The sequence below is a fragment of the Mobula hypostoma genome, chromosome 8, assembly GCF_963921235.1.
Source record: "Mobula hypostoma chromosome 8, sMobHyp1.1, whole genome shotgun sequence".
NCBI classification, from domain to species: Eukaryota; Metazoa; Chordata; class Chondrichthyes; order Myliobatiformes; family Myliobatidae; genus Mobula; species Mobula hypostoma.
In genome coordinates, this window is record NC_086104.1 from 121,151,912 (window position 1) to 121,296,090 (window position 144,179).

At 46.2% G+C, this 144,179-nt stretch overlaps 1 protein-coding gene across 2 annotated transcripts; it reads right to left on the reverse strand.

Annotated features, from left to right (window-relative positions):
- Positions 1 to 3,114: 3,114 nt before the first annotated feature.
- On the reverse strand, positions 3,115 to 78,836 carry LOC134350892 (uncharacterized). 2 transcript variants are annotated; one of them, XM_063056699.1, is made up of 7 exons: positions 78,751 to 78,836; positions 16,328 to 16,475; positions 8,554 to 8,600; positions 7,944 to 8,195; positions 7,053 to 7,124; positions 4,722 to 4,767; positions 3,115 to 4,564 (listed from the first exon to the last, which is right to left on the reverse strand). In XM_063056699.1, the coding sequence occupies exons 1-7, from the start codon at positions 78,809 to 78,811 to the stop codon at positions 4,525 to 4,527; spliced, it is 666 nt and encodes a 221-aa protein (XP_062912769.1). In that variant the 5' UTR covers positions 78,812 to 78,836; the 3' UTR covers positions 3,115 to 4,524. The 2 variants fall into 2 exon arrangements, with proteins under 2 accessions (XP_062912769.1, XP_062912770.1); XM_063056700.1 differs by lacking the exon at positions 7,053 to 7,124.
- Between the last annotated feature and the right edge of the window lie 65,343 nt (positions 78,837 to 144,179).

A 144,179-nucleotide genomic window follows, 5' to 3' on the forward strand; every position in this document is an offset into this window, starting at 1 on the left:
TTCACCATGGATGTCCAGTCCCTATATACTTCCATCCCCCATCAGGAAGGTCTCAAAGCTCTACGCTTCTTTTTGGATTCCAGACCTAATCAGTTCCCCTCTACCACCACTCTGCTCCGTCTAGCGGAATTAGTCCTTACTCTTAATAATTTCTCTTTGGCTCCTCCCACTTCCTCCAAACTAAAGGTGTAGCTATGGGCACCCGTATGGGTCCTAGCTATGCCTGCCTTTTTGTTGGCTTTGGGGACAATCTGTTCCGTGCCTATTCTGGTATCTGTCCCCCACTTTTCCTTCGCTACATCGACGACTGCATTGGCGCTGCTTCCTGCACGCATGCAGAGCTCGTTGACTTTATTAACTTTGCCTCCAACTTTCACCCTGCCCTCAAGTTTACCTGGTCCATTTCCGACACCTCCCTCCCCTTTCTAGATCTTTCTGTCTCTGTCTCTGGAGACAGCTTATCCACTGATGTCTACTATAAGCCTACTGACTCTCACAGCTAGCTGGACTATTCCTCTTCTCACCCTGTCTCTTGCAAAAATACCATCCCCTTCTCGCAATTCCTCCGTCTCCGCCGCATCTGCTCTCAGGATGTGGCCTTCTATATATTGGCGAGACCCGACGCAGACTGGGAGACCGCTTTGCTGAACGCCTACGCAGTATATCACCCAGCCGACTCACAGGTGAAGGGTCGCCTCACCTGGAAGGTATGTCTGGGGCCCTGAATGGTGGTAAGGGAGGAAGTGTAAGGGCATGTGTAGCACTTCTTCCGCTTACAAGGATAAGTGCCAGGAGAGAGATCAGTTGGGAGGGATGGCGGGGGGGGGGGGTGACGAATGGACGAGGGAGTCGCGTAGGGAGCGATCCCTGCGGAAAGCAGAGAGAGGGCGGGAGGGAAAGATGTGCTTAGTGGTGGGATCCCGTTGGAGGTGGCGGAAGTTACGGATAATAATATGTTGGACCCGGAGGCTGGTGGGGTGGTAGGTGAGGACCAGGGGAACCTGACGAAGGGTCTCGACCTGAAACGTCGACTGTACCTCTTCCTAGAGATGCTGCCTGGCCTGTTGCGTTCACCAGCAACTTTGATGTGTGTTGCTTGAATTTTGCAGCATCTGCAGAATTCCTGTTGTGTACACATAGTTTGAACAACTTTGTCGCTGCTCTCCAACTTTCTCCACCTGCCTTCACCTCTGGAGACACATTTATCTTTTACAAGTCCACTGCCTCTCACCGTGATCTTGACTATGCCCCTTCCCACGCGTCACGTAATCACCCCATCCTCCCGCCATTGGAACAGGGATCGCGTTCTCTTGACCACCCCAGAGGCACATCCTCCATCTGCGAGGGATCCTTTCACTGAACACACCCTTCTGTTCCAAACCACTCTCCCACTGCCCTTCTCCCCGCCCGGCCCAACCACTACTCTCCGCTTTCAGTCGGGATCGATCCCCTGGTCCATTCGGCTCTCCGCACTGATCTTCCTCCTGCCTCTTACCTAGTTACAAATGCCGCACCTCCTCACTCACCACCATTCATCATCGGCTAATAGTGTTGAGGTCTTCAATGACGGCGATGGACGAACGATACGGGTATGTTATCACGAATAAATATATAAATATCTTACAAAGTCGGGTAGATAATTGGGGTACTAAACCAAGTCAGGATTTACGTTGTGAACTACAGTATACTGGTGAGTTGCAGAACAGAGACACCTAGCGGCACATGAACGTAATTCACTGAATGTGGAGTCACGGGTAGACCGGGTGACGAAGTAGGCACTGGGCACCTGGCCTTTATCTGTCACTGAGTACAAGAGTTAGGACGTCATGTTACAGCTGTACAAGACGTTGGTAAGACCGCACTTGGAGTATTGTGTGCAGTTCTGGTCACATAGGTATAGGAAGGGTGTTATTAAGCTGGAGGGTGCAGGGAAGATTCACGAGAATGTAACCTGGACTGGAGGGCTTGAGTTATCAGGACAGGGTGGACAGACTGGGACTGTTTCCCTGGAGTGAAGGAGGCTGAGGGAGACCTTATGGAGGTTTATAAAACCATGAGGGGTGTTGATAAGGTGGATGGTCAGTCTTTTCCCCAGGGTAGGGAAATCTGAAATTGGAGGACATTGGTTTAAGGTCAGAGAAGAGAGATTTAAGAGAGACCCAAGCAGCAAGTTTTCACCCAGAGGGTGATGGGTATATGGAACAAGCTGCCAGAGGAAGTGGTTGAGGCAGGTATAATTTCAAGGTTTTATGGTGGACAGGTAAACTGATAGGAAAGGGTCGGAATATGTGCCAAAAGCAGCTCAGATCAGCATGGACAGTCCTGATGAAGGGTCTCAGCCAAACCGCCAACTGATTATTCCTTTCCTAATCTGCTGACTTCCTCCAGCATTTTATATGTGTTACTACGGTCAGGTTAGGTCTGTTTTCTGCACTGTATAAGCTCATGTTCTGGCCTCTCAAGCTTACTGTGACCTTTTACAGTGTTTTATCACAACGAGGGGAAGATAGTCAGTCTTTTCCTCAGGGTAGGGGACTCTAAAACCAGAGGGCATAGGTCTAAGGTGAAAAGGGGAAGATTTAAAGGGGACTTCAGGGTAAAATAATTCGCACAGAGGGTGGTGAGTAAATGGAATGAGAGGAAGTGGTTGAGGAAGATACATAACAACATTCAAAAGACACTTGGACACATACATTGATTGGAAAGCTTTAGATGGATGTGGGCCCAAGGCAGAGAAATGGGACCAGCCCAGAAACACATCGGTCAGCATGGATAAGTTAGACGACGGGCCTGGTTTCTGCTCTGTATAGCTCTATGACCCTCACTGTGCTTTGTCTCTCAAGGTTAATAAATAACTATTTTGTCTCATCAGTAAACATGTGGTCTCACTGCCCAGTCATCAATACGGATTGGGAACAGCTGGGGACAATGGAGATGGGCATTGACTCCAAGAAGCGGGGCAGAGTACAAGTCCCTGTCGTATCCTTGGTGCTAATTAGATTAGATTAGATTACGAGGACACTCAGTCCTCACTTATTGTCATTTAGAAATGCATGCATTAAAAATGATACAATGTTCCTTCAGAAAGATATCACAGAAACACAGGCCAAACCAAGACTAACTGACAAAACCACATATTTATAACATATAGTTACAACAGTGCAAAGCAATACTGTAATTTGATAAAGAGCAGACCATGGGCACAGTAAAAAAAAATGTCTCAAGTCCCAATAGCCCCATCATCTCACGCAGACGGAAGCGCCGCAAACTCGCTGATGCATTGGAAGCACCCAACTGCAGCCAACGCTGAGTCCGTCTGAAAACTTCAAGCCTCTGACACCGAGCACCATCTCTGCCGAGCGCTTCGACCCCGTCCCGGCCGCCGAGCAACAAGCAATGCCAAGGACCCGGGGTCTTCTCCTCTGGAGATTCTGGATCACACAGTAGCAGCGGTGGCGAAACAGGCATTTCAGAAGTTTCACCAGATGTTCCTCCATGCTTTCACGTCTGTCTCCATCAAATGAGGATTGTGCACGGCACCCTACTTGACAAATAACAGATATCATCCACCGGAGTGGCCACTGCGAGCTGCGTCGCGCCACCATCTTCTCCTCCCTTCCTAATGTGGAAGTACTTGAGAGCTTCAAGTTCCCAGGAGTGAACATCACCAACAATTTGTTCTGGTGTAATCATAAACACTCAATGGTCTAGAAAACACACTGATGTCTCTACTTCCTCAGAAGGCTAAAGACGTCTCCATTGACACTCGCCAATCAATGCACAATAGATAACATCCTATTCAGGTGCATCATGTCTTGGTATGGCAACTGCACCGCCCGTGATGACAAGAAACTGTAGAGAGCAGTGGGCACCACTCAACACACCCTACAAGCCAACCTTCATTTCATAGACTCTGTCCACACTTCACGCTGCCTCGGTAAAGTAGCCAGCAAAATCAAAGAGCCCTCCCACCCTGGACATTCTCTCTTCTCCCCTTTCCCATTGGGCAGAAGATACAAACCCTGAAAGCACACCACCAATCTCAAGAACAAATTCTATCCTGCTTTGTAAGACCATAACATAGAGAAAGATGAACTCTTGATCTCCTGAACAATCTACCTCTCGTGGACCTTGCGTCTTATCTATCCACCTGTGTTCTCTCTGTAACTCTAACACTATATTCTACATTCTGTTTTGCCTTTTCAATTACTTAGGTAAGGAATGATCTGTCTGGATGGCAAGCAACAGCTTTTCACTGTGTCAAGGTACATGTGACAACAATTTTGGCAGTATAAACATCTTAACAGCATCAATACGACCAGTCAGAGTTAAATAAAGTGGAGACCATTTCAGGGAAAGTTGTGTAATATGGTCAATTTAGTCATGTGGAGTGATTGGACGGGTTGGAGCAGATTCCTCTGGAGCTTTGGAGGCTGAGGGGAGACCTGAAGGATGTGCTGCTTCAGGTATCGACACTGCCGATGGTGGGATCTCCCTGTGCGTTCGCATCCTGCGCATCTCCATCTAGACCAACATTCTCCGACACATTTCCTGACGTTGTCTCCTGGAGGTACAACAGAGGGGAAGGTCACTGAGACTCTGTTCACTGAGCGAAAGAGATGGGTCACGGAGACGGAGAGCAAGGTGGGGCACCGGACAGGCAGTGAGCAAGGTTGCCACAGTTAAGAGAACTGAACACGAGGATTGCCCCGGTCACTTACCACAGAATGAGAACCAGGGCAACAGGCACGCCAACTCCCAACATCACTGTAGAATAAAAATGTTACAATTAGACTGATTTGACCATAAACATACTCGAATGATATGGGAAAGTCTGATACCCATCCTCCTCCCCACTCCCATGGCTGCATCACCATCCACACCCATCCCAGCCGTACCTCCATCCATCCCATAGTCCCACTTACTCCCCATCTTCACTGCCTTTTGTATCTCCATCCCCTTTCTAAATCACAAGTACAGGGCTCTGTAAACATGGTGTCACCGGTAGACAGGATGGTGAAGAAGGTGTTTGGCACACTGGCTTTCATCAGTGAAGGCACTGAGTACAGAAGCTGGAACATTACGTTGCAGTTGTGCAAGACATTGGTGAGGCTGCATTTGGAATATTGTGTTGGTCAGTGTGTTTCTAGTTACTTTGAATGAAAGGTGCAATTTGGTGGGGGACAATTCAGAAGTTCACAATACCACTGGGAATGAAAGTGTTAACAAATGAGAAGTGTTTGATGTGTCTGGGCCTGTATTCGCTGGACTTCTGAATGATGAGGGAAGGGGGTCTCATTGAAGCCTCCTGGATACAGAAAGTCCTAGATAGAGTGGACACAGGGAGGACCTTTCCATCAGTAGGAGATTCCAGGATCCAAGGAAACAGCGACAGGATAAAGGGGCACACACAAAATGCTGGAAGAGCTCAGTGTAAACAGTCAATGTTTCGGGGTGAAGCCCTTCATCAGGAATGGTTTAATCTTTTCCTTAGATGCTGCATGGCCTGCTGAGTTCTACCAGTATTTTGTGTGCGTTGCTTGGATTTCCAGCATCTGCTGTTTTTCTCTTGTTTGTGACAGGATAAAGGGAAGTCACTTTGGAAATAAGATAAGGAATTGTGGAAAGTGTTGAATTTGCAGATTGAGACCACGTCATTAGGTGTACAATAAAGTAGCCACTGTGTGTACGTGTATGGTCTCTGCTGCTGTAGCCCATCCACTTCAAGGTTTGACATTTTATGTGTAGAGATGCTCTTCTGTGTATCACTGTCGTAATGTGTAGCTTTTTGACTTGCTGTCACCCTCCTGTTGGCTTGAACCAGTCTGGCCATTCTCTTCTGACCTCTCAGGTTAACAAAGCATTTTCACCCACAGAACTGCTGCTCACTGGATTTTTTTTTTGTTTATTTTGTTTTCACAGATTCTGTGTAAACTCTGGAGACTGTTGTGTGTGAAAATGCCAGGATCAGCAGTTTCTGAGATACTCAAACACCCTGTCTGGCAACAACAATCAGCCCACACTTTCTACCAAAATGACCAAACACTTCCCTACTCTGTGATCCATCACAACCTCTTTGCACATTCTCCTAGTCTGTCCAAGACCTTCCAGACACTTCTTGTTTCCTCAACACCACCTACCCCTCCACTTCTATTCGCATCAACAACAAACCTGGACACAAAGCAATCAATACCCTCAAGCTAACCAATGATATATAGACAAGAAAAGAAGTGGTCCCAACACCAAAACTTACGGAACACCACTACTCACTGGCGGCCAACCAGAAAAGGTCTCCCTTTATCCCGCACCCCCCCCCAAACTCTTAGCCTCCTGCCAGTCAGCCAATCTTCTATCCATAGCAGAACCTGTCTGTAATACTGTGAGCTCTTATCTTGTTTAACAGCCTCTTGTGTGGCAGCTTATCAAAGGCCTTCTGAAAATCCAAGTAAACAGCATCCACTGACGCTCCTTTGTCTATCCTGCCTATTATTTCCTCACAGAATTCCATCAAGATTTCCTCTGAAGGAAATCATGCTGACTTTGGCCTATTTCATCATGTGCCTGCTAGTATCCAGAAACCTCAACCACATTCTTCCCAACCAATGAAGTCGGGCTAACTGAGTGATCATTCCCAATGCCTCAATGTCTTCAGAACCCTGGTGTATCGTCCATGGTCCAGGTGACGTATCTACCTGCAGACCTTCCAGCTTCTCAATCAAATTCTCACTAGCAATAGCAACAACATTCACTTCTGCCCTGACACTCTCGGATTTTTGGCATACTGCTGGTGTTTTACGCAGTGAAGATTGATGCAAAATACTTATTGATTTGTTTGGCAATCTTTTTGTCCCCCATTTACTACTTCTCCAGCCTAATTTTCCAGTGGTGCAGTATCCACTCTTGCTTCTCGCGGATGTGGGAGGATGGGACTGAGAATAAAATCAGCCGAGCCAGAATGGAGCAAAGGACTCAATGGGCTGAAAAACCGCATTCTGCTTCTACATCCTAGAACAGCTCACCTCAAACTTCAGGTACAGAGTGGGAAGCCTCACCTGGAATTACTATCTTCATAGTAGTGTCCCACCCCTCTGTCTTGGGGGGCTCTGTCCTGGGACACTCCACACCTGAAAAACACAGCGGGTACACCTCAGAGCCGAGCTGCTGTCCTTCGATCCGCGCTTCTCCGAGGTCAGATGGGTCCTGTGGGGAGGAGCGGTGAGCTCGGTGCAAAGGGAGCAAGGGGTGAGCCTGTCCCACAGAGCTGGTCTGTTCCAGGACCCAGTGACACAATCACACACCACAGGAACATGCCCTTTGGGGACAAACCAACAGAGCCAGTCCCATTGGCTTGTATTCATTCTGAAACCTTTCCCATCTATGTACCTTTCTGTGTGACTTTTAAATGTTGTTATTGTAACCGGCAACAAACACTTCTGGCTGCTCATTCCAGGTATGGACCTTCTGCCGGGTGAAAATGCTGCTTAAAACTCTGCATAACTTTGGAAGGCAGGCTATGCGTATTCACCCCATCCATGTCCCTCGTCATGATACATAGAAGACAGCCACATCATTCCCCCATTGTCAAGGTGTCTAAAACTAGAGGTCAGACATTTAACCAAAATTGGTAACTTTGTAAAATTTTTACTGTTAATTTTTTGGAATTCGCAGTGAGTGATGGATTGCTGGAATGTGTTACCAAGGGTGATGGTGGAAGCGGATACAATATAAGAGTTAAAATGTCCTTAGATAGACACATGAATGTATAGAGAACGGAGGGATATGGACATTGTGTAGCGAGAAGAGATTAGGTTAGTTAGGCGTTTAATTAACAGTTCAAGGGTGAGCTTTCGTGGACATCCAGATGGGAGACAGGGGAAACACGGATATTAACCTATCGGAATCGTGGGATCCCAGAGTATCGGACCCTCTCCCCCAGCAATTACCTGACGTGCCGAAGCCGATCTCACAGTAGATGGTGCGGGGGATAACCCAGCTGTAGTTCAGGATAACATGGTCAGCATCCGCTCTGGCCTGGCTGGTGTTTTGACAGCAGAGTCTGTTCCCCTCCCCCCTGGTGCAGACATCTCTGAAGGGTCCTCCTTTGTCGTGAAGGTGCAGGCTCTGTGCAGCAGTCGGAAAACAGGGGCAGCTGAGGGAGCTGGTGTCTGGAGTGAAACGGCAGGTGCCATGCTGACCTGTCGAGAGAAGTTGTGTTCCTGGTCAATGGGGTTGGGGGGAGATCATCACCTTTACTTCCCCTTCTTCAACACCCCACCACCCCATCACACCCCCCCCCCCGGGGTCAGACACAGAGTGATGTTCCCTCCACACTGTCCCATCACACAATCCCGGGGTCAGACACAGAGTGAAGTTCCCTCCACGCTGTCCCATCACACACTCCTGGGCTCAAACACAGAGTGAGGCTTACCTCCCACCATCCCGTCACACACTCCCGGGGTCAAACACAGTGTGAAGTTCACTCCCCAGCATCCCATCACACTCTTCCAGGCTCAGACACGCAGTGAAGCTCACTCCACACTGGGGTATACTTACCAAGAACAGATCCGACAGTCATCACCCAGACACAGACTGCGAGGGACCTGAGGAGGGAGAAAGGCTGAGGTCAGGAGTGAGTCATGGAATCCGACCACACCTGTTCAGTTGTGGGGACAGGGCAGCAGGTGCCGGTCTGGCCCCCTCCCAGGATATTTCACAGCTCCTATCCCTCACCCACTGCACATGTGGAAAACACAGAAAATCCTTCAGAAAATAGACACAGCGTACAGCTGGGAGTAGAAGACGTAAAATTCTTTGAGAGAACACAGACATTCAGCCAGCCAGCGGTGCGGCGAGGCAGCCAGGCCGGCGGTCAGTCAGTGGCTCGTCGACGCAGGCGAGCACTCAGCCAGACTGCCTCAGTCTAGACGGTCATCCGCATCCCTGCCCTCGCAAGATGTTTCATAGGCCTGGAGATCTCCACCGTCTGACACGTAGGACTATGGACGGAAAGATTCGTCTCTTGCTCTCTCTGTCTCTCTCCCCATACCCCAACACCAACTCTGCAGGTTGTGTGTTTGGTGTGAGAGGGTTTATGTAGGTGTGTTTGGTGTCTTGGTTGTATGTTTGGTGTGAGAGGGTTTCTGTCAGTGTGTTTGGTGTGAGAGGGTTTCTGTCAGTGTGTTTGGTGTGAGAGGGTTTCTGTAGGTGTGTTTGGAGTCTGTAGTTTGGGTATTTGGTGTGTGAGGACAGGACAGGATCAGTGTTTTCTCTGGAGTGAAGGGGGCTGGGGTACCTCAGTTTGTTTTTAAATAATCAGGGGTGTTGGTAAATCACAGATTATTCCGCAGGGTGGGGGTGGGGAAGAAGATGGGCTGCATCACTGTCTGGTATGGTGGGGGCTACTGCACAGGACTGGAAGAAGCTGCAGAGAGTTGTAAATCTAGTTGGCTCCATCCTGGGCACTAGTCTACAACTTACTCAGGACATTTTCAAGGAAAGGCGGCGTCCATTATTAAGGATCTCCAGCACCCAGGGCACGCCCTTTTCTCACTGTTACCATTAGGTAGGAGGTACAGAAGCCTGAAGGCACACACTCAGCGATTCAGGAACAGCTTCTTCCCCTCTGCTATTCAATTCCTAAATGGACATTGAACCCTTGAACACTACCTCACTTTTTAAATATATATTATTTCTGTTTCTGCACGATTTTAATATACCACAGAAACTACAGCACAGAAACAGGCCTTTTGGCCCTTCTTGGCTGTGCCGAACCATTTTCTGCCTAGTCCCACTGACCTGCACATGGACCATATCCCTCCATACACCTCCCATCCATGTATCTGTCCAATTTATTCTTAAATGTTAAAAAAGAACCCGCATTTACCAGCTCGTCTGGCAGCTCATTCCATACTCCCACCACTCTCTGTGTGAAGAAGCCCCCGCTAATGTTCCCTTTAAACTTTTCCCCCCTCACCCTAAACCCATGTCCTCTGGTTTTTTTCTCCCCTTGCCTCAGTGGAAAATGCCTGCTTGCATTCACTCTATCTATACCCATCATAATTTTATATACCTCTATCAAATCTCCCCTCATTCTTCTACGCTCCAGGGAAAAAAGTCCCAACCTATTCAACCTTTCTCTGTAACTGAGTTTCTCAAGTCCCGGCAACATCCTTGTAAACCTTCTCTGCACTCTTTCAACCTTATTTATATCCTTCCTGTAATTTGGTGACCAAAACTGAACACAATACTCCAGATTCGGCCTCACCAATGCCTTATACAACCTCATCATAATATTCCAGCTCTTATACTCAATACTTCGATTAATAAAGGCCAATGTACCAAAAGCTCTCTTTACAACCCTATCTACCTGTGACACCAATTTTAGGGAATTTTGTATCTGTATTCCCAGATCCCTCTGTTCCACTGCACTCCTCCGTGCCTTACCATTAACCCTGTATGTTCTACGTTGGTTTGTCCTTCCAACGTGCAATACCTCACACTTGTCAGTATTAAACTCCATCTGCCATTTTTCAGCCCATTTTTCCAGCTGGTCCAACTCCCTCTGCAGGCTCTAAAACCTTCCTCACTGTCTACTACACCTCCAATCTTTGTATCATCAGCAAACTTGCTGATCCAATTTACCACATTATCATCCAGATCATTGATATAGATGACAAATAACAATGGACTCAGCACTGATCCCTGTGGCACACCACTAGTCACAGGCCTCCACTCAGAGAAGCAATTCTCTACCACCACTCTCGGGCTTCTTCCATCGAGCCAATGTCCAATCCAATTTACCACCTCTCCACGTATACCTAGCGACTGAATTTTCCTAACTAACCTCCCATGCGGGACCTTGTCAAAGGCCTTACTGAAGTCCAGTAGACAATATCCATTGCCTTCCCTTCATCCACTTTCCTGGTAACCTCCTCGAAAAACTCCAATAGATTGGTCAAACATGACCTACCACGCACAAAGCCATGTTGACTCTCCCTAACAAGTCCTAGTCTATCCAAATGCTTGTAGATTCTGTCTCTTAGTACTCCCTCCAATAACTTACCTACTACCGACGTTAAACTTACTGGCCTATAATTTCCCAGATAACTTTCCGATCCTTTTTTAAACAATGGAACAACATGAGCCACTCTCCAATCCTCCGGCACCTCAACTGTAGACAGCGACATTTTAAATATTTCAGCCAGGGCCCCTGCAATTTCAACACTAGTCTCCTTCAAGGTCCGAGGGAACACCCTGTCAGGTCCCGGGGATTTATCCACTTTAATTTTCCTCAAGACAGCAAGGACCTTCTCCTTTTCGATCTGTACAGTTTCCAGGATCTCACTACTTGTTTCCCTTAATTCCATAGACTTCATGCCAGTTTCCTTAGTAAACACAGACGCAAAAAACTTATTTAAGATCTCCCCCATTTCCTTTGGTTCCGCACATAGCCGACCACTCTGATCTTCAAGAAGACCAATTTTATCCCTTACAATCCTTTTGCTCTTAATATACCTGTAAAAGCTCTTTGGATTATCCTTCACTTTGACTGCCAAGGCAACCTCATGTCTTCTTTTAGCCCTCCTGATTTCTTTCTTAAGTATTTTCTTGCACTTCTTATACTCCTCAAGCACCTTGTTTACTCCCTGCTTCCTATACACGTCATACAACTCCCTCTTCTTCTTTATCAGAGTTGCAATATCCCTTGAGAACCAAGGTTCCTTATTCCTATTCACCTCGCCTTTAATCCTGACAGGAACATACAAATTCTGCACTCTCAAAATTTCTGCTTTGAAGGCTTCCCACCTACCGATCACATCCATGCCAGAGAACAACCTGTCCCAATCCACGCTTTTTAGATCCTTTCTCATTTCTTCAAATTTGGCCTTCTTCCAGTTAAGAACCTCAACCCTGGGACCAGATCTATCCTTGTCCATGATCAAGTTGAAACTAATGGTGTTATGATCACTGGAACCAAAGTGTTCCCCTACACAGACTTCCGTCTCTTGTCCTGACTCATTAGGACAACAGGAAAACAGATTAGGACAATAGGAAAACAGATTATTATCTGAATGGTGGCCGATTAGGAAAAGGGGAGGTGCAACGAGACCTGGGTGTCATTATACACCAGTCATTGAAAGTGGGCATGCAGGTACAGCAGGCGGTGAAAAAGGCGAATGGTATGCTGGCATTCATAGCGAGAGGATTCGAGTACAGGAGCAGGGAGGTACTACTGCAGTTGTACAAGGCCTTGGTGAGACCACACCTGGAGTATTGTGTGCAGTTTTGGTCCCCTAATCTGAGGAAAGACATCTTTGCCATAGAGGGAGTACAAAGAAGGTTCACCAGATTGATTCCTGGGATGGCAGGACTTTCACATGAAGAAAGACTGGATGAACTGGGCTTGTGCTCGTTGGAATTTAGAAGATTGAGGGGGGATCTGATTGAAACGTATAAGATCCTAAAGGGATTGGACAGGCTAGATGCAGGAAGATTGTTCCCAATGTTGGGGAAGTCCAGAACGAGAGGCCATAGTTTGAGGATAGAGGGGAAGCCTTTTAGGACCGAGATTAGGAAAAACTTCTTCACACAGAGAGTGGTGAATCTGTGGAATTCTCTGCCACAGGAAACTGTTGAGGCCAGTTCATTGGCTATATTTAAGAGGGAGTTAGATATGGCCCTTGTGGCTACGGGGGTCAGGGGGTATGGAGGGAAGGCTGGGGCGGGGTTCTGAGTTGGATGATCAGCCATGATTATAATAAATGGCGGTGCAGGCTCGAAGGGCCGAATGGCCTACTCCTGCACCTATTTTCTATGTTTCTATGTTTCTATTTCCTAACAGGAGATCCAATATTGCATCCCCTCTAGTTGGTCCCTCTATATATTGATTTAGAAAACTTTCCTGAACACATTTTACAAACTCTAAACCATCTAGACCCCTAACAGTATGGGAGACCCAATCAATATATGGAAAATTAAAATCCCCTACCACCACAACTTTATGTTTCCTGCAGTTGCCTGCTATCTTTCTGCAGATTTGCACTTCCAATTCTCTTTGACTATTAGGTGGTCTGTAATACAATCCCACTAAAGTGGCCATACCTTTCCTGTTTCTCAGCTCCACCCACAAGGACTCAGTATATATTCAATATACTTGTACTGTAATTGATTTACTTATTATAATTTTTCTTCTGTATCATATATGGCATTGAACTGCTGCTGCCAAGTTAACAGATGTCACAACACGTAATGGTGATAATAAACCTGATTCTGAAGTTTAAAACTAGAGGGCACGGGTCTCCGGTGAAAGATTTAAAGGAACCATTAAATTCCAACAAATTCAGAGTTCAATTCCAACTTTGTCTGCGAGACGTTTGTACGTCCTTCCCATGAGAGTGTGGGTTTCCCCAGGCAGTCAGGGTTCCTCCCACAGTCGAAAGATGTAGGTTAATAGGTCATTATAAATTGTCCTGTCATTCGGTAGTTAAATAGGTGGATTACTAGAAGTGCTGCTCATTGGCCGCTTCTGTGTTGTATCTTGAAATAAATAAAAATTAAACAATATTTGTCCCTCCCTCATTACCTTCCTAAATCTGCCACCCTTTCCCCGCATTCCTCTCTGACCCGTCTCACTTCTACTCCCTCTGACCTCCTGCCCTCCCCCCCTCCCTGTGTCTACCTACTCACCCTCTGCCATCCTGTGCTGCCTCCACTCCTCTTCTGGCCTCACCCTCCACTCCCCCTCCCTCTCTTCTCTCTCTGACCACCCCCTCTCCCCTCACTGCTTTAGTGGCATGAGCACCAGACTTCGAGGCCAGAGGTGACTGGTTCGCTTCCATCCGGAAAAACAGACAATTGCTAAGGAAACTGCAGGCTAACTAACTCTAGACTGTCTTTCCTTAATCTCCCTGCCCGCCTCCATATCTCTCCGGCAGCATCTACTACCTCCACATCCTATCCACCTCGTTACCCCTACCCTTTCGCTTTGGCCAATTCGCAGACCGCACACTGCAGGCCAGTTCTGGTTCCGAAGTAGCTTGGCCATTCCCGTTGCGAAACACAAATGTGAAACTAAGACCGAGCCATCATTAGTAGGAGGTGAAATCTCCAGGGGCCGGGGATTGTGTGGACAGCCAATAGGAAGCCTGAACGGGGGTGGGGCGGGGATTACTATGGCGCGAAAACCACTCTGAGCGCGGGGAAGTTTCATCTTGTTCAGAAGAGAAGACCCAAGAGTCTGCAATCCTGTGCCGAATGGAGGGAACAGTTGCCTATCTGTGTCCAGGAATACCGGAGAGCGTTCATGCAGGCATTCCTGAGAGGCTGGGGGAGCCCAGTAGGAACGGCAGTGACTGTGGAGGCAGAGGGGACTGTCTACGTTCCGGCTCAGACATTTCCAGTGGGTCAAGATGAAGGGTTGAGAGATGGAGTGTCTGCTGTGTATGTGAGAGAGGCTCGTCCCCCAGTGAGGTCCCGTGAGAACGGGAGACTCCATCCCAGTGACTGACTGTCGAATGCCGTCCGCCTGCGGAGCTGGTGTTTTGATATAGCTCCGCTCGCTGTCCCATCTCGGAATGACGCGGCCTCATCCTCTGCGTTGGAACAGGAATTGCGGAAAATGTCTCCCGGCCGAGGGAAAAAGCGGCTGGATACAAATCCGTCCCCTGACGTTAGCGACGGTCAAGTGAGATGAGTGCACAGTATTAACCTACTACAGGTACATGACCCGGGATCGGAGGGGGCGGGTGTGGGGGACGTTCAGAGGGGAGGATACCGGGAACCGTACGATAAGTGGCGAGCAGCGATGGGTGGGGTTGGGCCTGGCCAGGCCGGCAGGATGAGTGAACAGAATCAGGTGTTGAATCACCGTCAGCAAGACGGGACCCCTGGGGTGAATTACCCCGGAGATGCAACCTCTGGACTGCTGTGTTAATTTCTGGTCACCCAATACACTACAGGAAGGGTGTGAAGAGGGTGCAGCACAGGTTAACCAGGGTGTTGCCTGGATTATTGGGTACATGCTACATGGTGAGGTTGGACAAACTGGGGTTGTTGGGGAGATCATACAGGTTCATGACGTTACCAAAGGCATAGAGATAGTAGACAGCCATTGACTTTTCCTCGGGGTCGTAATGTCTAACACTAGGAAACGTGCAGCTATAAAGTTAATGTGCGTGGCAAGCTTTCCTTAGTGGTGAGTTCCTGGAATGTGCTGGTGGAATTCCACCTGACAAGTGTTTAAAAGGCTTTGAGAAATATACATGGACAGGGATATAAACCAATGATTCAGAATCTCTCTGCATCTCATCTTCCTCTGGTGCTGCCGGAACAGAAGGTGATGATATAGACCGAATGTGGGGTTTTCCTCCGCTCGCTCTCTGCCCCGCATCCCTGACGCTCGCTCGCTCGAGGATGACCCTCTCATATCCCTTTTGCCAATCACCTGTCCAGCTCTTGGCTCCATCTCTTCCCGTCCTGTCTTCTCCTATCATTTTGGATCTCCTCCTCCCCCTCCCACTTTCAAATCTCTTACTAGCTCTTCTTTCAGTTAGTCCCGACGAAGGGTCTCGGCCCGAAACGTCGACTGTACCTCTGAGTATACTGTGCGTACACTGATGCGAAATAAATGGTTGGAGACGATGAACCAAATCGTCAAATCTACCTGCCGACATCCGAAAATATTTGAAATGTATTTCCTCGTCCATGTCTCTGTGGCCGGACAAGCACAGAAAATTCACCCTCCTTCAGTTTCAGTCGCCGTTGTTTGAAGTTTGAAACCACAGCGCCAACTAGTGTTCTGGCGGTGAATTGCAGAGAGACGCAGACACAACGAGCCAAGTATGAAGTTCACAATCGTCTCTGATACTCTTTACCTGACGCTCAGTCTCTGCCGCTCCCTCACTGGCACTGACTAGGTTCTTGCTTTTTTCATAGACACGTAGAAAACCTACAGCATATTACTGGCCCTTCCGCCCACAAAGCTGTGCCGAACATGTCATGTCCTTACTGTCAAGTTTTTGTCGTGTATCACATTTTTGGCGATACTTTCCATTAATAAAAGACTTTACTCCCCTCTTTAACTTCAGTCGCTCACAAGAAGTGAGAATCTGGACAATTCCGTTCCAGGTTCACACATAGATTCGCTACACGAAGACACTTTCTTCCCCGACCCACCCCAATCCAACCCGGCTCCCGGTGCGAGAAGTGTCGCCGGTACGAGTATCTGTCTCCGTCGCCAACCCGACCCATCACAACTTCCCCGTCTCGGCAGTAACGGTCAGTAGTGTCTAACAATACAACCACACCGTCACGGTCCCGGGACCCTTACCTGAGGGTATTTAGCTGTGGGATGATGCCGTGCTCCCGGGGAACAACCGCTCCAAACCCCATCACTGCCGCTGTGGACTGTGGAGAAACGCCGGCTGTCTGCTGATAGGCGCCGCCCACATGTAATAAACGCCGCACGATAGAGAAATCTGCGTTTTTAAGTTTAGAGAAAATAAGAATTCGGGCATTTGATACATCCTTTACATTTAACCAAATATGGCGACCTTTTATTCAATATTTTCATTTAATTTGATTTATTACTCTTTCATTTTTTTTCGAAGTTTTAGATTTGATCAGAAAGTCTTTCTTTAGTCGTATCCTGAAAATGGACTGCCCAGTCCCTTTTTTTTTGTTTTATTATAGCGTACTGGGGTTATTTTTCTTTTCATTTAAAACCCAATGTTTTTTCCTTTCTCTTCATAAACTGGTAAGAGGAGAATTGTTATTTTCATTTTTTTATTGTTATATATTTTATACTAGTTTCACAATATCTATGATTTTGACTACGTTTGTCTTAATCTTGGTTTATATTGTTACTGATATATATATATATCAGTAACCATCCCCAGGTTCAGATTCAATTCAATTAATTATTAAATTTTGTGTATGTGTGTCTGTGTGTGTGTATATATAATTCTCCTCTTGACTGTATTTATGCTTTTTAAAAAATCAATAGAAAGATTAATAAAGAAAGAGAAATCTGCGGACTGATTGGTACAGCTTGGTGTTCCTCATCGCTGAGATCTGCCTCAACGTCATGGGGATCAACAAATGTCGGCTGAATTTTGCTGTTTGCAGAAAGAAATATTTTGGCACAAAAATGTACAAGCATCATTTTCAGTAACATTTTCATGTGTCTTGTACACAGGGATAGGGGAAAAGAGTGGGAGTGGAGCTGGGATCCAGGGAGGAAGGAGAGGAGAGCTCCATTCACTGCTGGGGTCTTTTAACAGCTTCTAAATCAGACTCCCTCCAGCAGTTCCCTTCAAGCCCCAGGTTCAGATTCAATTCAATTAATTATTAAATTTTGTGTGTGTGTGTGTGTGTGTGTTTCTTTTTGTAATTTTATTACAATCTTGTAATTTTATTAGATAGATATACTTTATTAATCCTGAGGGAAATTTGGTTTCGTTACGGCCGCACCAACCAGGAGTAGAGTGTAAATATAGCAATATGAAAAACCTCAATGATCAAACAACAAAATGCAAACTATGCCAAATGGAAAATAAGTCCAGGACCAGTCTATTTGCTCAGGATGTCTGACCCTCCACGGGAGGAGCTGCACATTCGATGGCCACAGGCAGGAACGACCTCCCGTGCCACCAAGTGTTGTATCACGGTGGAAGGTGGCCGAAGTCCAACAGTAAAAAGTTCAATATCCAGTCTGCAAACATTTTCCTCCATCGTAATATGCCCCGGATTGCACCATCTGTTGTTAACCAGATCAGTAAGCACCCAACTTCTTTACGCTTTCCGCTCTCAGTGCACTTCCGGTCAGCCGGAATGGTATTAACCACCGAACTCTTCTCCGAAAGTCTCTGTTGTATTCAGGAGGGATAGACATGAAGGAAGGGGAGGTGGGGTGGCGTTGCTGGTTAAAGAAGAGATTAACGCAATAGAAAGGAAGGACATAAGCCGGGAAGATGTGGAATCGATATGGGTAGAGCTGCGTAACACTAAGGGGCAGAAGACGCTGGTGGGAGTTGTGTACAGGCCACCTAACAGTAGTAGTCAGGTCGGAGATGGTATTAAACAGGAAATTAGAAATGTGTGCAATAAAAGGAACAGCAGTTATAATGGGTGACTTCAATCTACATGTAGATTGGGTGAACCAAATTGGTAAAGGTGCTGAGGAAGAGGATTTCTTGGAAAGTATGCGGGATGGTTTTTTGAACCAACATGTCGAGGAACCAACTAGAGAGCAGGCTATTCTGGACTGGGTTTTGAGCAATGAGGAAGGGTTAATTAGCGATCTTGTCGTGAAAGGCCCCTTGGGTAAGAGTGACCATAATATGGTGGAATTCTTCATTAAGATGGAGAGTGACATAGTTAATTGAGAAACAAAGGTTCTGAACTTAAAGAGGGGTAACTTTGAAGGTATGAGACGTGAATTAGCTAAGATAGACTGGCAAATGACACTTAAAGGATTGACGGTGGATATGCAATGGCAAGCATTTAAAGGTTGCATGGATGAACTACAACAATTGTTCATCCCAGTTTGGCAAAAGAATAAATCAAAGAAGGTAGTGCACCCGTGGCTGACAAGGGAAATTAGGGATAGTATCAATTCCAAAGAAGAAGCATACAAATTAGCCAGAGAAAGTGGCTCACCTGAGGACTGGGAGAAATTCAGAGTTCAGCAGAGGAGGACAAAGGGCTTAATTAGGAAGGGGAAAAAAGATTATGACAGAAAACTGGCAGGGAACATAAAAACTGACTGTAAAAGCTTTTATAGATATGTAAAAGGGAAAAGACTGGTAAAGACAAATGTAGGTCCCCTGCAAACAGAAACAGGTGAATTGATTATGGGGAGCAAGGACATGGCAGACCAATTGAATAATTACTTTGGTTCTGTCTTCACTAAGGAGGACATAAATAATCTTCCAGAAATAGTAGGGGTCAGAGGGTCCAGTGAGATGGAGGAACTGAGCGAAATACATGTTAGTAGGGAAGTGGTGTTAGGTAAATTGAAGGGATTGAAGGCAGATAAATCCCCAGGGCCAGATGGTCTGCATCCTAGAGTGCTTAAGGAAGTAGCCCAAGAAATAGTGAATGCATTAGTGATAATTTTTCAAAACTCGTTAGATTCTGGACTAGTTCCTGAGGATTGGAGGGTGGCTAATGTAACTCCACTTTTTAAAAAAGGAGGGAGAGAGAAACCGGGGAATTATAGACCGGTTAGCCTAACGTCGGTGGTGGGGAAACTGCTGGAGTCAGTTATCAAGGATGTGATAACAGTACATTTGGAAAGCAGTGAAATGATCGGACAAAGTCAGCATGGATTTGTGAAAGGAAAATCATGTCTGACGAATCTCATAGAATTTTTTGAGGATGTAACTAGTAGAGTGGATAGGGGAGAACCAGTGGATGTGGTATATTTGGATTTTCAAAAGGCTTTTGACAAGGTCCCACACAGGAGATTAGTGTGCAAATTTAAAGCACACGGTATTGGGGGTAAGGTATTGATGTGGATAGAAAATTGGTTAGCAGACAGGAAGCAAAGAGTGGGAATAAACGGGACCTTTTCAGAATGGCAGGCGGTGACTAGTGGGGTACCTCAAGGCTCAGTGCTGGGCCCCCTGTTGTTTACAATATATATTAATGACTTGGATGAGGGAATTAAATGCAGCATCTCCAAGTTTGCGGATGACACGAAGCTGGGTGGCAGTGTTAGCTGTAAGGAGGATGCTAAGAGGATGCAGGGTGACTTAGATAGGTTGGGTGAGTGGGCAAATTCATGGCAGATGCAATTTAATGTGGATAAATGTGAAGTTATCCACTTTGGTGGCAAAAATAGGAAAACAGATTATTATCTGAATGGTGGCCGATTAGGAAAAGGGGAGGTGCAACGAGACCTGGGTGTCATAAAACACCAGTCATTGAAAGTGGGCATGCAGGTACAGCAGGCGGTGAAAAAGGCGAATGGTATGCTAGCACTTATACCGAGAGGATTCGAGTACAGGAGCAGGGAGGTACTACTGCAGTTGTACAAGGGCCTTGGTGAGACCACACCTGGAGTATTGTGTGCAGTTTTGGTCCCCTAATCTGAGGAAAGACATCCTTGCCTTAGAGGGAGTACAAAGAAGGTTCACCAGATTGATTCCTGGGATGGCAGGACTTTCATATGAAGAAAGACTGGATGAACTGGGCTTGTACTCGTTGGAATTTAGAAGATTGAGGGGGGATCTGATTGAAACATATAAGATCCTAAAGGGATTGGACAGGCTAGATGCAGGAAGATTGTTCCCGATGTTGGGGAAGTCCAGAACGAGGGGCCACAGTTTGAGGATAGAGGGGAAGCCTTTTAGGACCGAGATTAGGAAAAACTTCTTCACACAGAGAGTGGTGAATCTGTGGAATTCTCTGCCACAGGAAACAGTTGAGGCCAGTTCATTGGCTATATTTAAGAGGGAGTTAGATATGGCCCTTGTGGCTACGGGGGTCAGGGGGTATGGAGAGAAGGCAGGTACGGGGTTCTGAGCCATGATCATAATAAATGGCGGTGCAGGCTCGAAGGGCCGAATGGCCTACTCCTGCACCTATTTTCTATGTTTCTGAGCCTCGACCCGGTCCTCTTTCCTCGGTTTTGTGATCCCCCTCTGCATCCTCTGTGTGTTTTCCTCTGGATTTCAGCAGGAGTGTCCGCCGCTCTGCTCGCTAAACCGGCGGGTATTTGCTGGTCCATGGAATACACAATGCGACCTTGCTTCTGTCCCGCGTGTCGGGATGTAACCATTTCCAGCCATAAAGAAAACCCAAATAAAACTCTCTCTACCAGCATGTTAGAGAGGGTGCAGCTTCGACGTGTTACCGTGAGAAAAAAAATACAAAATAATAACGTAAATTAAAAAGTAAGAAGAATAAAGTAAGAATAGATCGTAACGGCTGTACCAGGCTGCATGCACGACCAGCGCATGCGCACACTGACTGTTTCTTTTCCCTCCATGGTAACAGTGAGATCCCTGCAGAACGGGTGCCTGATTGGCTACCTAGATTTGCCACGACAATGGCAGCGGTGTCTGTCTCCTATTAACTCTCTCCCGGTGGGTTTAAGTGGAGCAAGAAATAGGTTCCGATTAGTGACCTTAATATGATCAGTTTTTATCTGCAAGTTGAGCGGAATAAGTGCAGATCAGAAGTGTCAGTATTGCAGTTGAACAAAGGAGACTATGGAGCCATGAGGGACGGGCTGGCCAAGGTTGACTGGTCAGATATCCTAGCAGAAAAGACAGCAGGTATTCTTGGGAATAATGCACAAGGTGCAAAATCAGTTCATCCCCAGGAGAAGGAAGGATTCAAAGGGGAGAAAGTGGCCACAGTGGTCGACAAAGGAAGTCAGAGATAACATAGCATTAAAAAAGTATAACAGCTAAGGTGAGTGGGAAGATGGATGATTGGGAAATTTTTAAGGAGCAACAGAACTTAACTGAAAAGGCAATACGGGGAGAAAAAATGAGGTATGAACGCAAGCTAGCTAGGAATATAAAGGAGGATAGCAAAAGTTTTTTTCGCTATGTGAAGAGAAGGAAGATAGATAAGAACAATGTTGGGCCCTTGAAGAATGAATTGGGAGAAATTGTTATGGGAAACAGAGAAATGGCAGATGAATTTAATAAGTACTTTGGATCTGTCTTCACTAGGGAAGGCACAAGCAATCTCCCAGATGTATGGATGGGCCAAGGACATAGGGTAACAGAGGAACTGAAACAGATTGACATTAGGAAGGAAATGGTGATGAGTAGACTGATGGGACTGAAGGCTAACAAATCCCCAGGTCCAGATGGTCTGCATCCTAGGGTACTAAAGGAGGTGGCTCTGGAAATTGCGGATGCATTGGTGATCATTTTCCAATGTTCCTTAGGTTCAGGATCAGTTCCTGAGGATTGGTGAATGGCTAATGTTATCCCACTTTTTAAGAAAGGAGGGAGGGAGAAAACAGAAAACTATCACCCTGTTAGCCTAATATCAGTAGTGGGGAAGATGCTAGAGTCCATTATTAAAGATGAAATAGCGGCATATCTTGATAGCAGTGATAGGATTGGGCTGAGCCAGCATGGATTTACCAAGGGCAAATCATGCTTGACTAATCTATTGGAGTTTTTCGAGGATGTAACCAGGAAGATAGACGCGGGAGATCCAGTGGATGTGGTGTACCTTGACTTTCAGAAGGCATTTGATAAGGTACCACATAGGAGATTGGTGGGTAAAATCAGAGCTCATGGCATTGGGGGGAGGATATTGACATGGATAGAAAACTGGTTGGCAGATAGAAAGCAAAGGGTAGCAGTGAATGGGTGTTTCTCGGAATGGCAGGTGGTGACTAGTGGGGTGCCACAGGGCTCGGTATTGGGACCACAGCTGTTTACGATTTACGTCAATGATTTAGAGGAAGGTATTGTGAATAACATCAGCAAGTTTGCTGATGATACTAAACTGAGTGGCAGTGTGACATGTGATGAGGATGTTAGGAGAATTCAAGGTGACTTGGATAGGCTGGGTGAGTGGGCAGAAACTTGGCAGATGGCGTTTAATGTGAATAAGTGTGAGGTTATTCACTTTGGGAAAAAGAAGAGGAAGGCAGATTATTATCTGAACGGTGTAGAGTTAGGTAAGGGAGAAATACAAAGAGATCTAGGAGTACTTGTTCATCAGTCTCTGAAGGTGAATGAGCAGGTGCAGCAGGCAGTGAAGTAGGCTAATGGAATGTTGGCCTTTATTACAAAGGGAATAGAGTACAAGAGCAAGGAAATCTTTTTACATTTGTACAGGGCCCTGGTGAGACCACACTTGGAGTATTGTGTGCAGTTTTGGTCTCCAGGTTTAAGGAAGGACATCCTGGCTGTGGAGGAGGTGCAGCGTAGGTTCACTAGGTTAATTCCTGGGATGTCCGGACTGCCTTATGTAGAGAGGTTAGAGAGACTGGGCTTGTACACGCTAGAATTAAGGAAATTGAGGGGGGATCTGATTGAGACATATAAAATTATTAAGGGATTGGACAAAATAGAGGCAGGAAATATGTTCCAGATGCTGGGAGAGTCCAGTACCAGAGGGCATGGTTTAAGAATAAGGGATAGGTCATTTAGGACAGAGTTGAGGAGGAACTTCTTCTCCCAGAGAGTTGTGGAGGTGTGGAACGCGCTGCCTCAGAAGGCAGTGGAGGCCAATTCTCTGGATGCTTTCAAGAAGGAGCTAGATAGGTATCTTATGGATAGGGGAATCAAAGGTTATGAGGACAAGGCAGGAACTGAGTATTGATAGTAGATGATCAGCCATGATCTCAGAATGGCGGTGCAGGCTCAAAGGGCCGAATGGTCTATTTCAGCACCTATTGTCTATTAGTTTAAAGGAAGCGGGAAACCGAGTCCCTTGATCCATCAAGATCCTAAACGATGGAATTGCGATTACTGAAGCTTTGCTGAACTCTTTCAAACTGAATGTAAAACTCTATTGGTGTAAAGGGTTCCTGAGGACCTATGTGTAGACATCTCTTTGGCTGTGGATTCCCACCCCAGTATGGAGATATCTCTTCCACACAGCCTTTCTCCCTCTGCTTGAACATCAATCTCAAAATATGTTGTTATCAAAGTACAAAACTATATGATATACTACCTAAAGATTCATGTTTTCAGACATTTACAGGGGAAAAAGTGACACAATACCAATTTTTTTTAAAGCCTGTACATAAACAGATGAAGACTGATAACAGGTGTCAAACACATTGTCCTTTTCTTTCATATGATGAAAGACTGGATCGACTAGGCTTATACTCGCTGGAATTTAGAAGATTGAGGGGGGATCTTATTGAAACGTATAAAATCCTAAAGGGATTGGACAGGCTAGATGCAGGAAGATTGTTCTCGATGTTGGGGAAATCCAGAACGAGTGGTCACAGTTTAAGGATAAAGGGGAAGCCTTTTAGGACTGAGATGAGGAAAAACTTCTTCACACAGGGAGTGGTGAATCTGTGGAATTCTCTGCCACAGGAAACAGTTGAGGCCAGTTCATTGGCTATACTGAAGAGGGAGTTAGATATGGCCCTTGTGGCTAAAGAGATCACGGGGTATGGAGAGAAGGCAGGTACGGGGTTCTGAGTTGGATGATCAGCCATGATCATACTGAATGGTGGTGCAGGCTCGAAGGGCCGATTGGCCTACTCCTGCACCTATTTTCTATGTTTCCAACCATCTTCAAGAAGTCCTGCTCAGTGGGGCACTCTGAAGATTCCTTCCCGAGTTGTTTTTTTCTGGTTTTAAGTTTTATTTGTCTCACCTACATCAAAGTTTAATGCATTGCTTGCATCAAATCAAATCAGCAAGCGTCATGCTAGGCAGCCCACAAGTGTCACCACGTTTCCGACGTCGACACAGCACGTCCACAACTTACTAGCCCTAACCATCTATCTTTGTAATGTGGGAGGAAACTGGAAGAGAGTGGTGGAATCATTGATTGCTGGATAGGTGGAGAACCAGATAGTGGTCAGGAAGCAGTGAGTCTTCAGCAGGACGTGAAGAGATGAGGAAAATTGGCAAACAATTTGCAGATGAGATATGCTGTTGGGGGAGTATTGTCATACATTTTGGTAGAAGGAATAAAGACGTTCGCTATTTTCTAACCAAGGAGCAAATTCAGAAAGCAGTAGTGCAAAAGGTCTCAGGAGTCCTTGTGTAGGGTTCCCTAAAGGATAACTTGCAGGCTGAGTAATAAGGAAGGTAAATGCAAAGTTAGTATTAGTTTCAAGAGGAACATTGGCTGGTGTTTAGAGGTTGAAGGTAGGAGGATGCTTTTCTGATTAAACTCTGTGACATGTGGTGTACCACAGGGTACCTCGTGTGCGATGTGTTAACAACCGAGCTGCAAATGTTGGTGGTATGATTGGTAGGTTTGTGGCCAAGACAAGTTGATGGTATTGTGGAGAGCGAGGAAGGTTGGCTTGGATACAGGTCAGATGGAAAGTTGGGCAAGGAGAGGCAGATGGAGTTTAATACAAATGAGGACAAGGTGATGTATTCTGGGAAGTCAAATTCATGTAGGACAGCCACAATTAATGATGGGGCACTGGGGGCATGGAACAGAGAGTCTGTGGGATTCAATTCTGGAGCTCCCTGAAAACAGCAACACCATGAGACAGGGTGGTAAAGAAGGCGTACGGAGCAGCTGCCTTCAGAGATCTGGGCATGGAATGTAAAAGTTAGGATGTTATGTTAGAACTTGACAAGATACTGGTCAGAATACACTTGGATCACTGTGTACAGTTTAGCTGACTGCACTACAGTAAGGCTAGGGTCACATTGGAGGGAGAGCCGAGAAGATACACTATGATGTTGTCGGGATCGGGTGGTGGGGGCTTTAGTGACGTGAATGATTGGACCGGTTGGAGCACATTCCTCTGGAGCGTCGGAGGCTGAGGGGAGACCTGATGGACGTGCTCTTGAGGTATCGACACTGCTGATAGTGGGATCTCCCTGTGCGTTGGCACCCTGCGCACCTCCGTCCGGACACATTTTCCGACATCGTGTCCGGGAGCTGTAACAAAAAGGAAGGTCACTGAGAGTCTTTTCTAAAAATGGATGAGCTGGCTTTGGAGAGGATCCAGAGGAAGATCACAATGATCCAGGGAATGAAAGGGTTAACATATAAGAAGCTCTGGGCTTATACTAACCAGAGTTTAGAAGATTGGGGTGGGAGGATCTCATTGACCCATATCAATTACTTAAGGGCCTAGACCGATTGAATGTGGGGAGGATGCTTCCTATAGTGGGTGAGTCTAGGGCCAGAGGGACAGCCTCAGAATGGGACGTCCCTTTGGAACAGAGATGAGGAGGAATTTCTTCAGCCAGAGGGTGCTGAATCTGTGGAATTAATTGCCACAGACAGCTGTGGAAGCCAAGTCATTGGGGGTATTTAAAGATGAGGCTGATAGGTACTCGACGACAATGGGGTTGAGAAGGATAATAAATCAGCCTTGACGGAATGGTGGAGTAGACTCGATGGGCTGAGCAGCCTAACCCTGTCTCCATGAATTATGGTCCAAGTGTGAGAAGGTAAACTGGACTCCTAGTCTAAAGTACAGAGAGATAGTGGGGTGCAAGTCCGAAGCTAGCTGAAAGAGGCAACGCAGTGGTGTTTTAAAAGGCTAAACTGGTAAATTCATTGATAAATTAGTTTATTATTGTCATATTTCATAAGTATAGTCAACATTTTCCTTCTGCACATCCATTTCACTACAGCCAGGGAGAACAAGTCTCTTCGACCTGGCGAAACTGTAATTGAAATTACTTTGGTTGGGGCTGTCGGCAGCTTCTGCTGCTGGATCACAACTTCACTTACTGCTTGGGGCGCGTGTACGTGTATGTGCGTGTGGCGTGTGTGTGTGTGTGCGAGAGAGAGAGATATCCCGTCTGAGTGTTGGTATGTATGTGTGTTTCTGTGTCTGTGCCTGAAGGCAAGAGGGTGTTGGGGACAAAAGGAGTCGGTGTGGGGGGAGAGGGAGAGGGGTTGTGCGAGAGGGAGGAGAATGTCAGGGATGTGGGGAACAGGTTAGGTGAGGGACACAGGGAGAAGTGAGGGCGGCTGGACAGAGGTTGGGCTGTGTTTGATACAACTGTCCGGTTACTCTCCCTCCCTGTGTTGGAGACCCTCCCTCACCACCCTTTCACTTTTACTCTCCCCTCGTTCACTGCTCACTGCCCACCACTTCACACATCCCTCCTGGGATGGAGTTGCATTTCCTATTCAGTTATTCCATATATAAATTTCCGCAATCCGCTGGAATACATCCCAGCGAGTAACCCACTCCCAGCGATCTGTTATTCTATATATAAACCGCACCCCCAAACCCCTGGATTAAATCCCAGCAGGTAACCCATTCCTGATGTGTGTGTGTGTGTGTGTGCACTCCCTCACCAGCTTCCACCCTGCACCCCCCCGTTACAGATACACCCTCCTGTTCCATTCCTCTTTATTAATCTCTCCATATGTTACAGACAGCTCCCTCACCATCCTCCAATTGTTTCAGTGGCCCCTGAGGCTGGGGGTCCCGATAACTCCAATGTGACACTCCATTACGAAGTTGAGGGGTGATAGAGTCCCTGGAGATCCCTCGTATTAGATCCCTACCTGAAACACACTCCCGAGGATCTGCTATTATATAATGTAAAACCCTGAACTACCAGATGAGGTTTCAGCCTGAAACACACGCCCGAGGATCTGTTATTCTATAATACAAAACCCTGAACTACTGGATGAGGTTTCAGCCTGTAGCTCACTCCCGGGATCTGTGGTGTTCCCCAGCCTCTACACCTCTGCCCTCGTACATCTGGGCTGGGAGAGATTGGAGCGAGATGTCGTCTGAATAGCCTGGGCGGGTAACCATGGCGCATTCTATTGTCGGTGTACACTGCAGCCACTGTGCAGGGAGGGGACGCTTAGGATGAGTGTGGGGTGCTGATCGATCGAGCAGCTCTGTCCCAGACTGTGTTGTACTTCGAGAATTGCTGGAACTGAAAGTGCATTGTGCTACACCACACTCTGATTTATTCTAAACCTGCGGCAGTGCACGAACGGCATTGGGACAAGATTATTCAGATTTTGACACCGGAGAGAATTGTCGATGGCAATCTGCCTTTTATACTTTTATTAATAGAAAACAATAAACACATGCCAATAATAAAGAGGATATTCTTCCTTTAAAAGTTCGCAATTATTTTACAAATTTATTAATCAATGATAATCTCTTCTCAAAATTACAATGGCACACGAAAGAGTTCTCTTCAGATTCTTGCCCATTTTTGGCCATGTGATCAAAAAGGTTCGCCACCCCTTGTTTCCACCATTGCCTGATTTTATTCCCAATCTCTTTCCGCAGTCCCTAACTCCAGGCTGAACACTTTAATTTAACAATGTATTGTCATAAATACAAGAACAATTAATAACAACAAATACTAAAATTTATACTACGTTTGTCATTCCCACATGTGAGAAAGGGGCAGAAATTACCTCCAGGAGATCCCAGACTGCACAACTGTCCCAGGGATGCATGCCCGCCCAGGGGTCTGGAGACTCCCTTATACGTGACAGCCCTGAGAGAAAAACAACCGTAGATCCTGACTGGCTTTTAGCCCAGAAAGTCATGTAATTATATAGCACAGATACAGGTATCTTAGCTTATCTTCATAGAGTGAATTCCAGTCCATCTAATTAGCCTGAATTTTTTAAGACAGTAGATAAAGGCAGTGAGGGAGATGTTATCTACATACACCTTAGTAAGATCTTTGGGGTGTATGGGGTGTCAGGGAGGGGTAGCACCTCTGGTGGGGGAGCATGTCACGTCTTTTTCAAGGTGGTTAGTCCACCATTGGTCCCCACCTGGCACTCAGCTCTCACCTGTGGCTCCCCGTAGCTGTTTGCATACGACAGCTGCCATACCCCGGGCAACGGCTTCGACAAGCCAGCTAAACCAGGTGAGGGGTAGCCGAAGGGTCTCAAACCCTCGGTGTGATAGGGAGTTGTCTATCCCAGCATGTGAAGACAGACTCCGGCGGATTGAGCGGACGACACCAATGGAAGATCCAACGGTCAAGAAGGCGGTCTCTGCAAGCGTCGTGGAACGTGCAGAGCAGGACAAGACACAGAAGACGTCCTGGTCATCCACTGCACCTAGTCCCATCTCCAGCTGTCTCGACTCTTCTCTTGACACTGGATCCAGATGGGAATCAGGAAGATGAGATTCACTATGATGTTGTCGGGATCGGGTGGTGGAGGCTTTAGTCATGTGGAGTGATTAGACAGGTTGGAGCAGATTCCTCTGGAGTGTCGGAGGCTGAGGGGAGACCTGATGGATGTGCTGCTTCAGGTATCGACACTGCTGATGGTGGGATCTCCCTGTGCGTTCGCATCCTGCGCATCTCCATCTAGACCGACATTCTCCCACACATTTCCTGACGTTGTCTCCTGGAGGTACAACAGGGGAAGGTCGCTGAGAGTCTGTTCACTGAGCGACAGAGATGGGTCACGGAGGTGGTGAGCGAGGTGGGGCACTGGACAGGCGGCAAACGAGGATGCCACAATTGAGAGAACTGAACGGGAGGATTACCCAGGAACCAACGAGGTCACTTGCCACAGAATGAGAACCAGGGTGACAAGCACGCCAACTCCCACCATCACTGTAGAATAAAACTGTTACAATAACTGATTTGACCAGAAACATACTCGATTGATACGGGAAAGTCTGATACCCATCCTCCTCCCCACTCCCATGGCTGCATCACCATCCACACCCATCCCGGCCGTACCTCCATCCATCCCATAGTCCCACTTACTCCCCATCTTCACTGCCTTTTGTATCTCTCCATCCCCTTTCTAAATCACATGTACAGGATTCTATATACATGGTGTCACATCACATCACACACCCTCGGGGTCAGACACAGAGTGAAGCACCCCACCATTCCATCACATACTTCTGGACTCAGATACAGAGTGAAGCTCCCTCTACACTAGTGGTCGCCAACCGGTCGATCTTTGAGACTTTCCCAGTAGATCCCGAAAAAAATCAAAAGTAAGTACACAACTCCTGTTGTAATGTGAGCATTCTAAAAATAACTAATACTAATTCGGATAATGGTAATATAGCAATACTTTTGCTTCTGAAAGCTGTTTGTAAAGAGAGATTGTTTCCGGGTTGCGGGGGTTTAGTTCCATTCTTTCTGCCCAGTGCGCTTGTGTGTAGCTCCCCGCCATGCACCGCGTTTTCAGTGTAGCTTGTGCTGCATCAAAGTGACCAATTAGATTAGATAAGAGTACAGACTGTCGCAAACATCAATATACAGCAGTGGTCCCCAACCTCCGGGCCACGGACTGATACGTGGCTGTGAAGCATGCAGGTGTGCAGCGGTAGTCGGAACGCACCCAGCACATCTTTAAGAAAAAAGCCGAAATAAACCAGCTAATTAATTAGGTGCCGCCCAGCACGTAAATATCAGCCCAGATCAGAAGTGACGCAATCGGCAATCGCTTGTGATATCCTGATAGCAGGGTGGAGGCTCCATGAAAGAAGGTGAAGACATACAAATTCCATCCAGAATGGGAAGAGGAATTTCCATTTACCTCGGTGAAAGACAAGTGTGTATGTATGTTGTGCCACCAAACACTAGCACTGACTAAAAGTGGGAATCTGGAGCGGCACCACAACACCAACCACCAGGAATTTAAAGACACCTACCCTACCAAGAGCGCAATTCGTGCCAGGAAAGTTGAGGAGCTGAAAACGGGTTGAAGGCCCAGCAATCGTTTTTCACAAAACATGCTGCTCAAAATAAGGCTGCTATTGAAGCATCATTTCATGTAAGTCACCTTTTGCCCAAACACAAGAAGCCTTTTACAGATGGCAATTTATTCAAGGAAGCAATGGCCATTACTGCAGAGACTGTTTTTAATGAGTTTAAAAACAAAAACGACATCACAACCACAATTCATAACATACCGCTTGTCCCTGCAACAGTGACAAGGAGGGTAGAGTCACTGTCAGAGGACGTGGATTGAAAAATGTTGAAGGACTAGTCACTCTGTGAATGTTTTTCACTGCAGTTTGATGAATCCCCGGATGTAATGCAAACAGCTCAGCTTGTTGTATTTGTCAGAATGGCTTTCCAGGATTTTAAAACAAAGGAGGATCTCCTCACTCTTTGGCAATTAAAGGAGAGAACGACAGGTGAGGATGTTTGCAATGAGTTTAAAAATATGTGTCATGGGGGGGGGCACTGGGAGCGGACCCAAATGCAAGACATGGACACTGGCGTACTAGGAACGGGACTAGGTTTGTCAAGTAAGCAAGGGAAGTGGGGAAGAAAGGACACTGGACATGACACAGGCCCTGGACAAGACAAGGTACGGAGCCTGGGCTAGGACTTGACTAGGATAGCGGAACCAGGACTAGGAACCATGAACTAGGAGCCTGGGCTTGGACTGGGAGCCAGAGACTGGACAAGGACCCGAAACCTGGGTCTTGACTCGGGCTCGGACTCCAGAAGACGTGGCTACAGGACGAGGATTGGCAACAGGACTGGACGTGACACTCCTGGACAAGACAAGGGAACCCCAGCACCGGGCTGGTACTCCTGGGCTGGGCGAGACACATGGGCAAGATGAGAACACAAAGCCATGGCTTGGACAGGACAAGGTTCTTGGACGAGGCTAGGACTGGACGAGACCCCGAAGCCTTGACTTGGTCGAGGGAGAGACAGGAACACAGAGCACAGAGCCGGGACCCCTCCTTGGGAACAGGACGTAGGGCCGGGACTCATAAGCAGAATGCTGATGAGACAGATCCCATCAGTAGGTAGCGGCAAACAGCTGGACCTACCTAGCGAAGGCATGGACACAGACGTTTCCCAACACTAGGTAGCGGGAAATGGCCAGACCTACCTAGTGAAGGCGTGGACACAGAGACAGTTCAACACAACGATAGACAGTTGCTTATCTTGCTCCAGCAATGGAACTTGACAGCGGTGCAGGCAAGGCAAGGCTTCTGGCTTATAGCTTGGCTTGGCTTGGCATTTGTTTTATAGCACTAAAAGTCAGTGCCTACTTCGGGTCAACTTATCTATGTGAAACTGCATTTTCACAGATGAAAATTATTAAATCTAAGTACAGGAGCTGTCTTACTGACAGACACCTCACAGATTGTCTCAGACTAGCTGTCTGTAGTTATGGGCCAAATTTCAAGGAACTAGCAGAAAGTATTCAGCCCCAGCTATCACACTGAGTGCAAGTCAATTTTAATTCATTTATTTTTCGTGTTGAAATAAAATTAAATAATGAAATTTAGATTAAAGGTGTGAAGTATTGTAATATTCTTAAAGACAGCTATGGCCTGTTTGATATGCTAGTTACAGTGTTTTCTTGTTTGAACTAATTTGAAAGTTTGACAAAAGTATTTTATGTAATTCAAATACAATTAGCCCAAATAAAAGGCCTCAAATTGGAAGTACATTCTGAGCTGTTTTTTCTCTAACGATTTAGTAGGTAAGGTTGAGGTAGGGGATCTTGGGCTTAAAAAGGTTGCTAACCACTACTCCATACCGTCCCATCACACACTTCCGGGCTCAGACACAGAGTGAAGCTCACACCACACTGGTGTATAATTACTAAGAACAGATCCAACAGTCATCACCCAGACACAGACTGCGAGGGACCTGAGGAGGGAGAAAGGTTGAGGTCAGGAGTGTGTCATGGAATCAGACCACACCTGTTCAGGTGCGGGGACAGGGCAGCAGGTGCCGGTCTGGCCCCCTCCCAGGATATTTCACAGCTCCTGTCCCTCACCCACTGCACATGCGGAAAACACAGAAAATCCTTCAGAAAATAGACACAGCGTACAGCTGGGAGTAGAAGACGTAAAATTCTTTGAGAGAACACAGACATTCAGCCAGCCAGCGGTGCGGCGAGGCAGCCAGGCCGGCGGTCAGTCATTGGATCGTCGATGCAGGCGAGCACTCAGCCAGACTGCCTCAGTCTAGACGGTCATCTGCATCCCTGCCCTCCCAAGATGTTTCATAGGCCTGGAGATCTCCACCGTCTGACACGTAGGACTATGGACGGAAAGATTCCTCTCTTGCTCTCTCTGTCTCTCTCCCCATCCCCCAACACCAACTCTGTAGACAATCAACGCCCTCAGTATATTTTGCGACTCCCATTACTCTTTCAACTATCAAAGCACTAAGTCTGTCAAATACCTCAGTCTCTCTCTCTCTCTCTCTCTCTCTCTCTCTCTCATATATATATAGACACACACACACACACCCGGCACCGATTCCGTTGACTGCCTCTCAATTTCTCTCTCTCCACAATCGCAGCACAGACAGACAAATAAATGTCTCCATGCGCGAAAGAAACTGGGCCCCCTCCACTTCAGTCACTATTTCTTCTCTCAGTCAGCCGCACCGACTGACGAACACTTCTCTCTCCACGCCCATGCCCGACTCTGCCTCTCCATTTCTATCACTCTCTCTCCTCACACCCCAACACCGACTCTGTCGACAACCACCCGCCTCTCAGTATCTTTTGCCACTCTCAGCTCCAACTCCGCCACCTCCACTTTCATTACTCTCCATCAACTACCAAAGCACCAGGTCTGTCAAATAGCTCAGACTCTCCCTCTGTTCCCCCAGCATCGATTCCATTGACTGCCTCTAAAATTTTTCTCTATCTCTCTCCCACCCACCTCTCCCTCCCCTGTCTTTCTACCCTCCCTCTCTTTCCCTACCCACTCTCTCTTTCTCCTACCAGAGCACCGGATCCGTAGAATACCTCTCAGACTCTCCCTCCCTACCCGCCACTGATTCCACTGCCTACCTCTCAATTTCTCTCTCTCTCTTTCTACAATCGCCGCACCGACTGTCGAGCACCACTCTCTCCAGGCTTACGCCTGACTCCGCCCCCTCCACTTCCATTACTCTCCCCCTCTGTCTCAACTACCAAAGCACCAGGTCTGTCAAACACCTCAGATTCTCTCTGCATAACACTGGCACCGATTCCGTTGACTGCCTCTTAAGACTTTCCTCTTCCTCTCTCTTTCTGTCCCCCTCCCTCTTTCTCTGTCTCTCCCCCTCTTTACTACCAAAGCAGCGTGTTTGTCAAATACCTCAGACTGACTCTCTCTCAGTGTGTTTGGTATCTGTAGGTTGTGTGTTTGGTGTGAGGGGGTGTCTGTAGTTTGGGTGCTTGGTGTGAGAGGGTTTCTGTAGGTTGTGTGTTTCGTGTCTGTAGTTTGGGTATTTGGTGTGTGAGGACAGGACAGGATCACTGTTTTCCCTGGAGTGAAGGGGGCTGGAGTACCTCAGTTTTTTTAAATAATCAGGGGCGTTGATAAGTCACAGACTATTCCGTAGGGTGGGGGGAGAAGATGGGCTGCATCACTGTCTGGTATTGGGGGAGTGGGGGGCTACTGCGCAGGACTGGAAGAATCTGCAGAGAGTTGTAAATCTAATTGGCTCCATCATGGGTACTAGCCTACAACTTACTCAGGACATTTTCAAGGAGCGGTGTCTCAGAAAGGCAGTGTCCATTATTAAGGACCTCCAGTACCCAGGGCATGCCCTTCTCTCACTGTTACCAATAGGCAGGAGATACAGAAGCCTGAAGGCACACACTCAGCGATTCCGGAACAGCTTCTTCCCCTCTGCCATCTGATTCCTAAATGGATATTGAACTCTTGAACACTATCTCACTCTTTAAATATGTATTATTCCTGTTTTTGCACGATTTTAAATATATTCAATATACTTATACTGTAATTGATTTACTTATTTATTTGTTATTATTTTTTTCTTCTCCATCATGTCTTGCACTGAACTGCTGCAGCTAATTTTACAAATGTCATGACACGTGCCGATGATAATAAACTAGATTCTGAAGTTTAAAACTAGAGGGCACGAGTCTCCAGTGAAAGATTTAAAGGGACTTTTAAATTTCAACAAATTCAGAGTTCAGTTCCAACGTTGTCTGCGAGACGTTTGTACGTCCTTCCCATGAGAGTGTGGGTTTCCCCAGGCAGTCGGTGTTCCTTCCACAGTCCAAAGATGTAGGTTAATAGGTCATTATAAATTGTCCTGTCATTCGGTGATGGTTAAATAGTTAGATTACTGGTCACACACAGACCGTTGCTGTCTGCTGTCTCACTCTCTCTCTCACACTGACTGTCAGTGTCTCTCTCGTCCAGAAGATTAAGGTGCATGGGATCCACAGTGAATTGGCCATTTGGCAAAAGAATAAATCAGGGAAGGTTGTACACCCGTGACTAACAAGAGAAATTAGGGATAGTATCAATTCCAAAGAAGAAGCATACAAATTAGCCAGAAAAAGTGTCTCACCTGAGGACTGGGAGAAATTCAGAGTTCAGCAGAGGAGGACAAAGGGCTTAATTAGGAAGGGGAAAAAAGATTATGAGAGAAAACTGGCAGGGAACATAAAAACTGACTGTAAAAGCTTTTATAGATCTGTAAAAAGGAAAAGACTGGTAAAGACAAATGTAGGTCCCCTACAGACAGAAACAGGTGAATTGATTATGGGGAGCAAGGACATGGCAGATCAATTGAATAGTTACTTTGGTTCTTTCTTCACTAAGGAGGACATAAATAATCTACCAGAAATAGTAGGGGACAGAGGGTCCAGTGAGATGGAGGAACTGAGGGAAATACGTGTTAGTAGGGAAGTGGTGTTAGGTAAATTGAAGGGATTAAAGGCAGATAAATCCCCAGGGCCAGATGGTCTGCATCACAGAGTGCTTAAGGAAGTAGCCCAAGAAATAGTGGATGCATTAGTGATAATTTTTCAAAACTTGTTAGATTCTGGACTAGTTCCTGAGGATTGGAGGGTGGCTAATGTAACCCCACTTTTTAAAAAAGGAGGGAGAGAGAAACCGGGGGATTATAGACCGGTTAGCCTAACGTCGGTGGTGAGGAAACGGCTGGAGTCAGTTATCAAAGATGTGATAACAGCACATTTGGAAAGCGGTGAAATCATCGGACAAAGTCAGCATGGATTTGTGAAAGGAAAATCATGTCTGACGAATCTCATAGAATTTTTTGAGGATGTAACTAGTAGAGTGGATAGGGGAGAACCATTGGATGTGGTATATTTGGATTTTCAAAAGGCTTTTGACAAGGTCCCACACAGGAGATTAGTGTGCAAATTTAAAGCACACGGTATTGGGGGTAAGGTATTGATGTGGATAGAAAATTGGTTAGCAGACAGGAAGCAAAGAGTGGGAATAAACGGGACCTTTTCAGAATGGCAGGCAGTGACTAGTGGGGTACCGCACTGCTCAGTGCTGGGACCCCAGTTGTTTACAATATATATTAATGACTTGGATGAGGGAATTAAATGCAGCATCTCCAAGTTTGCGGATGACACGAAGCTGGGCGGCAGTGTTAGCTGTGAGGAGGATGCTAAGAGGATGCAGGGTGACTTGGATAGGTTGGGTGAGTGGGCAAATTCATGGCAGATGCAATTTAATGTGGATAAATGTGAAGTTATCCACTTTGGTGGCAAAAATAGGAAAACAGATTATTATCTGAATGGTGGCCAATTAGGAAAAGGGGAGGTGCAACGAGACCTGGGTGTCATTATACACCAGTCATTGAAAGTGGGCATGCAGGTACAGCAGGCGGTGAAAAAGGCGAATGGTATGCTGGCATTTATAGCGAGAGGATTCGAGTACAGGAGCAGGGAGGTACTACTGCAGTTGTACAAGGCCTTGGTGAGACCACACCTGGAGTATTGTGTGCAGTTTTTGTCCCCTAATCTGAGGAAAGACATCTTTGCCATAGAGGGAGTACAAAGAAGGTTCACCAGATTGATTCCTGGGATGGCAGGACTTTCATATGAAGAAAGACTGGATGAACTAGGCTTGTACTCGTTGGAATTTAGAAGATTGAGGGGGGATCTGATTGAAACGTATAAAATCCTAAAGGGATTGGACAGGCTGGATGCAGGAAGATTGTTCCCGATGTTGGGGAAGTCCAGAACGAGGGGTCACAGTTAGAGGATAAGGGGGAAGCCTTTTAGGACTGAGATTAGGAAAAACTTCTTCACACAGAGAGTGGTGAATCTGTGGAATTCTCTGCCACAGGAAACAGTTGAGGCCAGTTCATTGGCTATGTTTAAGAGGGAGTTAGATATGGCCCTTGTGGCTACGGGGATCAGGGGGTATGGAGGGAAGGCTGGTTCAGGGTTCTGAGTTGGATGATCAACCATGATCATAATAAATGGTGATGCAGGCTCGAAGGGCCGAATGGCCTACTCCTGCACCTATTTTCTATGTTTCTATGTTTCTATGTTACATAGAAGTCAGAGTAGAGGCGGGAGAGCCATGTGTACTGGTATTCCGCAGGGATCTCTCTAGGTCACTGTTGGTGATAATAGAAATGACTTGGATGAGAGTATAGCTGAGTGGTTTGTGGACAGCTCACTGGTATTGTGAATAATATTGTGTACAAGTCTGGCAAAGGTTACAGCGGGATGCAGATCTGGGCAGAGAAAGGGCATATGGAGACCACTTTTCACACAGATTGATAGGGCGGTAAAGAAGGCAAAGTAAAACAAGCTCAGTAAAATGTGTCAGTGATTGAAAACTGATGAGGAAAGTCAGAATCAGGAACAGTTTTAAAACCACCCACATACATCATGAAATCTGTTAACTTAGTAGAAAAATAAAATATAGAAAAATAAATAAATGATTTGAAGCAACTTTACATATGTATATTAAATAAAAGGAAATCTGGAATTTTTCCAGTTCCCGTTGTGATGTACGAGGTAAGTAGACGCGTACAGCAAAGTTACAGCAGTGGTTCCCTATTTCCATTCTGCCAGGTGAGCATGCTCAGGCTTTTAACCCAGCATGGATAAAAAGGCGTGGTGACGACTCACACTCACGCTTTTCATCCGTCTTAACCCAGCATGGATGAGAAGCGCGCAGGGAAGCCGGCTACATTCGAAATGGGGACCTCCCGCCCCACAGTCCAGCGCTGATGCCACTACGCCACCTACCGGGTTATATATTAGTTAATGTCCATGAAAAAACAGCACTCTTGAACTCTGTGCGGAGCCTATTAAATGCATCAGATCAGCCAGTATCTCTCCAGAGCGGCAGTGGTGGGGCACGGCAACACTCTACAACTGAATACCCTCAGGTAAAGATCCCGAGATCGTGACGGTGTGGCTGTACTGTTGGACACTACTGGACCGTTGGTTGCCGAGACGGGGACATTGTGATGGGTCGGGTCGGTTGGCGACGGGGACACATAACAGTACCGGCGATGCTGCCCACACAGGGATTTGGTGGGGGGGTGGGGTGGAGAGAAAGAGTCTGTGTGCAGGGAAACTGTGCTGAACCAGGGTCGGGATTTATACGAGAAACGGGGCTGTCCAGATTTTCTTTTCTCAGTAAAGCGTGTGAGCGACTGAAAGTTAATGAGGAGAGTAAAGTCCTTTACTAATAGAAAGATTTGGCGATACAAACCTCGCCACCCTCTGGTCCGGCAGCACCAGAGGTCGATACGATGCAGAGAGATTCTGATCCATGTCACTGTTCATGTATACAGCTAAGTGCCTCTTAAATGCCTGTTGCAGGTTCCTGGCAAATTCTCTTCCAACCAACTTTATAGCTGTACGACTCCTAATGTTAGAGTCTAACATTTCGATCCCCAGGAAAAGCTAACAGCTGTCTATGCCTTTGGTAATGTCATAATCTTTGAGCAGATCCCCCCAAACACTCCACAAACAGCCCCAGTTTGTCCAACCTCACCATATAGCATGTACCCACTAATCCAGGAAACATCCTGGTTAACCTCTTCTGCACCCTCTCCAAAGCTTTCACACCCTTCCTGTAATCGGTGACCAGAAATTAACACAACTGGTCAGAGGCTGCGGCTTCATAACCATAACTGCCCGACTCTTCAACTGGATACCTAATAAAGGCAAGCATGCCGGATGCTTCCTTTACCATCCGACCTAACTGTGCAGCCACTTTCAAGATCCTCCTGTTAAAGTCTGGCCATTGACCTTGCACTGTCCCTTTAAATTTAATCCCACAAACACCCCACACTTGCCCGGACCGGACTCCATCGGCCATCGTCTCAAAGCATATTGATACATACAAATTTAAAGCAGAGATTGATGAGGGCGTGAAAAGCCACAGGCATAAATTGGGTAAACAGGTCCTACTGAAGGACCCAAACATGAGGAATTCTGCAGATGCCGGAAATTCAAGCAACACACATCAAAGTTGCTGGTGAACGCAGCAGGCCAGGCAGCATCTCTAGGAAGAGGTACAGTTGACGTTTCAGGCCGAGACCCTTCGTCAGGACTAACTGAAGGAAGAGCTAGCCTGGCCTGCTGTGCTCACCAGCAACTTTAATGTATCCTACTGAAGGATCACGGCCCGACACATCAACTGTAATATTTTCTACAGATGCTACCGGCCTGCTGAGTTCCTTGAGATTTGTGTGTGTTGCTTTGATTTCCAGCAGCTGCATATTTCCTCTTGTTTGTGGTTGGATTACACCACCACATTATTAAGCAACACACATAAAAAATGCTGGTGAATGCAGCAGGCCAGGCAGCAACCATAGGAAGAGGTGCAGTCGACGTTTCGGGCCGAGACCCTTTGTCAGGACTAACTGAAAGAAGAAAGTAAGATATTTGAAAGTGGGAGGGGGAAATCCTAATTGATAGGAGAAGAGAGGAGGGGGACGGATGGAGCTAAGAGCTGGAAAGTTGATTGGCAAAAGGGATACGAGACTGGAGAAGGTAGAGGATCATGGGACAGGAGGCCTAGGGAGAAAGAAAGGGGAAGGGGGGGAACCCAGAGGACGGGAAGGGAGTTATAGTGAGAGGAACAGAGGGAGAAAAAAGAGAAACGATAAAGGAAGTGTAAGGGCATGTGTAACCATTGTTCGGCTTAAAAGGATAAGTGCCGGGAGGGAGATCGGTGGGAAGGGATGGGGAGACGAACTTACACTTCCTCCCTCACCACCACTCAGGACCCCAGACAGTCCTTCCAGGTGAGGCGACACTTCACGTATGATTCCGCTGGGGTGATATACTGCGTCCGGTGCTCCCGATGCAGCCTTCTATATATTGGCGAGACCCAGCGCAGGCTGGGAGACCATTTTGATGAACACCTACGCTCTGTCCGTCAGAGAAAGCAGGATCTCCCAGTGGCCACACATTTTAATTCCACGTCCCATTCCCATTCTGATATGTCTATCCACGACCTCCTCTACTGTAAAGATGAAGCCACACTCAGGTTGGAGGAACAACGCCTTATATTCCGTCTGGGTAGGCTCCAACCTGATGGCATGAACATTGACTTCTCTAAGTTCTGCTAATGCCGCACCTCCCCCTTGTACCCCTTCCGTTATTTATTTATTATTATTTTTTTCTCCCTCTGTCCCTTTCACTATACCCCTTGCTCATCCTCTGGGCTTCCCCCCTCCCTTTTCTTTCTCCCTAGGCCTCCCGTCCCAGGATCCTCTCATAAACCTTTTGCCAATCAACTTTCCAGCTCTTGGCTCCATCCCTCCCCCTCCCACTTTCAAATCTCTTACTATCTCTTCTTTCAGTTAGTCCTGACGAAGGGTCTTGGCCCGAAATGTCGACTGTACTTCTTCCTATAGATGATGCCTGGGCTACTGTGTTCACCAGCAATTTTTTATGTGTATTGCTTGAATTTCCGGCACCTGCAGATTTCCTAGTGTGTACATTATTACGCATTATTATTTATAATTTCTAAGCCTGTTGTGTTGTGCAAAACCTTTATAAAGAAACCTGGTTCTAATATGCAGCCAATGGACAAAAACCCTCAGCTTATTACTGTTTCACCCCCGGGGTCCCGCCTTGCTGACGGTGATTCTACACCTGATTCTGTCCGCTCATCCTGCCGGCCTGGCCAGGCCGAACCCCACCTCCCGCTGCTCACACTGACCACATGGTTCCTGGTTTCCTCCCCTCTGAACGTTCCCCACACCTGCCCCCTCCGATCCCGGGTCATGGATGATACTGTGCTCTCGTCTCGCTTGACCGTCGCTAAAGGCGGGATGGATTTGAATCCAGATCCAGCCGCTTTTTGGAGATGTTTTCCGCTGTTCCTGTTCCAATGCAGATGGTGAGGCCACTGTAATTCCGAGATGGGACAGCCAGGGGGTGAGGTTTGTCACAGGAGGAGCCACACACAGACCCTCACTGGGATGGAGTCTCTCTTTCTCACAGCCTCTTAGGAATCCCTGCATGAATGTTCTCCGGGTCACAGGGAGCCAGAACTACGCAGAATTAGTCCTGAGTCTCCTGCTCTTCCTAACAAGATCAACTTTTCCCGCGCTGAGGGTTGTTTCACCCCATAGTAATACCCGCCCCGCATGTCAAGGCTTCCTATTGGCTGTTTACGTAATCCCCAGCCATCTAGAGATCCCACCTCCTACCAATGAGGACAGGGACGGGTGGGGCGGTATCCCTTTCTCGGTCACGTGTTTCCCAATACCGTCCAAGGGGATCAAGAACAGACCAGAGTGAGAGAGATATCTGGTGTTAGACTGCAGTTTCCTAGCAATTGTCTGTTTTTTTTTTCGGATGGAAAGTGACTGAAGGAGGAGCCAGTCTGATTCGAACCATTACCTCCGGCCTTGAAGTCTGATGCTCATGTCACGAAACCAGAGAGGAGAGAGTGGGTGGTCAGAGACAGAAGACAGGGAGGGGGAGAGGAGGCAGCACAGGGGGGTAGCAGAAAGTGAGTATATGGGAGGGGGTAAAGAGGCAGGAAATCAGAGGGGTAAAATAAGTAAAGTAAGGGCACTGTAGGGAATGGGTGGCAGATTTAGGAAGGTAGTGAGGGGGCAATTATTGTTTAATTTCTATTTATTTATTTCAAGATACAACACACAAGCGGTCCAATGAGCCGCCCTCCCAGAAACCCATCTATTGAACCATCGCCGAATTACAGGACAATTTCTAATGACCTATTAACCTACAGACCTGGGACGGGCGCATTCATTGTCTACTTAGACAGATGGAGCCATGAATGAATGAATGATTAACCTACATCACATCGGCATGTGTCATGACATTTGTTAACTTAGCAGCAGTTCAATGTAATATATAATATAGAAGAGAAAAAAATATAATAACCAATAAATAAGTAAATCATTTACAGTATACCTATATTGAATAGATTAAAAATCATGCAAAAAAACAGAAATAATATATATTTTAAAACGTGAGGTAGTGTTCAAAGGTTCAATGTCCATTTAGGAATCTGATGGCAGAGGGGAAGAGCTGTTCCTGAATCACTGAGTGTGTGCCTTCAGGCTTCTGTACCTCCTACCTGATGGTAACAGTGAGAAAAGGGCATGCCCTGGGTGCTGGAGATCCTTAATAATGGACACTGCCTTTCTGAGACTCCGCTCCCTGAAGACGTCCTGGGTATTTTGTAGGCTAGTACCCAAGATGGTGCCAACTAAATTTCCAACCCTCTGCATCTTCTTGCAGTCCTGTGCAGTAGCCCCCCCCCCATACCAGACGGTGATGAAACCCATCTTTTTCCCCACCCTGGAGAAAAGACTGTGGCTTACCAAAGCCCCGCAATATTAAAAAATACTATGAGCTACCCCCAGCCCCTTTGCTCCAGAGAAAACACTCTCATCCTGTCCTTATCCATAACTCAATCCCTCCAGTCCTGGTGACATCTTCATAAATCTTTCCTGGACCCTCTCCAGCTTAATGTCATCCTTCCTATGACTGGGTAAGCAGAACGTCACAGAATTCTCCTGGTGCGGTCTCAGCAACGTCTTGTACAACTGTAATATGACGTCCTAACTCCTGTGCTCATTTCCATCATACATGATGCCCAGTGTGCCAAACACCTTCTCACCGGCCTGTTTACCTGTGTGACCTCATCAGTGAATTACGTTCCTATACCGCCAGGTGTCTCTGTCTACAACTCTCAACTGAGAGGGCGAAGACGTCCTCAGAGTGATCTCCAGGCCCAAGAGACATCTTGCGAGGGCAGGGACGCGGATGACTGTCTGGACTGAGGCAGACTGGCTGAGTGCTCGCCTGCATCGACTGACTAGCCACTGTGAGCCCAGCTGCCTTGCTGAACCGCTGGCTGACTGACTGTTCTCTCAAAGAATTTTATGTCTTACTCCTATCTATTTCCTGTGTTTTCCGCATGTGCAGTGGGTGAGGGACAGGAGCTGTGAAATATCCTGGGAGGGGGTAAGACCGGCACCTGCTGCCCTGTCCCCGCACCTGGACAGGTGTGGTCTGATTCCATGGCTCACTCCTGACCTCAGCCTTTCTCCCTCCTCAGGTCCCTCGCAGTCTGTGTCTGGGTGATGACTGTCGGATCTGTTCTTGGTAAGTATACCCCAGTGTGGAGTGAGCTTCACTCTGTGTCTGACCCTTTTTTTCTAAAAAATTTTGTTTATTACAAATTCGGTGCTATACAGTATGTTCAAAACAGTGACTAAAACAATTACTTCACTACGAATAGGCAATACCTATTGAACCAAAATATCCCATCTCTATCAATGATGTCAATTACACCCAGCGGAGCCCAATGGTCCCGGAACGCCTTCATGGTCGCCGTGGACTGCGCATGTTCCTTTTCAATATTTACCTGGGCACGAACATACCCCCTAAACATTGCTAGGCAGTCCACCCGGGGAGATCCTCCTGCCACCCGTTTCCAAGACCCACGGATGGCTGTTTTCACCAGCCCCAGCAGCAAATTGACAAGGACATCCTCATACCTCCATTTCCCCCTCCTTACTGGATAACCATATGTAAATAGGGTGGGGCTAAAATGCAACCAGAAGGCGAGAAGCAGCCCACACAAATACGCAAAAAGGGGCTGCAGTCTCGCAGACACCATGTACATGTGGTACATGGTCTCCTCCAGCCCGCAGAAGTGACATGCGGCTCAGAGATCCGGGAACAAACTAAAAAATTTATTACAAGGCACCACTCAATGCAGCAGCCTCCACCCCAGATCCCCAAGGTGTATGGGAAGAATTCCCTCGTAAAGGGACTTCCATTGGGGACCCCCCTCACCTCCAGGTGGAACAACTGACTGCCAAGTGCTAAGGAGTGGAGTGTGTGTAGCAGTGTGTCGGAGAGACGGCTCAGGTTGTGTGGACTCGGATCTCGGATAAGGCTGCGGGGCCTGGGCCCGACGAGCAGCTCAGCCTGAGTTGGTCCACACACCTGAGCCGCACCAACATCCGTTGAGGCAGGGCAAGGGTCAGCCGGGACCCCGCCCTCTGCCAGAGGAGGGGATTCCCAGCCTGAGGCAACCACGTTCCAGACTCTCAGTAGGTCTTGATAGAAGCCGGGCAGACTCCACAAAGCATGACAGTGGTAGCTCCATATCTTCATGAAGACAGCAGCCCCTCTGGAGGAAGAATGTCGCCAACACGTGCCACCTGGGAGGGTGCTCGGCGTACAGGAATCTCCGCAGAGTCCTGAGGCAGAGAGTCGCCAGTTGCGTACGTACACACACCAGCAACTGTCCGCCCTCTCCCACTCAAGACCGCTGCAGAGAGCCAGTTTTTCCTGTTACCCCAGAAGAAGTCCACTGACTTCCTCTGCATTCTTGCTACAAAGGGGGCAGGAAGGGCCAAGGTGACCATCCGGTACCACAACATGGAGGCCACCAGCTGGTTTATGACCACCACCCTGCCTCGATAGGAAAGCACCCTGAGAAGGCCTGAACAACGCCCCAGCCGGGCCATGATTTTCATCTCCAGGTCCTGTCAGTTCACCAGCCAGGACTCCCCAGAAGGACTCAGGTAGACTCCCAGATGGAGGAGATGTCTGGTGCTCCACTCAAAAGCTCTAATCTCCTAGTCCACCTGCCACTGACCCACTAAGAGTCCGGAACATTTCGTCCAGTTGATCCTAGTGGAGGACGATGCCGAGAAAACTTCTTGGCACTTGCGCATCCTCCGCAGGTCACTGAGATCTGTCACCATGAAGAGTACATCGTCGGCGTAGGCTGAGAGGACAACCTCCCTGTCTGGTTCACGCAGAACCAGACCCGTCAGCCTTTGCCAAAGAAGGCTCAGGAATGGCTTGACACATATCGCTTACAATTGACCGGACATAGGACACCCCTGACATACTCCTCTTCTGAAGGGAATGGGTGCTGTCAGTGATCCGTTAATCTTAACAAGGCACTCTGCTGCAGAGTATAGGAGCCGAACTCAGTCCACAAAGTGTGGTCTGAGCCCAAAAGCCTGTGGAGTGCCCACCAGGAAACTGTGGTCTACCCAGTCAAACGCCTTCTCCTGGTCAAGAGAAAGAAACGCTGCCTGGGACCCAGTCTCATGTTGCAGGTGAATCAAGTCCCGTGCGAGGTGGACATTGTCCTGGATGGAGCGGCCCGCAACTGTGTAAGATTGGTCAGGATGGATCACGTGTCTCATTACCGAATCAAGACAATTGGCCATTGCCCGGGCGAAGATCTTGTAGTCCGTGCACAAGAGGGAGACCGGGCACCAGTTCTTTAGCAGGCGGAGGTCTCTCTTCTTGGGCATTAGGGCACAACAGCTCTCTGCCATGAGAGGGGCATTTCCCTGGTGGCGAGGCTCTCCCCTAGGACAAGGCTGTAATCAACCCCTAGGACATCCCAAAAAGCCTGATAAAACTCTACACTCAGTCCATCTAAGCCAGGGGAACTGCCCCTCCGGAGTTGCCGAAGGGCAGTAGACAGCTCCTCCCGAATCAGGGAGGCGTCCAGACACACTGCGTCCTCTGGGCTGACCTTAAGCAAATCTTTCCAGACCTCATTGCACGCCTCTGCATTTGACGGATCCGGCGAGAATCAGGACTGATAGAATGAACGGACTTCTTTGTTGATTTCATCAGGGTCCGTGATGGAGGAGCCATCAGCAGCTAGCAACTCCACTAGCTGCTTTTGAACTCCCCGAGTAGAAGAAGGGTGAGCCACGGTCCAAATCCTGCAGCATTTGGATCCGTGACCTCACGTACACACCTCGGGACTGCTGGAGCTGCAGATTCCTTAGTGAGTCCTTCTCCTGGTATTCCTGCCCTGGAAGTTGGTCCCCAGCGGTCGGACTAAGACAGGAGTATAGATCAAGCAACGCTCTCTCAAGCCGCTCAATCTCAGAGCCCCGCCTCTTTGTCAACCCCCTCCTGACATAAAAACCAGATGTGGGCTTTGCCCATTTCCCACCACAGCCGGAGGGAGCAGGAACCCTCTCCATCTCTCTCTCCAGGTGACCCAGAACGCTCGGAATGAATCCCAGAATCGGCTGTCCTCCAGCAGCCGGTTGTTAAAGCCAATACCCAGATCACACCCGAGGGTGCAGAGGAATAAATTCCATCCACACAAGGTGATGATCCGAGCACGACACTGGCCGCATGGAGGACGCCAACATGTGGGAGATGTAAGCCTGAGCGACGTACAGGCGATCTATCTGGGAACCTCCCTCTCTAGATCTTCTCGAGAAGGTGCTAGAGTCGGGGTGAAGATTCTGCCAGCTCTCCAGCATCAAAGGAGCCGACGAGCTCCTTTAACTTTTTTGTCGATGCTGGGTCACACTGGAGGCCCGAGCGGTCCTCCACCTCGAGTACAGTTGAAGTCTCCACCGAACATCTCTGGTCCCAGGGATCCACCGGCAGCCTGATGCTGAGAGTGAGAGAGCTTGGTCTCCTCTCCGCTCATATTATTCGATACACTTGCCTTCAGGGATGTGCTAACTACTAAGTCCTGGGTGGAGGGCTCCAGGTCTGTCTTAGTTGTGCAAACAGGGCTAGCACTACCTTTCTGCACAACCGCACCACCTACCGCAGGACTGGTAGCTACATCAGGAGATTCAGGGTTAGAACCAACCTCCACCCGGATTCCCACCCCTTCCTGGGACTCCCCCGCACCTACATTCCCTGCCCTCTTGGGGAACGTTCCCTTCTCCTCTTCACGCCGGAGGAGCACACAGGTGCAGGATTCACTGAGGGGCGGCACTCTCCACTTCCATCATCCCATCCACCTGCGCACCTCACCGAGCCTCCCGCTCCACTTCAGGGCAAATGGGCGTGAGCTCTGTGGTCTCGGGGGCCGACTTCTTAGTGTGTTTGGACTGAGTAGTAGTAGTAGTCATACTTTATCGATCCAGGGGGAAATTGGTTTTCGTTACAGTTGCACCATAAATAATAAATAGTAATAGCAATATTACTATTAGTAAATAGTAATAGTCATAGAAATAATAAATAGTAATAGAATAGTAATAGAAAATAGTAATAGATAGTTAAATAGTAATATGTAAATTATGCCAGTAAATTATGAAATAAGTCCAGGACCAGCCTATTGGCTCATGGTGTCTGACCCTCCAAGGGAGGAGTTGTAAAGTTTGATGGCCACGGGCAGGAATGACTTCCTATGACGCTTTGTGCTGCATCTCGGATGAATGAGTCTCTGGCTGAATGTACTCCTGTGCCCACCCAGTACATTATGTAGTGGGTGGGAGACATTGTCCAAGATGGCATGCAATTTGGACAGCATCCTCTTTTCAGACACCACTGTCAGAGAGTCCAGTTCCATCCCCACAACATCACTGGCCTTACGAATGAGTTTGTTGATTCTGTTGGTGTCTGCTACCCTCAGCCTCCTGCCCCAGCACACAACAGCAAACATGATAGCACTGGCCACCACAGACTCGTAGAACATCCTCAGCATCGTCCGGCAGATGTTAAAGGACCTCAGTCTCCTCAGGAAATAGAGATGGCTCTGACCCTTCTTGTAGACAGCCTCAGTGTTCTTTGACCAGTCCAGTTTATTGTCAATTCGTATCCCCAGGTATTTGTAATCCTCCACCATGTCCACACTGACCCCCGGATGGAAACGGGTTTCTTGCTCCGCACAGGCTCCACCCCATCCCCCACCTGAACCCCCCTGCACTTAGCCTCAAGATTTCCCACCTGAACCACAGGAGCAGGAGCAGAGACTGAAACAGACATAGGAATAGGGGCAGGGTCAGGGGCAGGCGCAGGAATAGGATCAGGGCAGAGGTAGCTGGGGCACTGGTGCCCAAATGGACTCCCTAGGGTTTCAGGTGATAGGACAGTCCCTCCGAAAGTGCCCCACCTCCCTGCACGCATGGCACCGGGGACGCTCAGAGCTCCAATGCACCGGCTGGTCTACCCCTCGTGCCGGGCAGTAAACCAGCCCTCAACGTCGTCCTCCCTTGAATACCTGATGCCGGAAAGAGATTACGGTACGGAGGGTGTGTCTCATAAATTTGTGTCTGGTGGCAGTTATCTCTGACCTCTGACCTTACTTGTCCTAAGTGGGCTGGTGGGGGGAGCAGGACCTCATTGGGAATGAAAGGCTTAACGTGTCAGAGGACGATGTATTGCGTGGGAGCTGTCACCAGCTCCATCTGTAAAAAGATGTTTTCCACTGTGATCCCCCTGCTAAGGGCCCAGTGCAGTAACTCATCGTACTCCAGATAAAACACTGCCTTCCCGAACTCTTTCTCGGTGGCCAAAATACCACCTTTCCCCACCAGGTCCTCCATGGCCTCCGCACACTTTTCCAGAGTAATTCCCGGAAATACATTGCACCCCGCGGTCCACTTTCACCGACAGAAACAGGGTATTGTCTGAGGCTGGAGAGGCAGCTGCCTTTGCATAATTCCCCGAAGGCCTGTGACTCCCTGGAGACCGGTCTGGCATGCTGGCACTATGCTCGAATCGGGAAATATATGGCGGCACCAGTTATAAAGTCCTGGAGCGAGATGAGTAACTGGCCAGAAAAGTTTGTACTTGACAGTATCTTGCTGACTCGGCACCAGGAAAGGTTCCGTCGATCCTGCAGAACTCCAAGGCCGTGAGAGGTCGAGACGTCTCAACAAATACTTTGGCTCCTACACCGAGCGAGAATCACGATAAACGTGGAAGAACGTTGTCTCGATGTTAGTGGGGAAACAACGGCATTTGTCTCTGGTTTTTGGAATGAACCGGCTTCCCAGCAAGTTGCCAGCGGCCGCAACTGAGAACTACACAGTTAGCAGCCGCCAACGAACCCAGTCCAAACTGGCAGAAAAACTCCAAAACAAAGCTTCCACACAAAACCAGCCACTCACTCACATGTCCAAGAGACATTTCGAACCACCTCCAATGTATCTCATGCACTTAATACAGCAGTTTTTCCTCGATTTCTCCCAGCTCATTCAGAACAGCTCCACGCTGTGTCTGACCCCGGGAGTGTGTGATGGGATGGTGTGGAGGGAGCTTCACTCTGTGTCTGACCCCGGGAGTGTGTGATGGTACAGTGCGGAGGGAGCTTCACTCTGTGTCTGACCCCAGGGGTGTGTGATGGGATGGTGGGGTGTTGAAGGTGGGGAGGTAAGGGTGATGATATCCCCGCAACCCTATTGACCAGGAACACACTTCTCTCGACAGGTCAGCATGGTACCTGCCGTTTCACTCCAGACACCAGCTCCTTCAACTGCCCCTGTTTTCCGACTGCTGCACAGAGCCTGCACCTTCACGACAAAGGAGGACCCTTCAGAGATGTCTGCACCAGCGGGGAGGGGAACAGTCTCTGCTATCGAAACGCCAGCCAGGCCAGAGTGGATGCTGACCATGTTATCCTGAATTACAGCTGGGTTATCCCCCGCACCATCTACTGTGAGATCAGCTTCGGCACGTCAGGTATGTGCTGGGGAGAGGGTCCGATACTCTGGGATCCCACTACTCCGATAGCTTAATATCCGCGTTTCCCTTGTCTCCCATCTGGATGTCCACGAAAGCCCACCCGTGCTCGCCCTTGAACTCGTAATTAAACGCCTAACTAACCTAATCCCCTCTGTCTACACAATGTCCATATCCCTCCATTCTCTTTACATTCATGTGTCTATCTAAGGACATTTTAACTCTTGTATTGTATCCACTTCCACCATCACCCTTGGTAGCACATTCCAGCAATCCGTCACTCACTGCGAATTCCAAAAAATTAACAGTAAAAATTAAATAAACTTACCAATTTTGGTTAAATGTCTGCCTTCTAGTGTTGGACATCTCGACAGTGAGGGAATGATGTGGCTGTCTTCTATCTATCTACCTATCATGACGAGGGACATGGATGGGGTGAATACACATAGCCTGCCTTCCAAGGTTATGCAGTTTTAAGCAGCATTTTCACCCGGCAGAAGGTCCATACCTGGAATGAGCAGCCAGAAGTGTTTGTTGCCGGTTACAATAACAACATTTAAAAGTCACACAGAAAGGTACATGGATGGAAAAGGTTTCAGAATGAATACAAGCCAATGGGACTGGCTTTGTTGGTTTGTGCCCCAAAGGGCATGTTCCTATGGTGTTTGATTGTGTCAGTGAGTCCTGGGACAGACCAGCTCTGTGGGACAGGCTCACCCCTTGCTCCCTTTGCACCGAGCTCACCGCTCCTCCCCACAGGACTCATCCGACCTCGGAGAAGCGCGGATCGAAGGACAGCAGCTCGGCTCTGAGGTGTACCCACTGTGTTTTTCAGGAGTGGAGTGTCCCAGGCAGAGGACACAAGTAGATCAGTTGTCTAACCCACCACAGATGACACCTCAGAAGCCAGTATCCACCGAGACAGATGGAAGACGGGTGTGGGACACCACCACGAGTGCGCATATGGAGATAGTAGTTCCAGGTGAGGCTTCCCACTCTGTACCTGAAGTTTGAGGTGAGCTGTTCTAGGATGTAGAAGCAGAATGCGGTGTTTCAGCACATTGAGTCCTTTGCTCCATTCTGGCTCGGCTGATTTTATTCTCAGTCCCATCCTCCCACATTCGCGAGAAGCAAGAGTGGATATTGCATCACTGGAAAATTAGGCTGGAGAAGTAGTAATGGGGGACAAAGAAATTGCCAATCAAATCAATAAGTATTTTGCATTCATCTTCACTGTGTAAAACACCAGCAGTATGCCAAAAATCCGAGAGTGTCGGGGCAGAAGAGAGTGTTGTTGCTATTCCTAATTAGAATGTGACTGGGAAGCTGGAAGGTCTGCAGGTAGATACGTCACCTGGACCATGAACAATACACCAGGGTTCTGAAGACATTGAGGCATTGGGGATGATCATTCAGTTAGCCTGACTTCATTGGTTGGGAAGATTGAGGATGAGGTTTCTGGATACTTGCAGGCACATGATAAAATAGGCCAAAGTCAGCATGGTTTCCTTCAGAGGAATTCTTGATGGAATTCTGTGAGGAAATAACAGGCAAGATGGACAAAGGAGAGTCAGTGGATGCTGTTTACTTGGATTTTCAGAAGGCCTTTGATAAGCTTTTAAACAAGATTGGAGCTCATGGTATTACAGGAAAGGTTCTGCTATGGATAGAAGATTGGCTGAAGGGCAAGAGGATAAGAATTGGGGGGAAAAGGGAGACCTTTTCTGGTTGACTGCCAGTGAGTAGTGGTGATCCACAAGTTTTGGTGTTGGGACCACTTCTTTTGTTGTCTATATATCATTGGTTTGTTTGAGGGAATTGATTGTTCTGTGTCCAGGTTTGTTGATGATGCGAATAGAAGTGGAGGAGTAGGTGGTGTTGAGGAAACAAGAAGTGTCTGGAAGGTCTTGGACAGACTAGGAGAATGTGCAAAGAGGTTGTGATGGAACACAGAGTAGGGAAGTGTTTGGTCATGCACTTTGGTAGAAAGTGTGGACTGATTGTTGTTGCCAGACAGGGTGTTTGAGCATCTCAGAAACTGCTGATCTCCTGGCATTTTCACACACAACAGTCTCCAGAGTTTACACACAATATGTGAAAACAAAACAAAACAAGATCCAGTGAGCAACAGTTCTGTTGGTGAAAATGTTTTGTTATTGAGAGAGGTCAGAGAGAAAGACCAGACTGGTTCAAGATGACAGGAGGGTGACAGTAAGTCAAAGAACTAGACTTTACGACAGTGATGCACAGAAGAGGATCTCTGAACACATAGGATGTGAAACCTTGAAGTGCATGTGCGACAGCAGCAGAGACCACACACGTACACTCAGCGGCTACTTTATCATCCACCTAATGACTTGGTCTCAAGCTGCAAATTCAACACTTTCAGAATGATGAAGTTCTTCATCTTATTTCCAAAGTGACTTCCCTTTATCCCGTCACAAACAAAAGAAAAGCAGCAGATGCTGGAAATCCAAGCAACACACACAAAATGCTGGTAGAACTCAGCAGGCCAGGCAGCATCTATGGAAAAGAGTAAATTATTCCCAATGAAGGGTCTCGGCCTGAAACGTTGACTGTTTACTCTTTTCCATAGATGTTGCCCGGCTTGCTGATTTCCTCCAGCATTTTGTGCATGTTCCTTTATCCTGTCGCTGTTTCCTGGGATCCGGATGGAAAGGTCCTCCCGGCGTCCACTCTATCCAGGACTTTCTGTATCCAGGAGGCTTCAATGAGACCCCCTTCCCTCATCATTCAGAACTCCCAGGAACATCAAGCACTTCCCAGTAGTTATTGTGAACTTCTGGACTGACCCCTGAATGGCACCTTTCATTCAAAGTAACTAGAAACACACTGACCAACACAATATTCCAAATGCAGCCTCACCAATCTCTTGTACAACTGCAACGTAATGTTCCAGCTTCTGTACTCAGTGACTTGACTGATGGAAGCCAGTGTGCCAAACACCTTCTTCACCATCCTGTCTACCGGTGACACCATGTTTACAGAACCCTGTACTTGTGATTTAGAAAGGGGATGGAGATACAAAAGGCAGTGAAGATGGGGAGTAAGTGGGACTATGGGATGGATGGAGGTACGGCCGGGATGGGTGTGGATGGTGATGCAGCCATGGGAGTGGGGAGGAGGATGGGTATCAGACTTTCCTATATCAATCGAGTATGTTTCTGGTCAAACCAGTCTAATTGTAACATTTCCATTCTACAGTGGTGCTGGTGGGAGTCATTATACTTGGTGCCCTGGTTCTCATTCTGTGGTAAGTGACCTTGTTGCTTCCTGGGGAATCCTAGTGTTCAGTTCTCTCAACTGCGGCATCCTCGCTCACCGTCCCTCTGGTGCCCCACCTCACTCACCGTCTCTGTGACCCATCTCTGTCACTCAGTGAACAGACTCTCAGTGACCTCCCCTCTGTTGTACCTCCAGGAGACAACGTCGGAAAATGTGTCTGAAAATGTCGGCCTAGATGGAGATGCACAGGGTGTCAACGCACAGGGAGATCCCACTATCAGCAGTGTCAATACCTCAAGCAGCACGTCCATCAGGTCTCCCCTCAGCCTCCGACACTCCAGAGGAATCTGCTCTGACCCGTCCAATCACTCCACGTGACTAACCCCCACCACCCTATCCCGACAACATCAAGGTGTATCTCCTTGGCTCTCCCTCCAATGTGAGCCCAGCCTTCCTGTAGTGCAGTCAGCTGACTGCACAATGATCCCAGTGCAGTCTGACCAGTATCTTGTCAAGTTCTAACATAACATCCTAGCTTTTACATTCCATACACAGATCTCTGAAGGGAACTGTGTAGCACCACCAACTTGTCTTAGCTGCAAAACTGCCACTGATACCTGCAACCTTACAACTCAGTTGTTAACAACTCACACAGTTGGTACCCTGTGGTAAACCACAGGTCAGACATCAATCAGAAAATATCCTCCCATCACTAACTTTGAACTCTGATCACCAGCCAACGTGGGTCCAATTATCTGGCTCACCTTAGACTCTAAGTGCCTTCCAGTCCAGCCCTCCATATCAAAGATCTTACTAAAGTGTATGTGGATAACATCTACCTCACTGCCCTTATCAATCCTTTTATTTACCGCATTAAAAAAAACTCAGGCAAATTAGATTGACAGGAATTCACTCTACAAAGATGAGCTAAAGTGCCTGTATCTGGAAAATTCCATAACTTTCCCAGCCAAAACCCAGTCGGATCCACGTTTGTCCCTTGTAAATAGCATATCTCCCAGGATGTGCCATGTCTAAGGGAATCTGCAGACCCCTGGGTGGGCATACACCTCTGAGTCAGCTCTGCAAGCCCAGGGGTGGGATTTGCACACAGTCCGGGATCTCCTAGAAGTAATTCCTACCTCTTTCCCAAATATGTGGGAATGACAAAGGTAGCTTTATGGGCTGTGAACAAAATGATCCCAGGTGTGAGAGGTCTCACTGTTATAAGTATGACTTTTAGTACTTATGGTTATAAATGATTCTTGTATTTATGACAATATATTATTAAATTAAAGCATTCAGCCTGGAGTGAGGGACTTGTGGAAAGAGACTAGGAATAATATCTTTTCTTCTTTTTCGATCACGTGTGCACGGATGGGCAATAATCTTCTAAAGCAAACTCTCTCGTGTGCCATTGTAATTTTGAGCAGAGTTTATGATTGATTAATTTGTGACAATAAATATGTACTTTTTCCTTAAAGAATGCCGTGCTCATTATTGACATGTATTCACTGTTTCACTATTAACAGAAGTATAACAGGCAGATTGCCATTGACAATTCTGTCCCGTCTCGAAATCAGAAGGATGTTGTCCCAATGCCGTTCGTGCACTGCTGCAGGTTTAGAATAAATCAGAGTGTGGCGTAGCACCTTCCAGTTTCAGCAATTCTCGAAGTACAACAGGAGGAATGCATGAAGTGGCGGGCAGTGAACAAGGGGAGAGTAAAGGTAAAAGGTTGGTGAGGGAGCATCTACATCACAGGGAAGGAGATTGACCAGACAGCTCCATCACACGTGCACACACACACTCGACTCTCTTGCATTTAGACCATAATAGATAGGGACAGGATTAGGCCACTCGACCCATTGAGTCTACTCTACCATTCCATCAAGACAGAACACATCCCCTTGCCCTCCTTTGTATTAAACTCCATCTACCTCTCTCTGCACAACTTTCCATCCGATCTGTATCCAAGCCAATTTTCCTCAATCCACACAATACCATCAACTTGTCTTTGCAACAAACCGACCAATTGTATCTTCAACATTCACAGCTCAGTTGTTATCATATCACACGAGTTACCCTTTGATACATCACAGAGTAACAGACATCAATCAGAACTGCAACCTCCCAACTCTACCATCAACTTCTGATCACCAGCTAATGTTGGATCCAATTAACCAGCTTACCTTGGACCTCAAGAGCCTCTGGACCAGCTCTCCCTATCAAAGATCTAACCAAAGTGTATGTAGATAACATCTACCTCGCTGTTGTTGTCAATCATTACAGTTGTCACCTGAAAACAATTCACGGGAGGGGGTTGAATTCTCCTGTGCAAGGAGCTGCTGAAGGGCCTGTATAGTTCTGTGACATTCCCGGTCAACCAATTCCCGTTTGGAATTGATGGCTGGTTGTCTACCAGGCGTCCAATGTATGGGGAAACTCTGGACCCCTGGGTGCATGTGCGTCCCTGGGTCAGTTATGTAAAACCTGGCTTCCAGGCATTCAACTGCATATACTAAGCATGGGCTTTTCACACAATCCACAATCTCATGGGAGTCATTCCTGCCTTTCAACACATCTCTCAAAGAATTGGATGTGGGAATGACAAAGTCTGCTTTCTGGGATGTGAACACCAACTATCCCTCCCTGCTGCAAGAGGGATCAGTGTTGTAAATATTTATTGTAGTTATCTTGTATTTATGACAATATATTATTATTATATTTAAGTGTTTGGCCCAGAGTGAGGGAGTGGGAGATGGAGATTGGAAATATAATCCGGAAATGATGGAAACATTCAGCAGGTCAGGCAGCATCTGTGGGAGCTCTTGTACGAGTCTTGTGACTTCCCGATCTTCTAATGAGCACATTGTGGCCCTGATTATTTACCTGCACCCGATTTTCTCTGTAACTCTGACACTATTATGTATTCTGTTTCCCATTTGCACTGCCCTGATGTGCTGATATAGACATGATCTTTCAGGACAGGACAGCACATAAATTAAAGCTCCTTACAGTTCCTCAGTACAAGTGAGAATAATAAAGCAATTATCAAAATGGAGAAGCGGGTAAATTGTAAATTCTGTTTGTGGAACTGCAGGGGGGGAGGTGGGGTGGAGGATGTCTCTGATGGGCTAAAACCAGGGTAACCACAGGGAGAAGGTGCTGACAAGCTCACCGAGTGATTGGGAGCAGTTAGGGAGTGAGAACATTTCTGTTGTACATTTCCCTGAGAACATCTCCCAAGTTACGCTTTCAAGTTCCTACTTGATAGTCTCATATTTCCCCTTACTCCAATTAAACGCTTCCTTAACTTATCTGTTCCTATCCCTCTCCAATGCTATGGTAAGGGAGATAGAATTATGATCACTCTCTCCAAAATGCTCTCCCACTGAGAGAACTGACACCTGACCAGGTTCATTTCCCAATACCAGATCAAGTACAGCCTCTCCATCTACATACCTACATATTCTGTCAGGAAACCTTCCAGAACATTCCTACCAAACTCCACCCCATGTAATTCCCTTGCGCGAGGGAGATGCCAATCAATATTTGGGTAATTAAAATCTCCCACCACGCCAATCCTGTTATTATAACACCTTTCCAGAATCTGTCTCCCTATCTGCTCCTCGATGTCTCTGTTACTATTGGGTGGCCTGTAAAAAAAACCAGTAGAGTTGTTGACCCCTTCCTATTCCTAACTTCCATCCACAGAGACTCTGTAGCCAGCCCCTCCATGACTTACTCCTTTTTTGCAGTTGTGACACTATCTCTGATCAGCATTGTAATGCCCCCACCAATCTTGCATCCCTCCCTGTCCTTTCTGAACCAGCTAAAGCCTGGCACAGCAAGTAGCCATTCCTGCCCCTGAGCCATCCAAGTCTCTGTAATGGCCACAACATCACAGCTCCAACTTCTGATCCACGCTCTAAGCTCATCTGCTTTGTTCGTCATACTCCTTGCATTAAAATAGGCACATCTCAAACCATCAGTCTGAGCGCATCCTTTCTCTATCAACTGCCTATCCTCCCACTTAAACGGTCCGGAAGCTTTCTCGATTTGACAGCCAACCGTCCATTCCTCGGTCTCTTCAGTTTGCTTCCCACCTCCCAGCAATTCTAGTTTAAACTCTCCCCAATAGTCTTAGCAAACCTCCCCACCAGGATATTGGTCCCCCTCGGATTCAAGTGCAACCTGTCCCTTAGTCAAGCAAAAGGAAACGTAGAAAAGGTTTAGGAAGCCAGGATCAAACAGAGACCTCGTGGACTCCAAGGAAGCCAGTAAAGAACTCAAGAAGGGAATTAGAAAAACCTAGAGAATCTCTCTGGCAAGTGCGACTAAAGAGAATCCAAGCCACATACATCAAGAGCAAGAGGATAACTGGGAGAGGTAGGGACACTGATGGATTCAGGATTGAACATGTATTTGGTCATGGTGAATGTGGGCAAGGTCCCAAATGTGTAATTTCCATCAGTATTTACCAAGGAGGCGAGTGAGATCAGTGTGAACTGAGCTGATTTACTGGGGCATCTCAATATGTACAGCTGGAGCTAGAGTTGGGTCTTTTGAAACACATTAAGGTGGATAAGTCCTCAGGGCCTGATGTTGCATTCCACAAGTTAGTGGTAGAGATAAGAGAGGAGATTGCTGTGGCTTTGACCAATATCACCTTGCCCTCTCTAGCCACAGGACTACTGCATCGCTAATGCTGTTCCATGAAGGGAAACAGGGACAATGCTTGAATCTATAGACCAGTGAGTCTCACGTCAGTGGTAGGGAAATTACTGGAAAGGGTGCTCAGGGATGGGATTTATGCGCATTGGAATTCCATGGCTAAATTAGGGACAGGCACTCTGGCTTTGTGTGTAATAAATCGTGTCACTTGCTTGAGTTTTTTGACGAGGTGACGAGGATGATTGAAGGTAGAACTGTGGATATTGCCTGCATGGCTTTTCGTCTTGAATTTGAGAAGATCCCTCATGAGATGCTTGTCCAGAAGATTAAGATGCATGGGATCCACAGTGAATTGGCCATATCGCTTCATAGAAGACGGAAGGTAGACTAAGGGACACAAGGGAGACCCGTGACTAATGGTATTCCACGTGGATGTGTCTGGGAGCTACGTTGTTCCAGACTTAGATGAGAATACGGATGGGTGGTTTGGTAAGTCTATAGACAACATGAAGATCACTGGTGTTGTAGATAGTGTCGAAGTCTGGCAAAGGACACAGCAGGATGTCAGTTACCGAAATGAGCAGAGGAATGGCATATGGAGTTTAATTTGATGAAGTGTGAGGTGTTGCTCTTTGGGAGATCAAATCTAAAGTGACAGTACACCATTAATGGTGAGACCCTCAGAGATGGGAAGAGGAATCTTCGGGTCCAAGTCCGTTGCTCCCTGCACATTCCACACAGGTTGAGAGGGCAGTAGAGAAGGCAAAGTAAAACAAGCTCAGCAAATGTGTCAGCAATTAAAGTCAGAATCAGGTTTATTATCACCAGTATATGTCGTGAAACATGTTAACTTAGCAGCAACAGTACAATGCATTACATGATAAAATACAGAAATATAAAAATTAAATGAATTACAGCATAAATAAAATAGTTAAATTTTAAAAAACGCAAAAACAGAAATAAAAGTGAAGCAGTGTTAATGAATTCAATATCCATTTGGAAATCAGATGGCAGAGGGGGAGAAGTTGTTCCTTGTCTGTGTCTTCAGGCTTCTGTACCTCTTTCCTGATGGTCACGGATGGAGGTAGGAACAGATGGAACTAGGGGTATGCAGACACAAGTTTGGTGGGGCAGGAACAAGCAGAGATAATGGGTCTACCTGCACAGGTAGGTTGTGGACTTTGGGTAGGAGGTAGAAACAGGACGTGTGGTGTAAGGGAACAATGGGGTTGGATGCAGCATCTCCAACACCCCCCCCACCCCCACCATCTGCAGGCTTGATAGTGAGGTTAGGATTAGTGCGATGAGAGTGGAGAGCAGTGTATTCAGAAGGATAGAGGTTAGAATTGGAGACAGGAGTGAAGTCAAGACAGTTGATGTCTCATTGGCAGTTAGCAATGAAAATATCTAGAGCAGGCAGAAGTCCAGAGTGGGGTGTCCAGGAAGAAGAGGACGGCTGAAGACAGATGACGGGGTAATCATCGTGGGCTGGAGAGTCCTTACCAATGAAGTAGTCATAGATCTGTAATGAAAAGCCTCATACCAAGACCAGATGCAGCGGATATGGAGGAATTGAGAGAAGGGGATGGCAATTCTATGCCTCCTCCTTTGTCAAAGAAATGGGCTTCCCTTACTCCATCATCAACGCTGCCCTCACCTATATCTCCTCTATCTGCCTGCCACACCACCAGAGATAAGGTGTGTGTTGCTTGGATATCCACCATCTGCCAATTTTCTCCCTTATTCAGAAGATAGAGCAAGCCTGTGGTATGTTGAAGACTGGGTGAATGAGAGTCTTTGGAGTACTGCAAGTCTGTGTCTTTGCTGTTGCTTTGCTGCACACTTGAGTGCTCGGAGGTAGGTGCCGATACTTTTTTTGCTGGTGGGACGGCGGGGGGAGGATTGTTGCTTTGCTGCTGCATATGCGAGGGTGGCGGGAGCTGGAGTGGGTGGCTGAGGGGTTCTAACATTTAACTGTAATTCACTCTTTGGGGGCTCTCCTTTGTTTTCATGGATGGTTGCGAAGAAAAAGCATTTCAGGATGTATATTGAATGCATTTCTGTGACATTAAATGTTTCTTTGAAACCTTTGAAACTTCTATGATTGTATGCAATACTGGATCTCCTACTGAGGAACGAGACAGAAACATCAGGTTTAATATCACTGGCATACTGCTAGTTGTGAAGATAAGAGTTTGGATAGACGGGGACAGCACAGGGATAGTCAACATGTGTCTGAGCAATTTACAGAGATTTGAGGAAGTTGCCAGGAAAGTCCATGAATGCAAAGCAATAGATGTTGTCTGCATGGACATGACTAAAACCATTGACAAGCCATTAACCTCCACACAGTCGATCAAGAAAGTTCAATAGCTTGGCATTCAAGGTGAGGTAGTAAATTCAATTGGATATTGGCTCTGTGGGAGAAGCCAGTCGTGGTTGTCTCTCTGACTGAAGGCATGTGACTGGTGCTGCGCTGCAGGGATAGGTTCCTGGCTCACTGTTGCTTGTCATCTACACTGAAGATTTGGATCGTAATGTGGTTAACTGGAATAGTAAATTTGCAGATGATATCAAAATTAGAGGCGCACTGGACTGCAGCAACTTCTGAACCAGGTGGAAAAATGGCTTGAAAGATGGCAGATGGAATGTGATGAAGACAAGTCTGAGGTATTGCACCTTGACAGGTCAGACCCGGGGAGGACCTGCACAGTGAAAGGGACGACACTGAGGGTGTGGCAGAGGGTTCTGGGAATACTGATCCATAAATCCAAACGATTAAGTACAGGAGTTAGGATGTTATGTTGAAGCTGGATAAGAGATTGATGATGCTGAACTGGAGGTATTGTGTGCAGTTCTGATCGTCTACCGACAGGAAAGATGCCAATAAGTACAGATAAAATTTACAAACATCGACCAATACTTGAGGACCTGTGAAAGATTGAAAAGGTTAGGATTTTAGTCCCTCGTGCATAAGAGCATGAGGGGATATTTAATAGAGGAATAAAAAATTATGAGGACTATAGTTAGGGTAAATGCAAGCAGGCTTTTCCACTAAGGTTTGGTGAGACTAGAATTAGAGGCCATGGGTTAAGGGTGAAAGGTGAACATGAGAGGGAACTTCTTCACTCAGACAGTGGTGAGAATGTAGAACGAGCTGCCAGGGGCATTGGTGGATGCAGGTTCGATTTCAACGTTCCAGAAGTATGGATATGTACATGGATAGCAGGAGTGTGGGGTGGGGAGGAGGGGACAGGTGCAGATCAATGCAAACAGGCAGGTTTGGCATCAACTAGATGGGCCAAAGGACCTGTTTCTGTATTGTAGTTCCCACCACTCTGATTCCATAAAAGGTGTTAAAGACACGTCTACCACTTCGGGTGGCACGGTAGTGTAGTGGTTGGCATAACACTTTGCAGTAACAGCGATCCAGGTTCAATTCCCACCACTGCCAGTAAGGAGTTTCCATGCTCTCCCCATGACCATCTGGGTTTCATCCGGGTGCTCCAGTTTCCTCCCACAGACAGTTGGTAGATTAATTGGTGATTATAAACTGTCCCGTGATTAGGCTCGGGTTAAATCGGGGTATTGCTGGGTGATGTGTCTCCAAGCGTCAGCAGTGCCTGTTCGCTGCTGTATCTCAATAAATAAACAAACTCATCAACATTACAAGTTACACATACAGTTGTCCACTGTAAACATTGTTAAAGCAACGAGGAGCTTTCACATTGACTTTGTCAACAGTAAAAGTTGTTCAAGATATACGTATACTCATACGCTCAGATCCTTAAACAATCATGTATGCAATTCTAATCAACAAACTCGAAAAGCAAACTGTACCACCCTCTGCAACTGGACCCTCGACTCCCTCACCGAGGCACCGCAGTCAGTGTGGATCAGAAAGAACATCTCTACCTCATTGACAACCAACACTGGCACCCCTCAGGAGTGTGTGCTTAGCCCACTGCTCTGCTCTCTCTACACCCATGTCTGTGTGGCTAGGCACAGCTCAAATGCCAGCCGTAAATTTGCTGATGCCCCAACTATTATTGGCAGAATATCAGATGGTGACAAGGAGGCATTCAGGATCGAGATAGATCAGCTGGACAAGTGGTGTCACAACAACAAACTTCTTCATTGCTGTCATCAAGGAGGACACTCAGAGCCTGAGGTCACACACCTAACGTTTCAGGAACAGCTCCCCCTTCCCCATCAGATTTCTGAATGGACTATCAACCCATGTACACTGCCTCTTCATTGCATTGCTCTCTGTTTGCGATATTTTTATTTATATTCTTATTACAATTTATAGTATTTTTATTATTTCGTATTGCAATGAACAGCTGCCACAAAACAAGGTCAAAGAGGGGATGTTCAATAGAAACTAAGGGGCAGGTTCTCGTTCTGAACCTGGGCCTTGAAGTGAACTGCTGGAGGAGTCGGGTTCAGAAAGGGTTAAATGACCCCAGCAGTGAGTGGGTCTCTCCCCTACTCCCTGGATCCCACCTACTCTCCCAACCTTTTCCCCTATCCCTGTGTACAACACACAAATGAACATTTTACAGGTTAATTTTGCTTGTGCATTGTGTTGCCAAAATTTTTTCGCGCCCTGAAGTTTGTTGATCACCACGGTGTTCAGATGACCTGAATCATGAGTGACATCAGGCTGTACTGGAACGGGGCCTGCTAGGACAAATCAGATGTGGGAGGGCCCAGCAGTACAGCTGGCGCCTCCCCACAGCGGCAGTGATGGGGATTGGAGCATTTACTCCCTCCCCCTGGGTGCACAGCATCATCCCACAGCTGAATACCCTCAGGTAAAGGTTCCAGGGTCGTGACAGTGGGTTGTACTGTCGGACACTACCGGAGCATTATTGCCAAAACAGGGACGTTGTGATGGGTCGGGTTGGTGAAGGGGTCAGATACCCGTACTGGCGACACATCCCACACTGGGAGCCAGACCCGAAGGAAACCCATGCGGTCACGGGGAGTATATACAGGACTCGGTGGGAATTGCACCTATGAGCCTGTACTGTAAAGCATTGTGCTAACCATCACACTACGGTACCCCCCTGTGTCTTACGGTCTTGTCTCACGGCCTCCCCAGTGGCTACATCTGTGGGAAGTGCACCCAGTAGTTACTTGGAACAGTAGATTACAAGGGACTGGGGAATTTACTTAAAATGCCTGCTTTGCTGCTGCTGCTACTGTGTGATCCTGAATCTCGGGAGGGGAAGGCCCTGAGTCCTCAGATTTGCTTGTTGCTTGGCGGCCGGGGTGGGGTTGAAGCACTCGGCAGAGATGGTGCTCGGTGCCGGAGGGCTGGTCGGAGTCTCGAAGTTTTCAGACGGACTCAGAGTCGGCTGTGGTCGGGTGCTTCCAGGGTGCTGCATCAGCAAGTTTGCAGTGCTGGAGGTTCATGGCAGGGAGAGTTTCTCCCTTCTACGTGAGATGATGGGCTATTGGGACTTTGAGACTTTTTTTTACCGTGCCCAAGGTCTGCTCTTTATCAAATTACGGTACTGTTTTGCACTGTTGTAACTATATGTTATAATTACGTGGTTTTGTCAGTTTTAGTCTTGGTCTGTCCTGTGTTTCTGTCATATCATACTGGAGGAACATTGTATCATTTCTTAATGCATGCGTTTCTAAATGACAATAAACAAGGACTGAGTGTCCCCATAATCTAAATCTAAATAGCGACGGTACAGTCCTTCTGCTGTCATGGGTGACTTCAATTACTCCAATATAGACTGAGACAAAATAGATTAAAGACGACAGCATTTGTTAGTTGCATCCAGAAGGGTTGATACTGGATCTGGAGTTGTGTAAAAAGCCTAGCCAGGTGACTGACATTCCCATTGAAGAATTGTCAGGGAACAGTAACAAGTTTTAAGATAGCTACCGATAAGGGCAAGCACAGATCGTGCAATAATATTAAATTACAACACAGCCAATTACAAGACATTGAGGCAGGAGCTTGGGAGAGTCCATTGGGAACAGGAGTCTGTAGGCAAGTCCACATCCGACCTGTGGAGGGTGTGTAAAGACCAACTTCACAGAGTACAGGACAGGTATGCTTCATGTGCAGAGGACAAGGATGCCCAAGTCAGGGAACCCTGGATGTTGTGAGAGATCCGTGTGTTAAGTACAGCTCCAACACCATCTACAAGTTTGCTGATGACACCAGTGTTGTGGGCTTTATCAAAGGGAGTGATGAATCAGCCTACAGGGAGGAAACTTGGCTGAGTGGTGTTATAACTACAACCTCTCACTGAATGTCAACAAGGTCAAGGAATTGATTGTGGACTTTTGGAGAGGGAAACCAGAGGTCCATGAACCAGTAATCATTGGAAGATCAGAGGTGGAGACGGTCAGTAATTTTAAATTCCCTGGGTGTCACTATCTCATAGGACCTGTCCTGGACCCATCATATAAATATTATTGCGGAAGCACGGCAGTGCCTCTACTTCCTCGGGAATCTGCCGATGTCTGGCATGTCACCTTAGCAAACGTCTATAGACGTGTGGTGGAAAGTGCGCTGACCGCCTGGTATGGGACGAAAGAGCATCCAACACTCTCTACACAGACAGTAAGAGCAAGAGCACAGGGACACTGACGGATTAAGGATGTGACCTGTGTTTGGAGCTGGAGGCTGTGGGCAAAGTCCTAAATGAGTAATTTCCATCAATATTTACCAAAGAGGATAGTGAGATCAGTGTGGACTGAGCTAATTTACGGGGGCATCTGGATATACACAGCTGGAGGTAGAGTTGGGTCTTTTGAAAAACTTGAATGTTGATAAGCCCCCATGCCCTGATGTGGTATAGCAGATTGGTGAGAGAGACAAGAGAGGAGATTGCTGGGGCTTTGACAAATATCTTCATGTCCTCTCCGGCCACAGGAGTATTGAGAAGCTGCTGTTGATCTGTTACTTAAGAAGGCATATAGGAACAATCCTGGAAACTACGGACCAGTGAGTCTCACGTCAGTGGTAGGCAAATTGCTGGAGTGGGTGCTCAGGCCCAAGCACTCTGGCTTTGTGTGGGATAAATCATGTCTTGCTCACTTGCTTCAGTTTTTTGATGAGGTGACAACGGTGATAGAAGGTTGAATTGTGGATATTGTCTGCATGACTGTTAGTTATGCATTTGACAAGATGCTTGTCCAGAAGATTAAGATACATGGGATCCACAGTGAATTGGCCATTTGGATTCATAGAAATCAGAGTAGTGGCTGGAGACCCATGTGTACTGGTCTTCCACAGGGATCTCTCTGGGACCTACACTGTTGGTGATAACAGAAAGGACTTGGATGAGACTATAGCTGGGTGGTTGGTAGACAGCTCACTGGTGTTGTGGATAGTGTAAAGTCTGGCAAAGGATACAGTGGGATGTAGATCAGTTGCAGATACGGGCAATGGATCTACAAATGGCATTTGGAGTTTAATTTGGTCAAGTGTGAGGTGTTGCTCTTTGGGAGATCAAAGTGCCAGTACACCATTAATGGTGAGACCCTCACAGTTGGGAAGATGAATCTCCGAGTCCGAGTCAGTTGCTCCCTCCACTTTCCACACAGACTGATAGGGCGGTAAAGAAGGCAAAGTAAAACAAGCTCAGTAACATGTGTCAGCGATTGACAGTTAACAGGCGAGTAGTCAGAATCAGTCTTTAAATCACCCACAAATGTCGTGAAATCTGTTAACTTAGCAGCAGCAGTACAATACAGAATAGGGAAACATTAAAAAATGAATTACAGTAAGTATATAGGATATTAAATAGTTAAATTAAAAATAGCCCAAAAACTGAAATAATAGAAGTGATAGTATTCATGAGTTCAATGTCCATTCAGAAATCAGATGGCAGAGGGGGAGACGCTAAGTGTGTGCTTTCAGGCTTCTGTACCTCCTTACTGTAGTAGCAATGAGAAGAAGGCATGTCCTGGGTGAGGGGGTCGGTGCTTAATAATGGACACTGTCGTTCTGAAATACTGCCACTTCCTAAATCTGATGCTGGCCTGGTACAGTACTGTATCTGCCTTCTGTCCCCACAATGACATCCATCCGCTGAAAATGCAGTAAGATACAAATGCATATGTTACAGGTAAATTTTGCTTGTATATTATAATGCCAAGTCATTTCGCGCGCTGAATGCAAAACTTATTTAATTACGATGACGACGGTGAGTTACTGTGGCGGGGCTAAAATCAGAAAGCCGGTGCCGGTACAGCGTACAGAGAGAAGGCGCGGACAGGAGGGAGAGAGCGTGGGCTCTACAAGGGAGAGGGAAAGAGCGGCCGGGAAGTTGGGGGTGGGAGGAGAGAGAGGGGATCGCGGAGAGCGGTAACTGCAAAGTTTGTTGATTACCCACGTTGGTGGGTAGATGGTGGGTTGTCCGGCTGTACCGATCAGCGCTCAGGTCCATGGTGGGAGGTGGGATCTCAGGAATTGCATCAAATGTTGGCGGGGGCCAGAGGCAGAAAGCCCGGGTGGGGAGCAAGAGACGCTGGCACGGGCAGGGAAAGGGGGCGGTATCTGCCTTCTGCCCCCCCCCCCAGTGACGTCTATCCGCTGAAAGTGCAGTAAGATACTAATGAATATGTTACAGGTAAATTTTGTTCGTATATTCTGGCCCCAAGTCATTTCGCGCGCTGAATGCAAAATTTATTCAATTACGATGACGAAAGGGAGTTAAAGTCTCTACCAATCAGCGCAGAGGGGTGGGGGGAATACGTCACTTAGGAAGTTGACATACAGTATTTAAAAGGCGACGCAAAAAGCAGCGAGTCGGGAGTCGGGAGTCATGGCTTTCTGCACCATCCTACAGTCCAACACCTTCAGGTAGAGGTCCCGAGATCGTCACGGTGGGATTGTTCTTTCATACAACACCAGACGGTGATTGCCGAATGGGTTCTAGACGGCGTCGGGTCGGTGGCGGGAGCTGCACCGGCGACATGCCCGTCCCGTAGCGGCCGGGAGATGGGGAGAGCGGCCGGAACGTAGGCTGGGGAAGCGGGAAGGAGCGAGAGGGAGCCTCGGAGAGCGGTAACTGCAAAGTTTGTTGATTACCCACGTTTGTGGGTAGATGGTGAGTTGTCAGGCTGCACCGATCAGCGCTCAGATCCATGGTGGGAGGTGGGATCACAGGAATTGTATCAAATGTTGGCGGGGGCGGGGGGCAGAAGCAGAAAGCCAACTTGTCTTTGGAAGTCGCATCCAATGTTGAGAAGGCGCGGCTAAAATCAGAAAGCCGGTTTCCGTTCAACATGATTGCGTACAGAAAGAGAGGGCGTGGGCACGGGTTGGAAGATTGTGTTTGAAATGCCTGTGTGCCCCTGTTGCGGGGGAGGGAGATTGTGTTTGAAATGTCTGTGTACCCCTGTTGTGGGGTGGGGGGAGATTGTGTTCGAAATGTCTGTGTACCCCTGTTGTGGGGTGGGGGGAGATTGTGTTCGAAATGTCTGTGTACCCCTGTTGGGGGTGGGGGGACAGGGAGATTGTGCTTGAAATGCCTGTGAGAGTGCACGGGTGTTGCTGCCATGGATTTTGGTAAGGTCTGGCCATTAACATGCCCTGTCCCTTTAAATTTCATCTCACAAACACCCAATACCTCACACTTGCTTGGACTGGATTCCATCGGCCATCGTCTCCAAGTATATTGACTCATACATCCACATTCACATCCAGCTGAGGTCCCAGTACGGATCCCTGCACAACACCACTAATTAAGTACTTCCAGTCAGAAAACATCCCATCAACCTGTACCTTCTGTCTGAAGTAGGCAAGCCAGTTCTGAATCCATCAGGGACTCTATCAAAGGCCTTGCTAAAATTCATGTAGGCAATATCCACTGTCCAGACTCCATCAGTCACCCTCCACCTTGTCAAAAAGCACAATAAAGTCAAAAACACACAACTGACCCCGCACAAAGGCAGCCTGACTGACCCCAATTCAGCCATGGTTTTCCATTAAATCCAATCCAAAGGAACATTTCAGATCAGGCTGCTGGCTGGACAGTTTCAGCTTTTCATGACTAAACTCTGGCTGTTGTTGACAGCTCCTGTCTGAGGTGGGGTCAGGTACCGTAGAGTTCACTCCTCACCTCGACCTATCTTTCTCCTCAGGTCCATCGCAGTCTGTGTGTGGCTATTCATGGTCGGATCTGCTGCTCGTAAGTACAACGTAGCATTGAGGGAGATTCTGTGTCCAGGGTCAAGAGAGTCATTCTGTGTCTAATCCCTGTGACGGGACAGTGTGCAGGGAACTGCGTTTCATCTGACCCATGGAGTGGGCAATGGATGGGACATTGCAGAGGGAGTTTCGCCCTGTATCTGGTTCAAGTATGGTATTATGGGACAATAGGGAGAGTGAGAGATTCATTCTTTGTCTGACCCTGGGGCTGTGATGGGGCAGTGTATAGGGAACCACTCTATGAAGGGGAGGATGATCTCCCTCTGAACCCACTGACCAGATGCTCCTCTCCTGACAGGTGATCACGGCCTCTGTAAGTTCATTCGAAAATCCATCTCCCTCAGCTGTCCCTGCACAATATCCTGGTCCCAGGTCCTGCAGCTTCACAACCTCCAAAAGTTCCAGGATACCTGTACCAGAGGCAAAGGCAACAAACTCCACTGTCAGATTGCCAAGCAGACCAGGGTGGAAGCTGACAGAGTCACCCTGAACTACACCCGGGTTATCCCTGGCACTGTCTACTGTGAGATCTCCAACAACACATCAGGTAAGTGCCGATGGGAGAAGAAGAGGGAGGGTCTGATACTCCAGACTGCCACCATTCCGATGTTTATTCTCTCCGTGCTACTAGGGGTAGACTCTAGACTAGGGGTCGCCAACTTGTCGATCGCGATCGACCGCTCGATCTTTGAGACTTTCCCAGTAGATCCCGAAAAAAATCAAAAATAAATACACAAATACTGTAGTAATGTGAGTATTATAAAAGTAATACTAATTAGTGTAATGGTAATATAGCAATATTTTCGCTAAAAAGCTGTTTGTAAAGAGAGATTGTTTCCAGGTTGTGGGGGTTTAGTTCCGTTCTTTCTGCCCAGTGCGCTTGTGTGTAGCTCCCCGCCATGCACCGCGTTTTCAGCGTAGCCTGTGCTGCATCAAAGTGACCAATCAGATTAGATAAGAGTACAGACTGTCGCAAACATCAATATACAGCAGTGGTCCCCAACCACCGGGCCACGAAGAATGAAGTGGTGCAGCGGTAGTCCGGATGCACACAGCACATCTTTAAGAAAAAAAAAATGAAATAGACAAGATAATAAATTAGGTGCCGCCTGGCACGTAAATGTCAGCCTAGATCAGAGGCGACGCATTTGGCAATCGCTCGTGATATCCTGATAGCAGGGCGGAGGCTCCACGAAAGAAGGCGAAATCGTACAAATTCCATCCAGAATGGGAAGAGGAATTTCTGTTTACCTCGGTGAAAGACAAGTGTGTATGTATGTTGTGCCACCAAACACAAGCACTGACTAAAAGTGGGAATCTGGAGCGGCACCACAACACCAACCACCAGAAATTTAAAGACACCTACCCCCCAAAGAGCGCAATTCATGCCAGGAAAGTTGAGCAGCTGAAATCAGGGTTGAAGGCCCAGCAATCGTTTTTCACAAAACATGATGCTCAAAATAAGGCTGCTATTCAAGCATCATTTCGTGTAAGTTACCTTTTGGCTAAACACAAGAAGCCTTTTACTGATGGCGATTTATTCAAGGAAGTAATGGCCATTACCGCAGAGGCTGTTTTAATGACTTTAAAAACAAAAACGGCATCACAACCACAATTCATAATATACCGCTTGTCCCTGCAACAGTGACAAGGAGGGTAGAGTCATTGTCCGAGGACATGGATATTTTTCACTACAGTTCGATGAATACCTGGATGTAATGCAAACAGCTCAGCTTGCTGTATTTGTCAGAATGGCTTTCCAGGATTTTACAACAAAGGAGGATCTCCTCACTCTTTGTCAATTAAAGGAGAGAAAGAGAGGTGAGGATATTTACAATCAGTTTAAAAAATATGTCCATGAAAATGACACCCTCATTCATAAACTGGTGACAATTACTACTGATGGGGCCCCAGCAATGCATGGTGTGTGCACTAAAAGTCAGTGCCTATTTCGGGTCAACTTATCGTGGAGTTTAATGTCATGGTTAAGGGTCGAAACACTCGGTGAAGGTTGGGAACCACCTGATGACATCTGCTCCTGGCTGAAGGCTACGGTTACCTTATAAGGTAACTGGAGAATGCACCCTAACAGGTGTATGTAACAAGCGTGTGAAATTGCATTTTCACAGATGAAAATTATTAAATCTAAGTACAAGAGCTGACTTACTGACAGACACCTCACTAGGGTTCCCAACTTTCTCACTCACAAATAAGGGACAAAAGTAGCAGTCAAATCCTGGGACATTTGTGTTTACCCCGTAAAGACTACCACAACCATTAAGCTTTGCGCGGGCACCTGTGTGCGCATGCGCCTATGTGCCGATTTTGTTTAAACCCCACGAATCAGTTTTGGCTTAATTTTCATTACTTCTACTTCAGATAGGCTGTGTATTTATCATATCATTCCTGCTTTTACTATATGTTAGTGTTATTTTAGGTTTTACGTGTTATTTGGTATGATTTGATAGGTTATTTTTTTGGGTCTGGGAACGCTTAGAATTTTTTTTCCATATAAATTAATGGTAATTGCTTCTTCGGCATAAAACATTTCGGCACGAGAGGTTTCATAGGAACGCTCTACCTTAGTGGGGGAAATACGGGACAGTTGGCAACCCACACCTCACAGACTGTCTCAGACTGGCTGTAGTTATGAGCCAAATTTCAGGGAACTAGCAGAAAGTATTCAGCCCCAGTCACTACACTGAGTGCAACAGTCAGTTTTTATTCATTTATCTTTCGTGTTGAAATAAAATTAAATAATGAAACTTAGAATTAAAGGTGTGAAGTATTGTAATATTCTTAAAGAATGACAGCTATGGCCTGTTTGATACGCTAGTTAGTGTTTTCTTGTTTGAATTAATTTGAAAGTTTGACAAAAGTAGTTTGTGTAATTCAAATACAATTAGCCCAAATAAAAGGCCTCAAATTGGAAGTACAATCTGAGCTGTTTTTTTTTCTCTAAATGATATAGTAGGTAGATCTTGCCTTTCACTAAGGTCGAGGTAGGGGATCTTGGGCTTAAAAAGGTTGGTGACCGCTACTCTAGACTGAGAACAGCACAGCACAGGAACAGGCAATTTGGCCCAAATTATTTGAGGATCTGGGGAGAGCAGCTCAGCACTGAGGTGTACCCATCATGTTCGACAGGTTCGGAGAGTCCCAGACAGGAGACAGTGGCGTACGGGACGTCCACCTCACCACCGGTGACGAATTCTGAGATTGTGTCCACCAGGACAGACAGTTCCAAAAGAGGAGAAACGTGGGACATTATTATGCTGATGGGAATTCGAGGTGAGGTTTAAATGGCTCTCAGAAGTGAGTGGGTCTCTCCCCTCCTCCTGCTCTTTTCCCTGTTGCTGTGCTGGGCAGTTTGACAACAGAGGGCAGGAGAGCAGAATAAGGCCATTCAGCCCATTGAGTCTGTGCTGCCATTTGAACAGCAGCTGATTTTTCTCAATCCTGTGCTCCCTTTTAAATGTTTCTTCTCACCTTAAACCCCTGTCTCCTCGATTCCACAACTCAGGGTTCATAAGAATGTGTTCACCTTATTTGCATGCCTCAAATTTTATGCCCCTCTCTCAGATCACCTCTCAGTCTCCAGCGCTACTGTGAATAAAATCCCAATGAGTTCAGCTTCTCTCAATAGCTCCGTTCCTTGAGTCTGGGCAACATCGTCAAATCCCCTCGGCTCTCTTTGCAGCTGAACGGCATCTGTCCAACAGCAGGGTGATCAATATTGTAAATCTCCTGACTGACGAAGGCCAGCACTCCTGTCTACCTGTGCCACTGTGTACAAAACATTTACTTGACACATAAGGCGATGGATATATTTCTTGACACAAAATGCAGTGGGATAGGGTGGGAGAATTTGTATTCTCTGTGTTTGTTCCATGTACATTGAAACATACAGTGAAATGCATCGTTTGTGTTAACGACTAACAGCCGAAGGAGGTGCAGGGGGCAGCCTGCAATTGTCACCACACATTCTGGTGTCTGCAGTAAATGTACAAATCAGAACAGAAGGAGCAACAAACAACATCGGCAAGACCACCCGGTTCCATCGATTCCAATCCAGAGTGCACAATGGAATAGATGGAACTGCACGGTGAGGGGTGGATGTAAACAGACTGTTCCACATCTATACTGTACGTTTCTGGTCGATTTGCTCTAATTATAATATTTCTGTTCCCCAGTGACGGTGGGAGTCTGTGTGCCTGTGGTTGTGTTTCTCTTTCTCTGGTCAGTGACCACATCCATTCCTGGAGAATCTCTGTTCCAGAGCTCCCCATTCGTTCCTTCGCTGTACCCCTTCCGTTCTTCAGTTCCCCCTCCAGTTGTTAACCCCTCCCCATCTCACCTCCTCTCCCTGAACGTCCCTCCCTGCCTCTGTCACCCTGTAATCAGACTCTCTATTCTACACCCAGGTGCGGAATGTGTGGCTCGTGAGAAGATTGGCCCAGACAGAATGTTGTGGGGCGTCTACGCACAGTGAGATCCCACTATCAGCAGAATTCAGGACCCTTGGCACTTGAACATTCTCTCCTCTTCCACTACCCGTCAGCAGAAGATACAAACATTTGAAACTGGTCCAACAAGACTCGAGGACAACCTCTGTCCCGCCATCACCAAACTTCTCGTACCCAAGAAGATGAACGTGTGATCTGTGTCTTGGTATTTGTGACAATCGTAAACCAGTTACCAACGCTCCGGAAATAGGCAGCAGATACAAGGTGCTCCTTAAATGGCCAGGGGAGATGAGTGATACATTTGCCCTCAGTAGCCACTTTTACCTTCACCTGATTAACACAAATATCTGATCAGGCAATCATGTGTCAGCAACACAAGGCATTGAAGCCTGCAGACTCGAGGTTCAGACGTCGATCAGAATGGGGAAGAATAGAGTCTGCATTGAAGCCTGCAGACTGAGGTTCAGACGTTGATCAGAATGGGGAATAATAGAGTCTGTATTGACAGAGTCTGCGTTGAAGCCTGCAGACTGAGGTTCAGACGTTGATCAGAATGGGGAAGAATAGAGTCTGTATTGACAGAGTCTGCGTTGAAGCCTGCAGACTGAGGTTCAGACGTCGATCAGAATGGGGAAGAATAGAGTCTGTATTGACAGAGTCTGCATTGAAGCCTGCAGACTCGAGGTTCAGACATTGATCAGAATGGGGAAGAATAGAGTCTGTATTGACAGAGTCTGCGTTGAAGCCTGCAGACTCGAGGTTCAGACATTGATCAGAATGGGGAAGAATAGAGTCTGTATTGACAGAGTCTGCGTTGAAGCCTGCAGACTGAGGTTCAGACGTCGATCAGAATGGGGAAGAATAGAGTCTGTATTGAAAGAGTATGCGTTGAAGCCTGCAGACTCGAGGTTCAGATGTCAATCAGAATGGGGAAGAATAAAGTGGCTGCTGTGGCCTTGTTTGCATTCAGACAAAATAAACATAACAACAGCAATTATATAATTTCATGTTAATTTTAAACACAAACGGTTCTTCAGAGCAACATAGACGAAGTGCTGCAGGAACTCGACAGGACAGGCAGCATCTATGGGGGAAAAAAGTACAGTCGACTTTTCAGACCGACCCTTTGGCAGGACTGGAGAAAAAAAATGATGAGTAGATTTGAAAGGTAGGGGAGGAGGAGAGAGAAGCACAAGGTGATGGGTGAAACCAGGATGGGGAGGGATAAACTAAAGAGCTGGGAAGTTGATTGGTAAAAGAGATACAGGGCTCGAGAAAGGGGAGTCCAACAGGAGAAAACAGAAGGCCTTGGAAGAAAGAAAAAGAGGGTGAAGTACCAGAGGGAGGTGATGGTAGGCAAGGAGATGAGGTGAGAGGGGGAGCAGGGGATGACTGGTGTTGTTCCTGCAACCTGAGTGCAGCCCTATCATGCCAGTAAAGGAGCCCATCGATTAACATATCAGACTGGGAAGAAGAATTAAAATGGATGGCCACTGGGAGATCACGCTTCTGCTGGCGGACAGAGCGTAGGTGCTTGGCGAAGCATCTCCCAGTCAATGTTCCCGTGTTGACTGTAGACCGACTGCTTTCCTTGCAGAGAGAACAGAAGACATTCTTACTCACTGACTGTTTGGGGCCCTGAATGGTAGTGAAGGAGGAGGTGTAGGGACAGGTGTTGTACTAGATCTGTTTGCAAGGAGATCAGTGGGGAGGGACAAATGGACTAGGGAGTTGCGTAGGGAGCGATCGCAACAGAAATCAGAAAGTGATGCGGCTGATAAGCTGGTGCAGGGGGCAGGGCTTCAGGTTCTTGGATATTTGGGATCTCTTCTGGGGGAGGCATGACCTGTTCAAAAGTGACGGGCTGCACCTGAACCCAACGGGAACCAATATTCTCGCAGTCAGGTTTGTTGGAGCTGTAGGTGAGGGTGTAAACTTATTCGGCAGGGGGCTGGGAACTCGGAACCCATGGAAGGGACTCAGGGTAGAACAAGTGGTTAGAAAAAACAAAGTTAACATGCAGTCAGTTTGTCAGGAATGGCAGGCCGGTGATGGGATTTAGTTGCAGCCAACAAGTTGAGTATCAAATTATTGGGGATTCAGAGTCAGAAAGGACAGCAAATACGGTACTCAAGGTGTTTAATCTAAATGTGTGTAGTATAAGAAGTAAGGTGGATGATCTTGTTGCAATTTTACAGATTATCAGATATGACATTGTGACCATCACTGAATCATGGCTGAAGGACTGGGAGCTGAATGTCCAAGGTCACGCGTTGCATCAGAGGATAGGAAAGTAGGCAACAAATTAGTAGAAATTTGTGACATAGGATTGGAAGATGTTGAATTTTTGTTAGTTAAGAAACTGCAAGGGTAAAAGAACCCTGGTGCAAGACCTCCCAAAAGTCACAGGGATGTGTACAAAGAGTACAACAGGAAATAGAAAAGGCTTGTCAAAGGGGCAATGTTATGTCAGTCATATGAGATTTCAACATGCAGGTCAATTAGGAAAATCAGGTCGGAAATGGATCTCAAGGGAATGAGTTTGCTGAATGCCTATTAGATGGCTTTTTAAAGCAGTTTGTCATTGAGCCTACTAGGGGATCAGCTATACTAGATTGGGTGTTATGTAATGAACCGGAGGTGATAAGGGAGCTTAAAATAGAAAAGCCCTGAGGAGCACAATATCTGACATAGCAGTATTTCAGTGGATTAAGGGAAATGTCATTCCACTCTTCAAGAAAGGAGGAAGCTGCAGAAAGGAAATTGTAGACCCGTTACTCCAACCTGAGTGGTTGGGAAGATATTGGAGTCAGTTGTTAAGGATGAGGTTATGGATTACTTGGTGACACAGGACAAGATCAGACAAAGTCAGCATGGTTTCCTGAAGGGAAAATCTTGCCTAATAAACCTGCTTGTATTCTTTGAGGAGATAACACGTAGGATAGATAAAAGGGATGCAGTGGATGTTGCATATTTGGACTTTCAGAAGGGTTTTGACAAGGTGCCTCACGCGAGGCTGCAAGTTAGGACCACATGGCATTACAGGAAAGTTACTGGTATATTTAGAGCATTGGCCAAGTGGTAGGGGGCAGTGACTGAATAAAAGGATTATTTTCTCATTGGCTGCCAGTGACTAATGGTGTTCCGCACGGATCAGTGATTGGATAGCTTTTTATGCTGTATATCAATGATTTAGAATGTGGAATAGGTGGCTTTGTTGGCAAGTTTGCAGATGATATAATGATAGGTGGAGGGGCAGCTAGTGTTGAGAAAACAAATGAAATAGAATGTTAGAAAATGCATGGTCATGCACTTTGGTCGTGAAAATAAATCTGAAGAGTATTTTCTGAACAGGGAGAAAATCAAATACCAGAGATGCTTGGTGAGACTAGAATTAGAGGCCACGAGGTAAGGGTGAAAGGTGAACATGAGAGGGAACTTCTTCACTCAGACAGTGGTGAGAATGTAGAATGAACTGCCAGGGGCATTGGTGGAAGCAGGTTCGATTTTAATGCTCCAGAAGTATGGATACGTACATGGATAGCAGGAGTGTGGGGTGGGGAGGAGGGGACAGGTGCAGATCAATGCAACCAGGCAGGTTTGGCATCGACTAGATGGGCCAAAGGACCTGTTTCTGTGTTGTAGTTCCTATGACTCTGATTCTATAAAAGATGTTAAAGACACATGTACCACTTGGGCTGGCACAGTAGTGTAGTTGTTGGCATAACACTTTTAGTACCAGCGATCCAGGTTCGATTCCCAAAACTGCCAGTAAGGAGTTTCCATGCTCTCCCCATGACCATGTGGGTTTAATCCGGGTGCTCCAGTTTCCTCCCACAGACAGTTGGTAGATTAACTGGTGATTGTAAACTGTCGTGTGATTAGGCGAGGATTAAATCGTGTGATTGCTGGGTGATGTGTCTCCAAGTGCCAGAAGGGCCTATTCGTGATGTATCTCAATAAATAAACTCATCAACATTAAAAGTTACAGGTAGAGTCGTCAACTGTAAACATCGTTAAAGCAACGAGGAGATTTCACATTGACTTTGTCAACAGTAAAAGTTGTTGAAGATACATGTATACTCATACGCTCAGATCCTTAAACAATCATGTATGCAATTCTAATCCGCAAACTCTGTACCTCCCTCTGCAGCTCGGTGACTCCCTCACCGAGGCACCACAGTCAGTGTGGATCAGAAAGAACATCTCTACCTCATTGACAACCAACACTGGTACCCCTCAGGGGTGTGTGCTCAGCCCACTGCTCTGCTCTCTCTACACCCATGTCTGTGTGGCTAGGCACAGCTCAAATGCCAGCCATAAATTTGCTGATGCCCCAACTATTATGGGCAGAATATCAGATGGTGACAAGGAGGCATTCAGGAGTGAGATAGATCAGTTGGAGAAGTGGTGTCACAACAGCAACCTTCTTCATTGCTACCATCACGGAGGACACTCAGAGCCTGAGGTCACACCCCTGACGTTTCAGGAACAGCTCCATTCCACAGTCAAACACCGTCAGGTAGAGGTCTCGGGATCGCCAAAATAAACTAGGAGATGTTGGCAGGGATGCCAGCAGAGCAGCAATGGTGTGAGTTTCTAGGAAAAATCAAGAAGGTGCAGGACAGATGTATTCCAAAAACAAAGATATACTCAAATGGCAAAATTGTACAACCATGGCTGACAAGGGAAGTCAAAGTTAATGTAAAAGCAAAAGAAAGAGAGGGCATACAACAGTGCAAAAATTAGTGGTAAGATAAACGATTGGAAAGCTTTTAAAACCCTACAGAGAGCAACTAAAATAATCATTCGGAGGAAAAAGATTAAATATGAAAGCAAGCTAGCAAACAATATCAAGGTGGATAGTAAAAGCTGCTTCAATTATGTAAAAAAAAAGAGATGAGAGTGGATATAGGACCACTAGAATATGAGGCTGGAGAAATAAAAACAGGGGCCAAGGAGATGACAGATGAACTAAATGAATATTTCGCATTCACTGTGAAAGACATTAGCAGTGTGCCAAATGTTGAAGGGCGTGAATGAGGAGAAGTGAATGCAATTAAAAAGTGCTCGAAGAGTTGAAAGACTGAAAGATACACAAGGCACCTGGACTGGATGAACTGTACCCTAGGGTTCTGAAAGAGGTAACAGTATAGATTGTCGAGGCATTAATAATGATCTTTTAAGAATCATTAGCCTCTGGCATCGCGCCAGAGGACTGGGAAATTGCAAATGTCACTCCACTCTGCATGAAAGGAGGAAGCTACAGAAAGGAAATTATAGACCAGTTACTCCAACCTGAGTGGTTGGGAAGATGTTGGAGTCAATTGTTAAGGATGATGTTATGGATTACTTGGTGACACAGGACAAGATCGGAGAAAGTCAGCATGGTTTCCTTAAGGGAAAATCTTCCCTAACAAACCTGCTTGTATTCTTTGAGATTGCACGTAGGATCGATAACGGGGATGCAATGAATGTTGCATATTTGGACTTTCAGAAGGGTTTTGACAAGGTGCCTCACACGAGGCTGCAAGAAAGGACCACATGGCATTACAGGAAAGTTACTGGCATAGTTAGAGCATTGGCCGAGTGGTAGGAGGCAGTGACTGTGAATAAAAGGATCCTTTTCTGGTTGGCTGTGGTTTTCCACAGGGATCAGTGATTGGATAGCTTTTTATGCTGTATATCAATGATTTAGAATGTTGAGTAGGTGGCTTTGTTGCCAAGGTTGCAGATGATATGATGATTGGTGGTGGGGCAGCTAGTGTTGAGAAAACAAATGAAATACAATGTTGGAAAACACATGGTCATGCACTTTGGTAGTGTAAGTAAATGTGAAGACTATTTTCTGAACAGGGAGAAAATCAAATACCAGAGATGCTGAGGGTCTTGGGAGTCCTTGTGCAGAACACCCTAGAAGTTAACTTGCAGGTAGAGTCAGTGGTGAGGAAGGCAAATGCAATGTTAGCATTCATTTCAAGAGGTCAGGAATACAAGAGCAGGGATGTGATTCTGAGGATCTATGAGGCCTCACTGGTGCCGGCTCTGGGTCTGTACTCGCTGGATTTGGATGGGAAATAGGGAGAACATAAGAACATAGCATACAAGAAATAGGAGCAGGAGTAGGCCATCCGGTCCATCGAGTTTGCAGACGATATCGAAAGAGTTACTGTACACAGGGGAGCAGGATGTTTTAAGCTGAGCATTGACAAATGGCTTTTAAACCAGATAGACGCAAAGTTACATTTTGGGAGATCAGACAAGGGAAGAACTTGTACAATGACTGGTAGGGCCCCTGGGGAGTGCAATGGAACAGAGGGACCTCCAAGTACGTGTATAGTTCACTGAAGGGGCGTCACACGTAGACGGGGTGGGGAAGGAAGAGCTTATCACGCTGCTCTCCATTTGTCAGGGCGCTGAGTATAGGAGTTGGGAGGTTATAATGCAGTTCACATATGACGTTGGCAGTAACAGAATTGAGCAGTTTTGGTTCCTCAGATATCGGACAAATATTTCTTCCCCAACAAAGGGCGTGAACAAAAGATCTCACAGGGGCGGAGATAAAGGAGACGCACAAACCGGCAACAACACCTTGTTATTTAGAGATTGTAAGCCTTTGCGTTGTACTGTTCTGCAAAACAACAAATTTCACCTTTATAAAGAAACCTGATTCTGATGCAGAGGCAACAGGCAAAACCCTGCGTCTCATACCATCTCTCTCTCTGTCTCACACACAACCCCTTCCCGCCCACCGGGGTACAGTCGATCTTTCTCACTCACACACGGACATCTCTCCCACACCCACAGATGTCGTTCAGTCTCGCAATCCCTCATACTGACTCACTGGAAGTGTCCGACTTGGAGCGTAGACAGTCCAATTTGCCTCTACAGACATGGCAGTACCTGCTGATTTCCCGCAGCCTCTCCGGAATCCCTGGATACAGATTGCTTCTGTTGTCTCCATTCAGCGCCGGGTTGCAGAGCCCCGAATCTTCTCTTCCTGACAATGGATGAACTTTTCCCGCGCCAAAGTTATTTTCGCGCCATAGTAATCCCCGCCCCCACACTCAGGCCTCCTATTGGTTATCCACATAATCCCCGCCCATCTAGAGATCCCACCTCCTACCAATGTATGTGGAGGCGCTGGCTCGGTCGCAGATTCGAATTTGTTTTTCTCTCCAATGCAGTTCATACGCTGTTACTCGGGCGATGGGATGGGATGGTAGAGGGACGGAGATGGATGTGAGGAGGGGTGAGGAGACTGGAAAGCAGCAGGGAGAAGGGTGGCGAACGGGGATTGGGAGATGGCAGTGGAAGTGGTCGATAGAATGAGGGAGGGAAAGAGCAGGCGAGGGCGAGAGATGTCTCTCGCAACTCCATCTCTTCGTCCCTATCTCTAATGGTGACTGGACAGGGAGAGACCACACATTTACTGATGAGTCACAGTGAAGCTTCAGAGACCAGGTACAATAAAGGTCCGAGGTGTGAGATGCTCTCAGGGCTGCTGTACTTGGCGCAGGTGTGGCCCGTCCCCGGCTCCTGCAGCTCGGAAATCACCAATGCCGTCTTCAGATTCGTCTGGGGATCGAGGATGGAGCGGGTCAGACGGGCCGCCATGCACAAGTCCCTGGACAATGGGGGCAAGAACGTCCCCAATGTCGTCCTCACCCTGATGGCCATCTTCGAGTGTGGCTGCATCAGGTTGTGCATAGATCCCAGATACATGGGCACCAGGTACCGCTGTGTGCCCAGGTTCTACCTGTCAGCCTGGCTGCGAGGGATGGGTCTCGCCCCTTTCGCGGACAACACCCCCGTCAGCGGGTCGTTGCCGCCATACCTGTCCTTCGTAGAAAAGTTCTTCCAGGGCCATCAGGTAGTGGTCGGCACGTAATGTGCTGCAGGAGTGGGACGAGATGGACCCAGTGGAGTGGCTCCCTGAGCAGACCGTCCAGTACAGCTGGCAAATTGCCTCATCACCAGATCTCACCAACAGGCACCAAGACCTCGCCTGGCTGGCGGTGAGAGGGGCCCTCCCTGTCTGATCCTTTCTGTACGCCCGGGACGTCATCTCCACACCCCGCTGCCCACGGGAGGACTGTCGCTGGATCACCAGAACTCGCACAACTCACCCAGTACGGTCTCAGCAAGAGAAGAAAGAAGAAGAATGGTGGAGTCATCAGGGCGCCGTCATGACAAGGGTTTTGCACCGATCTTTTTCGGGATTGCTCACCATGTGGCGTTTCTGTAGCATTCTCCAGGGATTTTTTTACGAGGTCGAGTTGCTAGATCGACGCTCAACCCAGCACGGATGGAAAACGTGCAAGGGAGCCGGAGAGAGTGAGCACTTTCAAGTTCCTGGACGTCAAGATCTCTGAGAAGGTAACCTGGTCCCAACAGAAGGCAAGACAGTGCCTATATTTCACTAGCAATTTGAGGGAATTTGGTTTGTCAACTGAAACAATTCAAACTTATACCGATGTACTATGACTATGTATTGATGAGCAGTGCCTCAGAAAAGGAGTGTCCATTATTAAGGACCCCCATCACCCAGGACATGCTCTCTTCTCATTGTTACCATCAGGAAGGAGGTACAGAAGCCTGAAGACACACACAATGAACAACTTCTCCCCCTCTGCCATCTGATTTCCAAATGAACATTGAACTCAGGAACACTATTTCACTTTTATTTCTGTTCCTGCGTTATTTTTAATTTAACTATTTTATTTATGCTGTAATTCGTTTAATTTTTATATTTCTGTATTTTATCATGTAATGCATTGTACTATTGCTGCTAAGTTAACATGTTTCACGACATATACTGGTGATAATAAACCTGATTCTGATTCTGACTTTAATTGCTGACACATTTGCTGAGCTTGTTTTACTTTGCCTTCTCTACTGCCCTCTCAATCTGTGTGGAATGTGCAGGGAGCAACGGACTTGGACCCGAAGATTCCTCTTCCCATCTCTGGGGGTCTCACCATTAATGGTGTACCGTCACTTTAGACTTGATCTCCCAAAGAGGAACACCTCACACTTCATCAAATTAAACTCCATATGCCATTTCTCTGCCCATTTCGGTAACTGACATCCCTTTGCCAGATTTATATACAAACCACAACACCAGTGATCTTCATGTTGTCTACAGACTTACCAAACCACCCATCCATATTCTCATCCAGGTCTGAAACAGTGTAGCTCACAGACAGATCCCTGCGGAATTCAATTAGTCACGGGTCTCCCTTGTGTCTCTTACACTGCCTTTTATCTTCTATGGAGCTATATGGCCAACTCACTGTGGATCCCATGCATCCTAATCTTCTGGACTAGCATCTCATGAAGGATCTTGTCATATTTATGACTAAAAGCCATGCAGACAATATCCATAGTTCTACCTTCAATCATCCTTGTCACCTCATCAAAAAAACTCGAGCAAGTTAGCAAGACACAACTTGTCACACACAAAGCCAGAGTGCCTGTTCCTAAATAGGCCATGGAATTCCAATGCGCATAAATCCCATCCCTGAGCTCCCTTTCCAGTACTTTCCCTACCACTGACGTGAGACTCACTGGTCTATAGATTCAAGCATTGTCCTTGTTACCCTTCATGGAACAACATTAGCTACGCAGTAGTCCTGTGGCTAGAGAGGGCAAGGAGATATTGGTCAAAGCCACAGCAATCTCCTCTCTTACTTCTACCACTGATTTGTGGAATACAATATCAGGTCCCGAGGACTTATCCAACTTAACGTCTTTCAAAAGACCCAACACTACCTCCAGCTGTATATATTGAGATGCCCTAGTAAATTAGCTCAGTTCACACTGAACTCATTCTGCTCCTTGGTAAATACTGATGGAAATTACTAGAATTGCTGGGGGGTGCGGGGGCGGGAGGGAAACCTAACTTAAGAGACCGAGGAAGGGACAGTTGGCTCACAAATCGAGAAAGCCTCTAGACAGTGTCAGAGGGAGGATAGGCAGTTGATAGAGAAAGAACGTGCTCAGACTGATGGTTTGCGATGTGCCTATTTTAATGCAAGGAGTATCGTGAACAAACCAGATGGGCTTAGAGCGTGGATCAGCACTCTATGATGTTGTGGCCATTACAGAGACTGGGATGGCTCAGGGGCAGGAATGGCTACTTGGAGTGCCAGGCTTTAGATGTTTCAGTAAGGACACGGAGGGAGGAAAAAGAGGTGGGGTCGTAGCAATGCTGATCAGAGATAGTGTCACGGCTGCAGAAAAGCAGGAAGTCATGGAGGGGCTGTCTACACAGTCTCTGTGGGTAGAAATTAGGAACAGGAAAGGGTCAATAACTCTACTGGGTGTTTTTTATACACCAACCAATAGTAGTAGGGACATCGAGGAGCAGATAGGGAGAAAGATTCTGGAAAGTTGTAACAATAACAGGGTTGGCGTGGTGGGAGATTTTAATTTCCCAAATATTGATTGGCATCTCCCTAGAGCAAGGGTTTAGATAGGGTGGAGTTTGTTAGGTGTGTTCAGGAAGGTTTCCTGACACAATATGTAAATAAGCCTACAAGAGGAGAGGCTGTACTTGATCTGGTATTGGGAAATGAATCTGGTCAGGTGTCAGGTCTCTCAGTGGGAGAGCATTTTGGAGATAGTGATCACAATTCTAGATCCTTTACCACAGCATTGGAGAGGGAGGGGAACAGACAAGTTAGGAGAGTGTTTAATTGAAGTAAGGGAAAATATGAAGCTATCAGGCAGGAACTTGGAAACATAAATTTGGAGGAGATGTTCTCAGGGAAATGTACAGCAGAAATGTGTCAAATGTTCAGGGGATATTTGCGTGGCGTTCTGCATAGGTACGTTCCAATGAGACAGGTACAGGAACCATGGAGTACAAAGTCTGTTGAAAATCTAGTCAAGAAGAAAAAAAAGCTTATGGAAGGTTCAAAAAAACAAGGTAATGATAGAGATCTAGAAAATTATAAGACCATCAGGAAGGAGCTTAAGAATGAAAGTAGGAGAGCCAAAATGGGCCATGTGAAGGCCTTGGCAAGTAGGATTAAGGAAAACCCCAAGGCGTTCTGCAAGTACGTGAAGTGCAAGACGATAAGACATGAGAGAATGGCCTCGATTTTTCTCACTCACATAATTCCATGCAGCGACTCTGTCGAAATTCTCTCTCGTCGAAATATCTCTCCCCATCGATAATCACTTCCGTCGAAATATCTCTCCCCGTCGAAATTTGCTTTTTAGCTGGTTCAGCACAACATTGTGGGCCGAATGGCCTGTTCCTGTACGGTGCTGTTCAATGTTCGATATTCTCTGAAACCGAATCTGTCGACTGTTTCTCAATGTCATTCTCCACACCCCCATTACCCAGTTTGACAACTCTGTCTGTCTGTTTGTCTCTTTCTCTCTTTCTTCACACGTCGAACTCCGACGATTCCGCGGCCTCCCGGCTTGTATCCCCACTAGCAGCTAAACCTCGGCTCTCAGCCTCGATTACTCTCTCTTACCTACATGTTGAAACTCTGATTCCGTGCACTGTTTCTCGGTCCGTCTGTCTGACTGTGTCTCTCTCTACACCCACTATCCACTCTGGTGACTGATTCTCCGTCTCTCTATCTACATTCCCATTACACAACATGCCGGAGGAGCTCAGCAGTCCAGGCAGCATCTATGGAAAAGAGTGAACAGTCGAGTTTGCAGGTCGAGACCGTGCATCAGGGCCTTAGAAGGGTCATACACATGAGTTAAAGTTCCATCTACCACCCTACCCTCAAATTTACTTAACCATTTCCAGCACCTCCCTTCCCTTTCTGAATCTCTCTGTATCCATCTCTGGAGACAGTCTACCCACTGATATCGTTTATAAACCCACTGATTCTCAGAGCTACCTGGACTATACCTCTTCCCTCGCTATCACTTGTAAAAAATGCCATCCGCTTCTCTCAGTTCCTCAGTCTCTGCCGCATCTGTTCTCAGGATGAGACTTTTCATTCCAGAATTATTGAGATGTCCACCTTGATCAAAGAGAGGGGCTTCCAACATCAACGCTGACCTCACCCGCATCTCTTCCATTTTATGCATGCCTGTCCTCGCCTCTTCCTCCCACGGGCACACCAGGAATAGGGTTCCTCTTGTCCTCACCTCCCACCACACTATCCCCATGTCCAGCACATTATTCTCCGTAAGTTCTGCATCCCCCACCTCCAAGCACATCTTTTCCTGCCTACCCTCCCACTCTCTGCAGGGATCTCTCCCTACACAACCCACTTGTCCAATTGCCCCTCCTCACTGATCTCCCTCCTGGCACGTACTTATCCTTCCAAGCGGAACAAGTACCACACCTGTGCCTACATCTCCTCCCTCACTACCATTAGGCCCATTGGGGTGTATGGGGTGTCAGGCAGGGGTAACACCTCTGGTGGGGGAACATGTCGCGTCCTTTTCAAGGCGGTTAGTCCCCCATTGGTCTCACAGCTCTCACCTGTGGCTCCTCGTAGCTGTTGCATGCGACAGCCGGCTAAACCAGGTGAGGGTAGCCGGCGGGTCTCAAACCCTCGGTGAGATAGGGAGTTGTCTATCCCAGCATGTGAAGACAGACTCCGGCGGATTGAGCGGACGAGACCAATGGAAGGTCCAACGGTCAAGAAGGCGGTCTCTGCAAGTGTCGTGGAACGTGTAGAGCAGGACAAGACACAAAAGACGTCCTGGTCATCCACTGCACCTAGTTCCATCTCCAGCCGTCTCGACTCTGTCTTGCGACTGGATCCAGTTGGGAATTGGGAAGAGAGAGTGAGGCAGACGCTGCGCAACTCTCCCAGACTTAAGTACAAATCGCGCTAGCCTCGACACCATCATAATGATGTCGAGGTCCTCGTCGACGCGGATGGACGAACACGCACCATTGGGCCCCAAACACTTACTTCCAGGTGAGTAACATTTCACCTGCAAGTCTGGTGGGGTCATCTACTGTATCCATTGCTCCTAGTGTGGCCTCCTGTACATCAGAGAGACCCAACGTAGATCGGGAGACCGCTCGGCTGAGTACCTGTGCTCCATCTGCCAGGAAATGTGGGATTTCCCTGTAGCCACCTATTTCAATTCTGCTCCCATTCCCATTCCAAAATGTGAGTGAATGGCCTCTTCTAATGCTGTGCTGAAGCCATTCTCAGGTTGAAGGAGCAACACCTTGTATTCCGACTGCGTAGCTTCCAACTTGAACCCTGATTTCTTGAAATTCCAGTAACTGCCTCCACCTTCTTCTTTACCACTGCCCGTTCCTGTTTCCCTTTCACCTCATCTCCTTACCTGCCCATCACCTCTGTCCAGTGCTCCATCACTTTGCCCTTGTTTGTATTGAACTCCATCTGCCTCTCTCTGAACAACCTCCCCTCTGATCTGTATCCACCACAACCTTCCTTGCTCTCCACAGCACCATTAACCTGTGTTAGTCACAAACCTAGCAATCATGTCTCCAACGTTCACAACTCAGTTGCTAACATATTACACGAGTTACACTGTGGTACGCTGCAGGTCACAGACTTTAATCCAAAAAGTATTCCCCCCCCCCCCGCCACCCCCAACGAATACTTGCTATCTCTGATCACCAGACAATGTTGGAACCAATTATCCAGTTGCTCTGGACCCCTTCTGGACCAGCCCTCCCTATGAAGATAACATCTCCCTCACTGCCCTCCTTGATCCTCAGTTACCTCCTCCATTCTGTCAAATTCTGAGTGGGTGAAGGATGTCCCCATTCAACGAAGAGTTGAAATGCCTGTATCTCTGCTGCATAATTCGGTGACATTTCAGCCCAAGAGTTGGTCGGGTTCCATGGTTAATAGTCTCTCGGGGCATCCCACATAAAGGGAATCCCTGGACCCCTGGATGAATGTGAATGTCTGGGTCAGCTGCGTAAACCCCAGCATTTGGCCACATTTACCAAGCATGGGCTTTGCCCAGTCTGAGATCACCTGGGATTAATTCCAGCCTCTTTCCCAAATCTGTCAGGGATTTGGATGTGGGAATAATGAAGGAATCATTCTGGGATGTGAACACTAACGAACCTGGTGTAAAAAACATCAGTATTGTAAATTTTCTCTTTAGTTAACTTGTATGCACAGCAAATAGTGTTGTTAGTTAAATGTTTACAATCCAAATACTGATTTGTATACCAGGTCTGCGAGGATTTCAGAACGTATCATCCAACATTCCATCTTCTCACGACCATCTAGCTGGTGCCAAGCCAGCATGAGACACTGCTATTGGGTTGTAAAAAAAAAAATTACTGTTTCATTTGGCAGAGAAGATAATCAATGTGTATCATTTTATTATGGGTGGGGTTTTAGAGAATGGAGGAGTATGCCATACGTTCCCCATTCATGCTAGAAACACAAGAGTCTCTGCTTTCCTAGATGTTTAAGGAAATTTGGGCTGTCAATGAAGAGATTGACAAACTTCCACAGATAGTTGCAAAGAAAATGTTTGCGAACCCTTTGCAATTACCTGTTTTTTTCTTCATTAATTACTCATAAAATGTGGTCTGATCTTCATCTACATCATAATAACTGACAAACACAATCTGCCTAAACTAATAACACACAAACAATTGTATTTCTCATCAATACTGAGTACACCATTTTAAAATCAATGACATAATATTGGAGGTGTAGGTGGTAGAGGTGCCCTGTCATATAAAAAAAGACACACAAAGTCAGGTTACTGACAGAGCCTGCTCTTCACAAGAAAGATCTCTTTAGGTACACCGTGCCTCGGTCAAAGCAACTTTCCGGGGACTCTAGAAGGAGAACTGTGGAGATGCACACAGCTGGAAAAGGTCACAGAAGCATTTCTAAAGACCTGAGTGCTCATCTGTCCACAGTCAGGTAACTTGGCTACAAATGGAGGAAATTCATTACTGTTGCTGCTCTCCCTGGGATTGGGCAAAGATCACACCAAGAGCACAACGTGCAATGATGAAGGAGGTGAAAAAGAACCCAAGGGTAACAGCAGAACATCTGCAGAAATCTCTGGAACCTGTTAAAGTCTCTGCTTATGTATCCACTATAAGAAAAACACTGAACAAGGATGTTGTTTATGGAAGGACTGCTTTCCAGAAAAAAAAATTCCAACATTTCTCAAGTTTGGAAAAGATCACCTGGATGTTCCACAATGTTTCTGGGAGAATGTTCTGTGGACAGATGAGACAAAAGTTGATGTTTATGACAGAAGTGCACTGCACAACAACACCAAAACTTCATCCAAAATGTGAATCACGGTGGAAGGAGCTTCATTGTTTAGGGCTGCTTTGTTGTCCCAGGGTGTAGACAGCTTGCAATTGTTGATGGAACAATGAATGCAAAATTGTATAGGACATTTTCAGGTGAATGTTACGATAGTGTCATGGTCCCGTCTGTCAATCCCCCACCTTGCCATTTGCCTCAAGATTTGGGCCTCGATCACCTCATTTAGATTCCAATCATTCCCAAGTACCACTAACTACACGCACCTGCTTCCCATCAAACTACAGGATAAAAAACCCTGCGACCACAGCAAGAAGCCGCCAGTTCGTTGGTCGACTCTTGTGAGAGTAAACCTTGTTTCCTATTCCTGAGAACTGTTAGTTCTAAGCTTCGCATCGTCTCCTGAATACTGACTCCCCGTTCGCGGAAGGGCTACGCCTAACGACCCTACCTGCACTTGGGTTCGTCCCCAGCCACGTCCTTGCAACAGATAGTGGTCCATCCCCTGAAGTTTAATCGCAGTTGGATGATGCAACAATACAATGATCCAAAACACAGAAATAAATCAACAACAGAATGGTTTAAAAAGAAGAAAATTTATGTTTTAGAATGGCCAAGTCAGAGTCCAGACCTGAACCCAATTGGGGTGCTGTGGCATGACCTGAAGAGGGCTGTTCACACAAGGCATCCCAGAAATATTGATGAACTGAAACAGTTTTGTACGGAGCAATGGTCTAAAATTCCTAATCCTCATTGTGCAAGTCTGATCAGCAGTGACCGGACACATCTGGTGGAGGTTATTGCTGCTGAAGGAGGTTCTACCAGTTCGTAAATACAAGGGTTCATACTTTTTCCCAGCCTGGACTGTGAATGATTTTAAAATGTGTTCAATAAAGACATGAAAAGTACAATTGTTTGTGTGTTATTAGTTTAGGCAGATTGTGTTTGTCTATTATTGTGACTTAGGTGAAGATTAGACCACATTTTATGAGTAATTAATGCAGACAACCAGGTCATTGCAAAGGGCTCACAAACTTTTCTTGCAACTGTATGCATGTTGGAAAACATTCTGACGGGTTGCATTACAGCCTGGTACGGACACGCCAGTGTAGAGGAACCCAAGAGGCTACAGAGAGCGGTGGTACTCAGCCATTTTCATCACAGGTACAAGACTCCCATCAGAGGACACCTGAAAAAGAAGGCAACATCTATCATTAGGGCACTCCCACCATCCAGGCCGTGCCCTCTTCTCGATGCTGCTGTCAGGAAGCAGGTGCTCAAGTCCGAAGACCCATTCCCCCATTAACCAATTTCCCCCGGGATCAATAAAGTATGACTATGACTATGACTCAACATTCCAGCTTCTTCCCCTTTGAACACGGAACGGTACAGCACAGAAAAAAATAGTTTTTATTATTCAATATTCACCACCCCATTCCTCCTCAATATCTCTCTCCATTTTTCTTCCCCTCCCTCTCTCTCCATCCCCCCTACCCTTTCTCTTCCATCCCTGCCCTCCTCCCTCTAGATCCCTTTCCCGCTGTATCTTGGTCTGAAATAATACGAGGGCCGCCTCTCCACACTCAACAGAATCTCCTGTACGAAGCCTGGAGGCGCTCCCTCACCACCAGCTGCTCTGTCAGTCTATGAGTCACTTTCTTCCCGGTCCGTCACCTCCTGACGCACCCTCCCAGGCCCAGCGACACTCCCTCCCCGCTCCTCACGATTGAGCTGTCCCACCACGGCCCAGACGCGCTCCCTCACCAATGGACTCTCTCTCCACTTCCAGTGCCGCTCCATCCTGGTCCAGAGGCGCTTCCTCATCACCGGACTCTCCACAGTCAAACTGAGCTCCACCCGAACCGCTGAATCCGCGCGTCGCTCCCACTTCTACCTGCTCGCCGGTAACTGTAGCTCTGTAGACTCCACCGGCCACTGTCAGTCACAGATCTATGGCCTGATTGACAGGAGGTGCTTGCGGCGGCAGGGTCTGCGTTGATTGATGTGGAAAGGTCTGTGATGTTGGGGACTCTGCCAAGCCAAAATGTCTTGAAGAAACATAAAAGGAGAAACTGGGCGCTGGGAATTTAAAGGGAAAGAGGACCCAGTGAGTTGGAAGGAACACACCAAACGTCACTCCGAGAAAACCTCAGAAGTTCCAGAACACCAGAACCTCCCAGAGCTTCCTGTCGTCTGTCACAGAGGTGTTGGACAACAGCAAGTGGGGGGTCTGGCTAGTTTTATCCGTTCCTTTGACTGGAATGAAACTCCGGGAAGCGACGGCTGACCAGCTGCGTTGTAGTTGGCTCAGCAGGAATCGATGGAAATGTGCAATACTGTGCTTCTCGCTGGCAGCCCCGGGGTCACTCCCACAATTTGCAGCTGTCGTGGTGAAGAGACGGTACTTCAGCTCTTTGAGGACTGTGTTTCATTGTGCATCCCGAACAGATGCGTGATAGAGGACTCTCCGATCTCCGGGCTCTTCCCAGGGCCCCAAATACCATCTATAGATTTGCGGATGATACAACCATTGTTGGCAGAATCTCATATTGCGATGAGAGGGCGTACAGGAGTGAGATATGCCAACTAGTGGAGTGGTGCCGCAGCAACAACCTGGCACTCAACATCAGTAAGACGAAAGAGCTGACTGTGGACTTCAGGAAGAGTAAGACGAAGGAACACACACCAATCCTCATAGAGGGATCAGAAGTGGAGAGAGTGAGCAGTTTCAAGTTTCAGGGTGTCAAGATCTGAGCACCTAACCTGGTCCCAATATCGATATAGTTATAAAGAAGGCAAGACTGCGACTATACTTCACTAAGAGTTTGAAGAGATTTGGTATCACCAAATTACAGGAAGGATACAAATAAGGTTGAAAGAGTGCAGAGAAGGTTTACAAGGATGTTGCCAGGACTTGAGAAACTCAGTTATGGAGAAAGGTTGAATAGGTTAGGACTTTATTCCCCTGAGCGTAGAAGAATGAGGGGAGATTTGATAGAGGTATATAAAATTATGATGGGTATAGAGTGAATGCAAGCAGGCTTTTTCTACTGAGGCAAGGGGAGAAACAAAACCAGAGGACATGGGTTTAGTGTGAGGGGAGAAAAGTTTAAAGGGAACATTAGGCGGGGGGGGGGCTTCTTCACACAGAGAGTGGTGGGAGTATGGAATGAGCTGCCAGACGAGCTGGTAAATGCGGGTTCCTTTTTAACATTTAAGAATAAATTGGACAGATACATGGATGGGAGGTGTATGGAGGGATATGTGCGCAGGTCAGTGGGACTAGGCAGAAAATGGTTCAGCACAGCCAAGAAGGGCCAAAAGGCCTGTTTCTGTGCTGTAGTTTTTCTATGGTTTCTATGGTATGTCAACAAATACACTCAAACACTTCTATAAATGCACTGTCACGTACCCCGTGACGGGGATTAAGAAACCAGCAGAAATAGAAAACCACTTTGGAGTCTCGTATTGCTATAAACTACTAATAATTATTAGTAACTACGCAATACAGTAATATAAATGAAAATAAATCACACAGGTTAGCAATGATTATATATAAAAGTAAGTGTGGAATACATAATAATGAAAAACAAGCTTCTTTAAGTCTAGGGGTAAAAAGATACAGTGTTACGATGCTGAGTAAAGTTCAGTTCAGTTCATGGTATGTAGTTGAGTAGTGATGGAGAGAGAGGGAGGGAGAGAGAGAGAGAGAGAGAGAGTGAGTTGAGTCTTCAGGTGAGCTGATGCCGTCGATCTTCTCGTCGTCCTCCGAAATCCTTCACAAGTCACCGTCTGTGACTTTAACCAGGGGGACCGGTCTTCCTGTGGTGGAGCTATCACCCAGGCGAGGGTGGACACATAGACAACTCCCCACCAGTCAACCCCTTCTTCACTGATGGAATAGCAATTTGTATCGATCCGCCTGATCGATCCTCCAAAAACCCACTTTCTCTGCGGGCACAACAATGCTCATTCAGTGTCCAGATCATGTGTCTGAGGTCTGTATCATCTGACCTCCTATTTATTTTACCAGGCTGAGCATCACCTGTCATTCAAAGAGTCCCTCCCTCCTTTGTCTGTAAAGGAAATGCACAAGCAGGCAACTAGTCCTTGAAGAAATATCAACAACCTGCTGAAAATCATAACATCGAGTGTCCATTAAATAACACCACCTTCGGTCACCATAGCAACTTACGAGCTGCTCGGTGCTGTCTCCAACTCCAAACTCAGTAAAAATCCAAAGTTACTTCCAATGCCTTAAAGTGACCGTCCAACCGTTAATCTTCGTCTCTCTCTCCTATTCAAAAGCAATATATCGGTGGTAAATAACTCTGTCTCTCTCTCCTCTCCAAACAAATCAATGATAAATGTCTCTCTCCAAACAGTTAATAGGGGCACTCCTGGATCCCCTCACAGTGCCGTGGAGAGCATTCTGACAGGCTGCATCACTGTCTGGTATGTGGGTGGGGGGCTACTGCACAGGACCGAAAGAAGCTGCAGAGGGTTGTAAATTTAATCGGCTACATCTTGGCTACTATCCTACAAAGTACCCAGGACAACTTCAAGGAGCGGTGAAGTGACCATTATTAAGGACCTTCAGCTCCCAGGGAATGCCCTTTTCTCACTGTTGCCGTCAGGTAGGAGGTACAGAAGCCTGAACGCATACACTCAGCGATTCAGGAACAGCTTCTTCCCCTCTGCCGTCCGATTCCTAAATTGGACCCATGAACACTACTTCACTTTTTAAATATATATTATTTCTGTTTTTGCAGAATTTTTTATCTATTCAATATACCTATACTGCAGATTTCCTCGTGTTTGAACTGATTTACTTATTTAGTTAATAATATTATTATTTTCTATCTTCCTCTTCTACATTACGTATTGCATTGAACTGATGTTGCTAGGTTAACAAATTTCACGCCACATCCCGGTGAAAATAAACCTGATTCTGAATTAGAACGTGAACTGTGCGGAAACAACAGGAATTCTGCAGATGCTGGAAATTCAAGCAACACACATCAAAGTTGCTGGTGAACGCAGCAGGCCAGGCAGCACCTCTAGGAAGAGGTGCAGTCGACGTTTCAGGCCGAGACCCTTCGTCAGGACTAACTGAAGGAAGAGTAAGAGATTTGAAAGTTGGAGGGGGAGGGGGAGATCCAAAATGGTAGGAGAAGACAGGAGGGGGAGGGATGGAGCCAAGAGCTGGGCAGATGATAGGCAAAAGGGATACGAGAGGATCATGGGACAGGAGGTCCGGGAAGAAAGACAAGGTGGGGGGGGGGAACCCAGAGGATGGGCAAGGAGTATATTCAGAGGGACAGAGGAAAAAAAAGGAGAGTGAGAGAAAGAATGTGTGTTTCTCCCTCTGTCCCTCTGAATATACCCCTTGCCCATCCTCTGGGTTCCCCTCCCCCCCCACCTTGTCTTTCTTCTTCCCGGACCTCCTGTCCCATGATCCTCTCGTATCCCTTTTGCCAATCACCTGTCCAGCTCTTGGCTCCATCCCTCCCCCTCCTGTCTTCTCCTATCATTTTGGATCTCCCCCTCCCCCTCCAACTTTCAAATCCCTTACTCACTCTTCCTTCAGTTAGTCCGACGAAGGGTCTCGGCCTGAAGCATCGACTGTACCTCTTCCTAGTGAACTGTGCGGCTCTGGTGAGAGTTGTAGAACAGAGACACCTAGCGGCAGAGAAATGTAAATCACCAACAGTGGTCACACTGTTAAACCGGCGGTGCAGAAGGTGTTGAGGGAACTGAGTACAGGAGGCGGGACGTCATATTACAGTTGTACAAGACATTGCTGAGACCGTACTAGGAGAATTGTCTGAGCTCTGGTGACCCAACAATAGGAAGGATGGAATTAATCTGGAGATGATGCAGGAAAGATGAGGATGTTACCGGGACTGGAGGTTACGAGTTAGGTACAAGGATCGGATGAGACCTCGAACTTTTATTGTACCTGGTCTCTCAAGCTTCATTGTGATTCATCAGTAAAGATGTGGTTTCCCTGCCCAGTCACTGATACAGATGGGGACGATGAAATGGAGTTGAGAGAGACAGACAGAGAAAGCAACAAGTTCCTTATCCCTCACCCGCTCTTTCCCTCCCTCATTCTATCGACCACTTCCACCGCCATCACCCAATCCCCGTTCGCCACCCTTCCTCCTGCTGCTTTCCAGTCTCCTCACATCCATCTCCGTCCCTCTACAGTCCCCACCCCAGTTGCCCGAGTAACGATATGGACTGCATTGGGGAGACGTACAAATTCGAATCTGCGACCGAGCCAGCGCCTCCGCATTCATTGGTAGGAGGTGGGATATCTAGATGGGCGGGGATTATATGGATAACCAATAGGAGGCCTGAGTGGGGGGGGGGCGGGGATTACTATCGCGCGAAAATAACCACGAGCGCGGGAAATGTTCATCTGTTGTCAGGAAGAGAAGACTCGGGACTCTACAGCACCGCGCTGAATGGAGACAACAGATGGAATCTGTATCCAGGGATTCCGGAGAGGCTGCGGGAAATCAGCAGGTACTGCGATGTCTGTAGAGGCAGATTGCACTGTCTACATTCCAAGTCGTGTCCAGTGAGTCAGTATGAGGGATTGCGAGACTGAACGACATCTGTGGGTGTGGGAGAGATGTCCGTGTGTGAGTGAGAAAGATCGACTGTACCCCAGAGGACGGGAAGGGGTTGTGTGTGTGTGTGTGAGAGAGAGAGAGAGAGAGATGGTATGAGACGCAGGGTTTTGCCTGTTACCTGCGGATCAGAATCAGGTTTCTTTATAAAGGTGAAATTTGTTGTTTTGCAGAACAGTACAATGCAAAGGCTTAAAATATCTAAATAACAAGGTGTTGTTGGCGGTTCGTGCGCCTCCTTTACCTCCGCCCCTGTGGGATCTTTTGTTCATCCCCTTTGTTGGGGAAGAAATATTTGTCCGATAACAGAGGAACCAAAACTGCTCAATACTGTTACTGCGGTCTTACCAACGTCATATGTGAACTGCATTATAACCTCCCAACTCCTATACTCAGCGCCCTGACAAATGGAGAGCAGCGTGATAAGCTCTTCCTTCCCCACCCTGTCTACGTGTGACGCCGCCTTCAGTGAACTACACACGTACTTGGAGGTCCCTCTGTTCCATTGCACTCCCCAGGGGCCCAAATCAATCACTATACCAGTTCTAGCCTCGTCTGATCTCCCAAAATGTAACCTTGCGTTTATCTGGTTTAAAAACCATTAGTCAATGCTCAGCCTTAAACATCCTGCTCCCCTGTGCACAGTCCCTGTTTCGATATTGTCTGCAAATTTCCCAGGCCTTGTCGATGGGCCGGATGGCCTACTCCTGCTCCTATTTCTTGTATTCTATTTCCCATCCAAAGCCAGCGAGTACAGACCCAGAGTCGTGACCGGTGAGGCCTCACATCCCTGCTCTTGTATTCCTGACCTCTTGAAATGAATGCTAACATTGCATTTGCCTTCCTCACCACTGACTCTACCTGCAAGTTAACTTCTAGAGTGTTCTGCACAAGGACTCCCAAGACCCTCAGCATCTCTGGTATTTGATTTTCTCCCTGTTCAGAAAATAGTCTTCACATTTACTTACACTACCAAAGTGCATGACCATGTGTTTTCCAACATTGTATTTCATTTGTTTTCTCAACACTAGCTGCCCCACCACCAATCATCATATCATCTGCAACCTTGGCAACAAAGCCACCTACTCGACATTCTAAATCATTGATATACAGCATAAAAAGCTATCCAATCACTGATCCCTGTGGAAAACCACAGCCAACCAGAAAAGGATCCTTTTATTCACAGTCACTGCCTCCTATCACTCGGCCAATGCTCTAACTATGCCAGTAACTTTCCTGTAATGCCATGTGGTCCTTTCTTGCAGCCTCGTGTGAGGCACCTTGTCAAAACCCTTCTGAAAGTCCAAATATGCAACATTCATTGCATCCCCGTTATCGATCCTACGTGCAATCTCAAAGAATACAAGCAGGTTTGTTAGGGAAGATTTTCCCTTAAGGAAACCATGCTGACTTTCTCCAATCTTGTCCTGTGTCACCAAGTAATCCATAACATCATCCTTAACAATTGACTCCAACATCTTCCCAACCACTCAGGTTGGAGTAACTGGTCTATAATTTCCTTTCTGCAGCTTCCTCCTTTCATGCAGAGTGGAGTGACATTTGCAATTTCCCAGTCCTCTGGCGCGATGCCAGAGGCTAATGATTCTTAAAAGATCATTATTAATGCCTCGACAATCTATACTGTTACATCTTTCAGAACCCTAGGGTACAGTTCATCCGGTCCAGGTGCCTTGTGTATCTTTCAGTCTTTCAACTCTTCGAGCACTTTTTAATTGCATTCACTTCTCCTCATTCACGCCCTTCAACATTTGGCACACTGCTAATGTCTTTCACAGTGAATGCGAAATATTCATTTAGTTCATCTGTCATCTCCTTGGCCCCTGTTTTTATTTCTCCAGCCTCATATTCTAGTGGTCCTATATCCACTCTCATCTCTTTTTTTTACATAATTGAAGCAGCTTTTACTATCCACCTTGATATTGTTTGCTAGCTTGCTTTCATATTTAATCTTTTTCCTCCGAATGATTATTTTAGTTGCTCTCTGTAGGGTTTTAAAAGCTTTCCAATCCTTTATCTTACCACTAATTTTTGCTCTGTTGTATGCCCTCTCTTTCTTTTGCTTTTACATTAACTTTGTCAGCCATGGTTGTACGATTTTGCCATTTGAGTATATCTTTGTTTTTGGAATACATCTGTCCTGCACCTTCTTGATTTTTCCTAGAAACTCACACCATTGCTGCTCTGCTGGCATCCCTGCCAACATCTCCCAGTTTATTTTGGCGATCCCGAGACCTCTACCTGACGGTGTTTGACTGTGGAATGATGCAGACAGCCATTTCAAACACCCTCTCGCTGAACAGGACGCAGACACCGGCTCGCTTTTTATTAAATATGCAACTTCTTAAGTGACCCCCCCCCCCCCCCCGCGCTGACGGGTGGAGCCTTGTTCAGTGCTCCCTCCCGTTCGCGTCCTCCCCTCTCGACGTTGTACGGACTCCGCTTTCTGATTTTAGCCACGCCTTCTCAACGTTATGTGACATCATAAGCTAGCGCTGATTGGTAGAGCTTGGTGGTAACTCATCATCGTATTTTAATTAGGTAAAGTTTGCGTTTAGCGCGCGAAATGACTTGGCGCCGTAATATACAAACTAAATTGACCTGTTACATATTCATTTGTGTCTTGTACACAGGTATAGGAGAAAAGGTTGGGAGAGTAGGTGAGATCCACTCACTGCTGGGGTCATTTAACCCCTTCTGAACCCGACTCCTCCAGCAGTTCACTTTAAGGCCCAGGTTGAGAACGAGAACCTGCCCCTTAGTTTCCATTGAACTTCCCATCTCTGACCTTGTTTTGTGGCAGCTGTACATTGCAATACGTAATAATAAAAATACTATAAATTGCAATAAGAATATATATAAAAATAACGCAAATAGAGAGTAAAACAATAGTGAGGCAGTATTCATGGGTTGATAGTCCATTCAGAAATCTGATGGGGAAGGGGGAGCTGTTCCTGAAACGTTAGGTGTGTGACCTCAGGCTCTGAGTGTCCTCCGTGATGGTAGCAATGAAGAAGGTTGCTGTTGTGACACCACTTGTCCAACTGATCTATCTCGCTCCTGAATGCCTCCTTGTCACCATCTGATATTCTGCCCATAATAGTTGGGGCATCAGCAAATTTACGGCTGGCATTTGAGCTGTGCCTAGCCACACAGACATGGGTGTAGAGAGAGTACAGCAGTGGGCTAAGCACACACCCCTGAGGGGTACCAGTGTTGGTTGTCAATGAGGTAGAGATGTTCTTTCTGATCCCCACTGACTGTGGTGCCTCGGTGAGGGAGTCAAGGCTCCAGTTGCAGAGGGAGGTACAGAGTTTGCTGATTAGAATTGCATACATGATTGTTTAAGGATCTGAGCGTATGAGTATACATGTATCTTCAACAACTTTTACTGTTGACAGTCAATGTGAAATGTCCTCGTTGCTTTAACGATGTTTACAGTTGACAACTCTACCTGTAACTTTTAATGTTAATGAGTTTATTTATTGAGATACATCACGAATAGGCCCTTCTGGCGCTTGGAGACACATCACCCAGCAATCACACGATTTAATCCTCACCTAATCACATGACAGTTTACAATCACCAGTTAATCTACCAACTGTCTGTGGGAGGAAACTGGAGCACCCGGATGAAACCCACATGGTCATGGGGAGAGCATGGAAACTCCTTACTGGTAGTTTTGGGAATCGAACCTGGATGGCTGGTACTACAAAGTGTTATGCCAACAACTACACTACCGTGCCAGCCCAAGTGGTGGACGTGTCTTTAACACCTTTTATAGAATCAGAGTCATAGGAACTACAACACAGAAACAGGTCCTTTGGCCCATCTAGTCGATGCCAAACCTGCCTGGTTGCATTGATCTGCACCTGTCCCCTCCTCCCCACCCCACACTCCTGCTATCCATGTACATATCCATACTTCTGGAGCATTGAAATCGAACTTGCATCCACCAATGCCCCTGGCAGCTCGTTCTACATTCTCACCACTGTCTGAGTGAAGAAGTTCCCTCTCATGTTCACCTTTCACCCTTACCTCGTGGCCTCTAATTCTAGTCTCACCAAGCCTCTTGCATTTACCCTAACTGTAGCCCTCAATTTTTTATTCCTCTATTAAATATCCCCTCATGCTCTTATGCACGAGGGAATAAAATACCAACCTTTTCAATCTTTCGCAGGTCCTCAAGTATTGGTCGATGTTTGTAAATTTTATCTGTACTTATTGGCACTCTTCCTGTCGGTAGACGATCAGAACTGCACACAATACTCCCAGTTCAGCATCATCAATCTCTTATCCAGCTTCAACATAACATCCTAACTCCTGTACTGAATAGTTTGGATTTATGGATCAGTATTCCCAGAACCCTCTGCCACACCCTCAGTGTCATCCCCTTCACTGTGCAGGTCCTCCCCAGGTCTGACCTGCCAAGGTGCAACACCTCACACTTGTCTTCATCACATTCCATCTGCCATGTTTCAGGCCATTTTTCCAGCTGGTTCAGAAGTTGCTGCAGTCCAGTGCGCCTCTAATTTTGACATCATCTGCAAATTTACTATTCCAGTTAACCACATTATGATCCAAATCTTCAGTGTAGAGGACAAGCAACAGTGAGCCAGGAACCTATCCCTGCAGCGCACCACCAGTCACATGCCTTCAGTCAGAGAGACAACCACGACTGGCTTCTCCCACAGAGCCAATATCCAAGTGAGTTTACTACCTCACCTTGAATGCCAAGCTATTGAACTTTCTTGATCGACCGTGTGGAGGTTAATGGCTTGTCAATGGTTTTAGTCATGTCCATGCAGACAACATCCATTGCTTTGCATTCATCAACTTTCCTGGCAACTTCTTCAAATCTCTGTAAATTGCTCAGACACATGTTGACTATCCCTATGCTGTCCGTCTATCCAAACTCTTATCTTCACAGCTAGCAGTATGCCAGTGATATTAAACCTGATGATTCTGTCTCGTTCCTCAGTCGGAGATCCAGTATTGCATACAATCATAGAAGTTTCAAAGGTTTCAAAGAAACATTTAATGTCAGAGAAATGTATTCAATATACATCCTGAAATGCTTTTTCTTAGCAACCATCCACGAAAACAGAGGAGAGTCCCCAAAAAGTGAATTACAGTGAAATGTTAGAACCCCTCAGCCATCCCCTCCAGCTCCCACCACCCACGCATATGCAGCAACAAACCAACAATCCCCCCTCTCCCACCAGCAAAAAAAATGTATCGGCACCCACCCCGAACACTCAAGCGTGCAGCAAACCAACACCAAAAATACAGGCGTGCAGTACCCCAAAGACTACTCATTCACCCAGTATTCGACATACCACAGGCTCTCTCAATCTACCAGTGCAATGCAAATGGGAAACAGAATACATAATTGTGTTAGAGTTACAGAGAAAATCAGGTGCAGGTAAACAATCAGGGCCACAATGTGCTCATTAGAAGATCAGGAAGTCACAAGACTCGTACAAGAGCTCCCACAGATGCTGCCTGACCTGCTGAATGTTTCCATCATTTCCTGATTACATTTCCAATCTCCATCCCCCACTCCCTCACTCTGGGCCGAACACTTCAATATAACAATAATATATTTTCATAAATACAAGATAACTACAAGAAATATTTACAACACTGATCCCTCTCGCAGCAGGGAGGGATAGTTGGTGTTGACAGCCAAGAAAGCAGACTTTCTCATTCCCACGTCCAATCCTTTGAGAGATGTGTGGAAAGGCAAGAATTACTCCCCTGAGATTGTGGATTGTGTGAAAAGCCTATGCTTAGTATATGCAGTTGAATGCCTGGAAGCCAGATTTTACATTACTGACCCAGGGATGCACATGCACCCGAGGGTCCATAACTTCCCCCATACATTGGACACCTGGTAGACAACCAACCATTAATTCCATACGGAAATTGGTTGACCTGGAATGTCACAGAACTATACAGGCCCTTCAACCCCTCCCACAAATTTTTTTAAGGTGATAACTATAATGATTGACAACAGTAGTGCGGTAGATGTTATCTACATACACTTTGGTTAGATCTTTGATTGGGAAAGCTGGTCTAGAGGCTCTTGAGGTCCAAGGTGAGCTGGTTAATCGGATCCAATATTAGCTGTTGATCAGAAGTTGAAGGTAGGTTTGGGAGGTTGCTTTTCTGATTGATGTTTGTTACTCTGTGATGTATGAAAGGGTAACTTGTGTGATATGATAACAACCGAGTTGTGAATGTTGAAGACATAACTGGTCGGTTTGTTGCAAAGACAAGTTGATGGTATTGGGGAGAGCGAGGAAGGTTGGCTTGGATACAGATCAGATGGAAAGTTGTGCAGAGAGAGGTAGATGGAGTTTAATACAAAGGAGGGCAAGGAGATGTGTTCTGTCTTGATGGAATGGTAGAGTAGACTCAATGGGTCGAGTGGCCTAATCCTGTCCCTATCTATTATGGTCTAAATGTAAGAGAGTAGAGTGTGTGTGCATGTGTGATGGAGCTGTCTGGTCAATCTCCTTCCCTGTGTTGTAGATGCTCCCTCACCAACCTTTTACCTTTACTCTCCCCTTGTTCACTGCCCACCACTTCATGCATTCCTCCTGTTGTACTTCGAGAATTGCTGAAACTGGAAGGTGCTACGCCACACTCTGATTTATTCTAAACCTGCAGCAGTGCACAAACGGCATTGGGACAACATCCTTCTGATTTCGAGACGGGACAGAATTGTCAATGTCAATCTGCCTGTTATACTTCTATTAATAGTGAAACAGTGAATACATGTCAATAACGAACACGGCATTCTTTAAGGAAAAAGTACATATTTATTGTTACAAATGAATCAATCATAAACTCTGCTCAAAATTACAATGGCACACGAGAGAGTTTGCTTTAGAAGATTATTCCCCATTTGGGCACACGTGATCAAAAAATAATAAAAGATATTATTCCTAATCTCTTTCCACAGTCCCTCACTCCAGGCTGAATACTTTAATTTAATAATATATTGTCATAAATACGAGAATCATTTATAATCATAAATACTAAAATTCATACTTATAACACTGAGCCCTCTCACACTAGGGGTCAGTTTTGTTCACAGCCCATAAAACTACCTCCGTCCTTCCCACATATTTGGGAAAAGACACAGGAATTACTTCCATTGTAATAATAAATTATAAATTCTTCCAATAGAACCCTTTGTCGAAGGGTTCATACTCATAATAGTATCTAACAGGTCAGCCTCCAATATGCAAGGAAAATTACTTAAATATTTTTGTAAGAAAATATTAAAGGTATTGTAAAAAGTGTGAGTATGAAAGAGAATATTTATCAACTAATTGTTCAAAAGACATCCATCTTCTTTAAATAAATCCAAAAAAGAATTAATACCTTTATTTTTCCAAAGTAATAAAATTGGATCACTCAAAGACGGCTTAAAAAAGTAATTTCGATAAATTAAACCACAATGTTTAAATTTTTTTTAAGATTAAAAAAAATTGCGGAACTGGAGCTAAATTTGTCCAGAATGCTTAATCATAGGGTACAGGTTTAAATTAGCAACTTCAGCTAATTGTATTGATAAAGCAACTTCCAAAAACGAGGTTGAATAAAACTGTTTCACAGCTTTCAGTTCCAGGTCTATACAAATTGGCCGATCGTTCTCATCAACCAAATATAACCAAAAGGAGAAGTTGCGCACATTAACAGTCCAGTAATACATTCTTAGATTAAGCAAAGCAAGATCTCCATACTTTTTCAACTTTTGTAAGTGACATTTACTAATTCTTGGTCTTTTATTATTCCAAATAAAAGATAAAATAATAGAATCAATTGGATCAAAAAAACTTCGTAGTCAAAAAAACAGGGACATTCTGAAATAAATACAAAAATTTTGGTAAAATCATTTTAACTATATGAATATGACCAACAAGTGAAAATGTAAGTGGACTAAATAAATGCTTCAACACACATAAAAGTTGCTGGTGAACGCAGCAGGCCAGGCAGCATCTCTAGGAAGAGGTGCAGTCGACGTTTCAGGCCGAGACCCTTCGTCAGGACTAACTGAAGGAAGAGTGAGTAAGGGATTTGAAAGGGGGAGGGGGAGATCCAAAATGATAGGAGAAGACAGGAGGGGGAGGGATGGAGCCAAGAGCTGGACAGGTGATTGGCAAAAGGTATTAGGGAGGATCATGGGACAGGAGGTCCGGGAAGAAAGACAAGGGGGGGGGGACCCAGAGGATGGGCAAGGGGTATATTCAGAGGGAGAAAAAGGAGATTGAAAGAAAGAACGTGTGTATAAAAATAAGTAACAGATAGGGTACGAGGGGGAGGTGGGGCATTAGCGGAAGTTAGAGAAGTCGATGTTCATGCCATCAGGTTGGAGGCTACCCAGACAGAATATAAGGTGTTGTTCCTCCAACCTGAGTGTGGCTTCATCTTTACAGTAGAGGAGGCCATGGATAGACATGTCAGAATGGGAATGGGATGTGGAATTAAAATGTGTGGCCACTGGGAGATCCTGCTTTCTCTGGCGGACAGAGCGTAGATGTTCAGCAAAGCGGTCTCCCAGTCTGCGTCGGGTTTCGCCAATATATAAAAGGCCACATCGGGAGCACCGGACGCAGTACATCACCCCAGCCGACTCACAGGTGAAGTGTTGCCTCACCTGGAGGGACTGTTTGGGGCCCTGAATGGTGGTAAGGGAGGAAGTGTAAGGGCATGTGTAGCACTTGTTCCGCTTACACCGATAAGTGCCAGGAGGGAGATCAGTGGGGAGGGATGGTGGGTACGAATGGACAAGGGAGTTGCGTAGGGAGCGATCCCTGCGGAAAGCGGGGGGGGGGAGGGAAAGATGTGCTTAGTGGTGGGATCCCGTTGGAGGTGGCGGAAGTTACGGAGAATAATATGTTGGACCCGGAAGCTGGTGGGGTAGTAGGTGAGGACCAGGGGAACCCTATTCCTAGTGAGGTGGCGGGAGGATGGAGTGAAAGCAGATGTACGTGAAATGGGGAAGATGTGTTTAAGAGCAGAGTTGAAAGTGGAGGAAGGGAAGCCCCTTTCTTTAAAAAAGGAAGACATCTCCCTCGTCCTAGAATGAAAGGCCTCATCCTGAGAGCAGATGCGGCGGAGACAGAGGAATTGCGAGAAGGGGATGGTGTTTTTGCAAGAGACAGGGTGAGAAGATGAATAGTCCAGATAGCTGTGAGAGTCAGTAGGCTTATAGTAGACATCAGTGGATAAGCTGTCTCCAGAGACAGAGACAGAAAGATCTAGAAAGGGGAGGGAGGTGTCGGAAATGGACCAGGTAAACTTGAGGGCAGGGTGAAAGTTGGAGGCAAAGTTAATAAAGTCAACGAGCTCTGCATGCGTGCAGGAAGCAGCGCTAATGCAGTCGTCGATGTAGCAAAGGAAAAGTGGGGGACAGATACCAGAATAGGCACGGAACATAGATACTTCATAAATAAATACTTCATAGAGTCTACTAAGGGAACAAAATTGGCTTTGTAAAGATCCTTATTTTTTTTTAGTAATGATAACACCTAAATATCTAATAGAATCCGTGACTTTAAAAGGAGTATTATCATATATAGAGACAGATTCATTTAAAAGGAAACAATTCACTTTTACCAAAATTTTTACATCCTGAAAAATCTCCAAATTCGTTGAATACTTTTAGCAAGGCAGAAATAGATTCCTCAGGATTAGATATATAAACACCAGTAAATCGTCAGTGTAAAGAGAAATCTTATGAATGGTCTCATTCACAAAAATCCCATAAATATTTTTAGGTCCACGAAGAGCAATAGCAAGGGGTTCTAATATTAGATTAAATAACAAAGGACTTAATGGACAGCCTTGCCTTGTCCCCCATGAAAGCTGAAAAAAAAAGGAGACCTACAGATGTTAGTGCCAACAGTAGCAATAGGAGCTTTATATATTATTTTAATCCAATTATTAAAATTAACACCAAAGCCAAATTTCTAAAACATTGAATAAATATTTCCGTTCGACACGATCAAACGGTTTTTAAGCATCCAAAAATACGATGCATTGTGGGGTTTTAAAAGACGAATGTATAATGTTAAATAGTCTCCGAACATTTGAAAAAGAATAACGACCCTTTATAAAGCCTGTTTGATCTTTAAAAATAATTTTACCCAAAATATTCTCCAACCAATTGGCCATTATCTTTGACAGAATCTTAGCGTCGACATTCAGTAATGAAATAGGTCTATATGAGGCACAGTCCGTAGGATCTTTATCCTTTTTCAGAATTAAAGAAATAGAAGCCTCATAGAAAGTAGAGGGTACATCACCTTTCACAAAAGAATCCTTCAATATTTCCAACATTTACGGAGAAAGCAATTTTCCAAATTTTTTATAAAATTCTACAGGATAGCCATCAAGTCCAGGGGCCTTAACAGATTGCATTGAAAAAATAGCTTTATGAATTTCCGCTTGAGTAATTTGGGCATCAAAAGCTGGGTGGCAGTGTGAAATGTGAGGAGAATGTTATGAGAATGCATGGCGGCTTGGACAGGTTGGGTGATTACGTTTATGAGGGGACACAGTCCCCTTTTATTATCATTTAATAATGTACGCATTAAGAAATGATAAAAATGTTCTTCCAGAATGATATCACGAAAACACATGACAAACCAACTTAAAAACTAACAAAAACCACATAATTGTAACATAGTTACAACAGTGCAAAACAATACCATAATTTGATAAGAACAGACTATGGCACAGTAAAAGTCTTAGTCTCTCGAAAGTCCCATCATCTCACGCAGACGGTAAACCTCCAGCACTGCCAACTTGCCGATGCAGCATCCCGGGAGCATCCGACCACAGTCCGTCTCCAAGTCCGACCGAAAATTCCAAGCCTTCGACCACCTCTTCAACACCGAGCACCATCTCTGCCGAGCGTTTCAACCCCAGCCCCAGCAACAGGCAATATGCAACGCCAAGGATTTGGGGCCTTCGTCTCCGGAGATTCTCGATCGGACAGTAGCAGTGGCAGCGAAGCAGGCATTTCAGAGGTTACTCCAGATGCTCCTCTGCGCTTCTCATGGCTGTCTCCATCAAATCCGGATTGTGCACGGCACCCCCAGTTACACATGTCGATATTCATTCGGGCCATCTTCTCCTCCCTCCTCTCAAAATTATGTAGGTGAGTGAGCAGATGCAGTTTAATGTGGATAAATGTGAGGTTATCCACTTTGGTGGCAAGAACAGGAAAGCAGATTACTATCTGAATGGTGTCAAGTTAGGAAAAGGAGATGTACAACGAGATCTAGGTGTCCTTGTTCATCAGTCACTGAAAGTAAGCATACAGGTACAGCAGACAGTGAAGAAAGCTAATGGCATGCTGGCCTTCATAACAAGGGGAATTGACTATAGGAGCAAAGATGTCCTTCTGCAGCTGTACAGGGCCCTGGTGAGACCACACCTGGAGTATTGTGTACAGTTTTGGTCTTCAAATTTGAGGAAGGACATTCTTGCTATTGAGGTAGTGCAGCGTAGGTTCACGAGGTTAATTCCCAGGATGATGGGACTGTCATATGTTGAAGGATTGGAGCGACTGGGCTTGTGTACACTGGAATTTAGAAGGATGAGAGGGGATCTGATTGAAACATAAGATTATTAAGGGATTGGAAATGCTAGAGGCAGGAAACATATTCCCGATGTTGGGGGAGTCCAGAACCAGAGGCAGATTTAAGAATAAGGGGTAGACAGTTCAGAACGGAGTTGAGGAAAAACTTTTTCACACAGAGGGTTGTGGTTCTGTGGAATGCACTGCCTCAGAAGGCAGTGGAGGCCAATCTCTGGATTCTTTCAAGAAAGAGTTAGATAGAGCTCTTAAAGATAGCAGAGTGAAGGGATATGGAGAGAAGGCAGGAAAAGGGTACTGATCGTGGATGATCAGCCATGATCACAGTGAATGGTGGTGCTGGCTCAAAGGGCAGAATGGTCTACTCCTGCACCTATTGCCTGTTGTATCGACACTGCTGACAGTGGGATCTCCGTGTGACTTGGCACCCTGTCCATCCCAATCCGGGCCAACAATCTTGGACACATTTTATGACGTCGTTTCCTGGAGGTACAACAGAGGGGAAGGTCACTGAGAGTCTGTTCACTGAGCGACAGAGATGGGTTACGGAGACGGTGAGCGAGGTGGGGCACCGGAGGGACGGTGAGCAAGGATGCCGCAGTTGAGAGATCTGAACACTAGGATTCCCCAGGAAGCAACAAGGTCACTTACCACAGAACGACAACCAGGACAATCAGGACAACCAGGGCACCCATGACTCCCAACACCAGCACCACTGTGGAATGGATATGTTACAATTAGACTGGTTTGACCAGAAACATACTCGATTGATATGGGAAAGTCTGATACCCATCCTCCTCCCTACTCCCATGGCTGCATCACCATCCACACCCATCCCAGCCGTACCTCCATCCATCCCATAGTCCCACTTACTCCCCATCTTCACTGCCTTTTGTATCTCCATCCCCTTTCTAAATCGCAAGTACAGTGTTCTATATACATGATGGCACCGGTAGACAGGATGATGAAGAAGGTGTTTGGCACACTGGCCTTGATCAGTCAAGTCACTGAGTACAGAAGCTGGAACATTACGTTGCAGTTGTGCAAGACATTGGTGAGGCTGCATTTGGAATATTGTGTTGGTCAGTGTGTTTCTAGTTACTTTGAATGAAAGGTGCCATTTTGGAGGGTCAGTCCAGAAGTTCACAATAACTACTGGGAAGTGTTTGATGTTCCTGGGAGTTCTGAATGATGAGGGAAGGGGGTCTCATTGAAGCCTCCTGGATACAGAAAGTCCTGGATAGAGTGGACGCAGGGAGGAGCATTCCATCAGGATCCGAGCAAACAGTGACAGGATTAAGGGACACAAACAAAATGCTGGAAGAGCTCAGCAGGCCAGGCAACATTTATGGAAAAGAGTAAACAGTCAATGTTTCGGGCAGAGTCCCTTCATCAGGAATGGTTTACTGTTTTCCTTAGATGCTGCCTGGCCTGCTGAGTTCTACCAGCATTTTGTGTGCGTTGCTTGGATTTCCAGCAACAGCTGCTTTTCTCTTGTTTGTGACAGGATAAAGGGAAGTCACTTTGGAAATAAGATGAGGATTTGTGGAAAGTGTTGAATCTGCAGATTGAGACCAAGTCATTAGATGGACAACGTAGCCGCTGTGTGTATGTGTATGGTCTCTGCTGCTGTAGCCCATCCACTTCAAGGTTTGACATTTTATGTGTTCAGAGATGCTCTAATGTGCATCACTGTCGTAATGTGTAGCTTTTTGACTTACTGTCACCCTCATGTCAGCTTGAACTAGTCTGGCCATTCTCTTCTGACCTCTCTTGTTTATTCTGTTTCCACATATTCTGTGTAAACTCTGGAGACTGTTGTGTGTGAAAATGCCAGGAGATCAGCAGTTTCTGAGATACTCAAACACCCTGACTGGCAACAACAATCAGTCCACACTTTCTACCAAAATGACCAAACACTTCCCTACTCTGTGTTCCATCACAACCTCTTTGCACATTCTCCTAGTCTGTCCAAGACCTTCCAGACACTTCTTGTTTCCTCAACACCACCTACTCCTCCACTTCTATTTGCATCAACAAAACCTGGCCACAAAGCAATCAATTCCCTCAAGCAAACCAATGATATATAGACAAGAAAAGAAGTGGTCCCAACACCAAAACTTGTGGAACGCCACTACTCAGTGGCAGCCAACCAGAAAAGGTCTCCCTTTATCCCCCCCGCCAACTCTTAGCCTCCTGCCAGTCAGCCAATCTTCCATCCATAGCAGAACCTTTCCTGTAATAGCATGAGCTCTTATCTTGTTTAAAAGCTTCTTCTGTGGCAGTTTATCAAAGGCCTTCTGAAATTCCAAGTAAACAACATCCACTGACTCTCCTTCGTCTATCCTGCCTGTTATTTCCTCACAGAATTCCATCAAGATTTTCTCTGAAGGAAACCATGCTGACTTTGGCCTATTTTATCATGTGCCTGCAAGTATCCAGAAACCTCAACCTCAATCTTCCCAACCAATGAAGTCGAGCTAACTGAATGATCATTCCCAATGCCTCAATGTCTTCAGAACCCTGGTGTATCGTCCATGGTCCAGGTGACGTATCTACCTGCAGACCTTCCAGCTTCCCAATCACATTCTCATTAGCAATAGCAACAACACTCACTTCTGCCCCAACACTCTCAGATTTTTGGCATACTGCTGGTGTTTTACACAGTGAAGATGAATGCAAAATACTTATTGATTTGATTGGCAATTTCTTTGTCCCCCATTACTACTTCTCCAGCCTAATTTTCCAGTGGTGCAATATCCACTCTTGCTTCTCGCGGATGTGGGAGGATGGGACTGAGAATAAAATCAGCCGAGCCAGAATGGAGCAAAGGACTCAATGGGCTGAAACACCGCATTCTGCTTCTACATCCTAGAACAGCTCACCTCAAACTTCAGGTACAGAGTGGGAAGCCTCACCTGGAACTACTATCTTCATAGTAGTGTCCCACCCCTCTGTCTTGGGGGGCACTGGCATCTGAGATGTCATCTGTGGTGGGGTAGGCAACCGGTCTACTTGTGTCCTCTGCCTGGGACACTCCACACCTGAAAAAACACAGCGGGTACACCTCAGGGCCGAGCTGCTGTCCTTCGATCCGTGCTTCTCCGAGGTCGGATGGGTCCTGTGGGGAGGAGCGGTGAGCTCGGTGCAAAGGGAGCAAGGGGTGAGCGTGTCCCACAGAGCTGGTCTGTCCCAGGACTCAGTGACACAATCACACTCCATAGAAACATGCCCTTTGGGGCACAAACCAACAGAGCCAGTCCCATTGGCTTGTATTCATTCTGAAACCTTTCCCATCTATGTACCTTTCTGTGTGACTTTTAAATGTTGTTATTGTAACCGGCAACAAACACTTCTGGCTGCTCATTCCAGGTATGGACCTTCTGCCGGGTGAAAATGCTGCTTAAAACTGCATAACCTTGGAAGGCAGGCTATGCGTATTCACCCCATCCATGTCCCTCGTCATGATAGGTAGATAGATAGAAGACAGCCACATCATTCCTCCATTGTCGAGATGTCTAACACTAGAGGTCAGACATTTAACCAAAATCAGTAACTTTTTAAAGTTTTTACTGTTAATTTTTTGGAATTCACAGTGAGTGATGGATTGCTGGAATGTGCTACCAAGGGTGATGGTGGAAGCAGATAAAATACAAGAGTTAAAATGTCCTTAGATAGACACATGAATGTATAGAGAACGGAGGGATATGAACATTGTGTAGACATAGGGGACTAGGTTAGTTAGGCATTTAATTACCAGTTCTAAGTTCAAGGGGGAGCACGGATGGGCTTTCGTGGACATCCAGATGGGAGACTGGGGAAACATGGATATTAAACTATTGGAATAGTGGGATCCCGGATTATCGCACCCTCTCCCCCAGCACTTACCTGACGTGCGGAAGCCGATCTCACAATAGATGGTGCGGGGGATAACCCAGCTGTAATTCAGGATAACATGGTCAGCATCCAATCTGGCCTGGCTGGTGTTTTGACAGCAGAGTCTGTTCCCCTCCCCCCTGGTGCAGACATCTCTGAAGGGTCCTCCTTTGTTGTGAAGGTGCAGGCTCTGTGCAGCAGTCGGACAACAAGGGCAGATGAAGGAGCTGGTGTCTGGAGTGAAATGGCAGGTGCCATGCTGACCTATCGAGAGAAGTGTGTTCCTGGTCAATGGGGTCAGGGGGAGATCGTCACCCTTACCTCCCCACCTTCAACACCCCACCATCCCATCATACACCCCTGGGGTCAGACACAGAGTGAAGCTCCCACCACACCATCCCATCACACAAACCCCCCGGGGTCAGACACAGAGTGAAGCTCCTTCTCACCATCCCATCACACACCCCCAGGCTCGGACAGAGAGAAGCTCACTCCCCACCATCCCATCACACACCCCCGGGGCCAGACACAGAGCGAGGTTCACTCCCCACCGTCCCGTCACACACTCCCCGATTCAGACACGCAGTGAAGCTCACTCCACACTGAGGTATACTTACCAAGAACAGATCCGACAGTCATCACCCAGACACAGACTGCGAGGGACCTGAGGAGGGAGAAAGGTTGAGGTCAGGAGTGAGCCATAGAATCTGACCACACCTGTCCAGGTGTGGGGACAGGGCAGCAGGTGCCGGTCTTACCCCCTCCCAGGATATTTCACAGCTCCTGTCCCTCAGCCACTGCACATGCGGAAAACACAGGAAATCCTTCAGAAAATAGACACTGAGTACAACAGGGGTCCCCAACCTTTTTTGCAGTGCGGACTGGTTTCATATTGACAATATTCTTGCGGACTGGCCGACCCGGGGGTGTGGGGGCGGGGGGGATGGTTGCCAACGAACAAGAGTACAGTAGCAGTCAAATACGTTGTGTTTACCCTGAAAAGACTAACAATGACCATGAAGCCTTGCGCGGGTACCAGTGCGCATGCGTGACTTTGCGTATGCGTGTATGTGCCGTTTTTTGCTACAAATTGTTTCTGGCGATTCTGTCGAGAGTGAGGGGCGCTGTTAATCACGACTGGAATATCGGTGATAAGTGGCTAATACACTCAATTTCGTTTCTAAAAGGGTTTAATCTAACGAATTTAATATTAAACACACAGCGCATATTTTCCTCGCATGAATATAGCGATAAGTCAATTATCAGGGGAGGACAGGGGGGCTTGAAATTCGTGTTCAACAAACTCCCAGTAGAAGTGGCAGAAGCAGGTTCGATATTATCATTTAAAGTTAAATTGGATAGGTATATAGACAGGAAAGGAATGGAGGGTTATGGGCTGAGTGCAAGTCGGTGGGATGAGTTGAGAGTAGCGTTCGGCACGGACTAGAAGGGCAGAGATGGCCTGTTTCCGTGCTGTAGTTATATGGTTATATAAGTAAGTCAATAGCATCATAACATTTTAAGTAACGTTTGGATATTAAACACACAGCGCATATTTTCCCCATATGACCATTGCAACGCACCAATATCGCTGAATCAGTGGGAGCCCTGGGCTTGTTTTCCTGCAATAAGTCGGTCCCATCGAGGTGTGATGGGAGACAGCGATAGTCGAACGGGGTTCCTTATGTCCAGTCTATTCCGCAATTTAGTTTTTGTTACATTCATCGCAGAAATAAGTTGGAAATGGAAGCAACGTTTTCAGTGCTTCCGTGCCTATCTCAGGATATTCGCCCTTGACTTTGATCTGGAATGCCGGCAGAGATGTTATGTCAAACATAATTTTCAGCCTGTCGTCATTTGCAAATTCGAGGAGTGATCTTCCCACGCTGACATGGATGACGCGCGTGTAATGACCTAGCGTGCGTTCAAGCTCAACAATGCGTGACAGGGAATGAGGAAAGGTGCAGCTGACTCATATCGCCAAATCATATCGTTTCCTCGCGGCCCGGTAGCACCTACAGTCCGCGGCCCGGTGGTTGGGGACCGCTGGAGTACAAGACAGGCCAGCAGTCAGTCAGTGGCTCGTCGATGCAGGCGAGCACTCAGCCAGACTGCCTCAGTCTAGACGGTCATCCGCATCTCTGCCCTCCCAAGATGTTTCACAGGCCTGGAGATCTCCACCGTCTGACACGTAGGACTATGGATGGAAAGATTCCTTTCTTGCTCTCACTGTCTCTCTCCTCACACCCGAACACTGACTCTGTAGACCATCACAGCCCTCAGTATATTTCGTGACTCCCAGTTCCGACTCCCATTACTCCCTCTCAACTACCAAATCACCAGGTCTGTCAAATACCTTAGACTCTCTCTCTGTACCCCCGGCACCGATTCCGTCGACTGCCTCTCAATTTTTTCTCTCTCTCACTTTCTCTCCCCCTCTTTATTACCAAAGCACTATGTCTGTCAAATTCCTCAGACTCACTCTTTCTTGGTGTGTGAGGGTGTCTGTAGGTTGTGTGTTTGGTCTGAGAGGGTTTCTGTAAGTTGTGTGTTTGGTGTGAGAGGGTTTCTGTAGGTGTGTTTGGTGTCTGTAGTTTGGGTATTTGGTGTGTGAGGACAGGACAGGATCAGTGTTTTCTCTGGAGTGAAGGGGGCTGGGGTACCTCAGTTTGTTTTTAAATAATCAGGGGCGTTGATAAGTCACAGACTATTCCCCAGGGTGGGGGTGGGGAAGAAGATGGGCTGCATCACTGTCTGGTATGGAGGGGGCTACTGCACAGGACTGGAAGAAGCTGCAGAGAGTTGTAAATCTAGTTGGCTCCATCATGGGTACTAGCCTACAACTTAGGACATTTTCAAGGAAAGGCGGCATCCATTATTAGGGACCTCCAGCACCCAGGGCACGCCCTTTTCTCACTGTTACCAATAGGTAGGAGGTACAGAAGACTGAAGGCACACACTCAGCGATTCAGGAACAGCTTCTTCCCCTCTGCTATCCAATTCCTAAATGGACATTGAACCCTTGAACACTACCGCACTTTTTAAATATATATTATTTCTGTTTCTGCACGATTTTAATATATTCAATATACTTGTACTGCAATTGATTTACTTATTCTTATATTTTTTCTTCTGCATCATGTATGGCATTGAACTGCTGCTGCCAAGTTAACAGATATCACAACACGTAATGGTGATAATAAACCTGATTCTGAAGTTTAAAACTAGAGGGCACGGGTCTCCGGTGAAAGATTTAAAGGAACCATTAAATTCCAACAAATTCAGAGTTCAATTCCAACGTTGTCTGCGAGACGTTTGTACGTCCTTCCCATGAGAGTGTGGGTTTCCCCAGGCAGTCAGTGTTCCTCCCACAGTCGAAAGATGTAGGTTAATAGGTCATTATAAATTGTCCTGTCATTCGGTGGTTAAATAGGTGGATTACTGGGAGTGCGGCTCATTGGCCGCTTCTGTGTTGCATCTTGAAATAAATAAAAATTAAACACAATATTTGTCCCTCCCTCATTATCTTCCTAAATCTGCCACCCTTTCCCCGCATTCCTCTCTGACCCGTCTCACTTCTACTCCCTCTGACCTCCTGCCCTCTCCCCCTCCCTGTGTCTACCTACTCACCCTCTGCCATCCTGTGCTGCCTCCACTCCTCTTCTGGCCTCACCCTCCACTCCCCCTCCCTCTCTTCTCTCTCTGACCACCCCCTCTCCCCTCACTGCTTTAGTGGCATGAGCACCAGACTTCAAGGCCAGAGGTAACTGGTTCTCTTCCATCCGGAAAAACAGACAATTGCTAAGGAAACTGCAGGCCAACTAACTCTAGACTGTCTTTCCTTAATCTCCCTGCTCCACATCTCTCTCCGGCAGCATCTACTACTTCCACATCCTATCCACCTCGTACCCCTACCCTTTCGCTTTGGCCAATTCGCAGACCGCACACTGCAGGCCAGTTCTGGTTCCGAAGTAGCTTGGTTGTCTTCTTCTATTTCCGGCAGTTTAGACGCATCTAGGCGTATTACTTCCCTCCGCAGGATGTGTAATTAATTATAATTCTGCTTGCAAATACTGTATGTGTTCATTAAATAGCAATGCCGCAGATTGTTTTCCTTCTCAAATTTTGTCATGTGGTTTCCAAATAATTGCATTGCCTCAATTTATATTAATTTCATTTGAATCATTTGTAAAAGTAAAAACTTCTTGCTTGAGAATATTCATTATCGCATGCTTAACATTTAAAATTGTTGAGTATCTTGGTCATTCCCGTTGAGAAAATACGAAATTGAGACCGAGCCATCATTGGTAGGAGGCGAAATCTCCAGTGGCCGGGGATTGCGTGGACAGCCAATAGGGAGCCTGAACGGTGAGGGGCGGGGTTTACTATGGCGCAAAAATCACTGAGCGCGGGGAAGTTTCCTCTGAAAGCACAGGCAATGGTGAGAAGAACTATACATCAAGCTAAAGGGGCAAGCTGGAGGAGTTTTTGCCACAAAATAGGAAGAACAACACCTGTGGGAGAGATATGGGGAATGATTACGAGGATGGGAGGAGATAGAAGGGAATGGGAATATCCAGTAATGGTATCTGAGGAGGAAACTGCAGTCTCCAGTAGGGATAAGGCTGAGATCATGGCCAAGTCATTTGTACAGATACACAGTTCAGAAAATTTGTCTGAAGAAGGGAGAAGGAGAAGGGAAAGAATAGTGAGCCAACACCCAGGTGTGTTAAACAGGAGGGAAGGAACAGATGATATGATTGATGATCCATTTACATTAGCAGAAATGGTGAGAGCAATAAAGAGATCGAGACCAACCTCCCCAGGGAAAGATCTGACATGCTTTGTGAAGCTAAAAAATCTAGGAGAAGGAGCGCTCTTGAAGTTGCTGCATTTTTATAACAGAATGTGGGAGGAGGGAAGATTACCAAGTGCATGGAAAGAAGCAGTAGTAATTCCAATAAGGAAGCCTAGCAAGGATCTGTCAAAAACCACTACCTACAGACCAATTGCATTAACATCACGTATATGTAAGATAATGGAAAGGATGATAACAGAAAGGTTATCATATGAGCTTGAGAAAAGGGGAATGCTGGCAAGTTATCCGAGTGGTTTTAGAAAGGGAAGGAATTCCATGGACTCAGTGATTATGTTAGAGACTGAAATAAGGAAGGCCCAGGCAAATAGAGAGTCAGTAGTGGCAGTGTTCTTTGACATTGAAAAAGCCTATGATATGATGTGGAAGGAAGGATTATTAATTAAACTGCACAAGATAGGGGTTGGTGGGAGAGTTTTTAATTGGATTAAAGATTTTTTTGTCTGGTAGAAAAATTCAAGTTCGGATTGGATCAGAATTATCAAAACAGTACATAGTGGAAAATGGCACACCTCAAGGTAGTGTGTTTAGCCCGTTACTTTTCATCATTATGATCAATGATGTCTTCACAAAGATACCAGTGGATATAGGTAGGTCACTGTTTGCGGTTGGTGGGGCCTTGTAGAAAAGAGGCAGGAACATGGACCATATAATCAGGAAACTACAAGAAGCAATTGATGAAGTGGTGGAGTGGGGTTATGATTGGGGATGTAGATTTTCAGTAGATAAAACTCAAACTGCATTTTTTTTTAACCAGAAAAAGAGTTGAGGTAGGGAAGAAGTTAAGGATGTATGGGGTTGAATTAGAAAGGGTTGCATCATTTAAATTTCTGGAAGTTATATTTGATTCACGATTAACATGGGCAGACCATATCAGGAAAGTTGAGGAGAAATGTAAAAAAGTAATAAATGTGATGAGATGTTTGACTGGTAGGGAATGGGGAGCAAGTTGTTCAGCGGTGAAGAGAATATATGTGGCTTTAGTGAGATCTGTGTTGGACGATGGAAATATAGTATATGGATCAGCAGCTAGGTCTCTTATAAGGAAACTGGATGTGATTCAGGCTCAGGCTTTGAGAGTGTGCAATGGGGCTTTTAAAACGTCACCAGTGTCAGCCCTACAGGTAGAAATGGGAATAATGCCTTTGGAACTAAGAAGGATGCAACTGATGGCAAACTACTGGGCTAACTTGCAGGGGCACAATGATTCTCACCCTGCTAAAGGAGTGTTGCAGGAGTGCTGGGAAAATGGGAGGTTTCAGAGGGATACCTCTAGTCGGGTAGGGAATGATATCACGAAAGAATGTGGAGTGTTTGCTCTAAGGATAAGTCCTTCAGTGGTTTATCCGATTGTAGCTCCATGGAAGCTTGTATGGCCTGACATAGACTGGCATTTGTTAGAGGTGAAAAGGAAAGGGAGATATAAAACTGATTTGGTAAATGCATTTAACTGTCATGTGATGGAAAAGTATAGTGATTATACTGACATTTATACGGATGGTGCGAAGGAACCTGAAACAGGAGTGACAGGGTTTGGGGTGGTAATACCAGCAAAAGAAATTGGAATCAGCAGAAGAACATCTAATAAGTTAGGGGTGTTTACAGTGGAGATGCTGGCAGTGTTGGTTGCGTTGCAATGGGTGCAGAAAGCCAGACAAGTCAAAGCATGGATATGTTCAGATTCATCCTCAGTTCTAGCAAGTTTAAGGTCTTTTCACACAAACAGTCAGCAAGATGTACTTTATGAAGTCCTTCAGTTAGTTACAAGAATTGCAAATCAGGGTAGGTCAGGTAAAATTTCTATGGGTTCCAGCACATGTAGGGGTGAAGGTGAATGAGGGTGGATGAGTTGGCAAAGAGAGCGTTAAAGAAAGAAAATGTGGAAATGCACATTAGTATCAGTAATGCAGAGGTTAAGTGTGTAATCTGGGAAAAAGTCAACCCAATGTGGCAAGAAAGATGGGACAGGGAGGGGAAAGGGAGGCATTTATATCAAATACAAAAGAGTGTTGCAGGTACTAGGGTAGGTAATGGAAACGAGAGAGAGGGAGAGAGGGGTGATGAGATAGTATCTCAAAATATAGAATGTGGGGCTTTTACTCCGCTCGCTCCCTGCCCCTCCCCCGCTGGCACTAACTTGGTTCTTGCTCTTTTCATAGACACATTACTGGCCCTTCGCCGACAATACTGTGCCGAACATGTCCTTACTGTCATGTTTCTGTTGTGTATCACGTACTTCCCATTAATAAAAGACTTTACTCCCCTCTTTAACTTCAGTCGCTCACAAGAAGTGAGAATCTGGACAATTCCGTTCCAGGTTCACACATAGATTCGCTACACGAAGACACTTGCTTCCCCGACCCACCCCAATCCAACCCGGCTCCCGGTGCGAGAAGTGTCGCCGGTACGAGTATCTGTCTCCGTCGCCAACCCGACCCATCACAACTTCCCCGTCTCGGCAGTAACGGTCAGTAGTGTCTAACAATACAACCACACCGTCACGGTCCCGGGACCCTTACCTGAGGGTATTTAGCTGTGGGATGATGCCGTGCTCCCGGGGAACAACCGCTGCAAACCCCATCACTGCCGCTGTGGACTGTGGAGAAACGCCGGCTGTCTGCTGATAGGCGCCGCCCACATGTAATAAGCGCCGCACGTTTGAGGAAATCTGCGGACTGATTGGTCCAGCTTGTTGTCCCTCATCGCTGAGATCTGCCTCAACGTCATGGGGACCAACCAATGTTTACAAAAAAATATTTTGGCGCGAGATTGTAAAAGCTTCATTTTCATTTCCGGAAACATTTTCTTTTGCCTGTTGTACACAGGGATAGGGAAAAAGAGTGGGAGTGGAGCTGGGATCCAGGGAGGAAGGAGAGGAGAGCTCCATTCACTGCTGGGATCTTTTAACACCTTCTGAACCAGACTCCCTCCAGCAGTTCCCTTCAAGCCCCAGGTTCAGATTCAATTCAATTAATTATTTTTAATTTTGTGTGTGTGTGTTTCTTATTGTAATTTGTAATTTTATTACATATTACAAAGAACTGCTGCTGCAAAACAACAGACTGGGGAACGAGACAGAATCATCAGGTTTAATGGCAGACTGAATTTCACAACAAACAGTATGCCAGTCATATTAAACCTGCTGATCCTGTCTCGTTCCCCATTAGGAGATCCATTATTGCAAACTCTATTGTTGGGGCATAGTCATAGAAATTTACGGCAGAGAAACAGGCCTTTTGGTCTGTCTAGTGATTCCAACCATCTACTCCCATCGACCTGCACACAGACCATAGTCCTTCACACCCCTCTCATCCGTGCACCTATCCAAATTTCTCTAAAACATTGAGCTCAGGCTGGCATGTACCACTTGTGCTGGCAGCTCATTCCCCACTCTCGCAACCCTCAGAGTGAAGAAATTTCCCCTGGTGTTACCCCAAACTTTTCACTTTTCACCCTTAACCCATGACCTCTAATTCTGGTTTCATTCAACATCAGTGGAAAAAGCCTGCTTGCATTCACCCTATCTATATCACTCTTAATTTTGTATCCCTCTATCAGATCTCCTTTCAGTCTTCTATGTTCTAAGCCAGGGGTCTCCAACCTTTTTTGCACTGCGGACCGGTTTAAAATTGACAATATTCTTGTGGACCGGCCGACCGGGGGCGGGAGGGGGAGGGGCTGTGTGGATAGGGTTGCCAACGGACAAGAGTAGCAGTCAAATACGTTAAGCTTACCTCTACATAGACAACAATGACCATGAAGCCGTGCGCGGGCACCAGTGCGCATGCGTGTACCTGCTGATTTTTTTATTCTGCAATTCGTTTTTGGCGATTCTGTTCGGCGGGGGAAGCGGGGGAGGCGGGGGGGGTGTTAATCATGACCGGAATATAGGTGATAAGTGGCTAATACACTCAATTTCGTTTCTAAAAGGATTTATCTATCAAATTTAATATTAAACACACAGCGCATATTTTCCTCGCATGAATATAGTGATAAGGCAATTATCAGGGGAGGACAGGAGAGCTTGTCAGTGTTCTCTTGCATGTCTGTACTCCATAAGTACCTCATTTGTTCCTACCTGCCTATACCTGCTATGCAATTTTTTTTATTAACCAGGGCCTCAGTATCTCTTGAAACCCAGAGTTCCCCAAACCTGCTATCGTCATAATTATATTATGACATGCACGTAATTTCTGAACTGCAAGCAGGAGAGAATCTGCAAATGTTGGAAATCCAAGCAACACACACCTTATTTCTGGTGGGGCGGTGGGTGTATGGAAGAGATACAGGTGAGTACAGCATTGATGGTGGAGTAAGGGAAGCCCATTTCTTTGAAGAAGGAGAACATGTAGAAATATCATCCCCTTCTCTCAATTCCTCTGTCTCTGCTGCACCTGCTCTTGGTATGAGCCTTTTCATTCCAGAACTAAGACTACTTCTTTGGTAAGGGCTCTCCAGCCCACAAGAATGACCCCTTCTTATTTCTTCAACCCTCATTCTCTTCTGGTCTTCTGCCTGCACTGGATATTTTCATTGTTAACTACCGACAAGACATCAACTGTCTTCAGCTCTCTCCAATTCCAACCTCACTCCTTCAGAATGCAATGCTCTCCTCTCTCACCTCACTAATCCTAACCTCACCATCAAACCTGTAGGTAGTGTGGGTTGGAGGTACTGTAATAGTTTGGAGATCTGACTTCTACGTTGCTGAAACCAGGCGACAACTCTCAGATAATTATCGCTTGAAGAGGACCCCGCTAAGGAGCACCAGACCCATTGTCTCCCATACCCTCTGACCCTATCAACTCTAAGGATCTGCCACCAACCCCATAGTTCCCTTACACCGCATGTACTGTTTTAACCTCCTACCCAAAATCCGCAGTGCTACCTGTACAGATGGACACACTGTTTCTACTTGTTCCTGCTCCACAAAACTTGTATCTGCATACCCCTGGTTCTGTCCGTTCCTACCTACATCCATGAATCTTCATGCACTCTTTGTTTATACAAAACGTCAATTCCTATCGCCCCAACCATCTTATTTTCACTATTGATGTCCAGTCCCTATAAACCTCCAGATCCAAACAGTTCCCCTCCACCACCAATCTCCTCCATCTGGCAAAACTGGTCCTCACTCTCAATAATTTCTCCTTTGGTTCTTCCCACTTTCTTCAAACCCAAAGTGTAGCCATGAGCACTCGTCCATTTAGGAATCGGATGGCAGAGGGGAAGAAGCTGTTCCTGATTGCTGAGTGTGTGCCTTCAGACTTCTGTACCTCCTCCCTGATGGTAATAGTGAGAAAAGGGCATGCCCTGGGTGCTGGAGGTCCTTAATAATGGATGCTGTGTTCTGAGACACCACTGCTTGAAGGTGTGCTGGGTACTTTGTTGTCTAGTTCCCAAGATGCAGCTGACTAAATTTCTAACCATCTGCAGCTTCTTCCTGTCCTGTGCAATAGCCCCCCACCCCCCATACCAGACAGTGATGCAGCCTGTCAGAATGCTCTCCTCAGTACATCTATAGGAGCTTGTGAGTGTATTTGTTGACATACCACATCTCTTCAAACTCGGAATGAAGTAAAGTCGCTATCTGGCCTTCTTCATAAGTGCATCTTCTTCATAACTATTAGGACTAGGTTAGGTCCTCAGGAATCTTGACACAGGAATTTTGAAACTGCTCACTCTTTCCACTTTTGATCCCTCTTTGGGGATTGGTATGTGTTCCTTTGTCTTACCCTTCCTGAAGTCGAGAATCGTCGCTTTCATGTCAGTGACATTGACTACCAGGTTGTTGCTGCAATACCACTCCAATAGTTGGCCTATCTCGCTCTTGTACGTCCTCTTGTCACCATATGAGATTCTACCAACAATAATTGTATCATCAGCAAATTTATAGATAGTATTTGAGCTGTGCCTAGCCACACAGTCACGGGTATAGAGAGAGTAGAACAGTGAACTAAGTACACTCCCTTAAGGTGCACCAGTGTTGATCATCAGCGAGGAGGAGATGTTATCACAGACGTTCCCAATGGTCTGATATTAACTCTCGCATCTATTGTGTATCAGGTAAAACATTTAGTACCCTCTTGTATATTATTGCTATCTTACCTTCATGTTTCATCTTCCACACACCCCCCACCCCCATGTATTTTTGCTGCCTTATGTTGTTTTTTTAAAGCTTCCTAATGATTAAATTTCCCACTAATTTTTGCTCTGTTTTCAGCTTTTCTGCTATCTTTGATTTACCTTCTCAGCCACGGTTCCCTCGTCCTCCCTTTAGAATACTTCTTCGTCTTTGGGACTCAGGATCCATGTGCATAATGTTGCATGCACACTATCAGCAAAGCACTCTGGAACAATATAGGCTCCGTTTTGCTACAACAAGTAAAGTGTATATCCACATCATCTCCTTTTTGTCATTTCATGACAACTCTACATTTCACCAAATACAGTAACTGAAATATGTGTATATATGTATATAAGGCAATGATGCATTTTCAAAGGCCTATCCAGAATTCCCTTTTCATCCATCCACCTTAATGAGTGACAATTCCTTTCTTTAATATCCTCTCCTTCATCCTGTTATCTCACAATAATTGTAAAAGAATACCAGCCATTTCTACAATTCCGATAGTTATACTAGAACACAGAATGGTTATCCACCGTCCTCCCAGTGTCCTGAAAGTCTGGCATCTACCTCCCGGAGTGTAATAGTTGTGATATTGATCCCCCTCTTTCCTGATCTCTTTGGTAGCTTCTGGGATGTGGTTTCCCAAGTTAGTTCTATTTTCGGATTGGTCAGGTTTGTAAGTACAGCAACACAGGTAACCCTTTCTCTGAAAGAATAGAATCCAAAGCCTCTCTGTTCTGTAATGCTACTGTACAATCAGCCATGAATTCTACTGATAACTTGGTTAATACTTATTGGGTTTGAACAAAGGCATGTGGAGTTTCATTCATTTAGCACCAGCTGCTCCCTCCCTGTCCCAGAGGCATTCCATTTATGCTCAGACACCATTGGGCACTCACAGCCTGGCTCTAATCCACTTCCTCACCACCACCGCAATCTACACCATGACTGCTGATTCTGCCACGTCACCTCAACGTCCACCAGAGGCATCACGCAGATGATGCCAGCAACTGTAGTTCAAAGAGTGTCATCCGGCCAATGGAAGAACATCAACACATTTGAAGTTTGTCAGTTTTTGCTGGCATGCTGAATCTGCACAAATTTCTAAGAAAGTAGATGTGCTGTGGTGCCTTTCTGATGTGGTTTATGTGCTGGTCCCAGGACAGATCCTCTGACGTATTCACCCCAAGGAACAAAAACTAATGGACACTCTCCGCCTCTGATCTCTGAATGATGACTGGGTCACGGACCTCTGATTTCCTCCTCCTGTAGTCAACAGTCAGCTCTTTGGTGTTGCTGATGTTGAGTGAGAAGCTGTTGTGGCTCCATACAGAGAAATTTTCAAACTCCTTCCTATATGCTGATTCGTGACACCTTTCAATCGGACAACATTGATGATGTCATTATTTACCTTTAATATCTTTTCATGTTGACAAATTCTCCCATGTTGACCAACAACTTTTAATGCTGGCAAATTCTACATGTCGGATATAGAATTTAAAAATAACTTTTAACATTTGCAAATTATGCATGTAACTTGAATGACTTTTACTGTCAGCAAATAATGCATGTAGCCTTAAGAATTATCAACGTAAAAAATTCTACATCTAAATTTGACAAATTGTAATTTGCACATATACCTTTAATGACTTAATGTTGGCAAACTCCACATTAAGGGTTCACAATTTTTAATGTTGGCTAGAAGCTACAGAGAACAGTAGAAGTAGAAAGATCTATTACTGCTACAGTCTTTACCACGATCGAGGGACATCACAGGAGGCAACGCCTTGGGAAGGCAACATCCATCATCAGAGGCCCCCACAAACCAGACCATGTCATCAGGCCAGAGTACGGCTGCCGAAAGGCCGACATCTCAATGTTCAACAACAACTTCCTCTCCACTGACATCAGGTTCTTGAACCTACCTAAAAAAAACCCTGACACTGTCTCTGATTGTATCTTCTCCATCTTCAGCCGGCACTGATGTTTGAGGAATTAATTAGTAATTTATCAACATAATTGTATCAACATGTACAATCTTGAAATTTGTCTCCTTACAGCCAGCCATAAAACAAGAAACTCCAAATAACCCATTTTAAAAAAAGAACAAACAGCTAATTCATCGAGCGAAAATACAACACAAATCTTGCAAGCAATAAAGAGTGAGCAACAGTATTCCGAATGAAATACTGAAACGAAGACCAGAGCAGGCCCAAAGCCTCAGGCTCAATTCATCACAGTAGAGCAAAACGTTGTGGAGCTCGCAGACATGAAACCTGGATCAGGCCCATAGCCTCAGCCTCAGTCGAGCAAAGAGCAGAGCAGCGAACAGAACCAGCCCAACTGTCTCACCTCTGGTCCTGGCACCCGGCCATTTCAGTCCATCAGTCCTGGTGTTTAAAACGTCAAACGATCAGATTGTTCCTCATTGAAAGCATCGATAAGCTCTGGACCTGGATCCGGCTGCCAAGTTCCGGATCACACCCGACCTTTCCAGATCGGCCTGGTGCTCAGATTGATCAGTCCTCCCTCTTGGTTTAGGTGGATGGGCTCCAAATCACCTCCATACCGACATTGCCCCGCTTCGCTCACTCTGACTCAGACTCGACCTTTTCCCGACTTTGCATTGCAACCACACGCCGTCACCCTCGAGTCAGCCTCACCTTTGCTCGCTCTTCACTGTTTGCGGTGATCATTTCCCATAATTTTTATTTACAGGGAAGTGTTATTAGTGTTATTTAGTTGTATTTCTTGCTTCGGGGACCACCAGGAAGTTGTCTCTCATCTTCAGTAGCGCCATCTTCAATCCACAAGTACCTGAAGATTAAATAGAAGGGAAGGTCACATAAAAAGTCTTTGCATGGCAACACAGATGGGCAGGGGTGTGTAGAGGGCCGGAGAAATGGAGAGGTGTTTTGACCGGAGGGGGGAGGGCAATCACAGAAATGGGCAGGGTTGTGAGGGGGGCAGATAGCTGGGGAGGGGTGAAGATGCTGGGGGGTTCCCGGAGATGGGCAGGTGGGTGCACAGAGAAACAGAGGGGTTTACAAAATGCGGGGGGGGGGGTGCGGTAGGGAACCTACAGTTGAGTTATTGCGAGAGTTGCTGGCGGAGCAAAGTCAAGATGGCGCTAATCGGCTACTCCTTTGTTTCCATCATCAGAAACAGCTCTATTTCTATTTTTGATATATCATTTTTTCCCTTTTCAAGGTTCTTTTGAAGACCCTGACCTGGAATTACACTCCAACTTCAGTTCTTTGCGGGAATGGGACCTGTTCTTGGAGCCTCACAATTAGCAGCTTTTGGATATCCCAACGATGCGGCCTGGAAAACGAGCACGTCATTAAGCTTCTGGATTTTCATGTCTCTGGAGATTCCAGGCCAGTGCCCTGACCGAAGTGTCACAGGGGGGCAAAAGCACCGGATCGAACTAAGCTGCAGGGAGTTGTAAACTTTGTACGCTCCATCATGACCGCCAGCCACTGTGATATCCAGCACATCTTCAAGGCGTGACGCGTCAAAAAGGCAGCATCCATCGTTGAGGATGCCCAGCACCCAGGACATGCCCTCTCCTCATTGCTACCATCAAGACGGAGGTACAGGAGCCTGAAGGCACACACTCAGTGATTCAGGAACAGCGTCTTCCCCTCTGCCATCTGATTTCTGAATGGACATTGGACCCATGAACACTACCTCACGACTTTTTGTATTTCTATTTTTGTACTACGTATTTAATTTGATTATTTTATATATATATACACACACACTTAATGTAATTCAGTTTTATTTCTCTTTATCATGTACTGCATTGCTCTGCTGCTGGAAAGTCAACAAATTCCACGACGTACGGCCGGTGATATTAAACCTAATTCCGATTCTGATTCTAACTCTTACCATTCAGAAACGTATCAGCCTCCACTTTAAATATACCCAATGACAACACGACCTCCACAGACGTCCGTGGCAATGATTTCCACACATTCACTGCCATCTGGCTAAAGAAACTCTTCATTACCTGTGTTCGAAAGGTTCTGAGGTTGTGCCCACTGGTCCTCGAGTTCCCTACTATAGGAAACATCCTCTTCACATACACAAAATAGACCTTAAGTATTTGATAGCTTGCAATGAAATCCTCCCCGCACCCTCATTCTTCTAATCTCCATAGAGTACTGGCCCAGACACAAATGCTGTTCACACATTAACCCTTTCATTGCTGGAATCATTCTTATGAACCTCTTCTGGATCTTCACCAATGCAAGCACACCTTTTCTTATGTAAAAGGCCCAAAGCTGCTTACAACACTCTGTGCGGTCTAATGAATACCTGATAAAGGCATCACACCCTTGCATTTATGATCTAGTCCTCTCGAAACAAATCATAACATTGTATTTGCCTTCCTTACCACTGAGTCAACCTGCAGGTTAACCTTCAGGAAATCCTGCACGAGAACTCTCAAGTTTTTTGGCAACTTTGATTTTTGAATTTTCTCCCTGTTTAGAAAATAGTGTATGCCTTTACTCCTACAAAAGTGGATGATCATACACCTCTCTACATTATGTTCCTTCCACCTGCAATTTCATTGCTCATTCCCCTCATCTGTCGGAGCTTAGACTCCCTGTGTCCTCAACTCTGCCTGCCCCCGACTTTCCTTCGTATCGACCACAAATCTATCAATTCTGCCACCTCTATCATTAATATCTAACATGAGAAAAAGCAGTCTCAACACTGACCCCTGTGAAACATCATTCATCATCAGCATCAGACCAGAAAGGCCTCCTTTATTCCTATACTTTGCATCCTACCAGAGAGCCAAGCTTCTATCCATGCTAGTATCTTTCCTGTGATACCATGGGCTCTTGTTTCACAGCCTCGGGTGCTACACCTTGTCAAAGGCCTTCTGAAAAGCCAAGCAAAAATCATCCACTGACACTGCCTGCCTGTTTTTTCCTCAAAGAATTCCAACAGATTTGTCAGCCAAGATTTCCCCTGAAGAAAATCATGCTGAATTTGGCCTGTTTATCATGTGCCTCCACCTCCAAAAACCTCACCCTCCAAAATTTTCCCAACCAATGAAGTCAAGCTAACTAAATAATCTAATACCTCCACAATCTCTTCAGCTACTTCTTTCAGGACCCTGGTGTGTAGTGCATCTGGTCCAGGTGACTTCTCTCTTTCAGTCCTTCCAGCTTCACAATCACCTTCTCCCTAGCAATTACAGCAACACTCAGTGCTGCTCCAACACTCTCCGATTTCTGGCATACTGCTGGTGTCTTCCACAGCGAAGAGTGATGCAAAATACTTGTTGCTTTCATCTGCTATTCCTTTGTCCACCATTACTACCTCCCCAGCATAATTTTAGAACAGTCGGATATCCACCCCTGCCTCTTGTGGAGAAGTTGGCAATATGAGACTGAGGCAAATCAGCCATGACTGAATGAATCAGAGGCTCAATGGGCCGAGTGGCCACATTCTGATCCTAAATCCTCTAGCAGTTCACTTCAACCCCCAGGTTTAGAATCAGAAGATTCACCTGCAATCAGCATCCACACAACCACTCCTGTACAGGTGTCCTGCACCTGACCTAGTGGACACTGGCTTCTGAGAGGTCACCCATGGTGGGATAGACAACCCGTCTATTGTAGACCAAAGCCTGTGAGACTCCATGCCTGCAAATCACAGAGGGTACAGCTCAGAGCCAAGCAACTCACCTTAGGTCCGTGTAAAAGTAGCAGGAGGTGAGCCCACCCCATATGGCTGGTCTGTTCCAGAACTTAGTGATACAGTGACACAGAATAGAAACAAGCCCTTTGGGGCATAAACCAACAGGATATGCATCAGAGCTAGTCCCACTTAGAAACAAAGCAACCTAGAAAACCTACAGCACAATACAGTCCCTTCTATGGGCAAGCCAGTTCTGGATCCACAAAGCAATGTTCCCTGGATCCCATGCCTCCTTACTGTCTCAATGAGCCTTGCATGGTGTACCTTTATGAAATGCCTTGCTGAAATCCATGTACACTACATTGACTGCTCTTCCTTCATCAATGTGTTTAGTCACATCCTCAAAAAATTCAATCAGGCTCGTAAGCCATGACCTGCCCTTGACAAAGCCATTCTGGCTATTCCTCATCATATTATACCTCTCCAAATGTTCATAAATCCTGCCTCTCAGGATCTTTACCATCAAAACATCAACCACCGAAGTAAGACTCACTGGTCTATAATTTTCTTGGCAATCTCTACTCCCTTTCTTGAATAAAGGAACAACATTCGCAACCCAGCGTTCCTCTGGAACCTCTCCCGTCCCCATTGATGATCCAAAGATCATTGCCAGAAGCTCAACAATCTCGTCCCTCGCCTATCACAGTAGCCTGGGGTACATCTCATCCGGTCCCGGCGGCTTATCCAACTTGATGCTTTCTAAAAGCTCCAGTGCATCCTCTTATTGTCTTCATGCTCAAGCTTTTCATTCTGCTGCAAGTCAGCACTACAGTCACCAAGATCCTTTTCCATAGTGAATACTGAAGTAAAGTATTCATTAAGTACCTCTGCTATTTCCTCCGGTTCCATACACACTTTTCCACTGTAAAACTTGACAGGCCCTATTCTTTCACGTCTTATCCTCTTGCTCTTCAGATACTTGTAGAATGCCTTGGGGTTTTCCTTAATCCCGCCTGCCAAGGCCTTCTTATGGCCCCTTCTGGCTCTCCTAATTTCCTTTTTAAACTCCCTCCTGTTAGTCTTACTATCTTCCAGATCTCTAACATTACCTAGCTCTCTGAACCTTTTGTAAGCTTTTCTTTTCTTCTTGACTAGATTTATTACAGCCTTCATACACTACGGTTCCTGTACCCTACCATAACTTCCCTGTCTTATTGGAACATAGCTATGCAGAACTCCACACAAATATCCCCTGAACATTTGCCACATTTCTTCTGTACTTTTCCCTGAAAACATCTGTTCCCAATTTAAGCTTACAATTTCCTGTCTGATAGCCTCATAATTCCCCTTACTCCAATTAAATGCTTTTCTAACTTGTCTGCTCCTATCTCTCTCTAATGCTATTGTAAAGGAGATATAATTATTATCACTATCTCCAAAATGCTCTCCCACTGAGAGACCTGACACCTGACCAGGTTCATTTCCCAATACCAAATCAAGTACAGTCTCTCCTCTTGGAGGCTTATCTACATATTGTGTCAAGAAACCTTCCTGCACACACCTAACAAACTCCACCCCATATAAACTCCTTGCTCTAGGGACTTGCTCGCACTTGTCCTGAAACGTTTCCCATCCATGCACCTTTCAGACTGTCTTGTAAATGTTGTTCTTGTACCTGCATCAAACCCTTCTTCTGGCTGCTCATTCCAGGTATGGACCACCCTCTGGGTGAAAATGGTTACATCTCTCACCTTAATCTTCTGCCCTCTAGTTCTTCATTCTATAACCTTGGGAGACAGACTATGTGCACTCATACTGTCCACGCCCCTGGTGATATTATACACCTCTATAAGGTCACCCCTCAGCCTTATAAACTCCAATGAACAGCATTTCAACCTGTTATCCTGATCAGATGGTATGAGCTAGAAGGAGAGGATGAAGGAGATGAGTTGTTTTCTCAGCAGCAGTGGAAGCTGAGGGGAGACCTGAGAGTGCTGAGATCGTGAGAGGCTGAGGGAGAGCAGACAGCCAATATTCTCACCCCCATTCTAACACTACAGGGCACACACTTCACCAAAATTGGTAAGTTCGGTGGCAAATTAACTTCGTGGAAACTGCAGGGAGCAGTGGATGCTTAGACTGTGCTGCCTAAGGTGAAGGTGGTGGCGGATACGATACGAACAGGTAAAGTGCCCTTAGATGGATGGAGGGATATGAACATAGTGAAGGCAGAAGGGATTTGGTCAGCTGGGTGTTTCATTAACAGTTCTATGTTGAAAGGGGAGTCACAGATGGGTTTCTGTAGACATCCAGTTGGGAGGCAGGAGAAACATCGACACAGTTGTTCAGCTATCGGAATAGTGGGATCCCGGAGTATCGGACCCTCATTGTACTCCCTCTCTGCCAGCACTTACCTGACTTGCCAAAGCCGATCTCAGAGTAGATGGTGCCGGGGATTACCCAGCTGTAGTTCAGGATAATATGGCCAGCATCCACCCTAGCCTGGCTGGCGTTCCAACAGCAGAGTCCCTTCCCTTCCCCCCTGGTGCAGACATCCCGCAAGGGTCCTCTGTGCTTGCCAAGATTACCAAGGTGCAGGCTCTGCTCAGCAGTCGAAGGAGCTGGTGTCCGGAATGAAATAACAGATGCCCCGCTGACCTGTCGGGAGAAGAGTGTTCCTGGTGAATGGGGTCACGGTGTTGATACCATCACCTCCCCATCTTCACCACCCTACCATCCCGTCTCACACTTACCGTTCGCTTTTATATTCTAGGCCTCTCGGAACAAATGCTAACATTGTATTTGCCTTCCCTACCACTGAGTCAACCTGCAGGTTATCCTTCAGAAAATCCTGCACGAGAACTCTCAAGTCCTTTTACAAATCTGATTTTTGAACTTTCATCCTGTGTAGAAAATAGTGTATGCCTTTCTTCCTTCTCCAAAAGTGGATGACCATACACTTGCCTGCACTATGTGTCATCTGCAACCTTTTTGCCCATTCCCCTAATCTGTCAGAGCCCCTCTGCAGGCTTCCTGTTTCCTCAATTCCGCCTTCCCCTCCACTTATCTTCTTAGCGTCTGCAAAATCAGCCATCAATCTATTATTTCCGCCTTCCAAATCATTAACATCTGACATGAAAAGAAGTAGTCCCAACACCGACTCCTGTGAAACTCGACTTGTCACCAGCATTCAACAAGAAAAGCCCCTTTTATCCATACACTTTGCCTCCCACCACTCAGCCAATCTTCTATTCATACCATTCTCATTCTCCTCCAAGGACTCTTATCCTGTTTAACAGCCTCATGTGCAGCACTTTGTTGAAGGCTTCCTGAAATGCCAAGTAAACAATATCCACTGCCTCTCCTTTGTCTATCCTGCCTGTTACTTCCTGAGTGGGTTCCAGCAGATTTGGTAGGCGAGATTTTCCCTGAAGAAAATCATGCTGAATTTGGCTTATTTTACCATGTGCCTCCAAGTACCTTGTAACCTAATCTCAAGAATTTTCCCAACCAATGAGGTCAGGTGAACAGAATGATCATTCCTAATGTCACCACAATCTCTTCATCTACCTTTCAAAACCCTGGTGTGCCATCCATCTGGTCCAGGTGACTTATCTACCTCCAGACCTTCTAGTTCCCAGTCACCTTCTCCTTAGTAAAAGCAATAACACTCAGTCCTGCCCCGACACTCTCAAATTTACAGTACACCGCGGGTGTTTTCCACAGTGAAGACGGCTGCAAAAGATTTTGTGAGATGATTGGCCATTTCTTTGTCCCCCATTACCACCTCTCCAGTGTAATTTTACAGGATATCCACTCCTGCCTCTTGTGGAGAAGTTGGGAGGATGGGACTGAGACAAATCAGCCATGACTAAATGAATTAGAGACTCTGGGCCGAATGGCCGCATTCTGCTCCTAAAACCTTTACTTCAACCCCGGGGTACAGAATGGAAAGTCTCACCTGCAATTACCATCTGCACAACCACGCTCATTGTGGTGTGCCACACCTGTCCTCCATCCTTCCTGGTGGACACTGGCTTCCGAAATGTCACCTGTAGCGGCTTTGACAACCTGTCTACTGGTATCTTCTGTCTGGGACAAATCACACCTGCAAAACACAGTGGCCACACCTCAGAGCCAAGCTGCTCACCTTAGATCTGCATTTTTCCAAGGTTGGATAGGTGTCCCATGACTCTGTGACAGAGTCACAGACTGTTGGGTCCGTCCCCCATGCCCATGATATAGACATCCCACAAGGGTCCTTCAAGTTTGCGAGGGTGCAGGCTCTGCACAGAATTCGGAGGCAGGGACAGCTGAAGGAGCTGGTGTCCGAATTAAATGACAAGTGCCCCATTGACCTGGCGGAAGAGGAGTATTCCCGGCTAATGGGGTCAGGTGGTCTTCACCCTCAACTCCCCACCTTCAGCACCCTACTACCCCTTCACACATTCCTGGCTGCAGATAGAGAGTGAAGCTCCCTTCGCACCGTCCCATCACATAGTCCATGCTTCAGACACAGAGTGAAGCTCCCGCCACACCATCCCATCAGACACAGTGAATTTCACTCCACACCATCCCATCACGCACTCCCGGGCTCAGACACAGTGAAGCTCCATCTACATTGGAAAATACTTACCAGGAACAGATGCGACAATTACCACCACGACACAGACTGCCAGGTACCTGAGGAGGGAAAAAGGTTCAGGTCAGGAGAGTGTGACGCAATTGTACCACAGCAGAATATCTGCCCAGGTGTGGGGACGGGGCGGCAAGTGCCGGTTTGGTCTCCTCCCACCCTGTGACTCGGCACTGGGGGGATGGACACTTTGCCCTGCTACAGCCAGTTGTCGGCGCCGCTACACTCCCAGGAAATTTCACAAAATGTTTCACAGCCCCTCGCGGACTGCACGTGGCTGAAAACATACAGAAAATCCTTCAAAACTAGACACGGCAAAAAGGTGGTGGTGGTGGCGGGTGGGATGTGGGGTGTTGGCGGGGAGGTATCAAGTCGTTTGAGAGAATTCAGTCAGTCAGTGGATCCGGCGAGGCAGCCAGGCGTCAGTCGGTAGCTCGTCGATGTAGGCGAGCACTCAGCTAGTATGTACCTCTCTAAACTGTCCTACGCGTCCTGGCCATCCCAGGATGTTTCATGGGCCCGGAGATCACTTTGAGAACAACACATCCCAACCCGCCGACATGTGGGGCTACGAGCGGATAGACCCCCAGCCCACCGACTCCTGGGACTCGTACCTGCACAGCCGGGAGATAAGACCTCCGCCTCGCATCGCCGCTGCCGCTGTCTCTAAGACCAGGACTGACCCCGTCCAGATCGGTATCGACTGGAACCTGGCGCTCCCGCGGCGAGTGGACAGGATGTGGGGAGTCACTCTGCTGCAGGAACAGTCACTGTCCGCAATCTCTCAGTCTCTCTCTCTCTCTCTTAACTCCGTCAGCAGACCCTGAGTCTCTCTCTCCACGCAGATCCGACTCTGTGGACTCTGTCTCTCCACACTCACGGCACCGACTTTGAGGACGGCCTCTCTCTCCTAGCACGCTGCCAGCACAAACTCCATCGATACAGTGGACTGCCTTTCAGATTTTCTCTCTGCACTCACAGCACCGACTCGACCCCTCAGCGATTCTCTCTCCACATCCGAAGGACCGACACTGTTTTATCACTCTCCCTTCCTCTCTCCCCAGCCTCCACCCCTGCACCTCGATTACTCTTTTTCATCGATGCTTTGTTACCTGCCGAGTTTCTGTGTGTCTTGCTTTCGATTTCTAGCATCTGCAGAGTTTTCTGGTGTTTGTCGATTACGTTCTGTCTATTCTCGAAACACCAACAGTGTCGCTTTTTCTCAAATCGATGTGCCGACTCTGTCGAATACTCATCAGTCTCTCTCGCTCCACACTCCAAATACGAACTTTGTAAAATGTCTCTCAGTCTCTCTCTGTCTCCACATGTCTAACATCGCCTCTGACGACCACCTGTCCGTCTCTCTCGCTTTCCTCACTTGAAGCCCGACTCCAGCCCCCAGACTCGATTTTTCTCACTCACACAATTCCATGCAGCGACTCTGTCGAAATTCTCTCTCCTCGAAATATCTCTCCCCATCGAAAATCTCTCCTGTCGAAATATCTCCACCCGTCGACCATCTCCCCTGTCGAAATATCTTTCCCCGTTGAAAATCTCGCACCCTCGAATAGCTCTCGCCGTCGAAAATATCTCTCCGTCGAAATATCTTTTCCCATCGAAGTACCGAGCCCCATCGAACATCTCGCTCGGTCGAAAATCCCTCTCGTCCAAACTATACCTGCCGCCGCTACCGAATGAACTATCTGAAAGGTTGTTTGGTTATCTGTACATTATTGGCATTTCGGAAAGACGATTTATGAAGGTTACTTGGATATTTCATTGAGAGACTAATAAAAGAAGAAAAGGAGATTTGTCCATTATTGCATATTATTGGTTTTGTTGGAAAGAAGATCTATGGTTCAAGTCTGACTCTTTAAATGGTTACTCGGACATTCGACTGAGAAAAGAAGATAAAGGGACTTGTTTCTTTAACCTAATATCTGGATTGATTTTTTTTGTTTCTTTCTTAATTAACTAATTGGTAGTTTTTCCTACTAATGAGGGTTCATGTTATATATATATTTAGTGGAGGGTTCAATTACTTATGATATTATTAATTGGTAGTTTTGAAAATTTAGTTGGGTTAAATATGCTATTTACTTTTTTTCTGCCTTTTTCGGGCTTTGTGGAAAGGAAGGTGGGGTTAGAGTTAGGAGTTTTTTCCCATTGGCTGGTTCCGGAGCATGCGTGTATTCTATGTGGTTGTATTCTTCATCGCCGCCATTTTTGATCATCCCGTATTGGTATGTGCTCTGCGCATGTGTAAAGTAGAATAAAATTATAGTATGGTATTTAAACGGATTAATGTAATAAGTTGGAATGTACGTGGTTGGAATCATCCTATCAAACGAAAAAAGATTTTTAAAATTATTAAACGATTCCAACCTGATATCATTTTTGCTCAAGAGACACATCAGGGCGGGAGATCAAAATGGATTTTTTGGATGCTGGAGGGGTATGCAGTTTCACTCCACTTCTCAGAGTAAAGCTAAGGGCGTGTCCATCTTTATTAAATCCAATATATTCACTCAAGAGGATATTGAGTCAGTGTTTAATAGTAGATATTTAATTGTTAAAGGAGTGATCTGTAACAGAAAAGTTGTTTTGGTCAATCTGTACGGTCCTAACTTAGCTGATCCTTCTTTTTTAAAAAGGTAATTGCTTTACTGCCTGCTGTAAATGAATATTAGTTGACAATGGGCGAGGATTTTAACTGTTGTTTAAATCCTTTGATTGACAAGAGCTCAACCAATCAGCGACTTCCAAATCGCCCCGCGTCACTTATTCACTCCTTTTTGACCAATTTTGGATTGATCGAATTAATGGAGGTATCTGCACCCTGATAACAGAGAATATTCTTTCTTTTCACATGTTTATAATCGATCTCTGCTTCTTGCCTAGTGTTAAAAATTGTGAATATGACGCTATTGCTATATCTGATCGTGCGCTTCTGAGTTTGTCTTTTGAATTTGACGATGTCATTCTTGCCCGTCCACCATGGCCCATGTCTCAGACATTACTGCAAAACTCTGACTTTGTCAGTTTCTTTGAAACCCAGATAAAATAATTTTTTTACTTTTAGTGATATAGGGGGTACGTCCAAATGAATTATATGGGATATATTAAAGCATTTTTACGTGGTCAGATCATTTCTTATTCAGCTAATCTTAAATACAGACAAAAGCAGAATTAGATACGATTTCAAAACCAATTAAAGACTTCGATAATATTTATGCAATTTCCCCTAATATTGATTTATTCAAACAAAGGGTGGATCTTCAATCACAATATAACCTATTATTAACTCATCCCGTTGAAGGCTATTTGCTTAAGTTAAAGAGCCGATCTTATATTTTTGGAGATAAAAATAATAAACTGCTTGCATCTCAATTAAAAACGTCTAGAGCCAAAAGACAAATTTTGAAAGTTCGTAGGAAAGATGGTATCCTGGCTTGGGAATATGAAGAAATTAATAAGATTTTTATACTGAACTTTATAAATCTCAATGTCCAGTAGATTCTTCAGAAATGAATGCTTTCTTACGAAATATCGCTTTTCCTAAAATTTCTGATGAGGATCTTGATGCCCAAATTACGGAAGCCGAAAGTTGTAAAGCTATTTTTTCAATGCAATCTGGTAAGGCCCCGGGACTTGATGGCTATCCTGTAGAATTTTATATAAAATTTGGAAAATTACTTTCTCCGTATATGTTGGAAATGTTTAAGGATTCTTTTGTGAAAGAAAACTCGACTTTCTATGAGGCTTATATTTCTTTAATTCTTAAAAAAGATAAAGATCCTACTGACTGTGCTTCATATAGACCTATTTCATGACTGAATGTTGACGCTAAGATTCTGCCAAAGATAATGGCCAATCGGTTGGAGAATATTTTAGGTAAAATTATTTTTAAAGATGAAACAGGCTTCATTAAGGGTCGTTATTCTTTTTCAAATGTTCGGAGACTATTTAACATTATATATTGGTCCTCTTTTAAAACTCCATAATGCATCGTCTCTTTGGATGCTGAAAAAGTGTTTGATCGAGTCAAATGGAATTTTTTTTTAATGTTTTAGAGAAATTTGGCTTTGGTGTTAATTTTCATAATTAGATTAGAATGATGTATAAAGCTCCTATTGCTACTGTTATTACTAGCAACTGTAGGTCACCTTTTTTTCAGCTTTCACGGTGGACAAGACAAGGTTGTCCATTTAGTCCTTTGTTATTTAATTTAATATTAGAACCCTTTGCTATTGTTCTTCGTGAACCTAAAAATATTTATGGGATTTTTGTGAATGAGACAATTCATAAGATTTCTCTTTACGCTGATGATTTATTGCTTTATCTATCTAATCCTAAGGAATCTATTCCTGTCTTGCTAAAATTATTCAATGAATTTGGAGATTTTTCAGGATATAAAATAAATTTTAATTAAAGTGAATTGTTTCATTTAAGTGAATCTGTCTCTATATATGATAATACTCCTTTCAAAGTCACAGATTCTTTTAGATATTTAGGTGTTATAATCACTAAAAAAAAGGATCTTTATGAAGCCAATTTTGTTCCCATGGTAGACTCTATGAAGTATTTATTTAGTAGATGGGGTCCACTTACATTTTAACTTGTTAGTCACATCCATATAGTCAAAATGATGATTTTATCAACATTTTTACATTTAATTCAGAATATCCTTGTTTTTTGACTAAGAAGTTTTTTGATCGGATTGATTCTATTATCTTATATTATATTTCGAATAATAAAAGTCCAAGAATTAGTAAATGTCTCTTACAAATGTTGAAAAAGGATGGAGGTGTCGCTTTGCCTAAGTTAAGAATTTATTACTGGGCTGTTAATGTGCGATACATGTCCTTTTGGTTATATTCGGTTGATAAGAACGATCGGCCAAATTGGGTAGACCAGGAATTGAAAGCTGTGAAACCGTTTTATTTAACCTCGTTATTGGGAGCTGCTTTACCTATACAATTAGCTAAAGTTGTTAAATTAAACTTATACCCTGTGATTAAGCATTCTTTACAAATTTGGCGCCAGTTCCACAATTATTTTAATCTTAAAAGTCTTAAACTTTGTAGTTTAATTTATCGAAATTACTTTTTTAAGCCTTCTTTGAGTGATCCAATTTTTTTACTTTGGAAAAATAAAGGTATTAATTCTTCTTTGGATTTATTTGAAGAAGATAGATTGATGTGTTTTGAACAATTAGTTGATAAATATTCTCCTTCATACTCACACTTTTTACAATACATTCAAGTTAGACATTTTTTACAAAAATACTTAAGCAATTTTCCTTATATATTGGATGCTGACCTGTTAGATACTATTATGAGTATGAACCCTTCGATGAAGGGTTCTATTGGAAGAATTTATAATTTACTATTACAATGCTATTACAATACTATTAAATGAAAGCGTCCTTTATTTAAGATTAAACAAGATTGGGTAAAGGATCTCAATTTGACTTTTATGACGGAGGACTGGACGCGGATTCTGAAGCTGGTTAACTCTTCTTTAATCTGCGCTAGTCATTCACTGATTCAATTTAAAATTGTACATCATTTCCATCTGACGAAGGAGAGACTGTCTAAAATATTTTCTAATGTTGATAGTTATTGTGATAGATGTAAAACTGAGACATCTGCACTGACACACATGTTTTGTTCTTGTTCTATACTGGAACAGTTCTGGAAGCCAGTTTTTTTCGATAATTTCTAAAGCACTTAAAATTAATTTACAGCCTAACAAATTAAATGTGCTTTTTGGAATAATTCCTCAAAATATCCGTGGTATCTCTGTGTCTGACCAACACGCTATTGCATTTGTTACATTGGATGCTAGGAATGCCATTTTGTTGAAGTGGAAGGATACATCAGTTCCCATTTTATCATAATGGTTCTCGCAAGTAAAGCTATGTCTTATTTTGGAGAAAATTCCAAGTCGAACCTTTCAACCTATGTTTAATTTTGAGAAAAGATGGGGTTCATTTGCTCGTTATTATCATTTGAGTTAATTGATAGATTTCCTCCACGATCTAATTGTAAATTTTTGGTACATTTTTTTTCTTGCTGGCAGTTTGATGTTAATCTTTAGAAGCTTTTTGTATGAGCATGGCTCCGAGGTTGAACACCTAATAGGGTTTTTTCCCCCACTTTTTCTTGCTGAGTAGGGTTTTTTTTATTATCACCAAAAATTTTCCAATCTTTAAAATAATGTTTTTTTTTCTTGAGACATTCTAGGTGTTGCTTACTTCGATGTGCTCGTGTTAATTTTGGATAATAATAATAAAAAGATTTTAAAAGAAAAAAATCCCTCTCGTCGAAAATCTCTGTGTCTCTCCCCGTCCCACCACACACACACACACACACACACACACACACACACACACACACATTACCAACTCTGACGATTCTCTCTCACTCTATCTCTCTCTCTCTGCCCTCACAGCCCGGACTCTGCCCTTCCGTTCGATCACTGTTTCTCACCAATCGAATCACCGACTGCCGACTACCAGTCAGTCTCTCTTTAACTCTCTCACCAACCCTAAGCGATGACTCTCCCCCTCTCCACAATAAAGCAGAGACTCTTCTGAATACCTTTCAGACTCTCTCTCTTTTTCCCTACACTTCCGGCACCGATCCTTTCGAATGCTTCCCAACTTGTCTCTCTCCACAGCACCGCCACCGAGGACTGTCTGTCTCTAACTCGCTCTCCCTCAGCGCTCGGAGCCCCGACTGTGCCCCCGCTCCGCCTCGATAGCAGGTTCTGCAATGTCGAAACAACGATGGGTTGAGTGTTTCTCAGTTTCTCACTCCGCACTCCGACTCAGTCCGTTATCGACCACCTCTCAGTATCTTTCTCAACTCCCAGCCCCGGCTTTTGCCTTCGGCCTCGATCACTCCCTCTCTCCACAATCACAGCACCGACTCTGTCGAACATCTATCAGTCTCTCTCTCTCTCTCTCACCACTTCTGGCTCCGATTCTATAGACTGCCTCTCAGTCTTTCTCTCGACAATCACAGCACCGACTCTGACGATTCTCTGTCTCTCCAGTCGTAACGCAGACTACGGCACTTGGCCTCGATTTTTCTCACTCACATAATTCCATGCAGCGACTCTGTCGAAATTCTCTCTCGTCGAAATATCTCTCCCCGTCGATAATCAGTTCCGTCAAAATATCTCTCTCTCCCTCTACCCACAATACCGACTCTATGAAGTGATTCTCAGTCTCTCCCTCTAGATTCCCATTACACACTCTGACAACCGCACCTGTCTCTCTCTCTCTGTCTCTCTCTCTCTCAGACTCTCTCTCTCACTCTCTCTCTCTCAGACTCTCTCTCACTCTCTCTCTCTCACACACACTCTCTCTCTCTCACTCTCTCTCAGACTCTCTCTCACTCTCTCTCTCTCACACACACACTCTCTCTCTCCCTCAGACTCTCTCACTCTCTCTCTCACACACACTTTCTCTCTCTCACTCTCTCTCAGGCTCTCTCTCTCACTCTCTCACACACACACTCTCTCTCTCACTCTCTCTCTCTCAGACTCTCTCTCACTCTCTCACACACTCTCTCTCTCTCTCACACTCTCTCTCAGACTCTCTCTCACACACACACACACACTCTCTCTCTCTCTCTCACTCTCTCAGACTCTCTCTCTCTCTCTCACTCTCTCTCTCTCTCTCTCTAAAACGAGAACATCTGTAGATGCTGGAAATCCAAAGCAAAAACACAATGTGCCGGAGGAACTCAGCAGACCAGGCAGCATCTATGGAGCAAAGTAAACAGTTGACTTTTCGGGTCGAGACCGTGGATCAGGGCCTATGAAGGGTCTTGGCCCGAAACAGCGACTGTTCCTCTGGCATTTTCTGTACTTGTCAGCCTCGCTCTCTCTCCTCTCGCAGCCAAGGCTTCGGCCCTCAGCCTCGATAACTGTCCCTCTCCCCTATCAAAGTCCGGCTCTGTCGACCGTCTCTCAGTATCTTTCTCAACTCGCAGCTCCGGCTCTTGCCTTCAGCCTCGATCACTCCCTCTCTCCACAATCGATGTTACCGACTCTGTCGAATATCTATCAGACTCTCCCTCTCCACTTCCGGCACGGATTCTGTCGACAGCCTCTCAGTCTGTCTCTCTCCACAATCACAGCACCGAGTCTCCCTCCACAGTCCGAGCGCAGACTGCGGCCCCCAGCCTCGATTACTCTCTCTCTCTCTCCACTATCGAAACACGCACTCCGTCGATTGTTTCTCGGCCTCTCTCTCTCCCTCTCCACACTCCTACCATCGTCAAGTGTCTCGGTATCTGTCTCGACTCGCAGCGTGACTCCCGCTTCATCCTCGATTACTCTCTCTCTCTCTCTCTCTGTCTCTGTCTCTCTCTCTGTCTCTCTCTCTCTCTCTCTCTCTCTCTCTCGCTACTGTCGAGCAGGAATGCGTGATTAATGTACCAGGTTTTCGAAGATCGGGGAGGTAAAAGAGAGTGGGAGAGGTACACTACTAATCAGGGACAATATCACAGGGGAGACATAGTAGAGGGGTCGGACACAGTCCATTCGGGTAGAACTCAGCAACAGGAAGGGTGCAATCACCCTGATGGGGTTGCAGTAAAGACACCTAATACCCACCGGAACATTGAGGAACAGATATGTAGTCAGATGAATGAAATGTGTAAAAATAATAGGTTTGTTCTCAACGGGATTCCCTCATATAAGCTGGGACCTACTCAGTGCCAGGGTTTTAGATGCGGCAGAATTTAAGTGTATTCACGAAAGTTTCTCAAATTGATAAGGAGATGAAGAAATTTGGATATGGAATAGGTAATAGAGATTAGTGTTTGAGTGTTTTTAATTTGCTTTTTTAGCTGGTTCAGCACTACATTGTGGGCCGAATGGCCTGTTCCTGTGCGGTGCTGTTCAATGTTCGATATTCTATGAAACCAAATCTGTCGAGTGTTTCGCAATGTCACTTTCCACACCCCCATTACCCACTTTGACAACTCTCTCTCTCTGTCTCTCTGTCCGTCTGTCTGTCTGTCTGTCTGTCTCTCTCTCTCTTCACATGCCGAACTCCGACGATTCCGCGGCCTCTCGATTTGTATCTCCTCTCGCAGCTAAACCTCGACTCTCAGTCTCGATTACTCTCTTTTCACTACATGTTGAAACCCTGATTCCGTGCACTGTTTCTCGGTCCGTCTGTCTGACTGTGTCTCTCTCTACACCCACTATCCACACCGGCGAGTGAATCTCAGTCTCTCTCTCTCTCTCTCTTTATGTTCCCATTACACAACATGCCGGAGGAGATCAGCAGTCCAGGCAGCATCTATGGAAAAGAGTGAACAGTCGAGTTTGCGGGTTGAGACCGTGCATCAGGGCCTTAGAAGGGTCATACACATGAGTTAAAGTTCCATCTACCACCCTACCCTCAAATTTACTTAACCACTTCCAGCACCTCCCTTCCCTTTCTGAATCTCTCTGTATCCATCTCTGGAGACAGTCTACCTACTGATATCGTTTATAAACCCACTGATTCTCAGAGCTACCTGGACTATACCTCTTCCCTCGCTATCACTTGTAAAAAATGCCATCCGCTTCTCTCAGTTCCTCAGTCTCTGCCGCACTGCACTATCCTCCACGTCCAGCACATTCTTCTCCATAAGTTCTGCATCCCCCACCACCAAGCACATCTTTTCCTGCCTACCCTCCCACTCTCTGCAGGGATCTCTCCCTACACAACTCACTTGCCCACTTGCCCCTCCCCACTGATCAACCTCCTGGCACGTACTTATCCTTCTAAGTGGAACAAGTACCATACCTGTGCCTACATCTCCTCCCTCACTACCATTGGGCTCCAAACATTTACCTCCAGGTGAGGTAACCTTTCACCTGCAAGTCTGGTGGGGTCATCTACTGTGTCCATTGCTCCTAGTGTGTCCTCCTGTACATCAGTGAGACCCAACGTAGATCGGGAGACCGCTCCGACGAGTACCTGTGCTCCATCTGCCAGGAAATGTGGGATTTCCCTACTCCCATTCCCATTCCAAACTGTGAGTGAATGGCCTCTTCTAATGCTGTGATGAAGCCTTACTCAGGTTGGAGGAGCAACACCTTGTATTCCGTCCATCCTGATGGCATGAACACTGATTCCCTGAACTTCCAGTAACTGCCTCCACCTTCTTCTTTAACACTTCCCACTCCTATTTCCCTTTCACCTCATCTCCTTACTTGCCCATCACCTCTGTCCAGTGCTCCAACTTCTTCCCTTTCTTCCATGGTAATCTATAGTCTCCTATCAAATATCCCTTCTCCAGCCCTTTATCCTCCAGTTTCACAAATCACCTGCCACCTTGTACTTTTCCTCCCCTCCCCATACCGTTTTACTCTGACTTCTCTCCTTCCTTTCCAGTCCTGAAGAAGGATCTTGGCTGAAAAAGTCGATTGTTTACTCTTTTCCATACATGCTGCCTGGCCTGCCGAGTTCCTCCTGCATTTGAATGGGTTGCTTTGGATTTCCAGCACCAGCAAATGCACACACTAGGAAATCCGCAGATGCTGGAATTTCAAGCAACACACATCAAAGTTGCTGGTGAACGCAGCAGGCCAGGCAGCATCTCTAGGAAGAGGTACAGTCGACGTTTCGGGCCGAGGCCCTTCGTCAGGACTAATTGAAAGAAGAGCTAGTAAGAGAGTTGAAAGTGGGAAGAGGAGGGGGAGATCCGAAACGATAGAAGACAGGAGGGGGAGGGATGGAGCCAAGAGCTGGACAGTTGATTGGCAAAAGGGATACGAGAGGATCATGGGACAGGAGGCCTAGGGAGAAAGAAAAGAGAGGGGCGGGGGAGCCAAGAAGATGGGCAAGGGGTATCGTGAGAGGGACAGAGGGAGAAAAAGGGGAGAGAGAAAAAAAGAATGTGTGTATATAAATAAATAACGGATGGGGTACGAGAGGGAGGTGGGGCATTAGCGGAAGTTTGAGATGTCAATGTTAATGTTTATAAATAAATAGGCAAACATAAATATACAAACTGAACCTCGGTGACCCATCTTTAATTGTGGATGCATCACTTTGCCCTTGTTTATATCGAATTCCATCTGCCTCTCTCTGAAAAACTTCCCCTCTGATCTGTATCCGCAACAACCTTCCTTGCTCTCCACAGCACCATTCACGTGTGTTAGTCACAAACCTAGCAATCATGTCTCCAATATTCACAACTCAGTTGCTAACATGTTAACATATTGCTTAATTGTCCCTCGGGACGTCCCACATAACGGGAAACTCTGGACCCCTGGATGAATGTGCATGTCTGGGTTAGCTGCAATATCCCCAGCATTTGGCCACATTTGCCAAGCATGGGCTTTGCTCAGTCTGAGATCACCTGGGACTAATTCCAACCTCTTTCTTAAATCTGTCAGGGATTTGGATGTGGGATTAATGAAGGTATCTTTCTGGGATGTGAACACCAACTAACCTGGTGTGAAAAGCATCAGTATTGTAAATTTTCTCTTTAGTTGACTTGTATGCACAGGATTTAGTGTTGTTAGTTAAATGTTCACAATCCAAATGCTGATGAGTGTACCAGGTCTGCGAGGATTTCAAAACGTATCTTACAACATTCCATCTTCTCACGACCATCTAGCTGGTGCCAAGCCAGCATGAGACGATTCCCATGAAACCATCTCACTGTTATTGGGTTGTTAAAAAAAATCACGGTTTTATTTGGCAGTGAAGATAATCAGTGTGGATCATTTTATTATTGGTGGGGTTTTACAGAATGGAAGGGTATGCCATATGTTCCCTATTGCTACTAGAAACACAAGACAGTCTCTGCTTTCCTAGATGTTTGAAGAAATTTGGGCTGTTATTGAAGACATTGACAAACTTCTACAGACAGTTGCAAAGAAAATGTTTGTGAACCCTTTGCAATTAGCTGCTTTTCTGCATTGATTACTCATATTATGCAGTCTGATCTTCATCTACATCATAATAATTGACAAACACAATCTGCCTAAGCTAATAACACACAAACAATTGTACTTCTCATCAATACTGAGTACACCATTTTAAAATCGATGAGATAATATTGGAGGTGTAGGTGGTAGAGGTGCCCTGCCATATAAAGAAGACACACAAAGTCAGGTTACTGACAGAGCCTGCTCTTCTCAAGAAAGATCTCTTTAGGTGCACCGTGTCTCTGTCAAAGCAACTTTCCAGGGATTCTAGAAGGAGAACTGTGGAGATGCACACAGCTGGAAAAGGTCACAGAAGCATTTCTAAAGACCTGAGTGCTCATCTGTCTACAGTCAGGTAACTTGGCTACAAATGGAGGAAATTCATTACTGTTGCTGCTCTCCCTGGGATTGGGCAAAGATCACACCAAGAGCACAACGTGCAATGCTGAAGGAAGTGAAAAAGAACCCAAGGGTAACAGCAAGACATCTGCAGAAATCTCTGGAACCTGCTAAAGTCTCTGTTTATGTATCCACTACTGTGTAAGAAATACACTGAACAAAAATGTTGTTTATGGAAGGACTGCTTTCCAGAAAAAAAAACATTCCAGCATGTCTCAAGTTTGGAAAGGATCACCTGGATGTTCCACAATGTTCCTGGGAGACTGTTCTGTGGACAGATGAGACAAAAGTTGATCTTTATGACAGAAGTGAACTGCACAACAACACCAAATCTTCATCCAAAATGTGAAGCACGGTGGAAGGAGCTTCATTGTTTAGGGCTGCTTTGTTCCCAGGGCCATACATGGAGACGGCCTCAAATACCATCTATAGATTTGCTGATGATACAACCATTGTTACCAGAATCTCAGATAGTGATGAGAGGGCGTACAGGAACGAGACTCTCCCTGGGATTGGGCAAAGATCACAACAAGAGCACAACATGCAGTGCAGACTCCCGCCCCGCTTGCTGTTGTCCAACACCTCTTCGACTATACTTCACTGAGAGTTTGAAGGGATTTGGTATGTCAACAAATACACTCAAAAACTTCTATAAATGTGCCCTGGAGAGCATTCTGACAGGCTGCATCACTGTCTGGTATGTGGGTGGGGTGCTACTGAACAAGACCGAAAGAAGCTGCAGAGGGTTGTAAATTTAGTCGGCTATATCTCGGCTACTATCCTACAAAGTACCCAGGGCATCTTCAAGGATTGGTGTCAGTGACCATTATTAAGGACCTTCAGCTCCCAGTGAAATTAAACCTGATTCTGAATTAAAACGTGAACTGTGCGGCACTGGTGAAAGTTGTAGAACAGAGACACCTAGCGGCAGAGGAATTTAATGCACTAACAGTAGTCATACGGGTAAATAGGGCGGTGAAGAGGGTGTTTGGCACACTGGCCATCATGTGTCAGGGAACTGTGTACAGGAAGTGGGACGTCATGTTACAGTTCTACAAGACATTTCTGAGACCGTGCTGGGAGAATTGTGTGAGCTCTGGTGACCCAACAATAGGAAGGATGGAATTAATCTGGAGATGATGCAGGAAAGATGAGGATGTTACCGGGACTGGAGGTTACGAGTTAGGTACAAGGATCGGATGAGACCTCGAACTTTTATTGTACCTGGTCTCTCAAGCTTCATTGTGATTCATCAGTAAAGATGTGGTTTCCCTGCCCAGTCACCGATACAGATGGGGA

Bases quoted from the DNA above. Each gene is read 5' to 3' on its own strand.
- LOC134350892 (XM_063056699.1), bottom strand. From the start codon at position 78,811: ATGGAGACAACAGAAGCAATCTGTATCCAGGGATTCCGGAGAGGCTGC. The intron at 8,601-16,327 runs GTAAGGGTCCCG...CTCCCTCCTCAG, and splicing joins CCACAGCTAAATACCCTCAG to GTCCCTCGCAGTCTGTGTCT. The intron at 7,125-7,943 runs GTAATTGCTGGG...TGTGTTTTTCAG, and splicing joins GATCGGCTTCGGCACGTCAG to GTGTGGAGTGTCCCAGGACA.